Source organism: Pollicipes pollicipes, unplaced genomic scaffold (assembly GCF_011947565.3).
Source record: "Pollicipes pollicipes isolate AB1234 unplaced genomic scaffold, Ppol_2.1 Scaffold_2555;HRSCAF=2994_pilon_pilon_pilon, whole genome shotgun sequence".
Taxonomy (NCBI): Eukaryota; Metazoa; Arthropoda; class Thecostraca; order Pollicipedomorpha; family Pollicipedidae; genus Pollicipes; species Pollicipes pollicipes.
In genome coordinates, this window is record NW_023596136.1 from 12,892,895 (window position 1) to 13,004,542 (window position 111,648).

The window sequence follows — 111,648 nt, forward strand, 5'->3', positions numbered from 1 at the left end:
GACGCTGCTGTCATCGAGCATTGCTACCGTAGTGAACAGACACGGCCCTGTGAGGAGACGCTGCTGTCATCGAACATTGCTACCGTAATGAACAGACACGGCCCTGCGAGGAGACGCTGCTGTCATCGAACATTGCTACCGTAGTGAACAGACACGGCCCTGTGTGGAGACGCTGCTGTCATCGAGCATTGCTACCGTAGTGAACAGACACGGCCCTGTGTGGAGACGCTGCTGTCATCGAACATTGCTACCGTAGTGAACAGACGCGGCCCTGTGTGGAGACGTTGCTGTCATCGAACGTTGCTACCGTAGTGATCAGACACAACCCGGACTTGAGACGCTACAGTTGTCAAACATTGCTACCGTAGTGAACAGACACGGCCCTGGCTGAAGTTGCTGCAGTCATCGGTCATTGGTGCATCTGATGTGACATGTTTAATTGTGGGGAACGTGTTTAGTATTGGGATATGACAATGTTTAGTTGCTGGTGCAAATATTTAGCCAGATATCATTTATGCCTCAGTTTATACTAGCCTTTCAATACCTTAGACATTTGTCGTTAAGTGTATGGATAAATGTGCTTGAGCTGGAGATTTCATTCAAAGTCTCCGCATAATCTGGCAAGAACATCGTCAATCTGCACAGCAGCGAGACAGTCTGATCTATCAGAAAAGCAGTCGCTGAAAAAATCAATGAATTCAGCACATCCAATGTGCAATGCTGAATGTTCTCAACAAAGAACCATAGCTGTCATCCATTCAGCCAAGCTAGTGTTCAAATTGTTGAGTCTTGCACACCAGATATTTCGAATAGTTATGAAGCTGGCGACAAAAGGTAACGCCTCGAGGACTATGATTCTGGCAGACTTTTTGCCTTTGTAAGCATTTTAAAAAGCCTTAAGCTTTAAGCCTTTAAAGGTTTTTCACTTTTTTTACACCTCTCAGTGGGTGATCAGACCTGGCGCCCGAATGGTGAAGCCTTTCCTCCTCACTACCACAGTCGCCACCAGTGGTCACACGCTGGCCGCTCCCTCCTCAGCTGTCCCGGCGTGAGGAGTCACTGCCGGTCGGTCGGTCGCCGGTGTCAACTGACCGTTCCCTCCTCAGCTGCCCCGGCGTGAGGAGTCAATGCCGGTCGGTCGGTCGCCGGTGTCAACTGGCCGTTCCCTCCTCAGCTGCCCCGGCGGGAGGAGTCAATGCCGGTCGGTCGGTCGCCGGTGTCAACTGACCGTTCCCTCCTCAGCTGCCCCGGCGGGAGGAGTCAATGCCGCTCGGTCGCCGGTGTTAACTGGCCGTTCCCTCCTCAGCTGCCCCGGCGGGAGGAGTCAATGCCGCTCGGTCGCCGGTGTCAACTGGCCGTTCCCTCCTCAGCTGCCCCGGCGGGAGGAGTCAATGCCGCTCGGTCGCCGGTGTTAACTGGCCGTTCCCTCCTCAGCTGCCCCGGCGGGAGGAGTCAATGCCACTCGGTCGCCGGTGTCAACTGACCGTTCCCTCCTCAGCTGTTCCGGCGAGAGGAGTCAATGCCGCTCGGTCGCCGGTGTCAACTGGCCGTTCCCTCCTCAGCTGCTCCGGCGAGAGGAGTCGCTGCCGCTCGGTCGCCGGTGTCACGCCCCTCCCGCCCACGCGTCTGCATCAGCTGACCCTCTGCCGACAGGTCAGCTGCTGGAGGAGAGTGTCAAGGAGGGAGACTGTGACACTCGGGTCATCACTGCCTACATGAACCAGTGCACCGCGGAGGCCCAGGAAGGTGAGGCGTCGCAGCTAGAGATCAGATATGAGTGAATAAATGAAAGAATGAATGAATGTTGATTTCACTAGTGCGTTATTGAAAGCATGCCCGGAAGGCGATCAAATGCATGCGTAGGTGTGTAATTGAGCGGCGCTTCATATGTAGTGGTATTTGGTACCTCATTGCCTGAAGAGGGGATGGATGAGTTAATGGTAGAATCTGTGAGAGATCATTGAAGCACGACTCTATGTGTTCGTGAGAGCGACGCCAGTACACAGGGATACAAACAAACAAAAAACAAAAAAGACATCAGAGAAAAAGGCGAAAATGGAAAAAGGAGAGGAGAAAGACCAGACATAATGACACATCTTCGTGTAGATGAAGCAGATAATGTGGTGATGCTCGCGCACGCGTGCACGCACCCGCTGAGTCCGCGGCGCGCGTTTTTCAGTGACGATCGCGCGCGCCATCGAGCTGAAGCACTCACCTGGTCTGGTGTCGGCCCTGGCGCACGAGACGTCGGGCATGTTCCAGACGGCCGCCGACAGCCTGCGCTCGATGGAGCCAGCGCTGGTCCAGCGCTGGACCAAGTACCTCCAGCTCAAGGCGGCCGTCTACAAAGCCTATGTGAGTGCGGCGGCGGCGCCGGCGGCGGGGCCTGGTGGCGGGGCCTGGTGGCGGGCTCGTTTGGGGTGTTTCAGGCCGGTGGTGAAGTGCGGGTCTTGTGGCCAAACGGACAACAAGGGGAATATGGGCAGATGCCTGTACCTAGCTTTGCGTTTTCGTCTAAACGCTTTCGAACGCATTTTACGTCATCACATTCATACTCCGTAAAAATGGGAAGACGGGTCATGGACGGCATGTGAATCCCTACCTTAGTGCGGCGACAATTATATGAATGTCTGTATGTGAGTAACCGTTAATAAATGGCATGCGTACCCTAGGCAATGCTGAGAAACCACCATGCATCGACCGTCACTGGCGTATCGCTCTTTTTGACGTGACTTCCAAATCTGGACCAACTAGTTTTGTGCTCATATGCATCCATGGATTAGTGCTCGGAATGGACGGACGCCATACGCGTTTTTTTGGTGGTCTTCAAATGCGTGGTTCGGCATTTTCGTCTGATTTATGTTTCTTCTGCGAACGCAACGCGGACCCATACTCTCCTGCGCTTTCAGGCGTACAACTACCTGGGCGAGAACTTCCTGGCTGATGACAAGTGTGGAGAAGCCATTCGGTGCCTGAAGGAGAGTCAGAAGTGTACGTACCCCTGAATACCGGACATTGTAACTTCCCCTGAAGGAGAGTCAGAAGCGTACGTACCCCTGATACCGGACATTGTAACTTCCCCTGAAGGAGAGTCAGAAGTGTACATACCCCTGAATACCGGGCATTGTAACTTCCCCTGAAGGAGAGTCAGAAGCGTACGTACCCCTGAGTACCGGGCATTGTAACTTCCCCGGAAGGAGAGTCAGGCGTGTACGTACCCCTGAGTACCGGACATTGTAACTTCCGTCAGATACTGGCACACGCCACTTCCTTCATGTCGGCTTGGCGTTTCGGTCTTGAGCCTTGATGATGGAAGTCAGGGTGATGAATATGCAACGCGCGACGACAGTCGAAGAGCAGGTCGACTCCTTACGCTTTCAGCGCTGACTTGTGCCATGACGTCCGGCTAGTTGCTACATGAGTCGGCGTAGGGACATCTCTAGAATTTAACGCCTGGGTCTGGGGGTCCGAGTGGGTGGTCTTTGGGAGTGGACGAACTGGTGATTTATGAGACGATGCTACCGAAATAATCGGGTGCTGGGGCCATGTAAGGCCCTAGGTGCGTAGGTGTGGCCTCTCGTCCCTCCCGTTGTCTGCTCGTGATACCATGGGCTGTGGATACGAAAGCCAGTGCTTCGTTCTGGGCTCCTTGCGGTCACATTATTTTTATTTGATCTGGTCAGATTAATCCAGTCCAGATAGCGGTGTGGGTATGCCACTGCTGCATTTGCACGTTCCGGTTCATAATAGACTTTGGTAGCGATGAGTAGGTATTGTAAATGCGTGGTCGGCTGGGCTTATGAAGCAGCATACCACTGGGCTTCGAGCTGGACCATGCAGCTCGTCCAACAGCTGTTACCCTTGTGAGCTCGCGCTGAACCCCGTTTCAGTTTATACCGAGGCCGGGGAGCTGTGCAAGGAGTACGCGGACGCCAAGGGCGTCGGCGCCAAGGTGAAGCCCGAGAAGCACCTCTTCTTCAGAAAGCTGGGACCGATCCTGAACAGGACCCTGGAAAAATGCGAACGCGAAAATGGATTCATGTAAGCGGGGGAGCCAGGCTGGAGTTTGACCGTGTTTTGCGGTAGGGCTGTACCATACTCTTCCGCTGTGAAGTGTTTATGCCCCCCCCCCCCCCCCCCCCCCGGCGTGTAACTAGCAACGGGCTATAATAATGTACGCATTAGGTATCGAGAGGAGCACAGTAAATGGCTAGAACTTTCATTTCGTGATAACTGTCGTGACACGAACAAGAAACCGTATTTATTGATGTCTTTTAAGCGTAATCCCAGAGCATGGCGGGAACCTGACTGGGCAAAGAGTATTTCTTGGCAGCTTTAGCCAGTTGGACGGGTTAAAAGTCATCACGTAGATTGCCGGCCTTCCGCATCATCACGATAGCACCACGCTGCTGGCGATGCGATACACACTGACAGTCAAGGGCCTTCGGATGCTCCTCTCCATGCTGAACACGGGCCCTGGGAAACATCCGTTCTCCAAACCCACCTTCGGGGTCGTGTCACGAGGCAAATGTGTAAGCGGCCTGCTGGCTCCCGTCAGCTTTGTCTCCGCCTCCCCCACCCCTGACCCCGGGCGTCGTCTCGGCCCGCCTCCGCCAGTTACCACCAGAAGGTGCCGTACGACGCGCCGGCACTGGAGCTGCGCGACAACACATACGGCCTGGTGGCGCCCGACGAGTTCGCCATGCCGGCGCCGGCGCCGCTCTGGACGGCCGTCAGCTACGCCGCCTTCGATGTCAGCAAGCTGGGTGACGCCGGCCCGTCGGTGAGCAGAGGGGCACGGGGCCATCGGTGAGGGGAAGGAAGGGACCGGCCCGTAGGTGAGCACAGGGAGGGGGCCGTCTGTGAGGAGAGGGGAGGGGAGGAACCGGCCCGTCGGCGAGCACAGGAGAGGGGCCGTCTGTAAGGGGAGGGGAGGGACCGGCCCGTCAGTAAGCAGAGAGGCACTGTGCCGTCGATGAGGGGAGGGGAAGGACCGGCCCGTCGGTGAGCAGAGAGGCACTGTGCCGTCGATGAGGGGAGGGGAGGGACCGGCCCGTCAGTAAGCAGAGAGGCACTGTGCCGTCGATGAGGGGAGGGGAGGGACCGGCCCGTCGGTAAGCAGAGAGGCACTGTGCCGTCGATGAGGGCAGGGAAGGGACCGGTCCGTCAGTAAGCAGAGAGGCACTGTGCCGTCGATGAGGGGAGGGGAGGGACCGGCCCGTCGGTGAGCACAGGGGGAGGGGACCGTTGGTGAGGGGAGGGGAGAGTTTGGCCCGTCGGTGAGCACAAGGGGAGGAGGCCTTCGGTGAGGGGAGGAACCGGCCCGGCGGTGAGGGACCGGCCCGTCGGTGAAGAAAGGGGAGAGGGGGGCCAGCCCGCGGTGAGCACAAGGGGAGGGGGCTGTCGGTGAGGGGAGGGACCGGCCGTCGGTGAGGGGGGGAAGGGACGGACTCGGTGACAGGACAGGCGCTCGCTGGGGCCGCCGCGGCGCCGTCTGCTGCGAACAGGCCGTGCTGGTTGAGAGCCAACCCCAACATCGTGTGCGTGTGTGTGCTTGACTGTTTAGCCGTACGTTGTGTAGTGCGGGGGTTTACGTGTGCTTATGTTGCTGCGGGACATTTACGTCAGCACCGTGTTATGCACTCCGCTAATATTTTTATTCGCAGTGCGTAGTCGGCTGCGGTAATGACCGACCGTCGTTTTATTAGGGAGGTAGTGATTTTTTGTATTGCCTGCCATGGTATGGAACAAATATAGCCGTGGCGGTGGCGGCGACTGGAGGTAGTGGCGATACGCGTTTTGGTGCGTATTTTGAAAGGGTAATGATAGCCATCGTGTGGTGTCTTGTGGGCTATTGAGAACACGCCCGGCCGGTTGCAGAAGGCAGCGGAGAAGGCGGAGGGAGACCTGCCACCTGTCAAAGAGGTCAAGGACAACCACACGGACCAGGATCCGAAGAACCACAGCGGCTGCGTGGTGGCCTAGGCGGCGCCAGGGTGGCGGCGGCCCCGGCTGTCGGGCTCACGGTTTAGCTGAGCGCTATCGGTCGAGGGCTGCGCCGTCAGCTGGCGCCTGTGGGCGAGCCAGCCCCGCTGTGGATGACCGGAGGGACCCGTCACACCACCAGAGCACCGCTGGGCAGCACTTGTGTGGTTGACCTGGGGTGTGAAGCCCCGCTCGTAAGCCAGCCCCGCTGTGGATGACCGGAGGGACCCGTCACACCACCAGAGCACCGCTGGGCAGCACTTGTGTGGTTGACCTGGGGTGTGAAGCCCCGCTCGTAAGCCAGCCCCGCTGTGGATGACCGGAGGGACCCGTCACACCACCAGAGCACCGCTGGGCAGCACTTGTGTGGTTGACCTGGGGTGTGAAGCCCCGCTCGTAAGCCAGCCCCGCTGTGGGTGACCGGAAGGACCCGTCACACCACCAGAGCACCGCTGGGCAGCACCTGTGTGGTTGATTGCGCGTGTGAAGCCCCGCTCGTAAGCCCACAGCGGCCCGAGGGTCATATGAACACTGCATTTAGGCGTGGGGCTACACTGTTCTGGCAACAAACCATTACTTCAGCACTATATGGTCGCACGGGGTATATGCTGTCCGATTTTCGTGACTGGTGGTGCCTGGGTGTTTGTTACAGAACGGTATTGTAGGTTGCCCAGGCATTGAATCCAAGCAACAGCCAGTGTCTTCAAACGTGATCGTAACTTGCGCTCTTCTTCAAATCGTATTTGAGATGCGTTTGGACGGAACCTACTTTCTTTCTATGATTCGTCAAAATCGTTAAGGATGTAAGCATAGAAATGTGGAGGAAAATTAACCTGTTTCTGGCCCAAACGCTTGTACGGAGCGAATTCAAAGGATGAAACTTGTACTTCCGCGTTATGAAAGTCGGTGCCCTGTATAAAAGCCGGTGTTGAAAATAATGAAACATGGTTTGTTTTGTGTATATGACAACTTCGCCGCATTGGAGCTGTGTGATTCGCATGGTGCTGTAGTATTAAAGCTTTATGTTTAGTATTTGCGCATTACGAACTTTTGGTTCTCAGTAGATAGTATCAATTTTCGTAGTTACGCGCGGTTCATGCAACCTTGTCAGTTTAAGTGTCAGTTTAAGTTCTCACAGGACAGGCATAATTATAGTCATTCTACTGACGGCGCTTACTGTCTTCAGTGTGCTTCTCCAGGCCTTCGGAGAATGCACTTATGCATGGCTTAGTTTTTGTGGCACATCCTTTCCAAGAAAGGTGCGAATGATATGTGTGAACGGCATCGCCCCGTAGCTTTTGAGCGGTGAATACAGGACACAGCTGGGCGAAGTGAGGGATCATGCTCACCGTGACGTGGCATGGCCGTAGAGTATAAGCGTGTCTCGATGTTTCGGCGTAGCCTGCCTTAGACGTTGACGGCTTTGTCGCACGAGCGTCATGTTTCGCTAGTCTGATTGCAAGTGTGATGATTGTGGACTGTCTTTGTTATGCGTGCACGTTTGACTTTTCACCAGCAGATCTTGTAACCTAACCATACCGTCGAAGGAGTAGCGTCCGTATTGACGTGGCGTTTAGGTACGGCCGCGGATGCTGGTAATTCTGATGCTTCCGCGTACGGACGCTGGTCTGCCCACGTGGTGGGCGTGCGCACCTCGAGCAGCGCAACATGTTGCTGGCTGTAGAAACTCATAGCATCTTGATTTATGCGCACCGTTGGAAAAAAGCGAGGCCGGGATGGTGCTTGTAGACTATGTTATGCGACAGCGCTACTAACAAAGTGGGTCACGCAGCCTGCGCCTCATTACGCACGTGCGTGTCGGCTCTGCGGGCCGGGCCGGCGGTGCCTGCTTGACACGTGTGTGATGCGACAACACGAGCCGCCAGCCGGCCGACCCTCATGCCTTGTAATACATGCGCCTTACGACCGAGCGCATGCTGCGTGCGAGAAGACGTGTGTTGTGTCGCTGGGTGAGAAGCGTGCTGTTTATTGTGTGATCCGCTGCTGAGGGTGGTGGAACTCTGGAACGCCTCTAAGACGCCTCACAATGTCATCTGTGGGGAATTGAAAAGCAAAGTAACACAGTTTATAGGGTATCATGCTCCGCGATTAAATGACAACCATTGAGCGGCTGTTCTGTCAACCACTTAACAGTCATTACATGCGTGGTTCACCGGGAGGCAATGACGGGAAAGGTCGATGAAAAGGTTTATGTACACCATTATATATATATATATATATATATATATATATATATATATATATATATATATGCCACAGTTTTAGCCATCTAGTGAAACCATTTCGGTTTGAGGAAACTCCAGCGTAATGTCTTTCGCGCGTCAATCGAAAATTGATCGGGGATGGGGGGGGGGAGGAAATGGTGTCGGTTGGCTTAGTGCCGCGTTAAGGGAATAGGCCCATACTCTGTGTAGGGCAGTCAAATCAGGCTTACGACGCTTAGTACAAGTCTCCACAAAGGTAGTTGTGTGTACTAGGGTTCATAACGAACCCAAGTGTACTCTCACTGGCAGTGTAGCTTTAAGACTGCACAGGCATTGAGGCTTACTGTTTCTGAACATTCTATCGGTGGTTGCCATACTTTTGCTTCCAGTTCCCAAGAATTGAGAAAAGCAGCGCAGGATTTGCGCCGGCGTCACCTAGAGTGCCACTTGTGGGTGGCTCTGTTGCTCGCGGCCGCGCTCAGCCAATGGGTAAAGGGGACTGGAGAGGCACGTATGGAGGCCGCGGGGTGTTTCATTCGAAACATCAATTCTAGAGAAAGACTGAAGTGGGTAGGAACGAATTTATTAATGTGCTTTACATTGCAGATGTTGGAGGATTTGGACATTATTACTTTTAGACTGTGTTCAGTTGCGTAACGAAACGCTCCTCGACGACCCCCTGAACACAAACCCACTTATCTAAAATTCGGAATGATTCATACAGTTCATACTTGCTGATCGTCTCGCAAATGACGTATGCCGTCGAGCATGGGGAGAAGAGGGCTGCATCTCCAGAGCCCGGACCAACGGTGGTGTGAAGGACAACAATATAAATGTCTGGTAATTCTCAGCAATACTTTCCAGACAGTGCGTGCTTGGTCAGTTTTGGACATCGCTTTGTGCAGTTTTATAAGTCCCAATTCAGGTGAAACACCCCGTGGTATAGCACTCGTAAGCGTACTCGCTCGGTGATAGTCGATGGGGCTTCGGGTAGGCCTCGAAGCAGGTTGCGCGCGGTCTCGTGGGAACGCGCCGGGACGACCCGGCGGGCGGCCGCTGGCGGGCCCGGATCAGATGCCCGGCTGCGGAGCAGAGCCGCTCGTCCGCGTAGAGGCGCGCTCTCATCCAGGTGGCTGATAAGCATCCTGCTGTAGACACCCGGGTCAGGATTGGCAGCTCTTACGATAACCGCCCGTGGCCCGCCGGTTGTCTAGTTGTGAATGCTGCACGCCATCAGGATCTAAGTCGATTCGCAGTTGTTGAAAAAAGTGAAGGTGGGCGCAGGTCCCCTTTTCCAAAAAAATTCCGTTTTGCACTCCGCTATCTGGTGTAGGGACGAAAGCAAACGTGAGTCGAAGAGAGGGACAGACCGTTGACCAAGGAAGCCTATCAAACGGCCTTCGGAGTGACATCCAGCCCAGCTGGGCTGCCCCGGCCAAGCCCGTGATGCTCTTTTCAGCCAATGCGGTTGTGATTGTACGTCGCGCTTGGACGTTCTCGTCAGCCTAAACCATATCCCATGTCTGAAAACGCCAAACACTACAGCTATGTTCCCTCACTTATTTTCACCGGACTGGAGCGGTTTTCCCGTGCATCATGACATGGCAGCGCGGTGAGCATTGTTTGGCAATTTGCTCCCGAACTGAGCTAAAGCAAACAGTTTCCAGGTAAAAGCATAAATAGCTAAGTGTCCACAAACTGTTAAATATAGCTGACTCTCACGGGCGTCGATTTGTATGCATGCAAATAAAACAACTCGTAGAAGCGTGCTTTTGTGTGGGCCCTACCCCCCCCCCCCTCCCCGACTATGAGGATCCCCCAATGCTGGCTTGGGTCCTCCCCCAATATTTTTTGGCTGCAATATTACAAAAGCGTAGGAAAAAGTTAACCACATATTAAATAAAGCTGACCACATTGATCTTTCCGCGTACTGACATCCCTATCTTATCCTTTCAGTCCTTTCGTCTAATGCCACTTGAATGTGAATTCCGCTCAAACACCGCTGGCAGGCTCATATTCATTTATGTATCATCTTAGGCACAGTCCGAACCCAGCCCATGGATGGATGTCTGGAACCAGAGCCCACGCTAGACAGTGCCTATTGTTTGAGCCCCGACAGCCACCATCAAATTGTGAAATTCCAGGGCGGGGGCAGAATTTCGCGACAAAAGTGTAATGTGCCGCAACACCGGGCTCGGCCGGTCCTGCCCTCTGATGTCACCTGATCTTAAGTGAAGTCGCTGTCACCAGCCGCAGGCCATCACAGTCGGGGGAAATGGCGATCGCACAATGCGACTCACCCATCCCGCCACGGGTGAGTGAATACGAATACAGGTACTCTAACTAAGCTAGGGGGATCTACCGGATCTTTCTATCATAAGTCATAACGCGACAATATTTATCACCAGCATCAACGTTTTAATGCGATATATTTATGGAAAGTTACCGAATCACATATTACCGGAACGCACCACGCACGTATTTGTCTGAATATCCCGCGACAATGTTGCATGCGTTTGTTTTCCCTGCAAAATAGCGTGCACAACCTGGAAATAAACAAATAGTTACCACTCGGGTCTGAACCGATACGCTAAACAGGCTAGGCGTTCGGCCAGCGCATATCTGAAGCCACAGCGGGCGACCGTACACCTGCTCTCGCCGAGAACCATGTTGTCACCACCACCTGGAGTGTTTCACCAACCGTTAACACCCGTCTGTATCTGCAATCCCCTTGTTGCATCAGTATCTGACAATAGGATCGGAAACATTCGGACTGCAACCGGTGGCGTTGGTCGTTTTGCCCAGCCAGGCGTCACGCCATCCTGTGTGAGATTCAAAATCGGCCAGAACCGTGGCGGCGCAGTCAAGTTGCTCTGGGCCTTGAGCCTTACAAACCGCTATTTCGAAGCACATGACTTGATATTAATCCCACTGCGGTGCGATTGCGACGCTTATTGCCTCCGCGCCTGTGCATGCACGTCGATAGCACCAGCATTCAAAGATATGGCAGAGGTTGACCACTGAGCAGTGATCGGAGTAACGGAGTTGGAGCGCTTCGGAGTAAGCGCTGCTGAGAACTGGGAGCTGGCTGGCCCAGGACTGGTAACATATTTCAATATAGTCAGCGTCAGCTAACATTGCTTGTTACTGGCCCGGGCGCGAAACGACCACTGCTGCCGACGCGCCCTAAGGTCGGATAATAACGAAGCGTCATTACCAGCTGAGGACCACTTCTGCACCTCAGTCAGTAAGAACTTTGGAAGTGGCGAGGATAACAGCCTATCACCAACAATTATTCATCCACAGAAAACGCGCGCACTTTTTGTTTTCATGAACATGTCTGATTTTCTGATGGTCTTTCGTTGGTCATACCACCACTACTAATGTGGTAGCGGCCGGCGGCGCCGTCGCTTCACGACCTTGAATGTTTGGCATCCCAACCGATTTAGGATAATTTTCTCAGGATTATTTTTAAAAAGCTTCGGTGACATCGGTAGATCAAAGCTGTCCTAATCACATATTGGGGAAGTGAAGCGTTAGTAAAGATGAGATGAAAAGCAGTGTCCATGCGAAGAAACATGGTGCAAGCATTTTTTTATGCATGACACTGCGATGTGAAACATTGTGTATTCCACGAAATGCACTGCAAAGGTGGATGCAGGCACCAAAACTACTGCACGGGTGGTTGCCAAGATAAAAAATTGGGAACATCAAATTTGGCGCAGGAGTTTTCCGAATGCATTATTTTGTCAACAAAAACATTTGCTCACCACGTTTATATGCAAATATTCGTGACACGAATTACCTCGAATTAGTTTTGCGTACTAATTATAGCGAAACCAGCACCTTCAGCTTCAGCTTTAAATTACTCTTCGTTTGTACAAATTCTGTTATTACAAATTGTAATTGACTACTTCACGTTGCATTCAGAAATCTAGCATTTACAACATAGCAGACAACATAGTGTCGTCATGCTTACGAGAAAAAATGGAATTCAGGTAACTGCTGCATGATGACCTGCAGCGTTAATTTGTGTTCGGTTGCGTGCGCGAGTGATGATCTGAGCGGCACAAATCCGGTGAAGCCTTTGGTGGTTATTGCAAGCGAGATTCCGTGATACAGGCCGGAGTTATCTTCAAATTATGTACCCCATTATTTCACTTCACGTGAAATTTGTTCAGATTGCAAAAATTAAAACCTTCTTATGACCGAAGTGCTTGCATGCAAATGCATTAACACATTGCAACACATCTTCTAACCATCTGTGTCCCTTTCCCTAAGAACTGCACGGATTCCCAATTATTGCTTGCATCATATCAGTTGATGTTGTAGGTCAATGGCAGCCTCAGACCTAACAAACTGCTCCGTGCTCTTGCTGAATTTTTCTTGCGCTCTGAGGAAGGTTATTTGACCAACGTCCTTACCCAAAACGAACATGCGGAGACAAAAATCATTTTGTAGCATAACGAACACTGCTCCTATCGGATGTTCTCCAAGTATCCGCAGACGATGTCAACTTTATCCTCCATCCTCAGCTCCAACCGCCTTAACCTAATGACAAGTTTCGCGTTCTCAACACCGCATGCGTTGTTCAGGGTTGGGTGTTTGCCAGGACCGGTGAGGCACGCTATGCCACGCAGGCCCTCAGAGCATGCCAATTCCAGGAAGCGGCTCCCTCCCGTTAGCCTCTGCACGGGGCTCCATTCACGCCACGTGCCGAATACGGACGTTATCAGTGAGGCAAGCAGGAGGAGCTAGCCCGGTGTGGGAACGATGGTGATGCTGAACAAACCATCCAATGCCCTGATCATGCCCATTTCGATTTGTACAGTTTTCCCATCACAGTCAGATCGAAGAACAACACAAAAAACAAAACAAAAAAACAGACAAACAAACAAACAACAAAAAGCAACGAAGCAATGCGTATGATTTAGCCTTCCAGCGACATAAGCGCCGAACTATGGTTGCTATTCCGACCGTGCTGATGTACCTATTATTACCTTTGTGCGGATATGTATATTTAAGTCATGAAAGCTGGCTTCCATGCGTCATCGTTGCGCCCACCATGGATGCAGTTGTCCAATAAACGACGACCCGTCTTTTGGTTGACACCATCTATACCCAATCCCATCAAATGGAAATCGCTCATGATGACCCTCCAGCGAGCATCTGTCCAGACAAAATATATTTTCGGGGCTACGCAGGACGCAGCCAGAACCTTGGCAGGAGGGGCACAGAGTTGACAAGAGAGTGTGTGTGTGTGTGTGTGTGTGTGTGTGTGTGTGTGGTGTGTGTGTGTGTGTGTGTGTGTGTGTGTGTGTGTGTGTGTGTGTGTGTGTGTGTGTGTGTGTGTGTGCGTGTGTGTGTGTGTGTGTGTGCGTGTGTGTGTGTGTGTGTGTGCATGTGCGTGTGCGTTTGCGTGTGTGTGCATTACACATATTTACCTTCTTTAACTGAAGTTGAGGCCGGGCGCTACCGCAAGATTAACTCTGCCTAAAGTTTCCAAAGTCAGTGAACTAAACAAGTCATGCGTGAAATGACTGCATTGAATAAATTGATGGCGTTCTTCATTTTACAATAGTCCAGTGGAGTCCTTTTAAACCGGTATAGAACGCAGGCACTTTGTCAGAATATTTATCAGGATTGTGCAGAAACATCAAGAACCCCACAAATGTAGCCTGAAGATCAAAATTGTTCAAAAATTTGTATTAACATGGCCAAGCATGTTTGTCTAGACATGTTCAGCATTCTGCCAGAATCATGATAAGTGATGCAAATTATGTAGCGCAATTTTGAGCAAGCGCGCCCGCATATCTTAGCGACAAAAAGCACGACGCCAGGCACTGGATTCTCCAGAAGCCACGCAGCGTCGGCCCCGCGGCCATCACTAGACTAACCAAAAGGTGGACCAAAATGAACATGCATTTCAAAGAAGTACGCTTGAACGATTTAGGACACAAAATTGTACATGCAGAAATATTCTGGGCGTATATTTCACATATGCGATTTTTAGGTTGATGATAACAGATTGGTTTGCACAGCACTGCAAAGTGGTCCTGGAATCTGGTGGTAGAACTGATAGAGTAAAGCTAAAATCTCTATTTCTCGTGCTGTTGTAACTGTTGAACCGTCCGGAGGACAAGCACAACGTAAAAAAGATCCGCTGGAGGCAATCTTGGAACCGTACGACTTGATTTTGAAAAACAAACAGAAACATAATTTTGCGTTGGTCGTTGTTGCACAATCGCCTGGCCGATCCGGAGCCCCTTAGAAAGATATATCATATAACATTGGTCCGCCCTCTGACGCGTGAGGTCTTCTGATCCGCGCAGTTAACCCCGGATCAACGCATGGGCCGTCATTGGCGCAACAAGATCCCTGATAGCCGCAAGTGGTCAAATAATTCACGCACTCAGCTTAACGGGCTGGAGGGATCACCGCTTGGTACTGGAACCCTGACTGGCACAGGACGCTTCTACTGCCTCAATCTGAGCACTCATCACAAGTTCTTATGTTTCCCTTAATTGTCAGGAGGCCCCGACCACCGCAAGAGACCACCAGTCATTCGGGCTCCCGTCCCCATCCCGGTTCGCAGATCTTCCCCTGGCCGCTTCGGGTCCCCTTGTTGACACAGGACACCCTGTTAGGCACCGTAGGCCCTTGAGCGATACAGGAGGCCGATCCATGTAAATCGCCCGCCCGGCATTGTCCTTCCCTGGGAAACAGGCCCGCAGAGCTCGGACCAACACGGAGCCAACCGTTCGTTGTTCGTGATCTCTGGCCAAAAAGAGGAACGCTCTGCCTCAGGGATCCCTGTCGGTGCCAGAGAATCTCTTACTCACGTCTGAGATCGCGGCCCTATGGGCGGGGTTCCCTAATATGACCTACAGATAGTTCTTCAGACCTTTCAGCCATACAATCGGATCCTTGATCTTTAGTCTCGAGAGGCCCTTCGGGCCCCTCAAACACCGCTCCGACTCGGGCCACATGCCGCCACAGGAACCCTGTTAGGCAATGTGGCCTATGACCGACGTAGGGGCCCTTCGTTGTGTCAGGGACCCCGAACATTGACAGGCATGGGCCCCGGCCTCGTTTCTGCTATGAAAATGGGTCTCAAGGGCTCGACGGGCATGGAGCCAACTGTTCGGTGTCCATGGTCTCTGGCCGAGTTAGACTCCCGCACGGTCTCAGGGGCTCCTCAAACGGCACAAGAGGAGCTGTGGCTGATATTTCAAATCACGACCCTACGGACCGTGATTCTTCATGTGACTTACAGTCAGTCCTTCAGGCCCTGTGCCCTCCAACCGGGCCTCCTGTAGTTGATTCCACTGAGCCACCCGGGCTGCTCTTCGGGCCTCATCGAACACTGTCTTTGGTTGGCTCGGGCTCCTTGCGAGCGCAGGACCCTCTTTTAGGCGCTGTGGGCCCCTGACAGATACAGGGGCCTCGACCAGTGCAGATCACTAGCCCCGGCATTATACCTGATCGGGAGATGGGTCCTCATGCCCATACTGACACGGAGCCCACTGCGCGGTGCTGGTGGTGTCTGACCGACATACAGGCCCATATCTCTGTGGGACCCCGAGTAATGTAAATCACTGGCTCCGGTTTTTCCCCGCTTGGGAAATGGTCCCTTGGGCCCATGCCGCCACGGAGCCGACTATGCGTTGCTGGTGGTGTCTGACCGAAATAGAGGCCCGTATGGACTGAGTGGGCCCCTGATCAGTGCGCAGGGCGCTCTGGCTGGCATTAGAGTGCCCGGCCCTGCGGGACGGGGTCCCTGAATGTGACCACCGGTCGGCCTTTCGGGCCCTTAATCGTACGTTCGACCCTCAGGTTCCTTATGGTGGAACCTCCACCATTAGGTAGGGTGGCGGGGGCCTGTGCCTCCCCTGCCTGCACTACTGGCGGTACGAAGCTGGAGCACGTTGGATAGGTTCGTGACCTGGGTGTCACTCTAAGTACCAAGCTGACCTTTGACCCAGATATTTCAAACATTGCCAGCCGAGCCAAACGATACCGTCGATTGTTGGTTCGCTCCTTTCAAACCGGCTTGAAAGGTTCTAAATTTATTTGGGATGCTCTGCTATCTGCACGCTTCTCCAACGTGCGATCGATTCTGGAGTCTGCAGCGTGATCCAGGCGGCAGCAGGTGGCTCTCACGCAGTGCGGGTCTCCGTTGAGTGCAGCACAAGTTTGTTACCTTACTTTTCTTATTTATACTTCTTTTGGACATGCCCAGTCTCCTTCGTATCAATATATCTTGCGGCCACTTCTTCAGTCATCAGGCAGCGTCACGCGGTGCAATGCGACCTTCTGTTCAGTCGGAGCGTTTTCAGAGCATGATTAGACTCACACATCTGACGGCGCTGCTTCACCTGTCCGCACATCTGACTGCGCTACTTCACCTGTCCGCACATCTGACTGCGCTGCTTCACCTGTCCGCACATCTGACTGCGCTGCTTCACCTGTCCGCACATGTGACTGCGCTACTTCACCTGTCCGCACATGTGACTGCGCTACTTCACCTGTCCGCATATGTGACTGCGCTGTTTCACCTGTCTACACGATTGACTGCAGGCGAGGCTGTTCGCCTGTGAATCGCGCTCGTGTGAACACACTGAAGGCCGGACTTTTCTGTAGGGCACCGAGGTTGATGAACACTTTTTTATATAGCAGCACTGTGCAAGCCAACATTCTTTAACGGATGATTGTAATAATTCCAGAACCCATGTGATTAGCTCATGGCCTCAGTTTAATGACTTGAGTCAAGTGATCTTGCGAATGAAGTTCGCATGAGTGTTTACTGTATAGAGCGTACTGATTTCTTCTGTCTTTTTAGTCCATCGACTTTGCCAGTAGGTGTTGGAAACTTGGTTCGTCGTGATCTTCAGAAAGAATGCACCAATCAGAAACCACAAAACCCCGGACTGCACAGGCCTCTAGCGAAGAGATAACCGCACCGACGACCGTCCGCCGGCCGGAGGTCCCTGGGCCACACGTAACCACCAGCCTTGCCAGGAGTGACCACCAGCCCTGCCAGAGGCGACCATCAGCCTTGCCAGAAGTGACCACCAGCCCTGCCAGAGGCGACCATCAGCCTTGCCAGAAGTGACCAACAGCCCAGCCAGAGGTGACAACCAGCCCGGCCAGAGGTGACAACCAGCCTCGCCAGAGGTGACCAACAGGCTGGCCAGAGGTGACCAACAGGCTGGCCAGAGGTGACCATCAGCCCGGCCAGAGGTGACCACCAGCCCGGCCAGAGGTGACCACCAGTCTGGCCAGAGGTGACTGCTCTTGCCGGTCGTTCAGTCATCGGGTCATTACCGCCTAGGCCCGCACGGCTCAGGTCACGGTCCGGCCCCTCTTCTGCCTCCTCAGGTCACGGCCCGGCCCCGCTGCTTCCTCTTCAGGTGGCGGCCCAGCCCCTCTCCTGCCTCTTCAGGTCACACCCCGGCCCCTCTGCTTCCTCTTTGGGTCACGGTCCGGTCCCTCTGCGGCCTCCTCAGGTCACGGCCCGGCCCCTCTGCTACCCCCTCAGGCCACGGCCCGGCCCCTCTGCGGCCTCCTCAGGTAACGGCCCGGCCCCTCTGCTTCCTCTTCGGGTCACGGCCCGGCCCCTCTGCGACCTCCTCAGGTCACGGCCCGGCCCCTCTGCGATCTCCTCAGGTCACGGCCCGGCCACTCTGTGGCCTCCTCAGGTCACGGCCCGGCCACTCTGCGGCTTCCTCAGGTCACGGCCCGGCCCCTCTGCGGCCTCATCCCGCCGTCCGCCACCTGTCCGAACACGCCGTGTAGAGAACCATTATGAAAACACCGGATAATTCGGGATGGATTTGCCCATTTGTGGTGAATACAATTTTTTGTTAACAGACAGGCAAATGTTCTAGTTCAATGCTGAGAGCTGGTGGTGCCGACGCGTGCTATGTCCTCCCCGAACTCACGCTTGCGAATAGCACCAAATAACGGCAAATGACAATTGTCGATCGTCCGAGTTTGGTGGCAGTTCCTCGCTTGGCAAACTGTCGCTGCACGACCCCACCGCCCCTGTGTCGGCCCAGAGAGCGGTGGTGCGCCCGGGCCGCGGCCATGACCGGTGACCACGCTGAGTAACGGCCGTCGCGCTACCGCCGCCTCCGCCGTGCCGTAAACGGCCGCCGACCGCCCCTGCGCCGCACGCCGCCCGGTCAGATAGCCCCCATAAACGCACAGATAGCGCACTGACGACGAGATAGCCGGCGATCGGCGCCCCACGCGCACCAACGCACCGATACTGACGCAGATCCGGGACGCAGCGTCCCTAGTCCGAACTGAAGCCTCAGCTGGTGGTCCCGACCAGCGGCGATCGGAGGGAAGACCGGACCATGTGGGCATACGGGAACGGAGGGGGAGAGTGAGGGGAGGGGGAGAGACGGAGGCAGGCAGAGATGCATTTATAATGCGGAAATGCAGGGGCACCGCTAGTTGTTGCATTAATTATTACAGTGCGAGAGACTTTTCAAGGTCATTAGGGGTGTAAAGATGTCTTGAAAGGTCACATAAGCAGATCTCCTTAAGAAGAGATTCTTCGAGATGCATGCCAGGCTTGCATCTGATCTTGGGTAGAGTAGAATCAACTCTAGTAAGCGGAATCTTCGCGGAGTCAGAACAGAATCCCTTCCTTGCAATTCTCTTTTGAGTTGGAGTCGGAGTTGTGTCCAACGAATCAACGGTGTTTCGACCCCGATGGAAATCGAGTAGCATATACATTTTAAAGGCATTACAGGTTAGTTTTGGGCCGGTTGGAACATACTCATAACTAGCAGTCATTTTATGGAAACAACCCGCGCACACTTATAACGCCCGTAAGGCTGGTTGTCTCCTAAAATGTTGTTACGAGAAATGGCTCCACGGAATCGGCTCCGGAGTTTTGCCCTTTGTTCTTAAATCGGAGTCTGTGACGACTCATAGTTGCGTTCCACGGAATCATAATCGGAACTAGCACCAGGCGCTGTGAGTCGGTGTCGGGATCAGTTTCACTGGAGCGCAATGGCGCGTATGTATGGTCCTCACAGCGCAAAAGGCAAGAATAACGACCTTGAGTTTAACTTATCTGACGCAACTATTCACTCCCTTATTTGTTCTAGCTGAGAGTGAACACGTGTTAGCAACATCTCTGACCATACCTGTGTTAAAGCCATGAATTGAAGCAGCAGCTGCGTAATAGTCGCATTCGACTAGAGAGCATTTGATTGGTTCCTCTCCTTTCCAGGGGCTCGTCAGGTTGGTTCCGGGTTGAATGCTGGCATTTCCACCGCTGTTTGCAGCACATCTTGGGCGCCGTACAACAGCGCACTGCTTTCTTGGCGTTATCTGCTTCGCTGACTTGTTGCCCAGAGACCAAAGTTTCAGCGGTCGTTTCATTAATGCGCTGGCCAATTTTACTGAGCGTCGTGTATCCACTCGGCCCACTGCGTTCGGCGCCAGTTACCGGTGTTTGCGCCGCCAGCGCAGGCAAGCCTTGCGAAAGAGTCGGCCGCGCTCTCACGGCACCCACGCAGAGGCCTGCCAATGCGAATCGCTCTGGACGTGACACCACCACCGTAAACATATTCCCTGCAATTTGCCGGCGTTTGCGGTCTCGATATCTGGACGCGATTCAGGTCGCCCGGCTGCATTAGGCCCATTTACCCACAACTGCAGCGGCCCGTGCCCGACCACAGCAGCAGCAGTGAACAGTGCCGCGCCACTCCGGCAGTCACCGGCGGCCAAGTACACCTGCAGTGACTCGCGCCCAGCGCAACTGCAGTGGTCTGTGTTCGACCACGACGGCAGTTGCCGTTCACTGACCAGACGCAGTGACTCGCGCCCAGCGCAACTGCAGTGGTCTGTGTTCGACCACGACGGCAGTTGCCGTTCACTGACCAGACGCAGTGACTCGCGCCCAGCGCAACTGCAGTGGTCTGTGTTCGACCACGACGGCAGTTGCCGTTCACTGACCAGACGCAGTGACTCGCGCCCAGCGCAACTGCAGTGGTCTGTGTTCGACCACGACGGCAGTTGCCGTTCACTGACCAGACGCAGTGACTCGTGTCCGCCCATTCCTCCATACGTCGCGTGGTTTACGGTCGAACACCCTGCTCCCACTGCTAACGCGCGCGAGGTTTAGCCGCGACGTCGCATTTTACCTCCAGAAGGCGCCTGGTGTGTGAGCTAACTGAGTCGTCGTGCATGTGCCACGTATTGTAATTTATCGATTTCGTGCATTTGCCGTTTGGGCGATGCATTCACGGAATTGCATTGCATTTTGCTACCGATTACATGGTTTCAAATCAAGCCACGTAACGAGCACGATTCTAGCGCACTCCTCATCTCACTGGTCCCGTGATTGAAAGCGACCTTTCGGAAACGTGCGAGAAGCCTCTACACCCCATTCATGCACTTTTGCTCGGAGCTTGATGGCCCCTATCTGCTTGTGTCGACACGTTAGTAAGGACGCCTCCGGAGGCACGCGGCTCCGATCGGCCCGTCCTGTCGGACCACAGCACGGTCCACAACACCCGCCCGCCTTTCACAGGTGTCGGCCCCGTCCCGGACCCGGTCTGGATCCCGCCCAGATCGGGGCCGGATAGGCGCGGATCGGCGGCCGATCTGGCATGCGGCGGGCGCCGTGACGGATCGCTCGCCAGCCGGGGGCGGACGGCCGACCGCCGGTGACCCGACCCGGCCGCCCGGCGCGCTGACCAGTGAAAGTGGCGCCGCCGCCGGCGCCGAGGCGTCACCGCTCGCCGCGGCCGGCGCTGGCGGCGGCCGGTGCAGCGCCGCCGCCGCCCCTCGGCTGGGCGCCGCCCCCGGCCCTGCAGCGGCGGCGGCGCGACGCCGGCTCCCCGCCGCCTGCGCCGGGACGTGCCGGCCGCGCGCCGCTCCGATAATCGGCCGCAGTATCGCCGGTGTCGAAAACGGCCGGCGCGCGGGCCGCGCGGCGCCCGCGCTCTGCGCGCCGCGCCAGTGGCGGGCGACGGGTGGCGCGGCGAGGAGCGGCGCGGCGCGGTCCGATGTGGCGCAGCGCGCGGCGAGCTGGGGCCGACGGCTGGCACTCGGCCGACGGCGTGCACCTGGGCGTACCGCCGGCCCGGCGCGGCGGCGAGCACACCGACCCGGTCCCCGCCGCGGCGCCGGGCAAGAGTGACGCCGGTCAGCGCTGGCGTTCGACGGAGGAGCTGGCCGGCCGGCCGGCGGCGGCGGCGCGCCGGCGCCGGGCGCAATTCCGTCTGCCGGTGCCGACGTGGCCGGGCGAGGCCGGCGTCAGACCCTGCCGCTCGCTCAGCAGCCTGCTGACCGCCGACGCTGCTCCCGACGCCGTCCACCCTGTCGGTGGCGGTGTTGCTGCTGGTGCCGCGTGTTCAGCTGGCGGTAGGACTACCGAAACGCTACGGCCGCGCCGCAGTGCGGACGAGAGGCGCAGCGCCTTTCAGCGCCGCGAGGTGCGCTGGAACACGGCCTCAAGTGAGTCGGCTAGCGCCAGCATGGACCTCGCCTCCTTCACTGCGGACGTGTGCGACACTCCAGTCCACCGGAGCCTCGACTTGGCCGGCCCCGGCTCGTATCGAGCAGGTGCCGGTCCGCGCGAGCTCGAGATCGTCAGTGACGGTCGCCCCGACAGCGGCGGTCGAGAGGCCGACTCCACTCCAAGCTCAGCTACCTCACCGAACTCACCGACCTTTCCGAGCTCACCTACCTCACCGAGCTCACCGAGCTCACCACGCTCGCCGAGTTCGCCGCAGCAGCGCCGCGCCTGCACGCCGTCGGTAGTGGTGAGCGACTACAGCGCCGGCGACCCGCTGTCGGCCGAGCCCTGGGGACCGCTGCCGTGGCAGCGGCGGCTCTCAACATGCTCCGACTGCAGCACGGTCAGCTCGTGCGGCCTCGGCCTGAGCCGGCGCGGCTCGCTACTCGACCTGGACGCCGAGGGCCTTGTGCAGCGCGACGACGGTCGCCTAGAGCGCGCCTGGCGCCTGGAGGCGCTGCGCCTGGAGACGGACGAGCTGGAGCAGCGGCTGCTGCTGCTGGACCGCGGCTGGGGCGACGCCGAGCCGGACCGCGTGTCCAGCCAGCCGCCGGCGCTGGGGAGCGGCCGGACGGCCCCGGCCGAGCGGCGCGCCGAGCAGGAGGACGAGCACGCGCAGAGGAAAGTCTCAGACTGCTCGTACAGCAGCGTAAGCACACTCAGCCAGGACGAGGAGGACGAGTTGCTCTCCACGACGCTCACGCCGAGCACGCCGGTCACCGTCAAGGTGAGTTGAGTCGCCCGCGGCCGGGGACGCCGGCTCGTCCAGTCGGGCTGGGGTTTGGCTGGGGCAGGTTTCGCTGCCTTCGGCCCGGCGCAAGGCCAGCGCGAGTTTCGCGCCAGCCGACCGCACCGGACGGCGGCGTTTGTTTACTCCCGCTAATCATGAGGATGGATGATGGTGGCTGGCGGATGGGTGCAGACGTTTGGGGAGGCGCCGGACGGCGCTCCAGCGACCGCGCGCTGGCGCAGCGCGCCTCAGACGGATCAGTGCGCTAGCAGCCCCTCCTTGCTGGGAAAGATAGCAGGTGCACTGCATAAGCGCTTTGGAAAGGAACATGACAGGTATGCCCACTTGCAACGCGGACGTCCTGCAAGATTCGCTGATGAATGAATGTCGTAAGTACGTCTTGGCCCATTTGGTAGGTACGTGTCATCGGCACCTTTGGTGCACACTGATCGCTTCTCAAATGGCCATCGCCGGCCCTGGCGTCACTCGAGCCTTGTCCGTCCGCCATCGCTGCCTGGAGTGGAGGGGTGTAAGTGATCCGCTGCCAGTGGGTACCCTGGTCCAATGTCCGTCATTACAATACAATGGCGAGAGACCCCGACAGACAGGACGGCACTCGTCTCAGCGGCCCGCCGTCTCAGCGATCGGGTCACGTGATTGGCCGGCGCGTGACCACGTGATCGGGTCACGTGATTGGCCGACGCGTGACCGTCAGGGCCCATATTTCGGGTGGGGAAAGGTGCTAATGATTTTGAACGCGAGCGTATATATTTGCATGGGCAAGTGGGTGGGTACCAAGTGCGTAGAAGATGCTGTTTTGTCTTTGGTGATATGTATATGCCCAAAAGAAGGGGACGTAGGGAGCGAAAAAAATCACACCATCGCTTCTTCGTGAAGAAGACTCACCACAGTTTTGCTGGAGGCTTTAGGCGAAAGGCGCCATGTCTTCTAGCCGTAGCCAGCACTAGCTCCTGTGTAGCCATACTTTTGGCATGTCATGCCGACATCGCTTCAGTGAAAGCTTTTGACATTTAATGTTGGAGCAGCGCCGCCCAGGCCGTTGCATTTCTAAACAAACTTTGCATGCGTGTATGGCTTTCCTGGTTTATCACGAGCGAGGCTCCAGACCTAATAAGTCCAGAGGTCAACCAACCGAGACTGCGGTGGCTCCAGTGACCTGAAGGTCAACCAACCGAGACTGCGGTGGCTCCAGTGACCTGAGCCGACCGGTCTGGCCAGTAACGCCTTCTACGGCCTTTGTTAATTCGCAACCACAGGCTGGGCCAACCTAACTTGTTAGAAGCAGAGAACAATTTTTTAAAAGTCTTGCTCTGCAACATTCAAGGCATGTTCGGGCCGTGGAACTTTTTGATCAGGCGGTCATTTTCTAAAACATTGGACAAACATTGCAATTTTTCCTGTCCATTCAATTAACAAGAAACGTCAGATCTTCAGTCACAAAAAAAAAACAAAAAATGAAGGCACGTGGGTGTGAGTCAAAACCAGGTCTCGGCTATGCGGGGTCTCAGCGTTATGAGGTCAACACATTCCAGCCGCGGAAAAAGGCAGACGGCCGCAGTGACGAGCGTGCGGATCGATACAGTCACAGCCGGTCACGTGTGCTCCAGCACGAGCCAAGGGCCCGCCCGTTTTGGACATTTCCAAGGACGGTGTTAGATCTGGTTGACCAGAGCAGGTGTGAAGTATGTGAAGCCCACTACACAATGCAGGCGAATGTTCCGTTTACAAAACGCCAACCCTCTCAATGCCGCCTAACCAGCAAGTGTTTCAGTAGTGGACCGGAAGGCGGCATAAGTCACTTTTTCCCAAACCACCTTCGGAAGTAGCGCAGCCCCCTGTCGCCTGCACCGTCAAAAACTGAACTACACAACTTAAACCGCGCAGCTGTGTAGCCTGGTTTGCTGTGAGCAGCATGCAACTTAACTTTTTGTGCGTTTCGGAACACTTTGATCACAGTTATCCAAAACATCAGCCATTCCAAACTCATCAGTTTGGCCGAGTAAAGATGCATCGTCTTGCCTGGTTCCGGGCCAGCCAGACTTCAGGCAGAATCATGTGTAAATGTGCCCGCAATTGCTAAGCATAAGTTCATCTCTACCTGTTGGACTCCTGAAAAAGGATATTCCAAAACATGTACGAAACCTATCTGTATCGTTTTCTAAAGACGATGGGCTGTCAGAGCTTTTTGGACGCGGTATATGCCAAATTCCTTTTGGACGTGGTACATGCCAACCTCCTTTTTGGAAACGGTACATGTTAGCCTCCTTTTTGGACATGGTACATATCAACCTCCTTTTTGGACGCCGTGCATGTTAAACTCCTTTTCGCACATCCTTAATCGCGATTTCGGAGACATGGAGAAGTAAGGACTGTGATAATGAACCGGCTATTCGGGCAAAATTGCAAGTCCCATTTTGAGTTATCCGTTCTGATTGTGATGATAATTGCAAGCAATTGAGAATCCCATTTTGAGTTGGCTGCTCTTGTTGTGATAACAATCGACCCTCATTGTACGAAGAACTATCCGTTAGCAACGTTATCAAGTCAGCATTTACGCTATCGACAATAGTCTACGTCTCAAGCTGCGTTCCTGGTCACGAGTGAAAATGCCATCTTAATCACTGCTCGGCCTCCTATAAATTGGGTCTAGCTTCTAACGTTGTGCCAGACTGCACAGCACTAAACGGTTTCTGAACGAATGCACCCACTGCATCCAGTGCGATAACTGGTGATAGCGCCGGTTTCCCAGCGCTAAACTGGCCACTGCACCACGAGATGCCTGGTACCTGCAGGTTGCATGGTTTAGTGTTGCGCGGCGTAGCGATATGGTCTGAAATTGCTCGTTGGTGGGCGGGCCTGATGTGGTAGGCTGATGTATGTGCGGAATCGGCCGGTAGCATCGGTACACGGAGTGGGCGGCACAGGACAGCAATACTCTGCACACTGACGCCCGCAATGCAGGCCTTGCAGAACGGCATCAGCTCAAGCGTGAAAACGCGCCCAAAACTGGCGCAGGTAAACCCCTGAGAGCAGGGAGTGTGGTCCGGGAGCTATGCCGACCGACGCCTGCGACATGCCGGCTGACTGTGGCGACGTTGCGATGGCGCCGAGCTATCCAGGCGACGACGCCATCGTCCACGCAACAGACACGCAAAACCTCAGCGATGTAAAACTTCGGTGCCTTTTGTCCTCATTTAGGCCGTAAAGGCACAAACGGCAAGGTGACGTTCATTGTCCGCGACAAGTCCCCGCAATACCCGTTGTGCAACACACATTGCACATGCGCGTGTCCGACTGCATAAGCTGCACGGTCAGGACCACACAGCGGGTGACACCACGGGCGGACACGCCCCGGGGTCTGTGCGCACCGGGCAGCACGCCGCGCATGCCCCCCCCCCCCCCCCCCCCCCCCCCCGGCTCACCGGGGTACGGCTTCATTAATTACAAGCCGGTCGTAAGCGCGGCTGCCGAGCGGTCGGTTACGACCCATGCCGACTTCATTACCGCCGCTCGGGCAGCGAGACGCGGCCGCGAGCGGCTGCCAGGCTCAGCCGAGGCTGGACGCCGCCGCCGGCGCCGCCGACCGGCCCCCCGAAATCCGGCGGCGTCTGGGAGTGCTCGTAAATCCACGCCAAACTGGAGGGCCCGCGGCGCGGCTCAGCCGGCCCGTGAAGAGGTAGACGCACGCGAGCGGCGCAGCGGGTCCGATGAGCCGCGCCTTATCCAGCCTGGCGCCTGCTCATTTGTCAGCTCTTGTGAATGCGCTGATGACTGTGTAATCGAGTCTGGTGCAATAATACCGAGCTGTTTTCTTCGTTTCCATAGATAGGTTTCTTCGTTTTCAGAAGTGTACGCCAGATTTGTCCTAGGCTCTCTGCCGTCTGTACCGTACGACCTTTCATGGGACGGCGGGTTGCGAATGGGTGCTCTACCGGGACCAATATCCGTCCACCGACGCCAGAATGGGTTAAAATACATCGGGCAGAGATCGGGCAGTAAATCCTATCCAAGTCATTGTGTCAAAGCTCAATCCTTTGTACGGAAAATCGTGCGTTATACGGGCGTTTTCGGTCATTCATTTTCGGACTTCCTCGTAATTTGTATCTCCTATTCCTGGATAGATTGAATTTTCCGCTCATTGCGGTCTCCATCGGGGTTTGGCGAAGACATTTCGGCTTACATGACACCTTTTGCTGAGACCATTTCGGCACCTCAATCCATGTCAGGTTAGGGTTACGAAAAAGCTGTGGGCAAAGTCAAAGCTGCTGCAAAGTCGTGGTTCAGAGCGAGACGATAAATTTGGGCTGAACGGTGCTTTGCTCAGAGCACATTTTCACAACTTTACGGGAACTCCTCGGCGATCAAGGGCTGTCAGCAAACGCAGAAACCATCAGAGCTTTGCGGAAAGGGCGGGCACCACCAAGAAACACCATGCACCCGAGACGATCCAGTCTCCGAGGCGATCTGAGACCCTGCAGCGTCTTGTCTTCTGAATCTGAGGCTGGAGACTGTGTGGAGACAGCAGAGGCCGGCTGCCGTTCCCCGCGCGGGGCCTCCTGTTAGGCCGACGCTCGGGACTGCGGGACGGCTGGCTGTCCGCAAGGGAGGTGGATAGCATGCGTCTGCACCATGTCACGTGCATTCAGACCCTGAGGTGCGTGTGTGAACACGCACACATACACGTGTGTTGCAGCAATGTTTGTGCACGGCTGTCTTGGCTCCGACTTTTAACGAAATTATTTGAACATCATTAAGCATTACGCAAGCCATCATGAACCCGGCACCCAGCCGCCATGCCATTCAATCTGTTGCTGAACGGAAAGGTGGTTCGGTGGCGTCGTATGTGAGACGAGTCCGATAAAAGCCTTTGTGCTTGAGGGCATGCCAAACTGCGGCGACAGCAAAACGGTGGGTACATAGGCCGGTGGGTATCGGAGTGCTGCGCGCATGATTATAACCAAACGGATGGGGCGGATCGACGGATGGCCGAGATAAAACCTCCTTTACGTCGTGCGGTGCGCCGACGATGGCACGGCCTGAGTACAGGGTGTAGTGAGGCTTCGATGGTGGTTGAGGAGTGCACATCCTGCAATTCTGTTCAAATGGGCCGTGGCTCTCCCAGTACCAGACGTAAACCCCTCCAGTCCACCTGGATTTACCCGACCTGGATCAGACGGCACAGACGGCACAGACGGCGGAAGGCTCCGACTGGGCCAGTGGCGGATCCAGAGGAGGGGTGGGAAGCTCCATGTTTCCCTCTCTTTGGTGTCCGCAACAGCCATAGGTTTCAAGGGTGCTGACGACCGGCCGAACGGACGCAGCTTTTTAACATTAGTGCAAACAGTCGAACGTCTTCGGTCTCCAAGCAGCCAGGAGGGTCCCCAGTCCAAAATAAATGGCCCATGAGCAGGCACACATAATTATGGGCTGGTTGAGAGAGTCACGACTGGAGAGGCTTTGGCCTCATTACGTTGTTTAGGGACCATACGCTGCTGTCTAATTCCATTTGTCTAAGCTTGTGAGGCCAATCCATCGCTGGGGACCTGCCACGTTGCTCTGGAGTTCATCAAATTTGCTCGGAGGGCGGTACGTTGTTGTGGGGGGCCCTATGTGTTAACCTGCCGGGGCTCCCTTCGGTCGCTCAGGGCCCTCCACAAACTCTTCCCATTTATTCAGAAGCAAGAGCGGCTCAGCGGGGAGGGGGGGGGGGGGGTAGGAACAGAGGGCAGTTGCCCCTGCCTGTTGTCCCCTTGAGACCCCACTATGAACCAGAATTCCCCTAAGCTGGATTAGGAAGGCACATATCAGGGGGCCTCTGTTCTAGACCAGGAGGCCCTCTTATATATCTGAGGGCCATTGCTCCGAATCAGGATGCTCTGCTTTGTCATAGTGAGACCCTTTGTCGAGTCTGGAGGCCTGCTTTGTGAATTGGAAGGATCCTGTTCTGGATAAGTGGACTCCATTCTGTACAATATGGGCTTTTTATAGATCTAAAGGCACTGCCTTGAGGTAGGAAGGCCCTTTGCCAGAGCGGAATTCCCTGATTAATCGGGATTAATCCTCGGTGTTAATCAGGTCAGATGTCATCAGATTAGGTAATCAGACAAAACGCTTAATAGTATTTGTCGACATTTATTCATATGAATGTGGATAAACATAGTTTTTTGAAGTGGCACGTGCCCCCTTGAATACTACACTGCCCTGTAAGGTCCCATTTTGTGCAGGGGTCCGCTGGAAAAGTTTGCCCCAGTTCAAATTCCGTGGCTAATCTTTCGAGCTTTCCTTAATGGCTTACGAACCCTTCGCATTGGCCTTGGGTTCCTTACATTTGCTCAGAGGGCCCTGCACTGTTGCGAGGTCTCCATGAATCAACGTACCGAGACAGTGCTGAATATTTGAGTCCCCAAGAATCAACGTACAGAGACATTTTTGATTAAATGAGGCACTACTCATTGCTCTAAGGTGCTACACTCTTATTGGGATCATTTGATTAACTCACCCGGTCAGTCCCTATCGATCAGGGACCTATTACGTCCAATATAAACCAACATCAATATACTCTTGTCATTCCCCATGCGCAAGCACCTATTTGTGTAATATATATCGTACACATCTAATCATGCTCTTGCGGAACATGCGTGTATCCACAGCACATATGTTGTCATGCGTGTAGCTGCAGTATGATTTTTATGAACGCACCGAATTTGTGGAGCAGAAGGGGTTACAGATACATTCCTCTCTGCCCTATCTAAATGGGAAATGTTCGTGTTTTGCACTTGCATCCGACATCACAAAAATGAACTTTCCACTTTATAATGGCTGTGATCAACCACCTCCATTACTTGCCCGTCTTCAACAAATCAAAATGCCATAAAAAATCGCATGCACTTCAGTTTAGGTTTGCCAAACATGAAACATTCTTCGATGCATTGTTTAAGCCAATCGTCCTCAACTTTTCCCCAAGTACGATCAGGGAGGTGCCCTCATGTAAAAACAATTTTTCATCGCTCGTTTCAATGATCATGCTCTGCGAGCCTGCTGCAGTTCAGGGAGACCCTGTTTTAAGCTGCTCCACCCCTGAAGGAAAAGTGACCCTCACCCGCTTCATTTCAAACGAGGGACAAACGAAACGCCTTTCATGATAATGTTGTGTACATCACATATTGATCGGGACAGGGTTGCTAGTTCAGCCGACTCCAGTGTCCATGAAGTGATGCTTCCGCACGAGATCTAGGCGCTCAATAGGCTCACTCACATTCAGCCAGCCCGACCACCTCCGGGAGGCACGGGCAATGACCGTTCTTTCGAAGGTTCACTATCATGGATCGAAGAGTTAAGGGTTTTATGCACAGCATCTGTGCAGCACTCGTCGGACCTATAACGGTGGTGCAGCAGAACATGTTCAACAGCAGTAGCGATTCATTGTTTGATGCCTGAGATTCTTTGGCATGAGATCACGGTGATCCAATAGCGCAGCTAGGACTTATTTGCACTTCTACACCATGGCATGAAGGTATCATGTCCAAGACAGGATTTCACCAAAAATAGCGCCCAGGTTATTGCGTCCCCTCCCCCCCCCCCCTCACTGCGGCGATAAATGGATCGTCTACGTGGACCTGCCTGGAAGGTGCGCTGCTGATGCATTGATATGTTTGCTAGTTAAGTACCTGGGTCTTTGGGTCCACTTTGTCCCGTCGCATGCAAGCCGCTTACCAGTAATTCAAAGATATTCTCCTTAACTCTACAAGCTCGGCTAGATTGTGTGTGCCTGCCATTGGGGCTTTACGACGCACTCCGTTGCTGAGGCTATAAGCCGTTGCCTGCCTCTCACCTTGGGAGGAAGGGCGAGCAGCGCGGGGAATCGAAGCCCGTACCTGGGGTTTCCCGTACCTGGGGTTTCCCAGACCTGGGGTTTCCCGTACCTGGGGTTTCCCAGACCTGGGGTTTCCCAGACGCGCAGCTTAGCCTCTCCACTACCGGTGCCTCTGTTTGTCCAGATTCCCAGTGTCTCCTGCTACAAGTACTTGAAGCCATCGGCGTGCCGTATAATAGTCCTTATAGTCATCGGCGTGCCGTATAATAGTCCTTATAGTCATCGGCGTGCCGTATAATAGTCCTTATAGTCATCGACATGCCGTATAATAGTCATAGTCATCGGCGTGCCGTATAAGCTGTGCAACACCTGCGCGACGATTGCGTTCGTATCTTGATTATGCTAAACACGTGACCCATGGGGGAGCCCTGCGGGCGAGCGCTGCTGGCCGGGGTTTAACGCTTCACGTGTTGCGAGTGACGCTGAGGGTAATCGTTTAGTCATGAGCGTAGGCGTTGGGGAGTCTCACTGTTCCTAGGGGAAGTGGCGACAAACACAGTCGATGGCCTTTTACAGTTGAACTAACCACATCAGCGTTACCTGGCTGCCATCCATGGCTCAAATGCGTTATCTGAAACGCTCAAGACTGTCGTCTCAGTGAAAAGACTTCTACGAACCCCGTGCTGACTCGAGACATCAGGACAGGGCATGCGATATAACGTGCGTCATAAGCCGCTCACACATAAGCCCTAAGCCAACTTCTCTTCTAGCTTAGACACTACGGCAATCGGCGAGATTGTTTTGAATCTTCCTAATGTGGCCAGATCTAAAAATCGGTCCACGAGCGATATCTTTCTCATACATGGCAGTATCCTAGACGCACAACTGCTGTTGAAAATGTGCATTTGCGCTACCATGAGAACGCATATGAAAATCTTGGCAACGTGAAGCGTTATGCCATCGCGAATACGTGCGCCGCTGGTATTCACCGACACCATAGAAGGTTTAATTCATGTTCGGTAACAAAGCATAGGCAGAAGAATCCGACTATACGCATGTAACTTGAATCCCTTATACGCACCAAAGTCGCTGCCAGTACACTATTGGAGGTCTTCCTTTCGATGTCGGCGAAAAGTTCCCTACCTGGCCTGCCAGCTCATCTTGAAATTCCGTTCGCGATGGCCCCTTACCACCAACGATAGATACTATCGATAACGCGGTGGACCTTTGGGACCTCGCCGCCCCTGAGTCGTCATTAGCCATCTCCGAGGAGGTCGCTCGGCCGGTCGCATGTTCCCGACGATTCAACTGCCCCTCCATCGCGTTGGTGTGACGAAGGGCACAGCACTGTGGCACGAGCTCCCTGATCGCGTCCGACACAGGCAGGCCGTGCCTGGGTTTTGAGAGAGAGAGCTGGACTTTGGACTTCCTGCTATGGGGGCATGCATGTCAAGCAGCGGTTCCAAGATAATCAGGAACTCCTCCCACCGTTCCTTAGGTGAAAAACGCGCCAAGGTAGCGCTCCGGTCGGTGGCGGCCAGATTCTGTAGCAAATATCAATGCTCATTTGGGGTTAGTTGTGCACTTTTCCTGCTGCTGTTCTGTTGCATTTCACGTTCAAAGTAGCAGTGGCCAGGCCATGGATACCGCACTGCACTGGCTGGGCGTGACATCCGTGTGTTGGATCTGGTTCGGAGAGTTGATGATAACTCCGACCAGCGATGACTCATATCCGCTGAGTAAGTGGAGAATGGGTGCGGACACAGTCTGGATGAGCGGAAAATGGCTGCACATCTGACGGAGCCAACACATGCCTGGCTCGTTCCCGTGCAGCAAGTTAGGATGAGTTCCCACATGATTAGCGCCGACTGTGTGCACTGTTCACCGTCCAAAGCAGCGGTTCCACTTTCGGCGCCGTTGCGGAACGGTTTTGACCGCGCACTTCCTATCATAACACGCAGGCTTACAGAGCCCCACCTGAGGTCAAACGACTGCTCCGACCACTCAGAGTGAGGTCGTGATCTCGGGACGGGCAACCGGGCCATGGCATTTATTAATAGGCAGAGCATGCCGCGACCCCACCGCCTCGGGCGCTGGTCGGGGGCAGCGCTAATCCCGGCACTAGACGATCACTCCTCAGTTGCTGCCATCTCCTGCGAAAGAGCCAGTAAAAAACCTGGTAAAGTCAGGCTCGAACCAAGCACCCTTCACCAAGATTTTCACACGCGTCAACTGCGTCACCAAAGTTTTCGGGACCGACAAAGGCATCCATTTGCATATGCTATTACTGTGCACGGCCATTGCCTCTATGCCACAAATGCTGATAGTTATACCTCATTTTCTTTCATCGGGCATCTTACTTTTGTGTAATGTGCGGCGCAAACACTCGCCTCGGCTTGTGAGCCGTCTTCAATATGGCTGCCATCCATGCAAACAGATGGTGCCTCCACATGGCTGGCATACGCTGCCGCTCACCTCACACCTATTCCGATCCACCCTTCCCTTGAGCAGGACACTTTTCGCTTTGGAGCTGCGCTGTGGACTGAATGCTTAAACGATGTGGCGGTGAAGACATCGTGAGTCGTGATCATTAAGCAATGTGGCGGTGAATACATCGTGAGTCGTGATCATTAAGCAATGTGGTGGCGAACACATCGTGAGTCGTGATCATTAAGCAATGTGGCGGTGAACACATCGTGAGTCGTGATCATTAAGCAATGTCGCGGTGAATACATCGTGAGTCGTGATCATTAAGCAATGTGGCGGTGAATACATCGTGAGTCGTGATCATTTAGCAATGTGGCGGTGAATGCATCGTGAGTCGTGATCATTAAGCAATGTGGCGGTGAACACATCGTGAGTCGTGATCATTAAGCAATGTGGCGGTGAATACATCGTGAGTCGTGATCATTAAGCAATGTGGCGGTGAATACATCGTGAGCCGTGATCATTAAGCAATGTGGTGGTGAATACATCGTGAGTCGTGATCATTAAGCAATGTGGCGGTGAACGCATCGTGAGTCGTGATCATTAAGCAATGTGGCGGTGAATACATCGTGAGTCGTGATCATTAAGCCTCTACCATAGGGGTGTAGATCCGTAAAATAGGTTTGGGGGTGCGCGAGGAAAAGCAGCCAAACGCTCCCCAAGATGCAAAACGATCAGATGTCTCCCAAGGTTGCATGCCTTTCTTGTCAAAGCTGGGTTGGGGGGGAGGGGGAGGACGGAATCTTCCAAACTGAACAGGAAAGCACAACGTTGCTCTGTTAAGTTTTCTCGCTTTGCCTCGGTGGAAAATGACGTCAGGAATGATTATCATTTTTGGGCGTGCCAGTGGTGAAACCCAGGATTGGGAGATCGGCACAGCACCGATGCTCTATGGTTTTATATGTTGGACGCCCACGACTTCAGGAATGCATAGTACAAGCTGATGTGCGCAACTGCTAAAATGGAGCGTTCCACATTTGTATGGGGTTTTGAACTGAAATATTTATTTTGAAGACCATTCGGTGCAGTTAACAGCCCTTTCTTTCTCAAGGCCTAAAACCTTATAGTTCCTGAGAAACACGCCGGAGAAGACGTGCAGACTATTTCGTTAAGACTGTTTTAAGGTCGTTCAGGCATGCACGACGCCAAAGCAACGTCATTCAAATATTGCAACCTTATACGCCATACAGCATTCATAACCAACAAAAACATGGTGGTCGAGCGTTCAGATCTGACTTCTGTGAGCACCATTTCCCCACATACTGAAAGTAATTCGGCTCTCAAAAAATGCTAAGCAAGTTTGCAAAAATGCCAAGCAAGTTAACTGGTTTCCGTAACGAATCACGTTTTATGCGACATAGTATAAGAAGTTGGACGTGATGTGCAAGTTAGTACGCAAGACTTGCAATCGAATAAGCTAAGAATATCGCGACAGCTGAGTATGTAAGTACAATCAATCTTCTTAAGCGCGAGATTACAACTATGTAAGCAAACCACAAGGAAGGGTCAAAACACGAGCACATAACGATATTTGGCTCAGCGAACACCCAGGACCACCACTGCCATCTCTCGGCAATACGAAGTACTTCATATGAGTGCTAGGTCGGCAATTTCGCAAGGCTAGTTTGGCAGTGCCTCAACGTGATAACTGCATACAGTGATGCAAACTTTCCATGGCACAACCAGAGAATGACGCATTCAAAAGCATATTTACGAAATAGAGAAACTTTGTTCTCTAGAGCACTTTTTCCAGTCAAGGTATACCGATAGTTAGATAGTTAGTAGAAGTGAGCATATTCAACATATCAGACGCCTGCTTCAATTTCTTCAGATGGGAAACATTCCCTTAAACCCCGCCCTGATTCGCCGTTTTTCATAACCTGGAGTCATGGGAGGGGAGAGAGGGACGTTTCCAAACTAATGAAACTAGCGCTTAGCGGAAAACAGAAGTGGATTGCTCTTCATGGGCTCTCGCGGTTGGTGCTAGTTTTTATGTTCTTAGGTATGCCAGGTCATTGTCAAATTTTCCGGGACATCGCACTTTTCCAGTTTTTACGATGAAACCACGGGCGTTGATTTGTATTCTTTTGAGTGGGCCACTGTTCCCCCCCCCCCCCCTTCTCCATGTCCAATCTGACCCTCAGCTCCCAGCTTCCCTGCACAGTTTCCTTTGCCGCATCTTCGAGCTGAAGTGGATGGTGTCGCTTTCCCTTCAATAGCACAGCCACAACTTTGAACAGAAGCTGTGAATCCCCAGAAGTACAGCTGGCCCGCATTGTGTGTGTTTTGAAACGAGCGGGGGCGGGCATTCTGAACAAGAGAGCATCCGTCTGAGTGTATTGGGGAAAGGTTGAGGACCATGTTTTAAAATGACGCGCGGGCATGGTAATAGTTTGCTTGACATTTGCTAAAATGCATACGTTTCATCAATAACATTTTGGTGTGTTGAGGTTGAGAACGTGGGTGTCAACGGGTCGTGGTAACCATACACACACACACAAAGACGCACACACACACACACACACACACACACACACACACACACACACACACACACACACACACACACACACACACACACACACACACACACACACACACACGTATATAAATATATATATATATATATATATATATATATATATATGTGGCAGACGCTCTTTTCTTCTGTAAACATTCATAAACACAACGAATCATCCAAACAGACGTGGTCAGTTATGCGCAGATTCCACTTTTCAGCATGCGGGAAGGTGTAAGTCCATCCCGTTAGCTTCACACAGCAGGCGCGTTAATGATAAACTGATTGAGACTGCCATGTGTTCACATGCCATTGTTGTGGCTACGCACAACACCTTTGGAAACAATTGATAGCTGCAAATTAATACAGAACTATGTTTATATATTCAAGCATACATCGGGGATAAGCAGACTAGAGGTGAACGGAATCCGATAAAAATTTCGGCCCAGTCCCTTATGGCGACTTCGAAGATTCTGCCCATACATACTACGACATATGACTCAGTTAATGTAACAATGGCGGCCCGCCGCGCGCGCTCCGCATCATCGTCGGTCGCCGTCCGTCGCCCGCGCCGATCGTAAATCGCCGTGCAGTGTTCCTCAAAAACCATTACTGTTCCAAAACCAGAAAATCTGGGGATGCAACGTGCGCATTGGATGTCCCATAGACTAATGGAAATGTGGGTGCCATTGCACAACACCCCGGAGACATGTTCTCAAAAAACCTTAGGCGCTAGAGTCGCATCAACCCCTATCATAATGGGGCTAAAGACTGCCGTGAAACCCCCGCTCGGTAGCCGCGCGGCAGTCTGCCGCCTAGAGAGCAGCACTCGCGTCAAACATGTCTCGCGGCGTATGCTGTTTTTGTGGTGGTCGCTGCCAGAACACCACCGCTATCGGTGTAGTCGGTTAGTGTCGATGGTCGAGTTTCGTAACTTTTCCATTGGGTACTTACGCCGGACTGGAGATCAAAGGCTCTCCCAAACATAGGCAGCCTGCAAATTCATTACGTTGAAGTGCTGATATGCGGCCGGTTTGTTTTCGTATGCCCATAGTTTACCAAGAAGGCATTGCAGCAGAGTAACACGAAGTATTGCAGGCCGTAGAAATTGAAATATCACTGAATATTGCCATACCAGACATGTGAATCTTGCAAAAGAAAACAAGCAGTATACAGGAAGAAGGCAAAACAAACACAAACAACAATAACGACAACTCAAGTGCATGCGGTGCGAAGCGTGAGTGCTAGAGTGACTAGCTCAGTCAGTTGCCCGTAGCTTGATATGCCATCTTAGCTTTCTTTTTCTTTGTTTCTTTTCATTGTGAAACATTGCTTAAAAACTTCAATTGATATCCATATGATGTTGATCTCCCTTTCAGGGGCGCATTTTTCTATTTTGGTTTATCTTGAAGGGCGGGCTTCAGCCCCCAAAACTTGGGCACCGGCCTTCCAAATTTGACAGAAAGGTTAATCGCATTCGGGAAGAAACCCGTTTGTTGGCAAATTTTTGGGGCAGGTTTCATGTATTTATGGTTCAGACCCTCAAACGCACGTTGCAAAACTGCAACCCTGCTCCCATTTAAATGGTCTACTTGTACTTAGGCTCCACAAGGTTTGGGCAGGGGGGCAGGAGCGGGGGCCCGCCGTTGAGGACCCATACCAGTCGTTAAAGTGTGGGGGGGGAGGAGTGGTTCACCTAAAAAGATGCAAATTGATATCCATGCATCCCTTCTTACAACCTCAGAAACCGTCAGCGCTAGAAACACAGAAGTTGCAAGGTGCATGGTTGCACATCTAGCGTGTATGGAGAAAATTTGAGGCTATACCACTTTTAAATGCATTGGTCTGCATATTCAAAAGACAACCTTCAGGATTTAACACCGTTTTTCGGATTCGAATCCTAATTTACAAGGTTCGAATCTGCGTTTTTTATATTCAAGGATTTGCAAGATCCGAATCTGTTCAAATCCATCAGAATCCTGCGAATTCGAGGTCTGAGCTCTATTTTACACCTACCGACCCATCACTTCTCTGACAGCATTCCTATCTTGCCGGATTCTTCGCCGTTTGGCCTAAACTGAACGCCTGGGAATATTCCGTACGTCTATTTCCATCTGGAGCTCCTACGCCGTCAATGATATAAGAAATTCAGATCTGATTCAAGAACAGGATCACCTTGGATTTAGTTTGATTTGTGAGAGGAAGATTTGGGTGGCAAAAATACGCAGTACAAACTTTGGAAACATGCCACAGGTTATAGGTATCAAACCAAACAATTACCTTCCGCAGCATGACATCCCGGGCGCCGTGCGAGTACCTGTGCAGCTGTCTCACACCGCGGTACCTGTGCGGCTGTCTCACACCGCGGTATCTGCGCGGCTGTCTCACATCGCGTTATCTGTGCGGCTGTCTTACACCGCGGTACCTGTGCAGCTGTCTCACACCGCGGTACCTGTGCGGCTGTCTCACACCGCGGTATGTGTGCGGCTGTCTCACACCGCGGTATCTGCGCGGCTGTCTCACATCGCGTTATCTGTGCGGCTGTCTTACACCGCGGTATCTGTGCGGCTGTCTCACACCGCGTTATCTGTGCGGCTGTCTCACACCGCGGTACCTGTGCGGCTGTCTCACACCGCGATATCTGTGCGGCTGTCTCACACCGCGGTATATGTGCGGCTGTCTCACATCTCGTTATCTGTGCGGCTGTCTCACATTTCGTTATCTGTGCGGCTGTCTCACATCTTGTTATCTGTGCGGCTGTCTCACATCGCCGTCGCGCTCATCTCGCTTGGGATGGCCGCATCGGTTTATCTCCGAGAATCTTTTCTTTGAAAATATGTGATATCACGTTCCAGTTTCAATACAGATACCAACAGAATATTCCTAATCCATACAGCTAATGACAGTCCACATCGATCATTAGGGTCGGGAGTCGCAAGTTTGAGCAGTGCCAATAAAGCAAGAAACGAATGCATTTAGCTACGAAAATGACTTGTTCTTTAGAACACAAAACAGAACGGGGATCAATTACCTGAGGCTTTCGTGGCAATACTGGGTCAAGTATCAGTTCTACGCTCAGTGCATAGGCGTAGGCACGTTTCAAAAATGGGGGGGGGGGCGCTTCGGGAACTTGACTGGACAGCAAGCTCGATGATCGGGAGGGGGGGGGGGCAGGGATAAAGGTTGTTATCGCTCTTTAGTCAAATGTCATGGCTGTTTTGCTAGATATGCACCTAGAGCTGTTTCTCACTGGTGCACAATCTTGCCTGTTCGATTCATCTATGTCATTCGGCAAATGAGAATGTCCGACTTCCCGGGATTATTGATCCATTTGAACGTTATCTACTATTCAACGCGCGGATAGGCATTTTGGGTTACTGAGGAGACATCTCCCTCCACAGAGTAAACGTCAAAATACGGCCTGGACACAGGTTGGTGAGAATTTTGAAAGTGAATCGATGGCTCACAGTGCGACAAATTTGTTATGGGCTTTCATTTCACATTTCACTTCATTGGCTGATTTTCGGGAGATAAGAATTTTCGCAGCAATTTAGACGGAACAAATTTTGGAACCTTGAAACTGTCAAAAATAGTGTGACAAAAGCCGTACAAATGGAAATTTTCCTTGAAAAACCAAGCCGCAAAATGAAGACCCATTTGTCATATATTCCTTATCTGAGCCCTTCTCCCGTCCGCCGTCGGCGGCCATTACCAGGCCCGGCTGTCTCCCGCATGACTGCGAACTGATCGTACGGCTGCTTTGTTGCATACTTCTGGAACAGCATTACTGCTACTTGGTCTGTAAAACATATGTTAGGCACCTGCAACAGTAACTTTTTCGAACCATCTCCCTTACACCACACCGCCGCAAACATCCTCCGGGAAGCTGCCTGCCGTAAATATTAATTGGCCCAACAAACATTTCATTGCCCATCATTCAACGTAACTGACTTGATCTGCTTTGGTATGTAGGGAGTGGCGTAGCCAGAGCCTTGCCAAGGAGGAACACGGGGTTGAAAAAAGCCCCTCTTTTGGTGATCTTCCCCCCCCCCTAAAAAACCCCCGGACATAGAGAGCGGAAAACAGAAGCTACCGGAAGATCAATTCTGTTTGTATTTTGAAGTCGTAGTAAACTGCAAAAATCAGGCGTTGAATGACCGTATGAAATAAATCAACGGCGTCCTGAATATTCAATGGTTTGTGAACTCTTTTTAAAACGTTAGAATTCCAAAACATCGTCAGAATTTTTTATCTGGGTTGTACAGACATTAAGGACATCGCAAAGGTAGGTTGTGGATCGATATGTTTAATTGAAATTTGAGGATGAAAATTTGATTGTAAATCGAGAGGTCAACAATGCGTATTAACATGACCAGGCTGGAAATGGCTGGAAATCTTCAACATCCAGTCAGAATCGATTAGTGTGCAACTTATGTAACGCGGTTTTTCAACATGCGTACTCGCAAATATTTGCACCAAAAACCTCCACACCAGGCGTTTCAGTCTCCATAGTCCGCGGAGTTTTAGCACAGTGGCTAACTTTTAGCCGTGGCCCATCGGTGGACGAAAATGATGACGCTTCTGGAATAAGTGCCTTTAGACACTGAAATCGATTACTGCTACCAGTTATGTGACATAATACTGAGCATGCGCACTCCCAAAGCTTAGCAAGAAAAGCCTCGACACCGGGCGTTGCAGCCTCCTCGGGCCCCGCAGCGTTCGGAAGACAGTCTGGGCGCATATTTTACGCGCGCGATTTTTAGACTCATGATAAGAACGAATTGGCGCTTAAAGCACCACCAAGTGATGCTGGAATCTGGTGGTGGAAGGAAGGAAGGGTAAAGAAAGAATATTTTTTGTGTGTTTCTGCAGCCATTAATCTGTCCCGAAGACAGATTAACATGGCGCCCGCCGTCTGTTGGCACTTGCAGTGGCCGACGCCGTTCGGTGTTACGGAAGCTGACCCAGGCCATCGCTGTCCTTGAGTTTGAGGATGCGGGCGAGCGTGTTCAAACATGCCGATGTAATTTGTTTTGCTAGTCCATTCTGAAAAAATGAATGCTCTCAGGCAAACATAAATGGCCTTGTTCGTTTTTTTAAACTCATTTGAGCCCATTCCATTCAACAATAATGAGACTACCACTCTACTCAATAATATTGAGGCCCCTTATTTCCTTCCAGGCAAGGGCCCCTTGAGTAGAACACCCGGGGCACATTAACGTTTCAGGTCAAGGGCTAAAGGACCATTCCGTCTCATCGCAAAGTGTCTTCTGGCTGTCATTCTGGCGACACGGGGCGGGATCTCCTGGTCGACCTGGAGGTCATTAGAAGGATATATCATATCACATTATTTCCCCCCCCCCCCCTGACACGGAAGGCCTTCTGACCCTCGCAGTTGGCCCTAAATCAGCACAGAAACCCTCACTGACGCAACAACACTCCCTGGTCGCCGCGGGTGGTCCAATAATCGTCACAAAGATTTCGGTTCCATGTTTTTTTGTGTTCTTCAGAGATGTTCAGGACTCCCTGAACGTGGATTGTAGATGAAATAGTGTCACAAAGTTGCATTAGCATGGCTAATCCATGTTCATCTTAAAATGTTCAAGGTTCAGTCAGAATTGATTACTGACAAAAGACTATGTAACATGGTTTGAACATGTGCGCTCGCAAGTCATAGCAACAACATCCTCGATACCCGGCGTTGCAGTCTCCGCAGGTCTCGCGGCGTCGGCCCTGCGGCTGCAGCGCTAAGTAGTGGCCATTGAGAAATCAAAAACGATAACGCATCTTGAGGAAGATGGCTGGTGGACTAGGTAAATCGGCACATATGTTTAATGTAGTGCAAAAGTAAGCGAAACACAGCCGTAATCTGAAAAGTGTGAGGGGGCAGTTAACACTGCTGGCCCCCCACCATGAACAGTGGGGAGGGGGGCATGGCCCCCTGTCCCCTCTGTTCCTACACACATGGCTCAGTGTAAATTAGTGTTTGAGGTTTCAAGCTTTTTGTGATACCTATGATGACATCAGGCGCGCAACCAGAGCCTTGGCAAGGGGGGAGGGGCACTGGGTTGACAAAGGGTTCCCTGATCGTGAAAAGCCGCCAATTTGTTAACGAAGGCGTGTTTTCATTAATATTTTCCAATTATTACTGCTTTAACAGGAATAGAGGCCAGAAGCTACCGCAAGATAAATTCTTACTAAGTTTGATAGTCAATAAACTGAAGAAATCATGCGCTAAACGGTTGCATACAATAAATCACCGGTTCTCTTAATTTCACAATGGTTTGGTGGACTCTTTCTGCACCGATCGAATTCCGAAGCTTCGTCATAACTTTTATCTGGATTCTATGGATGTATTAGCGACCCCGCCAATTTAGGCTGTAAATCGAACTAGGTCAACAATTTTTATTAACATGGCTAATTTAGAAGGTAGTCCGAGCGTAAATATCACATACAGTATATCACATTGGTCCCCCCCCCCCCCCCGACGCGGAGGCCCTTTGACCCGCAGGACCCTCTGTTAGGTATTGCGAGCTCCTGATAGATACCGGGCCCCGAAGGGAAAAGGGGCCTCAGGCCCATGCAAACAAGGAGCTGACTCTGCGATACTGGTGGTGCCTGGCCGACATATGAGCCCATACAGGCGTGCAGTCAGAGCCTTGGTAAGGGGGCATAAGGTTGACAAAGGGTTCCCTGGCGGCAAAAGGGCCCCCAAAAAGTCGCCGATATGACCCATTTGTTAATGAATAATATGAATAATTTTTGACCCTATATATATATATATACACACACATATATATATATATATATATATATATATATATATATATATATATATATATATATACATATATGTATATGTATATATATACACTATATTCTATATACACACATATCATGCTTTTTATCTTCTATAACTGGAATAGAAGCCAGACGTTAAAGCAAAATAAGTTCTGCCTGAAGTTTCTGGTCAGTGAGCTTGAAAAAGATAATGCGTTAAACGACTGCATGAAATAAACCGTGGGCGCTCATCGTTTTATAATGGTCCAGTGGACTTTTTAAAACCAATAAAACTCAAACGCTTCGTATGTCAGACAACGCATATCAAGATTCATATCTGGGTCGTACAGAGACAGGCAAGGACGCCGCGAATGTAGATTGAAGATCAAAATGCGTCAACAATTTTTATTAACCGAACTAAGCCATGTTCGTCTGGCAATATTCAACATTCAGTCAGAATCGGTCAATGGCGCAAATTATGTGGCGTAGTTTGGGCATCCACGCTCGCATACCTTAACAACAAAAAATATAGACGCTAGGCGTTGCAGTTTCCGTGGGCCGCACTGCGTCGGCTCCGTGGCAACACCAGGCCGTGGTCAATAGGTGGACGAAAATGATGACGTATTTGAAAGAAGTACCTTTAAAGCTTTGGGACATGGAACCGCACATTAAAAGACATTTCGGGCGCATCTTTTACTTGTGCTATTTTTATACTGATGGTAATGATGCTGACACCGGTTTGGCCTTTCCGGCACTGCGAAGTAGTTCTGGAATCTGGTGGACGAACGGACACAGTTAAATAGAACCTCGATTTTTAAATAGATCTCGAATCTCGATTTAACCGACACAGTTAAAATAGAATCTCGATTTTTCCGCATTGGTATAACTGTGATCTATCCAGAGAACTTACTCAAAGCTGTGAAAATATCTTTTTAGCTATACAATTTTATGTTAAAAGACATTCAGATGTATTATAATTATGTATCTTTCTCATATATATTTCGTCGTCTGATATATTTTTGTGGCGCGCACGGCGCCCGCCGCTTGCCGTTACTTGCAGTGGCCGACTCTGTTCAGTTTTACGGAAACTGCAACCCAGGCCATCGCTGTTCTGGTTACCCGTGATTGCCGGCGTGTCATAAGGGCTCTGCGACTAAGCTGCTTAGGCTACATGGCGTTGCCTGCCTCTCATCCTGGCGGGCACCACGGGGAATCGAACCCCGTACCTCTGGTTTCCCAGAGGATCAGTGGTTGAGGCAGGTTCGCTGACCACCACACTATCAGCACCCGCGCGCAGGCTCGAACGTTTTGACGCAATTTGGTTCACTAGGCGATTCTACAAAATAATGAACGTTCTCAGGCAAACATGGGATGGCCTTGTGCGTTGTTTGCACTCGTTTCGACCCAATCCATTTAACACTAATGAGACCTCTTATTTCTTTCCGAGCACGGGGTCCCCTTGAGTAGAACACTACAGGGCACATTATCGTTCCCGGTCAAATACTGAAGGATCATTCTGTTCCACCGCGGTGCGTCTTCCGGCTGTCATTCTGGCCACAAGGGGCGGGATCCCACACACAGGGGGCGGGATCCCCTGACCGACCCAGAGGCCCTTAGAAGGATACATCATATCACATTGGTCCGCTCCCTGACGGTGGAGGTCTTCCGATCCGCGTAGTTAAACCCGGATCGGCGCCTGAACCGTCATTAAAGCAACAATATCCCTGTTCACCGCAGGTAGTCAAACAACTGGCACATAGATTCCAGTTCAGCTTAACGGACCGATACTGGAATTTGATTGGAGAGTCTACCTTTTGGCACTGGGGTCCCGACTGGCACAGGAACCTTCCATTGCTTCATTGTGAGCACTCAACATAAGTTCTCATGATTTCTTTCATTGAGAGGAGCTTCCGACCAACACAAGAGGTCCCCTGTCATTCGGGCTCCCGTCCCGTCGCTCTGGAGCAAATCTTACTCCGACCGACTCGAGGTCCCTTGCTGGCACATGATACCCTGTTAGGTACGGTGGGCCTTTGAACGACACAGGAGCCTTGGCCAATGCGAATCGCGGGCCCGACCTTGTCCCTCCTTAGGAAATGGGCTACCAGAGCTCAGGCCAACAAGGAGCCGACATCGTTGTTGGTGATCTCCGGCCGTCATAGAGAAACGCTCTGCCTCAGTGGTCCACATCGATGCAAGAGGTCCTCTTACTGACCGTTGAGATCACGGCACCATGGGCAGAAATCCTAAATGTGGCCTACAGTCAGCCCTTCGGACCCTTCAGCCTTCCATCGGACCCTTGATCTTTGGTCTTGAGAGACCCTTCGACCCCTCTTCGGATCCCCTCAAACAACTCCCCGACACGGGGCCACTTGCCGCCACAGGACCCCTGTTAGGCGCTGTGGCCCCTGACCACCACAGGAGCCCCTCATTGTGTCATGAACCCAAAACATTACAAATCACGGGCTCCGGCCTCGTTCTGGACCTCGTCTCGTCCTCGTCACTCTCGTCCTCGCGACCTACATCCAGTCCTTCAGGCCCTTATGCCCTCCAACCGGGCATTGGATCATCGGTTCCAGCGTGCCGCCCTGGCCACTCTCCGGGCCTCATCGAACACTTCCCTTGGTTGGCTCGCGGCCCTTGTGAGCACAGGACCCTCTGTTAGGCGTTGTGTGCCCTGACAGGTACAGGGGCCCCACAAGGTATAAATCACTGCCCCAGGCCTCGTCGCTGCTTGGGAAGCGGGCCCTCAGGCCTATGCCGACACGAAGGCGACTGTGCGGTACTGGTGGTACCTGACCGACACACAGGCCCATATCGACTGAAGGGGTCCTCGATCGGCGCAAAGGGCCTTCTGACAGTTAGTTCAGGGCCCGTAAGTAAGACTACGACCAAGCCGTTAGACCCTCCAATCGGGACCTTGGCAGTCGGACCCGGTAGGCCCTCTAGGCTCCTCGGGCCTCCTCGAATACTACCTCTGGCCAACTCGGGCCCCTTGCCAACACAGGGTCCTGTGTGCCGCCTCAGTGGCTGTGGGTCCATGACAGGTGCTGGGGCCCCGGCCAACGTAAATCGCTGGCTCTGGTTTTGTTCCTGCCCGGGAAATGGGACCTCAGGCCCATGCCGACACGGAGTCGACTGCCTGTCATTGGCGGTGTCTGACCGACATATAGGGTCCTATCGACGCAAGGCCCTCTGGATGGCATTGAAGTATCTGGCCCCGCGGCCCGGGCCCCTGGAGACGACCTCCGGTCTCTTCCTGCCGACCTTCGGCCGGGATTTCGGGCCCCTCGGGCCCTTAAATCAGTCAAATCAAGCCCTTTATCATAGGTCCCGAGGGGCCTATAGGGCCCCCAGACCCTGGGGGGGGGGGGGGGGGGGGCACGTGCCTCCTGTGCTCCCCGCCTCCGCCACTGGATGACATACTGCCATTGAAATCAAATACGCTCAATTGGCATACCCAGTATTTCGCCCAGAAAATTTCAGGAGTCCGTCCCACCGCAACCCATAGGTGCCACCATGAGACCTGTCAACGAATTCCATTGTTTCCCCATTATTCATGTCCCTAAGGCCTAAACCCTCGAATCGACCTCACGCTAAGAAGCGTCACCCACCACCTGTGCAAAGGTAAATGCTCCAAACCGAATTGGAAATTAGTCAGATACAAGTCGACTATCGCATAGATAACGAGCGGAAATGTAAGATGAGTTAGTGATTCGTTTAGTTGTTTTGTAGGTAAACGACAGCGTTAACACGTTAACGCAAAACGCAACCAGCTAACTAACCCGTTACAGTGTAACGGATTTCCGCCCATCTTTGATTCCTGGGTACATATCTGACTAGGGCACTAGCAGAGAGACAATATTTTGCTGTGAAGAAATACCAGATTGCTCCCTTGAACAATTTAACTCGGGCATCACGTTCCCGCAGTCCCATCCACTGCCTTTGACCAGCAATCTGCACCCTGTCTCCGATGTGGACATGAAACCGACCATGTCTGCATGCTAAAGGTATGTTGGGTGGTTTGGAAACGCGAAAGAAGATTTGTTACAGCTTCAGTTATGTTGCACTCGCACTGGTGCGCTTTTATTGTGACGTGTAGTGGTGATTATACTTCTCGTGCGGGCGATGTGAATGATAGAGCTAAGCTGCGGTCTGAGCCGGTCGCCCTGCTTTCCTTCTGTTTTATAAATATCCGACTAGAAATGCCATGATCGGCAAGACACAACCGCAACCCATCCAGATTTGAGCTGATTTTTGCACCGCACCCACGCCTTTCCGAATCACCGCATCCTCTCGAGCCGGAGCTCCTGCAGGTCCACAGATGCGTCACGGGACGCCGCGCCGGTATGATTGGAATGTGCCCAGCACCCTACTTAACCGCTGGCACGTAATGCGCGGCAACACTTGACAATTACTATCGGTGCCCGTCGCGGGCCCCGCTCTTACCAAGCTCTCCCACGAGGTGCCGTCCCAGACTTCGCGTATCGTTCACCTGTCCACACAGAGACTGTACTCCGCCGTGATCACGTCGGTGCGGTGTCCGCGGTCGCGTCGCCAGCCACTGTACCCCGCCGCTAGTTTGCGTTGCGCGCGCAATCTGCGGCACAGAATCGTTTGGAGTGCCGGGCGTCGCGAGTGCGGTGTAGGTGGGGCGTGGTCGTCGCCGTTGGTGGTGTATTGACACTTAGCTCGCTGTGCATCGGGTGATCATTATTTCTGTGCAGCGATTTGATCGTTGAACCGCCACTGAGCAGGACGCCAGCCAGCGCCACGGCTCTGCGTTGTCTTACGTGCTGAGAAAACCACCGTGAAGGTGGGCGTAGGAACTGTGACGGATTTGAATTCTGCGGTGAAATGGCCGACTCAGTGGCCGGGTACGCGGATTACGGCCGCCATATGTCCGTTCACTCGTCGATGGAATACGGCGAGGCGTCGAGTGATGACCTGAGTTCCGAGTGGGAGGCCGACGTCGAGGTCGAGGAGACACCCAGGAAGGTCAGTGTTACCAGCGTCTCTGTCGTCTGCTTCGTCTGCCTGCTGGGTCTGCCACTTAGTCGATGTCCATATCTTATCGGAACTCGTAAATCGACTAGCTGATAGCCGCTATTGCAAACTAACACGAGATATGGGCGGCCCCTATATCGCGCGGCTGCCGAAACTTGGGAAGATTCTTCGCGGCATTGCGCCGGGCTGTCATAAAATTTGGCATGAAATCAGAGATAATTAGCGCCTGTCAGATGTGCTTTGATCGCCCAGCACCATTCCGTGCTCTGCACGTCGTCCGACGTGCAGGCGCTGGCCCAGGGCCCCGCTGCGAGGTGTATGGCCGTTGCTTGCCGCTTGACATGTGTGCCACGCTATAAGTGGATGTGTTCTGTGCAAGGCCATTCATAATTACACGCAGACAATCAGTCATTGGCGTAAGAACAGGCGGGCCGGGTGGGCAAAAGCCGGCCAACTTTTGTGAAAGTTTGGCATTAGCCTCACGGGATGAATGGAAAGGCTAGGTCTCAAAACGTGGGTCTGTCCACACACTTCTTCGACGCCCCCACACCCCTGCAAGTATTCATCCGCCTTCAGGGTGAATTTGACGCATGCTTCCGCATGCCACCACCAGTCAAGCTCGGCTTAAAGATAATGTGGCATGATTGTGCAGTAGTAAACCCCATTCCCGTTGTTGATATGCGTCAGTGGCGGAGGAAGAGCGATTGTTCACGATGGCGTAGCTGCCGTGTAATAAATCGTGGGACAAATGAGCGCTGAGGCCCTGTGGCCCGTTTAATAAGCGAGATCTAGCCTGAGGGGTGCACCACGGGAGCAAGTGTGTGTACCTGGGCGTCATCAAGGTCATTAAACGGCAGTGTTTGTTTTATGACCCACAGGACCGAGGCTGTGACTCAAAGTTGCCCGTAGAAATCCCTCGTAGTAAATGTGTTTAAAAGGCGTTGTCACATGACGTCGCTGTCATGCATAACACTCGATTCAGAGGGCATGACCAATCGCCCGGGCTGCCCGCGTGGTGAGTGAGATCTCCACAATTGCGACCCCACCAGATGTGGTCCTCACGGCTACTCCGCACCAGGCACGTGGCCTGGCTCAGCGCTGGCCCCCACCCAGCGTGACCGGTTCGACTTGAAAGGCTGCACCCACCCACACCTTTTTTGTCTAGAGGTTTCGGTCATAATTGAAAGACCAGAAGCCAGCCATGTCTTGGCGCCGGTTCTGTGCCCCGAAAACGTGACGCTTTGCCTGTCAGCGTTTCTTGTATCTAAGAGCAGTCGGGACACATTAGCTGGCGGCGTTGAGGCTGCAGTAGTTCCTTTAAGCGAGCGCAAATCGGTGGCGAATGTCCTCGTTAGTACCGTCGTATCGGCACGAGACCACACATTCTTGATTCGCATAATATGCTGTGTATGACGCCAAACGGACTTGCCCTCAGAATGCCAATAACCAGCGCGTCAGCGTGACCTCTGACCCAGCTCGACCTCCCGGCTCTGATCCAGTGCCACTACGCAGGCTCGTCGCTTGTCATTCAGTCCACCGCGCTGGTCGTTTGCGCTGTCACCGAAGTAATGCTGTCGCTGTGCGCACGCCAGCAATGGAGCGGCGTGCTGACCTCGTCCAGGATCGTGCTCGCTGAGCTCACGGCCTCCCGGGGCGGTAGCTGACTCGCCGTTCTAAATTCAGATTGGGTGCCGTGGAGCGCACTTTCGGGGTGCATGGAGTGCGAATTGGGAGTGCGCATCGGGCGCATTAGGAGCACGGGATGCACATTGGGAGCATCAGATGTCGCCGCGCTCAGAACTTGAGTGAGTTTATGGCATTGAACGCCGAGCTAAACAATTGGTGCATTAAACGAGCGTGGCTGATTAATTTTGTGCTTCGATTGTTACGCTTGAGAACGTGGTTCCCGTATGATTCTGAACGCGCATGCAGTTATTTGGCTGTTTCTTCCCATACTCTGCCGTAGACCGCTGGCTCAACTTACCAACGCTGGGAGGATGAAGCCTTCCTTTCCAGCTGCAGTTTTGCCTCCTTTGCCCGCTGCAGATACTGCCCTCCTCAGTTGTTTGCCTGCAGCTGCGCTAGACATTAAATATGTAATCAACAGGCAAACTGCTGGCTATACCAAGGCCGCCGGGAGGGTGGTTCTGCGTCTTTCCTCTGCCGAGCTAGCTGGCGTCGCTAGCGCCTTCATCCGAACCCGCTGCGCAGTCTAAGCACGGGATGGATGGGGGAGGCAGCGGCGGAGTCGCCGACAGGGTGCGTCTTCGGCTGTGATCGGGGCGTGACATTTCATCGGCCGCCGCTCCCCTGCTGCTCCCGGCCGGGCTCCGCACTGCTCCGCGGGCGGCAGCGGCGGCGGCGGCGGCGGCGGCGGCGGCGGCGCGGCGGCGGCGGCGCCGGCGCCGGCGCGTCCGTCACCGCCGGGAAGGTCAACCAGTCGTCAGCACGCGCCTCAGAGGACCGCGGTGGCGGCCGGCGACGCCCTGCCCGACCCCGGACCGCTGCCGGCGGCCGCAGACCGGGCCTAGGGGGCGGCGGCACCTTCCCACCGAGGCGACTCCGGCGGGCGAAACCCCGGCGGACGGCCCACGGGTGTCAGGTGTGGTCGGCCGGCGGGCCGAACCCCGGCGGACGGCCCACGAGCGTCAGGTGTGGTCGGCCGACGGGCGGAACCCCGGCGGGCGGAACCCCGGCGGACGGCCCACGAGCGTCAGGTGTGGCTCGGCTGGCGGGCGGAACCCCGGCGGACGGCCCACGAGCGTCAGGTGTGGTCGGCCGGCGGACGGAACCCCGGCGGGCGGAACCCCGGCGGACGGCCCACGAGCGTCAGGTGTGCTCGGCTGGCGGGCGGAACCCCGGCGGACGGCCACGGGCGTCAGGTGTGGTCGGCCGGCGAGCGGAACCCCGGCGGGCGGAACTCCGGCAGACGGCCCACGAGCAGCAGATGTGGTCGGCCATGGCCTGATGGACCAGCGACGCTGCCCGCTCGCGCAGACGCTCGGCGGGTGTCGTGGACGGGGGGTGAAACAGGAATGAGCCCCCTAGGGACCGAGGCACTGTTCGGTCCCAGTTAAGCGGTGGCATTCAATATTTGTGATGTTTGACCTCTGTATTGCTACAGATACTGGGTATTCATATGGTATATTGAATGTTGCGTACGGTACGTCATTAGCTGTCTGCGGAACGTGACCTACAGCAACACATCCAAAAGTGTCGTGTCACTGATCAGGGGTGAGTCGAAATGGGCGCTGCGCGTGACGATCGCACTATGTCCGAAAAACCGCGTCTAGCATTTCGATTATGGTCCTTGGTGCCAAGCTACAGCCTTGCTTGCAGTCAGTTGCCAGTTCTTGCAGTTAGACGAACGGGTATTGTGATATTCAGTGCTTTTGGTATTTTTTGGCTACCTACTTTTGGACGGTTTTGGCCCACATTGGGGGACGGGACAGGGAGGTGGACGATGGGCCTAGGGGACCCTCAAGAGATGCGAAACCCGACACATGGTTTTAAGCCTTACTGCTCTCACCGGATCGACCCGTTGCATTATGCTGACAGGACATAATCCGTGCCGCTATGACGTCAGACTGGGCGGGCTGTGACGTCAGACAGAGCCGCGCTGACGTCATTATCGCCTTGCGGCATCGCCGGCCTGCTGATGTATGGTCGTAATCGGAGAGGAATGTGTTTGAGGCTTGCTGGCGTGGCCGGGGCTGAGCAGACGGGGGGGGGGGGGGGGGGGGAGGGGGGACGATCAACGTGGCCCTGGCCCGTGCAGGTGGCCCCCAGTTCGAGCCTCTTCAACAATGGCCGGTATGACGTCACACGTCTGGGCAGGAAACGGACGGCTACGGTTCGGCGGGGCGCGTGGCCGGGTCGGCTGGCGCGCTGGCCGCCGTTCGTGACCGGCTGGCGTTGCTATGCAGACGCCGTCGTCCCAGTCGTCTATCTCAGGAGTGCTTATATAAGGCACGAGTCCTATGTTGTCGAGCTCAACGAGATGGCGAAGCCATTCATATGTTTTAACCGTCATTGAAATGCATTACATACAAATAAATGTTCTTCAAAGCGTAGCGGAACATGTGCATGACCGAAACACTCGTTGGATATTCGTTCACAGCCCTGTGTTTTCCCTGGTGAGGTGTGTTATTGTGCACGCGGTATATCACAATGGACATGAGTATGCTCAGCTTTCCCCTAGTCAGGGAGTCAGAAAAGCAGAGGCTGACCATTTTGGCGGCTAGTTGCTGGCACCGCACGGCTCCGTTCTGCCGTCTGCGGCCAACGGAGACGGGGATGTTAAGCTCAGACGCATCTCTACACAGCGCTGATGAAATGGGTGGAACAATTACCGACGCCATCGTAAAAATGGGCAGAATTTAACACCATGTTAACCGCCGTCCGAAGACTGTTAGGGAGTATGGTATCACAATGCAGTCACCAAAGTAGAATCACAACTGCAAACAACCATCCTGTTTGTTGAATGGTCGCCAGAGGTAGCGCATCTGAGTCAGTGTGTGTTCGGGTGAGTACTGCTCAGTAAAGCCGGGTTCCAACTCGGCACGCTTGAGTTGTGGTGCGCTGGTATGGAGTTCACTTCAAGCCCTCCATTCAAGGAAAGCACCTTGCCGAGCCGATAGCAGCATGCAGCCCCGGAGGCCGTGTGCCATTGTAAACGGTTTGTGCAGTGCCTTAGCGCCTTAGTGACCTTCAGCGACCCCCCTCCGTTTGTCCGACTTACGGCCCACGTACTACATCCGTGCTGTGGCGACTGTGGACAGATGACCGATCGGCCTTGCAACGTCGGACACGGCACGACATTGGAACAAAGCCTGCAAAGCCCTCTTTGGGACTTCATGCTCAATGTTTTCAGGGAATGATGGGCCATAGTTCCATACGTGTGCTGCGTTGACGGTTTTGGTCCTGCTGTTGTTGCGGTACGGTGCACTTCTGCTTCACGTTAGTTGCCCGCCCACATTTCTACCAACTGACGGAAACTCCGTGATTCCAAGCTAGAGACGTTCACTCTGCATGGATCCAAACGTGTTCGCGACCTCCGGCTCGCACATCTGAGCCACCTGCTCGATGCGTTTTCAAACTCCACACTGGATTGGCGCAGGCTGCCTTGGCCTCCAATTAAGAGAGCCTTCCTGGCATTGTGGGCAGGTCTTGTCCACCCGTCTGTCTGCCCAGTGCGTGAAGAATCCAGGCGGAAAACCACTAATCTCTGAGTTTCCTCCTGGCTCGTAAGTGCACAAGACCTGCTGGGTTTCCTACTATGCCCGCTGATGGACCTTGAAGGACGCGCGTACCTGCCAGTTGTTCAGGTTGAGCACGTTCCCTGCGCGGCGCCGTGGTCACGTGCTCAGTGCGGCCAAACTCACCTCCAGGCGCCATATCATCGGAGGCAGGACAGCGCCGATTGTGGACGTCTGATACAGGACGGATTGCCAGCGGCCGACGGCCCTGATACGCAGAGAATCGGCGCATATATGACGTCACCAACGGGATCGAGTTGGCGCCGGCTTTGTACGCGTGGACTCATTCTATGCGCTTAGTCAAATTTGCCTGTCGGGTGGCAAACGGCCAGCTGTTCTTTTGATGACTCATTTGCCTGCGCTCGATTATGTAGTGTCAGGAATAATCCCGATGGGGCATTCAAAGCCTCAATCCTGCGACGTGCGGGCTAAAACTGAGCTCACCTGTGGTCTCGGCTCTTGCCTGGTGCCTACATTTGTGCTGTCTCAGTGTGAAAGTACGCGGGTGACAGATAAGCACGCGAACGCCGCGAGGCGAGGGCGGAGCTCTCGGCGTCGGCAGCCCGCGCGTGCGGGCCACGCCTCTCGCCAGGAGCGCGGACTCTAGTCAAGGCGTCGGAGGCCCACCGTGCCGCACAGTGTGGAAGCCACCGAACCACCAGTGGTGTCACCTGGCAGGGGCGTAGCCGGGCGAAAGGAAAACTCAGGGCGTGATTGGCTATTTCCGTGCACTGTCACGTCTTCTGGGCGTCAGCGCTGCCCACACCCTCGACTGGGAATCCCTCCAAAGCCGCCGCCATTCGAGCTGATACCGGACAATGGCGCGAGGAACGCGCGCGGTGGCACACACTGGCGGCCGCCCGCTCATGTCGAGGTCGTCGCCGTGCCGGCCCGGTTTTTGTCGGCGGATGATGTGGGGCGACGGGCGCGGCGTGGCCGTCAGAGCCATCGAGGCGGGTGCTGACAGTGACAGGCGGAGCCGACGGCAGCGCGTCAGCAGTTTGACGGCTGCTGTCAGAGGCGATTCACCGACTGCCAGCGCTTGGCCAGGCGGAGAGAGCGAGAGCGAGAGCGGAGAGAGAGCGAGAGAGAGAGCGAGAGAGAGAGCGAGAGAGAGAGCGAGAGAGAGAGCGAGAGAGAGAGCGAGAGAGAGAGCGAGAGAGAGAGAGAGAGAGAGAGAGAGAGAGAGAGAGAGAGAGAGAGAGAGAGAGAGAGAGAGAGAGAGAGGAGAGAGAGAGAGAGAGAGAGAGAGAGAGAGAGAGAGAGAGAGAGAGAGAGAGAGAGAGAGAGAGAGAGAGAGAGAGAGAGAGAGAGGAGAGAGAGAGAGAGGAGAGAGAGAGAGAGAGAGAGAGAGAGAGAGAGAGAGAGAGAGAGAGAGAGAGAGAGAGAGAGAGAGAGAGGGGGGGGGGGGGGGGGGGGGGGGGGGGGGGGGGGAAGAGCAGTAGCAAAAGCGAGAGCTAGAGAGAGAATTTCCATCCGCGTGCTTGGCGTCAAAATTAACATTGAGCAGATTGTCAGTTTAATTGAGAACAGCACTCCGTGGATGACGGGATCAGAGTACTATCAACCTGGTATGGAGCGCCGGCAGTGCAGTGATGGGCTGCGCGGCTTGGAAACCAGAGGTACGGAGAGGCAAGGCACGGGGAGGCGAGGTACGGGGAGGCGAGGTACGGGACTCGATTCCCCGCGGCGTCCGCGCTTCCCGCCAGGGTAGGAAGCAGGCGACGTCACACAGCCTCAGAGTATGAGGACATCATTTAGATACCATTGCTCCAATGACAACAAGCTACCAGGTATGCATCGCGTTGACACACTTAGAAGCAATCGGGAAACATTGATGAAAAGCATTTTTGTCGAACACAGCATGAAGTGTAGTCGGGATCAAGTGCATTGACCTGCGTTGTAAGGGACGCACGGCGTATCATTCGTTAGTGCGTCGTAGATTTATTGGGCTCTGTGCCCAGCGCGGAATTGTATTTTTGGTGTTGTGACCAGATGAAATGTCTGCTAGGCTTATGCCGGCTAAGCGGTAGCTTTTCGTGTACACTATCCGTTTAGGAGCCCCACTGGAGTATGCCGGATTATGACTAACATGCAGCTGCGCCTCCACCAAAACCGCAAGCAGATGAGCAAGACGCCAATAATGCCCGTTCGGCGTGACCAAGTGAACCTTTATGACGTTAGTGTATTTTCATGACGTCATGGCATGACGCGGCTTTTCATTTTTTATGCTTCCGTTGTACATACTGCCAATCCGCGCCGGTCTCTGGCTCACGAGCGATGAAAGCTGATGCAGTTTTGCTGCGGGGTGCTATCCTTCGACTTTCACTGGCGCCGAAGATCTGCCATGGAGAGGAAGATCAAGTGACAAACGCAGTGCAAACGCTTCGCATCTGCACGACTCCGAATGTCGTCACCGTCAGGATCTTGGGGGGGGGGGGGGGAGGGGGAGAAAGGGGATCGTGAAGGTTGTGCGCGTTACCTCCGGCACCCGTGCCTGCGATTGCAGCTTCCGGGCGGGCTGTATCAGGCACCGAGCCGTCGGCGGCGGTGTGAGCAGCATGGTCTCCAGCTCCACCGGCTGATCAGACCCGGGCAGAGCCACGGCCGGATACCGTGGCGGGTGCGCCAGCGGAAGAAACTGGTGCAGCAAAGCTCTGAAGGGGTCTGCCGTTTGCACTGGACGCAAGTCATGTTATTTGGCAGAGATGGGCTACTGTGACACTTTCCGCCACACTCTCCACCCACGTCGCCAGCGCCCAGCGCCAGCGCCTAGCGCCAGCGCCAGCGCCTAGTCGCAGATCGTTGGCTAAACGAGGCGCAAAGGAGCAAGAAACAGGACCTCATAAGCGACACAAAAGCCGTTCCGAATGAGCGATGGACGTGATTAGCCTTGACGTGACCGAGCGCTGTGCCGGTGGGCGGTGGGGCTGCACGAGCTGCGCTGCTAGTCAGGGGTGAGGCTGGGGAGATGTGGCGCTGTTGGGCGGTGGCGCTGCACGAGCCCTGCCATTGGAGATGGGGCTGGACGGGCCCTGCCGTTGGAGATGGGGCTGGATGAGCCCCGCCGCTGGAGATGGGGCTGGATGAGCCCTGCCGTTGGAGATGGGGCTGGATGAGCCCCGCCGTTGGAGATGAGGCTGGACGATCCCGGAAACTGGAAATGGGGCTGGATGAGCCCTGCCGTTGGAGATGGGGCTGGATGAGCCCCGCCGCTGGAGATGGAGCTGGACGATCCCGGACGCTGGTTTTCACCGGGACTGGCAGTTGCCGTCGATCAGTTGGCCCCTCAGCACCGGCGTCAGCCCAATGCACTTTCATCTCCCAAAATGCGTTGTTTGTCGTTTTTGTTGCATTTGTTTATTTGTGCCATCTTTTGGACAGGTGCTCAAAGGTTGGCTCCTTTCACCGCTTCATTCTCGGATTTTTAGTTACTCATTCGGCACCGGACATGAGCGGCGCATCCGCATGCTTTTCGGCGTCGCTTGGAGCGCTTGTGTCGTTGAGTCCGTCGCCTGCCGATTCATGGCGCGTTGTTGACGTCGATCTACAGCGTCCTCAATCCTATGAGACACGCAGGCCAAGCGGCGGCATAGCAGTCCAAGACCCATCATCGTCCGTTGATCAGAGCTGACTCACAAAGCAGCGTATCTTTCGACCTAAGTATTTAACCGATGCCTTCGGCATCGGTCCTGAGGCTGCACCCCCACGCCTTCTCCGGTCGTGCGCCCTGTGCCTGGCGCTCGTCGTGTCGCCACTACATAGACCGCGAGACGTAGCTTGCAAAGAAACCCAGGAGAGTGCAGTGCCGCCTGATGAGATCACCAACCGACGGGAGAGACGCCTCGGGCGTGCGGTGCCGGCACCGCCCACGCCGGCACGAGTCGGCCCGGTCGGTGACGTCATCCGTCCTCTGTTCGCAGTCGTCCCAGTGGCGGAAGGTGAAGGGGGTCGTCCAGTGGACGCCGTTCGTGCAGACCTACAAGAAGCAGAAGTACCTCTGGGTGCAATTAGCCGGTCACCAAGGTGAGGGCCTGGTCTTGTCACCAGGTGTCTGTAAGGGAGTCCTGCCGACCCGTCCGAAACCGGGCGGAGTGTGCGCGCGTCATTGGGGTGAGCGAGACCTACAGCGTTTCTCAGTCTTTAGTGCGGCGCAGTGGCGTTGGATGAGCGTGTCAGGTTTCCGTCATAACACCGCCCCGTATCCGTGTACTGCGTACATGGGTACATGGGTACATGGGCACGTGGGTACATAGGTACATGGGCACGGATGTATAGATTCACGGATTCATGCGTACAGGGTACATGGGTACCCGTGTACCGGGTACATGGGGACGTGTGTACATTCGTGCTGGGTACAGAACTGAACGCGACACGAAATTATGTTTCATGCACTACGCAGAGCAAAATAGCTAACTTGAACCGATCGGACCTACCATCCCTTCTTTATAGCATTTGGCTGCGTATGTGGAGATCTGCAGCATAATTTCGTATTGCGCATGACATCGTTACTTTTGACCAAAATACAATTTTGGCGAATAGCACCTAATAGTACCTGCGCTATGAAATTTTCTACTTCACAGCTTTACGGTGGAAGACAGAACGAAAAGGCAGCATTTTAGCCCTTGATGATATGATCTGGACAACAAACAATTTTGGCTTTGGAATAAAAATTTGTGCTGGTGGAAAGCGGAGATTAGGAGACTTTTTGTAGGCTCACTCATGGTTATCATTTTGTGTCGTTAGCATCATCACTTGTATCATTCGTTCCTTCGTGTCTGTGTTTTTGTCGAATGCATTAGTAAAATATGGAGCATTAGCAGAATCTTCAGGCGTCGCATTGAAGTAAAAAGCCTACGCGGTACATTAGATATATGATAGCAGTCCATCACAGCTGTAAGACGGTGCAGCCTTGGGAACCGGTATCAGAATCGTCAATGCTTTAATTGGCCACATTTTGTGTCACAGGAGTGCGTCGTATTGTCATACATCAAGTACAACGGGTACGATTGTTATTTGCCTGACACATTTTCATTATATATTTACTTGAGCTGTCGTCGTGGCGAAAGAGCATACTTACTTGAGAACACGGGAGTCCTAGCATGTGAGCATAACAGTGAGCATCAGACAACTGGACCGCTTGGTTTAGAGACCTTCAATTTCAGGAGCAACAGTGTGCTAGTTTAGGGCCACCAGTTTCAGGGGAATTGGTGCCCACTCAGCTACATCTTCACCACCCCCAGAGCAATGGTTGACGGGTGCACGATACTGCTCGGTTGCATCTGAGGATATGTCGCATAGTCCTGAGCATACTATCCCTGTAGCGTACCAATGACACGCATTGAGATACACGTGATAGTTTTCTTAATCTGATGTATGGTTGGTCATTTTCAAGGTTGTACTGTCATGTTCATGTGATTTTGCTATTTTGCCCGTGCTTCGGCCGTGTTCAGGCCTGGATTCCCTTCCAAACCGTCACTCCTCCCTCCCCTTGTCTGCCTTGGTACATGCCACTAGTCTCCCGATAAGAACTCGTGTGTATTTGCCCACTCGCCATCGACCTTTATTACGTAAGTGTATGTTTGCATGCGTTAACATATTTATTACGTAAGGGTATTACATAACCAAGGGGTTTACTCGCTGTCAGATAACGCATAGATGGCATGCGGTTGCAGAAAATGTTACTTCGCAGTCAGACGGTCCGGCCGGCCGCCAAAATCCCTCGGAAACCGACGGTGAAACGGTAGTTTGCCCATCCGAATACAGCCGGAGTCGGCCTCTGGTGTCCAGCATGCCACCACAGGCCAGCCGGCCCTGTGCGCCGGGCCCGGGTGTGTCGCCAAACTGGGCTGCATCGACCGCGGCCGCCCGGTCAGCAGCGCGAGCCCGGGGGCGTGGCCGCCCCGGACTTTGCTCTGGGTCAGGCCGAGGGGCGATAACGCGTACAGAGGCACACGGGCCTGGCACCGTCACTGCTGGCGTCTCTCCCCAGCTGGAGGATTTTGTTGGGTCTGTCGTGGACCAGGGTTTGCGGTACACCGTCGTTGGTGAATGAACAAGGTGGACTTCTGCCACTGGCTGAAGCATGAGCGAACCCGTATCAGCGTGATTTTCTTAACGGATTGCGGCCTGAGATCCTCGACCCTGACAGATGATCACTTTTTGTTCGTTTTGTGGTCACCAGTAGCACGAAAAGTCAGGCACAACGAAAACAATATCCGGATTTGTTAGCAATAGGATATGCAGGTGTCAAAGGATGTGCTAGTTGAATCAAGTAATTGAAATATGGTGACGGGTATTTTCAGCACCCCATATAGTGATCCCATTTCATCTTGTGATGCAGCTGCCGGGAGAACACATGGCTTGCGTACGGCATCGTAGCATATGGGCATAACTGCGTTGACCTATTCTTTCACGAGACGTACATCACGAATTAACATATTTTGCGAGTCGAAATCTTGCTGCATTGCCCGGTAGCAGTGCTGCAGTTTTGTCATTAAAATCTCTCTACGGTACACTTTAAAGCGTGGTTTTTACGCAAACATTCATGGGTCGCCGTAGCTGCGATATGATGGATAAGGCTATCTGAAGTTTCATTTAAAATACCTCCGTTTTTGGATTGGCTGGTTTCATTCTTATGAAAGACACAAAACGACGTGGGAAGCCTCATCCCACCCAGAAATCCAAGTCGTCAGGCGTCTCATGGACCTGAACGCGCCTCTGCGTTCTGCATGTGAGCCCCCGCAGTGAGTTGAGCAGCTCGATACCAGCGGCCCAGGCCTCCCAGCCCCCAGGCCTCCCAGCTCCCAGGCCTCCCAGCTCGACACCAGCGACCCGGGCCTTCCAGCTCGATACCAGCCGCCCGGGCCTCCCAGCTCCCAGGCCTCCCAGCTCGACACCAGCGGCCCCGCCCGAGACTAGCCGTGACCCTGGGTAGGCTCCAGTCCAGGCCCCTGCCCAGGGTCGGGCATGATGGTACCAGCCAATCAGCGAAGAGTTTCGTGAGGTGAAATTGCAACCAGCAAAAGTTTTAAAATCACAACGTATCTCAGTCAGAAACCGATAATGTTTCATGTTTTGACGTTTAAATCATTGGTGAAAAGGCGGACGGTGACGTTAATCAGCTTACGATCCGTGCGTTCGTGGGATTAAGAAGCGAGTGAGTGGCATTTTCTCGTGCAGTTGGCCGGGGACCGTGGCTGGCTGTTTGGCTGGCAAGGACCGGAGGCCGTGCTGGCTGTCTGGCTGGCACGGACCGGAGGCCGTGGCTGGCACGGACCGGAGGCCGCGGGTGACTGGCTGGCACGGACCGGAGGCCGTGGCTGGCCGCCCGGCTGGCACGGACCGGAGGCCACGGGTGACTGTCTCACTAGCACGGGCCTAAGTCCGTTGCTAGCCGTCTGGCTAGCACGGGCCGGAGTCCGTGGCTGGCTGTATGGCTGACACGGGGGCGCTGAGGCCGCGGCTATGGGGCATCACGTCCGGTGGCCGGCCGGTGGAGCTGGCTGCAGAGGGCAGGGGTCGCCGTTGGCCACGCAGACCCGGAGAGCGTGTGTCTAGGGCGGAGCCGGCGGCGGTCGGTACTGTCGGGAGTGTAGTCACGCAGACCAGGAGAGCGTGCGTCTAGAGTGAAGGTGGCGGCGGCCAGTACTGTCGGGAGTGTGGCCACGCAGACCAGGAGAGCGTGCGTCTAGAGTGAAGGTGGCGGCGGCCAGTACTGTCGGGAGTGTAGTCACGCAGACCAGGAGAGCGGGCGTCTAGAGTAAAGGTGGCGGCGGCCGGTACTGTCGGGAGTGTGGCCACGCAGACCCGGAGGGCCTGCGTCTAGAGTGAAGGTGGCGGCGGCCGGTACTGTCGGGAGTGTGGCGACGCAGACCAGGAGAGCGTGCGTCTAGAGTGAAGGTGGCGGCGGCCGGTACTGTCGGGAGTGTGGCCACACAGACCCGGAGAGCGTGCGTCTAGAGTGAAGGTGGCGGCGGCCGGTACTGTCGGGAGTGTGGCGACGCAGACCAGGAGAGCGTGCGTCTAGAGTGAAGGTGGCGGCGGTCGGTACTGTCGGGAGTGTGGTCACGCAGACCCGGAGAGCGTGCGTCTAGAGTGAAGGTGGCGGCGGCCGGTACTGTCGGGAGTGTGGCCACGCAGGCCAGGAAAGCGTGCGTCTAGAGTGAAGGTGGCGGCGGCCGGTACTGTCGGGAGTGTGGCCACGCAGACCAGGAGAGCGTGCGTCTAGAGTGAAGGTGGCGGCGGCCGGTACTGTCAGGAGTGTAGTCACGCAGACCCGGAGAGCGTGCGTATAGAGTGAAGGTGGCGGCGGCCGGTACTGTCGGGAGTGTGGCCACGCAGACCAGGAGAGCGTGCGTCTAGAGTGAAGGTGGCGGCGGCCGGTACTGTCGGGAGTGTGGAGTTTGGAGATATTCCGGCGGCGGTTTATGAAGCCAAGCCAGGAGAGCACCGACAGGAAGGGGTGGTTGGGAGACCGATGCACCGATGCCGCTCTCACTCGGGGCTCAGATACGTTTTTGAAGCGATGCGGACATAGCATCACCGTGTTCAGGTCTGGTGGCCGAGGAGGCGGATCTGCGACTAGAAACCGGTTATCGTCGGCTTGTTTGGGATGGCGATCACGTGCAATTGATGCATCTGTAATACCATCTCGTAAAGCAGCTGCTGTCCATTCCAGTTTGGCTGTTGCTCACTTCTGCTTGTTCTTTAGTTGAGATCGAGCAAGACGAGTAGATGACGGCTTCACGATGCACGCCCATATTCTGCGCACGTATGAGGTGCGCTGCATGATGTAAGCGGGCACAAGACGAGCAGATGACGGCTCCACGATGCACGCCCATATTCTGCGCACGTATGAGGTGCGCTACATGATGTAAGCGGGCACAAGACGAGCAGATGACGGCTTCACGATGCACGCCCATATTCTGTGCACGTATGAAGTACACTACATGATGTATGCAGGCAAAGCCTTCAGCTCTTGCTTTTTCGGATACATGAATTGGAAATTCTTATTCCGAAAATAGTGGAGATACAGTATTTCAGGAGGTGATGGCCAAACGATGCTTAGCAAGCAAGCACTGATCATATAGGTACATCAGTATTTGATGTATTAAAAGGTCGGTTATTTCCGTTATAACAACTGCCAACTTATGATCATCCATAGATGCCTCCATTGCCTCGGTCTGACAGAGCATAGCCTAACGCTGGTTCTACTCGTTATGCCCATGAATCCGGAAGCCATGAGTGATTGATCAAGTTTTCTGTAACAAACATCCATCAAAATGAAGTAACGTTCAGAAATATTTTAAAAATCCCTATCCAACTTTGCGGACTTACATCCTACGTTGTTGCTGGGCTTATCGGTGAGGAAGGCAAACGCCGATTCATTTATAAATCCACATTCCAAGCTACGGATAGATTTTAATGATGTTTTCTGTGATCGTGAATGGTATTGAGTATGTCATGTTAATGTTGTGAAAATTATGGAAACTCAAATGCTGGCATTTAGTAAAAGCACGTTGTACCGATGGTATGTAGTTAATGTTGTGGAGATGCTGGACATACATAAAGGCTTGTATTTGGGAAATATATGTATCTGCGGTGTGGTGTACCCAGTTACTAACTCCCTGTGTTGATGCTGTTTGCTTCCATGCAAGTTTGCTCTGGAACGCTCTGAGTTGTTGATAATTACGTGCGGCCAGCAACCTGTTCGCTCTATCCATAATACCATCGCACAGGAGAGTGGAAGCAGGCACTTGGCATGACTGGCGGGATCGCTGGGACAAGGGTGGATTGGTTTGGTGGGGGGGGGGGGGGGGGGGGGTCAACCGCCTCGATTTTTTCCTGCCCACCTCTCCCCACGAACTGTTTTGGAGGCTCACACGCGACTGACAACATGCATTGGACGGGATAACACTGGCATCACTGTGCCGAACACTTTGCTCGTGGTCTTACGCAAGGTACCTCCAATTCACCAAACTGGGATGGAATATTGCTCTATATCTGTGTTATACGGCAAACTCTTATCACCTGTTAACAATTGTGTTTGCTTGTAATGGGCTGCAGGTACGCCATCATTGCAATGGCACGTGACGCTTTTCGCAGGGAACTTCAAAGCTGGCAAGGACGGCACTATTCAGAAGCGGCTATGTGGCAGGGAACTGGAGTGCCTGAAGCTGCTGATGACTGACTGCCTGCGGCCCTACGTACCCGAGTACCGGGGAGAGGTACGGTACCATCCAGGACTGCCCTCAGGCACCGGGGTACCGGGGAGAGGTACGGTACCGTTCTGGAGACATGCTCGGAGGCGGAGGACGTGAAGCTCCCGCTGGCCGGAGCACCAGTGTCAGGTGAACTACCGTCTGTTAAGCGACCGTGAGTGGTGGACCGGGCCGGGCCGAGGCGAACGATGGTGCGTGGCACACTGGACACACGAACCCAGTGCGACAAGGGCGAGAAGAGCCTACCCTGCCCGCGGGCCGCTTGTGGAACGGTGCGCAGGGCAGTGCGTGGAGAGGAGGTGATGGAGAGGCTGATGGTCTGTTTCTGTCGATATGTCGTGCGGACCGGAGGCAGACATCATCCAGCGGGCGACACATGTCTGGAGACAGACATCATCCAGCGGGCGACACATGTCTGGGGACAGACATCATCCAGCGGGCGACACATGTCTGGGGACAGACATCATCCAGCGGGCGACACATGTCTGGGGACAGACATCATCCAGCGGGCGACACATGTCTGGGGACAGACATCATCCAGCGGGCGACACATGTCTGGCCGGCTCCACGCCGTGCTCGTCGGGCGTGGCCGCGGCGTTTCCTCGCTCGGCGATGAGGATGGCGTTGGGCACGAGTGCGTGGTCCAATCGAACCACCTGGCGACCAGAACGCAACTTTTTCAGATTTGGTCCGAACCCTTTGAATGGATGAACTTTTGAGATCAGAGCTCACGCTAAATGCTTAAAAACATGGGGCCAGACGTGTTCAGGTAAATTCACAGCCCCCACAGCTAGCAGATGAGAGATAGAGACGCCCCATCCTGCCGCGTGCGATCACCATAGCAGCTCTATCGAAGCCACTGGACGAGACATCATCAAATGAAGTCATTTAACTTCCCTTCGAGGGTGCGCGGTGGTCCCGTTAGGCTAGCGCGAGCTCTAATCATAGCGATTAGATAAGCGGGCGCCGAGTAAGAAATGCTCGCGGGGTGGACCCGTCTTCGGCGCCGCGGCCGGCGCTGATGACGCCAGTGCGGGACGGGCCAGCGGCTGACCGGGACAAATGACCCGCGCGGCGCCACTGAGCCCGTCCGCCGCGGCTCGGCGGCGGGGCGGCGGGTCGGCGGGCGGCGGGGCGGCGGGGCGGCGGGGACGGCGAAGCGGCGGGTCGGCGAAGCGGCGGGTCGGCGGGTCGGCGGGTCGGCGGGGCGGCGGGACGGCGGAGCGGCGGGTCGGCGGGGCGGCGGGACGGCGGGACGGCGGGACGGCGGGACGGCGGGGCGGCGGTCGGCGGGCGGCGGGGGCGGACGGCGGGCGGCGGGGCGGCGGAGCGGCAGGTCGGCGCGGCCTGGCCGGCCTGGCGGGCCGCCAGTGCTGCCAGACGCCGCCCGCGTGGAACACGCGTCACTCGACGCCCGGTCGGGACGCCACTGCCGGGCGGTGTTTTGGCCGGGCCAGACGGCCGCGCCCTGCCGACCTGGCCTGGCGGCTGAGCAAAGCGGTCACGTGGTCTGTCACGCGCCTCCCGGAGCCAGAGGCGAACCTCCCACGCGACTGCGTTGCTCGCTGACGGCGTTTCGGGTCCAGAGTCCCGCCGTGACGTCCAGATTTTCTCTTCGGATCTAGTTCATGCGACCGGCACCATTTTATCTTGAGTCCGGGGCCCCTTTTATTACTTTGAAGTGCAGTGTCTTAGTGCACCCGTCTTTCAGCATCAACGGTTCTCCGACTCCACCGCAGTCGCTGCCGCTGTCGGTCATCTCGTCTCCATACTAACCCGGCCATTTCGTGCACCTACATGTTCTCCCAAACGCTCCATCATGACCTGTCCTCCTCACTCGTCCTTTAGGGAAACTTATCATCTATTTCGATACAAATTATCCGTTCAGAGCGGGCGCTAATCGTCCTGTAAGCTACTACGCGGCGCACCCAATTACGGCCACGCCCAACCGCGCAGACGAATGGCCGACCTTTCGGAGGTCGCCGTCGGTGCTCACTGGCGCCACTGAGCCTCCGGAGTCCCGCTCAGCGGCCAGGCGCCTGTCGCGGCCTGTAGCCGCGCGTGCTGGCCACGCCTGGTTCTCAGCAGAGGACCTGTAACGCTCTCCCCCCGCCGCCAGCACCGCGCCGCGGTCGGCCCGGCCTGAACCTCGAGTGGCCACTCGCTCGACCTCCGGATTCCGGCGTCGTAGTGGCCCGGATTCCAGCGGCGCGGTTGTGGCGCCGCTGGCCTTGGAGGCCGTTGGACCCGTAAGCAGTCGTGGTGGCGCTCATACTTTTGCCACTCGCGACGGATCACGGTACGCGTCTCCTCGCGCGCGTCACGTGACGTGTGTTGCGCCCTTTTGCCGGGTCATGGGGTACCCGTCAGCGCACTTGCGAAAAATAGTGTCCATAGACTAATCGTACCGGTTCGTGACTTATTCAGTGTCCGCAGGAAAGCTTTTCTGAGCCCCCTCTGAACACTGTCTGTTGGCCGATTGAGGTTCACTGATTCACTGATTCACCGCTTCACGGATTCAGTCAGTTGATGCGCTCATCTGCCGCGCAGGGAAGGCGGATCAGTTTGTGAAAGTCCGCGTGGAGTGTGTTTGGAATGTGCACTTGATGTGTTATCGGGTTAACGTTTCGCGTTCAGGGGGTTTCTGGGATCGGTGATATGATCTTGACTCCCAACTCCCAAGCTTGCAGGCCAAAAACAGGGGTATGTAATTGTGGATAAATGTGTGGTAAAAACCGTGTGGGTGAATTGAATGTACGTTATGTCTCATGATGCTAAACATTTTATGAGGACGCGATTGGCGTGCCCGTAGTGAGGTTATTCTGTTGCTGATTGTTTCGCCCAGCGTTGGGTGTGCAAAGAAAACGATAATTTAGAATGCGTGGCCTAGTCGAATTTTACATGCACACAATCTCGATTAAGCGTTAAATCCGATGTTGTCTTATGAAAAGCTGGTCGTATTCCTCCCTATTGCAATTCGGATGCATTTTCTACTAAATGCACCTCGCTCGGTCCTTACGTGGTCATTTCCTTGCTTTCAAATGGACAGCCGAAATGCTGTCGCATTTGATTCAGGTGAAGATCGACCAGCCCGGGCGTCGTTTGCTTCCCGCCATCGGCCCCAGCACCGCCGGGGCACCATCTCCCTCCATCCGCCCCACCGCCGTCGCACCATCTTCCTCCATCGCCCTACACCGCCTTCGCACCTTCTCCCTCCATCCGCCCCACCACCGCCGTGGCACCATGCCCCTCCATTGTCCACCGCTGCCGTCGCAACATCCTCGTCCACCCGTCTCACCACCGCCGGCGCACCATCTCCCTCCATCCGCCCCCAGCACCGCTGTCGCACCATCTCCCTCCATCGCCCTACTACCGCCTTCGCACCTTCTCCCTCCATCCGCCCCACCACCGCCGTGGCACCATGTCCCTCCATTGTCCACCGCCGCCGTCGCAACATCCTCGTCCATCTGCCTCACCACCGTCGTCGCACCATCGCCGTCCATCGCCCCACCACCGCCATCGCACCATCTCCCTCTATCGCCACGCCGCCGCTTTGTTCGACCCGCAATCGCGGGTCGCTGCGAGCGGCCGGCGCCCTATCAGAGGCGACCGGCGGCCGTTTTGCCGGCTGTTGTTGGCCGCCAGCGCCGGGGCCGAACACGGACCCGATGATCGATCGCGGCCGGCTCGGCTCGGCTCGGCTGCCCAGACAGGGTCATTAGTCATTATGGGATTTTTGTTCACGTACTTACCGTCACCGCTCCCAGCGGGTCTTTGTGTCGGCCGGCCGGGGTGCCGCCGACCACGAGACGTCGGTGAGGAGTGGAGACGGGCGGAGGTCGGCGCCGCTCGGCGAGAGAGGGCCACGCACCGGCACAGGTGGCTGAGTCCGACGCGGTCCAGTCTGAACCTATCACCGGAGGGACGACGGGCGGACGTGTATCATCGTGCAGGCGGTATATTGTGTGTTTTTACTTGCTGTAGTCCAAGTTGTGGAAAGCGGGGATACGTCAAGACCCAACCTCTGACGCATGTATTGGAGGTACTCTGGGAGCTAGAGGTGTGGCGTGCGCTATTATCAAGGATCGTCGAAGCCAGGGGGAACACATCTGCGGCAGGGACCGCCCCCCCCCCCCTCCCCCACGCACACACACACAGGCGCACAGACGCAGACCTACACCCACCTACACGCACACCCGCCCCCGCATCCATGCCCACACCTGCACCCTCACCCTCACCCACACCTACACCTACACCTACACCTACACCTACACCTACACCTACACCTACACCTACACCTACACATGCACATGCACCTACACGTACACCTACACCCACACCCACACTCACACCCACACCCACACACACCCACCCACACCCACACCCACACCCACTTCAAACCCACACCCACACTCACACCCACATCCACATCCATATCCGCGCCCACACCCTTACCCTCAACCGCATCCGCACTCGCATCCGCATCCGCATCCGCATCCGCATCCGCATCCGCATCCGCATCCGCATCTGCATCTGCATCCACATCCACATCCACATCTGTACCCGTACCTGTGCCCTCACCCTCACTGCACCTGTTTTCGCACCCTAAATCTGCACCCGCATTCGCACCTTGCATCTGGGCCCGCACCCACGCTCACACTGCATCTACACCCGCACCGAACCCACACCCGCACCCGCACCCGCACCCGCACCCGCACCAGCACCTACACCCGCAGCCGCGCCAACATCCATACCCACATCCATACCCACACCCACACCCACACCCGCACTCGCCCACAGCTACTGGGGTGGTAGTGGCACTCACACACGCACGCTGCGCAAACAGATCACCAGGCCTTTAGAGCTCTCATCCGCGTCACAGACCAGACCAGACCAGAACCAGACCAGACCAGACCAGACCAGACTATCGTCCCCGATCCCCGCTCCACGTATTGGGCTGCCGCATCGGTAGCAGGACGTCCTCGCGCAGCACGATATGTTCCTCTGTAAGCACACCACCCTAGCCCTGCGGTCCAGCTGTGAGCCCGCTCGTGTTCGCTGCGTGTGAACCTGCACGTGGCAGACGGAGTGTGCTGCGGTCGGGAGTGCGGTTTGCATGGGATTTCAGTCGGTGCGGACTACCTCCATCCGGCTTTATTGACTCGTAAGCGGCCTTGTGCACCCCCGCTGCGTCACGAGGCATTAGCCCCCGTTAATGCATCTGGTCTGGTGCGGCCGGAGAGCTAGATAGCGCGGACTGGACACGTAAGCCCAGAAGTCTGCATCAGCAGGCCGCACGCGGCTTCCTTGCTGGTCGTGCGCGCCAGGACTTGCCGACGCCACCCGTGCACGGCAGCACGCCCCGACCTTACTGTGGTCTGTGTGTGCCCGCATTTTAGTGTGGCTGGGCGTTTTAATGAATGACGAGGACCACCGTCCTTGCTATGTACAGCTGGTTGGGCAGTCCATGAACTCATCACGTTGGTATGGTGCAGTTCCAGTGCAACGGACACTTGTGTGGGGCTTCAGTGTGCCGCTTAATGCCATGATGCGGCTACCGCGTTTCAACTCAGCATGGCCTGTTGCCATTTGGCCGTCGTCTGTGACGGGTGACATAAGCGGGTTTTCAGAACATGAAATCATGTCTGCCGCCCATGGTCAGGATGTCTGAAAGTGCCAGCTGCCCCGGCCGCGGGCAGTTCAGCGCCCCTTTGTAATCCGTGACCTGACCCCAGTGTGTTGTTTATCCTTGTGCACTCGGTGACCTGAGTGTGTTCTGCACCCCCGTGCGCGTCATGACCCGACCGCAGTGTGTTCTGAAATCCCCCACTCCGTGACCTGACCCTGGGGTGTTCTGTACCCCTTGCACGCCGTGATCTGACCGTAGTGTGCTGTGTACCCCCGTGCAGACGGTGGCGGAGGACGGACAGCACTTCCTGCAGCTGCAGGACCTACTTGGCGAGTTTGTCGAGCCGTGCGTCATGGACTGCAAGATCGGCGTGCGCACCTACCTCGAGGACGAGCTGGCGAAGGCCAAGGAGAACCCCAAGCTGAGGAAGGTAGGTTCAGCTCGTATCCATCATAAAGCCTCGGGAAGATTGGGCTACCGTAATCAAAGGATTGCCAGCTTAGGAGCTTTGAGAGGCTTTTTGGTGTTCATTGCGCTGGATGCTCCTGTGCAGTCCACTGGGCAGCCAGCCTGCGGAATGTGATAAACGGCAGGCGTCTAACTTTTTTTGATGGTGCGCCTATACTTTGTAGATACCGGCATGGCGATAGCTTTGCTTGTACCGATTCACCTGCACTTTTCCGAGAGGTCAGGCCTTTTGTAGTCCTGGCATTCTGCCAGTAGCAGGCGATTATCAGAGCGCTTGGACTGCCACAAAGCCCTCTGGAACGCACTGCTGATAGCTTTTGCGTGTTTGTCCTGGCACGGGCTGCTTGGTGTTTCAGGACATGTACGAGAAGATGATGGCGATTGATAAGGGCGCTCCGACCGAGGAGGAGCATCGTCTCAAGGCCGTCACCAAGCCCAGGTGAGGCCGGCCGGGCCGGACTCGGACGGGCGGCCGACCGGCTGGAGGCCGTCGCCGTGTGGCGGCTGTGGCGCACGTGTGATTCAGGCCTGATCGCAGCCTGTCACGACGGACGCTGGGCATGGTTACAGTTTCCGGTGATCGATGCAACGCTGGGCATGGTTACAGTTTCAGGTGATCGATGCAACGCTGGGCATGGTTTACAGTTTCAGGTGATCGATGCAAGGATCATCTGCACGTTTTCTGGAGTCGGTTGGACGACAGATGTCGGATATCAGCTGATAAACGACATGCGCAATATAGCTTTCCAAGGACCAAAACGAGCCTTATGCCCGAAATGCGCGATTTTTGCAGTGGACGAAGACATCGTGTTGTTCTGGGTCTTTGCGAGGCTCGAAGTAACGATGCGTTTTGCCATTGAAGCTGATGACAAACGTGTACAGCGCGTGGTGAGGTTACATGCAGTGATCCATTGTCTCCACTGTCACAGTTACTTCTTGCACGCGAGTAGGGACGCCCGTTTTTATTAGTTCGAGCGTCAGAGACTGGTCAACAGTCGGCTCACGCGAGTCCTGCCATTTTCACCGCCATGTTTTGCCATGCACCCGCGTTTGGCGACCACCGCGCGCGTGCCAGCCCCCCCCCCCCCCCCCTCCCTCCAGCCGTCCGACATGTGACATCCCATCGCGTCGCTGTCACCGCAGGTACATGGTCTGGCGTGAGACTATCTCGTCCACTGCAAACCTGGGCTTCCGCATCGAGGGCATTCGCAAGAGCCAGGGCTTCTCCAGCAAAGACTTCAAGACTACGCGCTCCAAGGACCAGATCAAGGACGCCATTGTCATGTTCACTGACGGATATCCGAAGGCGGTGGTACGTGTCTGTTGCACGCTCGCACGCACGCACGCATGCATGTACGCACGTACGCATGCGCACATGCGCGCACGTATGCAGTCGTTTTCACCGCTAACCATCGTACAGGTGCGAACCCACAAGCCAGCTGCATCTGTTACACATCTGAACGCTTATCACATTGCACTGGACAAGGTCACAGGCCACTTTTCACTTAATCCGCCGCGCTCCGAAGTAAGTCAAGTGCAATGTTTTCTTACTGTTTCGGTAAGTGCACGCGTGGTGTATCATTGCCAGTGTACCTTGGTTTATGGCCGCCCGAGTGGGGTGTTCCCCGTTCAGCCGTCCCCACGATAGGACGCCTGTGTCCGAGACAGCGCCTGGGGCTGTCCGAGATTACGGCGGAGGTCCCCGCCCCACACACAAACACTCCAAAGCACCAGAGCCAGGCAGTCACGGCTTCAACAGGAGAAAGCTATTTCTTTTCCATTTGTGCATGTTTTTGGATGTCTTGATGACGGCCAGTGCAGAGGGGAGAGTGTTGTGGAATAAAGTTGGACGATGTATCCTCACATACGTCTCCGTACAGCGAGGTTGAGCCGGTTTCCGAACGTAGACACGTCATCAATATATACATCGGTACAAGTGTACGGCAGCACGGTGGTCTTGACTTCTGCGCTTCGGTGAGCCGTTGGCGTCTCAGCTAATGGATGTCGGTCCTGGTGTTCCAGCCTCAGTATCTCGAGCGTCTCAAGGAGATCCAGTCGGCACTGGAGAACTCCAGCTTCTTTAAAGCTCACGAGGTGGGTTACCTGCCTTCGTCTGATGTGCGTGCTCCATTAACGTCGGGATGTTGGACCTTTCTGCGGCCTGTCCTCATAACGCTCCTGACGAACCCGCCACCCCGCAGCTACCATGCCGTGGGGAGAGACGTTTGAACTGAACTGAACATGAACCACCACGTCCCCGCGTCATGTTTTTTAAAGTCCGTGAAAATTCGGCCGCTGCAACTGGCGGTACCAGGCACTGAGATGCGACCAACAGTTATTATCCACGTCCCCCGTCGTACGATGAACGACCGGTACCATAGACTTTGAGGGTCGGAGTGTGCACGCTCCAAACGACGCGGGAGGGGGGAGAGGACGACCCGCCCTCTGACCCGGCTATGGCTTCGAGAGAACGTAGACGGCTCCGTTTCCCGGCTACGGCTCTGGGCTGGCCGCGGTGCCCTCAGATGACCTGGGTATGGCTTGGTTGGACAGTTTCCGCGCCCCATGGCCCGGCTATGGCTCAGGGTTGACCGAGTTGCCACCCCTTGACCTCCCAGTGGTTTTTGGATGGTTTTGAGCGCTCCGTGGCCCGGCGGGCGTGCAGTGACCGGTGTCTGACCGGCTGAGCGCCCGTTGCAGTTCATCGGCTCGTCGCTGCTGTTCGTCCATGACGCGAACCACGCTAGCGTCTGGCTAATCGATTTCGCCAAGACGACTCCGCTGCCGGCCGGCGTCAGCATCGACCACCGGAGCGCCTGGCAGCCGGGCAACCACGAGGACGGCTACCTCATCGGCGCCGGCAACCTGGCCGACATCCTCTCCGAGATGGCGGCCGCCCGGATTGCGACGTAGGACGCGTTGGCCTGGCGTCCGGTCCAGGGGCCGCTGCCGGACGGCGGCGAGGTTCCGCCGATGGCCGCCAGGGGCGCCAGTGGCGACGCGGCCGGTGGGGACGACGGCAGGCCGGGCTGGAGTGGGAACTGCGCGGGACCGGCGAGATGGCCAGCAGGGTCGCAAGCCGAGCCGGTGGCGAGTGCTCCGGCCGCGGCGCGCGGTGTGCCGCTGAGGTCTGTGCGGAAGGACCGGGTCTCTGGAAGCGTGCCGGACCGCGCCGGGTCGACCCCCCCCCGCCCCCTGTGACCTCCGAGCCGACCGCTGCCGACGGCGAGGTCGACAGACGGCCGCCTGCTGTGGCGCCCGTCCCGACGCCGCGGTTGCGCCCCGCGCCGACGCCGGCCAACGGTGTCAGAGTCATGAGTCAGAGTCAGGACACAGAGGAGTCAGCCACACCATGTGCGGAGCTAATATCCGGCCCGTGACGCGGAAGGGTCGGTAGTGCCTGCTAGTGAGACGAGTGCCACGATTTGTACGCACGCCCCAGACAGCGCAGCCTGGGTGGTTCGGACAGAGTTTTATGCGTTATTTTTCCAACTCGGCTGTGGATGTTGTTTTAGGGCAAGACCCAATGACAGCAACGCGCTACCCACGGCGCGGGCTATGTAAGAAATTGCGAGTTACAGGTGCCTATCATTACTAAGTGAGACGTGGTGTGCAGCTGCCTGGACGACGTGCCTTATTGTCATGATCGAGCCCTCGCACACGAAGGTGCCTCGCTTTAGTACAGTGCTGTGCGCTGCCCGAGATTCCAGACGGAAGTTTTACCTCTATTTGACCGCGTGTGAGACCTGCTAACGTACAAACGTGCGGACTAGCCTATCGCCCCCTGGCCGCCAGCAGGCCGCTGCTGGACAGGCTCGGCGCCCACTACGGCGCACCTGTGTTGTAACCACTTGACGAAACGCTTGAACTATGTTGTATAGCCTTCCGCGAATCAAATAAAACGCGTACGAGAGGCTGCGTTGAGTTGAGCGTTCGCGCGGCGCTGGCAGCGAAGGGGGCGCACCGTTGAGCGGCGGGCGATGACACAATGCGACACGGACATAGTGAGGACATCGGTGCGATTTGCGTCACTAACGGCGCGAATTTCGTGCATATCAGCGGATGCATTGCGCCACCACTGCGAGGTGTCGGCCGATTCTGCGGCGCTAGCCGCGAGCCGGGGTGACCAGACGTGCGATGTCTGCATTGCCGGCATTTGCACTGAAACAGCGGCTGCAGGCAGGAACAACAAGCAATACGTCCGATCAGCCTTGCGGGGAGCTATCAGCTGCAGGCGAGGGGATTCGGACGATTGAATGGTGGGTGTTGTACCTCCGAGCGTGTCTCCGAGTTGGGTTCTCGCTGCTGTGCTGTAATAGAAACTGTAACCGGCCGGAGGAGTCAACTGTGAGAGCATTCCAGGTCAATGAGATGATATATGGAATACGGCACCGTGTTTCAGTGTCAGCTCCAGACACAGGAAGCTTGCTTGATGCGCTGGGTTGCACCTCAGCCCAGGTGAACGGTCTATTGGTAAAGTGTCTCTGTCGTTGAAGCTCCCGGATAACCTCCGGCCCGTCGCTTCTTTACACAAGTAACTAACGAGTACGAGTAGGCAACTGCTGAAGCTTTTCCAGGGTGCGGGTACCGCCTTACACCTCCGGCTCTGCAAAACGCGCTCTGCATGGCCATGCCATGCGGCAGGACCCCTCGCCCCTAGTGGCCGTCCAGCGTGGCGTTCGTCTTCGTTCTGGTCCCAGTAGCATCCATAACGAGACCGTTGGCGGACGGGACGTGTGTCACTTACCCCGTTTCCGTAGCCGCTCGTTTATTAGACGCGCCGCCAATGTCTCTGCCTTCCGTACCGCATTCAGGCAAAGGCGGTGCGGTCACCAACCACTCAAGCGGCCACAAGAGTGTAACCAATAACAATGCAGGGATACACCATGTCGCGAAAGGCGAACACGAACGCTGGGCCGTCATTTCAAATATATCAGTGGGGCGTTGAACCTCTCAGCTCTCCGGGGTTTCCTGCTGACTGTTCTCTGCGCTCCTTCAGCTCATTCTTGCTCCTCGTGTACACTTGCAAAGCCCTGTCTCACACCCCCACCATGTCCGGTACTTCCCACAGCCGGTTGGTCCACCAGGCACCCCCTCGATGCCCGGCCCGCCCCTCGCCCTCTCCGCCTGCGCCGTGGGTGCTGTTGGTGCTGTTGGTGCTGCTGGTGCTGTTACTGCTACTGGTCGGCGTCTTGGTCAGCACCGTGCCGAACAGCGCTAGACCGAAACCCAGCGCCAGCGACACCACGAAGATGACGAAGAAGTGGTGACGCACGACGCTGCTGGCCATGACGTCCGGATGACGGACGCACTCGTGGCCTGGGGAGGCGGGGGCGGCGTTATCAGGGGAACATGCTCCATCCTTACAGCCAGCACCGGTGCGCCGTTTGTAGACAACAGAACATGGATGAGCCACGTAATGGCTGCCATGAATGGAGAGGTGGAGTGAATACATTGGCTAGTGCGCTGCTCCGGCGTGTTTGCCGCTTTGCAAAGGAGCATCACTCGCAGTAAGAGTGCATGTCGCAAATAAGGGCGCATAATGGAACTGAAGGCGCACACCCAATGCACTAAAGGCAACTGAACATGCGATAAAGGTGTAAGGTGCAAATGAATGTGCGAATGCCGCTAATAAAAGACAATGTGGCTAGCCGGCCGGAACATACACTTTGCAATGGGATGCTATTGCAAGGCTTATTTCAGTGCAGCTGGAGCTGCACCACATCCCCCACCCCTGGCTCATGGAAGCATTTAAAAGCGTGCGCCAAACAAGGCGCAGTGCAAAACAGATGCACGGCACGATGGAAAGGGCGCGCGATAATGGTGCATTGCGCGAGACAAGCGAGCGTGGTGCCCTGCGGTGAGCACACTGCCAATACTCACAGCGGCAGGCTGGCGTTTCGGCGGCTTACTGACGACGACGAGGCACCCTGCCGCCGCGGCCAGTTGGAGCTGATGGAGGCGCTGGGGCCAGCCGGAACCAGCCGTCCAATGTGTGACGCCCGGTTTTTATGGCCGAGCACTCTTTCCCTCTTGACCATTGTAAGCTTGATGACAAATGGTGCTGGTTTTTACACGCCGTTGCCATGCACTTTCAACTCTGCTGCGGGTGTCGGGTACAGTGGAGCATTAACTTGCCGATGAGCAGTGGTAAGAATGCGGTTTAAGCGTCAACATGTTGTCTACAGGTATTTGCAAATTCAGCACCTGTCCAACAACCCCTAGTTGAGCCCCGACCATTTTACCAAACGGCACCACAGTCTTCGTAAACGCCCTCACTGCCGATATCCTGGTTTAGTGCCGCCGCCACGCTCTGTCCCTGCTTGCGTGGGCTGTCAGCGTTCCGTGACGCGAGCTCCCCGGGCCCTGCACACCGCACGGCAGCGGTCCTCACCGTAACATGGGGCGGCACCTGGCACCGGCTGCAGACGTTCCGAGCTTCACTCCAGCAACGCATGTGTCAAGCAAATGTCTGCAGAAACAGGCCACGCCGCGAACCTCACAGGTGCTGGTCAAAGGTTCGAAAGTCTCAGCTCTGTCGGGTCCCGTTGACCGCGCCACGTCAGTCGAGCCAGCACACCATTGTCACCTGCCCACAACGGCCACCCCGGCTCACGCCGCCGCATCCATGTTGGGCACCTGCCAGAGCCTGCTCGTCCACTGCGCTCCGAACTGGTCCGCGACCCGCTCCGCGTGCTCCTCAGTGCCACCACTGGTGCCGTTGGTGTTGTCGGTGTGCGAATCCGCCGAAGGCATCGCCGTGGTGAGGAACACCAGGCCCAGGGTCAACGCCAGCGTCACCGCGAGGATGATGTAGACGCCGTAGCGGGGGTCACCGGCCGTCATGGCGGCTGCGGAGGGGGTGACGGGCGGGCCGGCACACGGCGTCGCCTGGGGACGTGGGGCGGCACTATCAGGGGCAGCACACGTCTGAGCCTGGGGGCGTGGGGCGGCACTATCAGGGGCAGCACACGTCTGAGCCTGGGGGCGTGGGGCGGCACTATCAGGGGCAGCACACGTCTGAGCCTGGGGGCGTGGGGCGGCACTATCAGGGGCAGCACACGTCTGAGCCTGGGGGCGTGGGGCAGCACTATCAGGGCGAGCACACGTCTGAGGCTCGCGGCAAACCCGGCAGACTATCTCAGGACGGCTCCATGCTGAAGGACGACGACATGGAGAACTGGCGCCGGGATGCATAGTGAACGGCCCAGTTACGCATCACTGTGCTGGTGAGCATCGCGTCCAATACCGGTGCGAGATGTGATGCCCTTGTAACGATGCGCAGCGCAGCAGTGAAGGTGGACATATAAGTTGGCGAACTGTTTCACAGTGCGTTCCGCGGCGACCGGCAAGCGGCGCAGACGCCATCAGAATGCGCAGTGCACCGACTCAGCAGGCCGTACAAAGCCGTTGTACGCTACACGCGAACATGATGCGAGACACGTGCTCAGTGTCCTGTCCGCCGCGTGTCCCGTCCTGTCACGCCGGTACTCACGGTGAAAAGCCGGTATTCCAGCAGCGGTCGGCGGCGAGGCGCGCCGCAACTACAGCCAGGCTCAGACTGATTGGCGACACCAAGACGCAGCCCCCCCCCCCATTCCCCGAAACCAGTAACCGTATGTGTGGCGTCGGGTTTTTACTACTGAGCGCTGCCACCCTTCCTGCTCATGACAGTGCTGAGCACAACTGGTGCTAGTTTTTTCGACACCTTTACCACGCTCCTTCGGCTAAGTTACGAGCATTTGGTTAATACCGCCGCAGCTTAGCTATGGAGTCATCCTAGACGCCATTCTGAGTGCATAAAATACGTAAATTTGTTGCAGTTTTATGATTGTCAGACACCGACATCAGACAACATTATCAGACAACTCAAGTGAACAACGGCTGCGCGGATCTCGCCGGTCCCTCCCCCTCCAGGTCGGGGTCCCGCGTCAGTCACCGGACAGCGGGTGGTCCCAGCCTCAGAGTGCAGCACCGCGGCGGCCAGCGCCGGACCGTCAGGTGGCGGTCTGTTCGCGCGCCACCAGGGAGCCGCAGAGGCCGCGGGGTGCTGCAGTGGCCCTACACACAGCAAAACAGGCGTCTGCCGACTATATCGCGCAGCAGACGGTGACGACTCGGGATCAGCGATTCAGAGTCTCGGACGGTTGCCAGATGCTTCAGATTTCCGTCGGCTTCCGTTTATCGTTCCGCACATTATGTCGGCACATCGCTGCCGACTGGCCGCGCCTCACGGTGCCGGCTGGCACCTTCTCCATTGCCGTTGGCACATCCCAGAGCTGCAGAGGCGGGCCATCTACTCAACATTACCTCCGTCATCGTCCCAGTGTCTGCTCCAGTCTCCTCCTCCGCCTCCGTGTCTGCCCCGGGTCTTTGTGTCCGCCTCTGCTCCATTCTCCGTCTCCGTCTCCGTCTCCGTCTCCGCTCCGTCTCCGTCTCCGTCTCCGTCTCCGTCTCCGTCTCCGTCTCCGTCTCCGTCTCCGTCTCCGTCTCCGTCTCCGTCTCCGTCTCCGCTCCCGCTCCCGCTCCCGCCTCCGCCTCCGCCTCCGCCTCCGTCGCCGCCTCCGCCTCCGCCCCCTCCCCCGCCTCCGCCTCCGCCTCCGCCTCCGTCTCTGACCCCGCCCCCGCCTCCGTGTCCGACTCTGGTCCAGCCACCGTGCCCGCTGCCCCGCGCGGCCCCGGCGCGCCGCTCGTGGACGGCATCGGTGCCGTTGACGCTGTTGGCCTCCGCCTGTGCCGCCTGCTGCTGCAGCACGCCGCCGAAGAACACCAGGCCGCTGCCCAGCACCAGCAGCACCGAGCCGATGATGTAGGCGTTCAACAGCGGGTCGTCACCACCCCGCATGGCGCCGACGGCGGCAGGAGGCGGACCAGCGCGGTCGTACCTGAGCAGCGGGCTGGGGGTCACTGGAGAAGATGGCAGCGATGCCCACAGCGGACACCGGACAGTGGACGGGGGCCGGGCACACACGCTTCACATGAGATGTACATCGTCTCCAGACGGTCACGGAATGTGGATGCATATTCCATAGCCATTGGCATCCACGGAGAGAGGAATGGGCCAATGAAGAATGCGCTCCGTTGCAAGGGCTCACTGATCACCCTGCAACAGCGCGCACTGTGCTTTAACTCAGTGCACGTTAGTTGGGACGCGCAGTGCATTCTTTTGTCCCACATTACGCTGCGGGGTAAATTATCGGCGAGAAGAGTGCATCACGTGCTGCACTAGTCTATAATGCGCTGTGCTAGCTATTGGAATGCAGTGCGGCTTCTCGGCAATGGTACACAGCGCTGCGCAATGATGCATAATGTGCCACAGGGGCGCGACAATTACACGGGCACCCAGTGCGCCGTAAGCCTGCGCACTCTGCAAGCAGTGACGTTTTTACACGGCTACTGCGCAAGATAAGCGTCGCCAGGACACCGCTGCGTAGAAAGCCTGGTGCGTGTACTCACCGCGGTCGGGTGTCGCCGCAGCGGCCGGCTGCCGGCGCCGGGCCACACTGTTGCCGGCGCAGCCCGGATCAGGCGGCAGCAGCGGCGAGCCCGCCGCCGCCACCGGTCGGCCGATGTGTGCCGTCGAGTTTTTTACAGCCGAGCTCTTCTGTCGCTCCCGGTCTGGGTGGCGGTCCAGGAGACAGGCGATAGCTTGTCAGGGTGGACGTCCCGTACTTCGCAGCCGTGGTTCTGCCGTCACCCTTGTTGGGTTGCCTGTACAAACAATGCTGCCCAGTCACGACTCTGCCTTGTTCCGGATGCAGCTCCGAGTAACTACAGAACGAGGCGATCCAGTCCTTCATACACGAACCGCTCATTCGCAGTCCATTTCAATTTCAGTTGTGGTTGAAATTCATTCATTTAATTCATTAAAGGTGCATTCATTCTTTCAGTCATTTAAGGTGCATTCATTCATTCAATCCGTCCAGTTTTCCTCTCAAAATTCAATTCATAGTTGCGTTGGAGTGAGCTCTCGACACACGTGGGTTGGGCTCTCCTTCCAGGCCCGGGCCTCTCACCAGTTTTTCACCCGCCCGCAGTAGCCGGCGTGCGACCGGCGCACCCCCCCCCCCCCCCCCCCCTCCTCCCTAGCGTAATGCCGCACTGGTCTGCATCACAACGGTGCTCTGCAAAGCTTCGGCCACGATGCCGGAAATGCCGCAGCGCATGCCACGAGCAAAGTGCCGAAACGTCAGCCAGGGGTGGGCTGGCAATGTTCTGTCCGCACTTTTCCGAGTTGGCGCTCCACCGTTTCCGTACAGCAAACGATATAGAACGGGAGCACTTCAGCATTCCGTGAACTTAACAAATGGAACGCGCGGCAGTTCCAGCGACAACCTGTCGAGACGGGCCAAACAACACTGGTCCAACGTCGGAGAAACTGTATTCGGCGGCGGAAATAAACATCTTAAAACAAGACGACATTCAATGCTGCGTAGTAAGGCCCTTAACCACGTAACAGCACAGTCCCAAGGCCACCGCAAAGTGCGATGAACCAGCACGTAACGATACACCCAGCGACCGCGTTTACGGAGTATCGCATCGCGTATGCTGACAGGCGCCCACTGCTTGGAAAGCCACGGCCCCGCGCGGGGGCCAAGGCCGCGACGCGGGCCTGGCCCGGCGGTCGGAACACGAGAGGACGCTCTCCAGCGGATTTCAGCAACTGTCCAATTATTTCACAAAGCATAAATTCGCCACACCCGTCAGCCAGCGTCGGCCCCCGCGCCCGTCCCGTCAAGCGGAGCGGAATGGAGAGTGATCACCGCCGGGCCGAGTCAAGTCGATGACGTGTCGGCCCGCCGAGCGCGAGATGACGTCACGCAGCGTGTCCGCCGCGCACCCTCGCCTCGGCGCCGGCATTCCGACAGCACTGATGGCCCCGGCACCCGCACTGGTCAGCGCCGCCTCTTCGCCGCCAGCATGAGCAGCTGCCGTGCTTTCTCCTGAGGCCGAGCCCGCACCGGTGCCGCGGTCAGGCGGCGGCCGCTCCGACCCCCGGCACCTCGACCCGCCCGAGCGCCGCGCCCTGAGGGCTCCCCCGGCCAGCTGCTCCTAGGCGGCCTCCCCCACCAGCTGCTGCAGATGTCGGTACTCGGCCAGGCCGTCGGCGGCCACGCCCAGCCGGCCGATGAGCCGGCCCAGCTCGGTCACGTCCAGCGCCAGCTGACGCCGGATCTTGTCGTCGTCGGTGGCGCCGGCCGGCGCCGCCGGCGCCGTCGCGCGCGCCTTCTTCAACTTGCGCAGCGACTCCTCCATCCGCTGCACGGAGGTGAGCACCTGGCCGACCCGCTCCGCGTACCTAGAGGGGGAGAGGGAGGGGCGTGAGGCCCAGCGGAGGACGCGACGGCGTTACGTGCGAGCGGACACCACCGGACAGGGCGGGCGACAACACAGCACTGGACATATCGCCAGGCCGTCCCCCGGCGCTGGCGATACGCTTCCGTGAAACGATGCCAGCATGTTGGGGGATGTCAGTGCGCAGTCTGAAATGTACGCGCCATGCTGGCCAAGGGTACAGCGGTTGCCACCAAGGTTTTGTCCCGCTTACACCTCGGACACCCATCAAAAAGTCTCCACATTTTCCGTTACCAAAGCGCGCGATTCTGTCCCACCTCCCAGTCCGGCAGCCGGTGGTGCGTACCGCCCCCGCCCTCCCACCGCACGCCTTCAAGCGGCACCGCGCGACGACGGCGCGCGCGCAACGCTCTCCGCACACTCACAGGGTGCAGAGCTGCGTCACCACGCCGGTCAGGTAACGGGCCGTCAGCGCCGGCTCCAGCCGCGCACACACCGTGCCCGAGAAGTGCTCGAGCGGCGCCACCATCGCCGCCACGTAGCCGGAGGCGGTTGTGGGCGGGTCGCGGTTGGTGCGTCGGTATAGGCGCGGGATGTCCATCACCACGCGCATGGCGGCCGTGGCGTCCGACAGCAGCGACTCGGTGTAGACGCCGGTGAGGCGCGGCGGCAGCGCGCGCAGCCGCACCGCGCCTGTCTCCAGGCTGTCTGAAGGCGGGGCGAGGGGGCGCGCTCACGGACCAGCATGGGGGCGGGCGTCTTCGGATTTTTCTGCGTCAACCGTATTCGATGTCTGCATCTCAACAACGTTTAGTACGCAACAGATCGATTTATATAAGCACAGTCAAGACGAAAACACGCGCCTGATCTCCTAATCACACGGCGCCAGGTTCCCCATTGTCGGACAAGGCGGGTTAATACCTCTCATGGACTGGACGGCTTCGTCGGGAATCTTAGGCACCATCGGCAGGACAACCGCGTCGATGAACGTTTCCAGCTTCTGGGAGAGGTCAGCAATGTCCGACAAATAACGCACGCAGTCCTCCAGGCTCAAGCCGGCCTTCTCCTTCTCCTGCAAAGACCAACAGGTAACAAGCTGATGCCACTGATATCGATCCGCAAATGAGGATGTAACGAAAGCAGAACGTCTGTAAACCAGACATGTTAGGACTTTGCTCAAAAGTCAATGACGCGCCAAACCAGCTGACAGTAGATCACGGCTTCTGGCCCCATCCCGTAGGCAGCCGGGTGCGAGCCCGGGTCGGCGCCGGAGCACCTCTCTAGCGTCCTGGCCCGCCGACTCACCCCGTGCTCGAGCCGGCCGCCCAGCCAGGTGCTGTAGCGCGACACGATCTGGAGCGACAGCTGCCAGAAACGGTGCGTGAGCGGCCGCAGGAAGACGTCGCGGCCCCAGCAGCGCCGCAGGGCGGCCCACATGGCGGCGGCCGAGTCCGGCCCGGCCAACGCCGACTCCAGCGCGCCGCCGATCTCCTGCAGTCTAGGGACACGGAGAGAGAGGGGGTTACACAGGAGGCCCGGCCAACGCCGACTCCAGCGCGCCGCCGATCTCCTGCAGTCTAGGGACACGGAGAGAGAGGGCGTTACACAGGAGGCCCGGCCAACGCCGACTCCAGCGCGCCGCCGATCTCCTGCAGTCTAGGGACACGAAGAGAGAGGGGGTTACACAGGAGGCCCGGCCAACACCGACTCCAGCGCGCCGCCGGTCTCCTGCAGTCTAGGGACACGGAGAGAGAGGGGTTACACAGGAGGCTCGGCCAGCACCGACTCCAGCGCGCCGCCGATCTCCTGCAGTCTGGGGACAGAGACACTGGGTGATCTCCTGCAATGTCTTGCGGTCTTACGCCGCCGTCTAGGGAGGAGGAGGCGGGGGGTTACGCGTGAAGGTGCGCGCGGTCCGTCTCCGAGAGCCTGGACGGCAGGAAGGAACACGAGTCACAACCAAGACACTGGGCAGCCGGGACAGCGGCGGAGGGAGGGCAACACAGACTAGCAGGCCCAATCCAGCTTTCGATGTCGAGCCATGTCATATCGGGTCAGGTCAGGACAGGACAACCCAAGCCAGGTCAGGTCAGGTCAGGTCAGGTCAGGTCAGGAAGGACAGACAGCGTCACATGGTCGGACCACAATCCGCATATCTGGAGTCTCCAGAAGTCTCGACAAGGGTCGAAATAGCATTATACGCATTCCTGATGACCTGATATTCCACACACACGGAACAGTGCTAGTTGTGGAAGACATGCTTCATCCAAAAGAGCCAGTACCTAGTGACGTAGAGTACATGCTAGCATACTTGCATCGCAGTCCCCATCACCCCACATGAGCTTACAATTGTCGCCATTGTTCGGCGATCCCTACGTCGCACGCGTCCACTCAGCTGACCTGATCTGGTAGTAGACAGGCAGATTCCAGCGCTTCATGAACCTGTCGTAGGCCTCGTGGTTACGGAGTCTCTCAACGCTGGCTGCCGTGCCGCAGGCCGCCTCGAACTCCTCAACAAAATCCATGCTGGCCGTGTAGCGCTGAGGATCACCAAACCGGCTAAAATTACTCGCCTACAAGCCGGGTATTTGTCGCGTGTCACTCACAGTATCCTGATAGCAAACAGTGACATATACATACTCGTACATTATCGCTAACAATTCTGCAAACTGCACCACTGGAATTCATCAACAGGCATCCCCTGCTGATGTGTGCTGCAAGGGCAAATAAACTCAGTCAACCTTTCACGACCTCAGGCAGCTTAACAGCCACTGAAGGGCCGCTGGTGTCAAGTCTCGGCAAAACACAGCATGCCAGGGGTCGGGTACGTGTTGTGGCGCGTGCCCCTCGGCCGGCGCCTCCGGCAGCCCTCCCCCCCCCCCCCCCCCCCGACGGACCTCGAACAGCGTGTTGGGGTTGCCGGGCGCGTAGATGACCGGCAGCTCGTCGTCCAGTCGCTGGATGATACACGGCCAAACGGCGTTCACCAGGAAGTCGTAGCGCGGCCCGGTGTGGGCGCTGCGGCGCGAGAACAGGTCAGACCACGCAACCACAGGTCAAACCACATGACCACAGGTCACAGCACGTGACCACGTGACCACAGGTCTAACCACGTGACCAAAAGTCAGACCACGTCAACACGGGTCTAACCACGTGACCACAGGTCAGGCCGCGTAACAACAGGTCTAACCACGTGACCACAAGTCAGAACACGTGACCACAGGTCCAACCACGTGACCACAGGTCAGACCATGTAACCACAGGTCAGACCATGTGACCACATGTCTAACCACGTAACCACAAGTCAAACCACGTGACCGCAGGTCACACCACGTAACCACAGATCAAACCACGCGACCACAGGTCAGAACAGGTCGCCACGGGTCAGACCAACCGACGACAGGTCACGCCGCGTGACGCCGCCGATCGGCTGCGATCAGTCACGGGCCACGATGGCCGCCAGGCCAGCCGCGCCGGTGCCCCTTTCCGCCGGCCGCGCGTCGACTAACCCGTGCTCTCGGCGCGTGACGGCCACCAGCAGCTGCGCGTGCTCGGGGACGAAGCGCAGCACGTTCTGGAGAAGGCCGCGGAGGCCCCGCGGCTCGTCCCGCAGCGCGGCCGGCGAGATCACCTCGGCCATGTACGGCTCCACCACCCGCTCCCGGAACAGAGACTCCGCCTCTGTCACCTGCGGCAGGGCACGCCGACACGGTCACTGGCGGGGGTCGGCGAGAGTGACCGTTGAGGCAGGGACAGACGGCTGACGGCAGAGCACGGCCGCACCCACCGGCGACGAGAGAGGGTCCGATGGCATAGCATCCTGCGGGCGGCAACCATGACCGCGGAGCCGGGCCCGGTCAGTCTACGGGGATCGGCCACAATGACATGGCAGCACCGAATCCACTGACGCGGCACATCCACCAGACCGGTCGCCCGCACGGCAGACGGACTGAGAGGCGGACGGACCAGGGTCCAGCACCCGACGCTAAGCCCCATCCTTCCGATCACCGACAGGCCGCGGCTGCGGCAGCCCGCATCAACGCATGGCAACCAGTACGACCTCCACCCAGCGCCGAACCCAACTACCAGGCGAGGGAGCGGCTCCAACCGGGGACCGCGCCGCTCGCAGCGGCTCCGACCGGAGGCTGCGCCGCTCGCGGCGGCTCCGACCGGAGGCTGCGCCGCTCGCAGCGACTCCGACCGGAGACTGCACCGCTCGCAGCGGTTCCGACCGGAGGCTGCACCGCTCGCAGCGGCTTCGACCGGAGGCTGCGCCGCTCGCAGCGGCTCCGACCGGAGGCTGCGCCGCTCGCAGCGGCTACGACCGGAGGCTGCGCCGCTCGCAGCGACTCCGACCGGAGGCTGCGCCGCTCGTAGCGGCGCTGCGCCTCACCTGGTCCAGGGTGGCGAAGATGCGCAGCACGTGCGCCAGTCGGTCGGCGTCAGCCTGGTCGAGAGCCGCCAGCAGGCCGTGCTGCAGCCGCGCCGACAGCCGGCCGGCCAGCTCGCGCACACGCGGCTCCAGGCGCGCCACCAGCGCGGCGCCGCCGCAGTGCGAGAGCGCGTACGTCAGCTGGTTGTACTCGGAGGCGGCGCGCTCCACCACGTCGCCGTCCTGGCCGGCGGGCGGCGGCGGTCAGTGCAGCACTGGGGCCGTGGACGGGAGCGGGACAGGACGATGGAACCAGGAGTCGCGGAGTCGAGGGCAGCCAGGAGGCTGTATATGGTGTCATGGTATGTCGAACGAAGGCACTTCGCATTGGCGGGCATGCGAGACCAATCAGCGCAAGGAGATGTAATACGGCGCCACTGGGTGTCAAGACGTATCACAAGAGGCCATCTATCAGACATGGTCAGCCGCAGACGCGTATTACAGCGCAGCTGTTCACAAAAAGTTCAAAGTTCAACGAAAAACAAAAGCGATACAAAATTCCACGGAATCGAAAAACCTGAAGCCGTGTACGCGGTGCCGAGCTGTCCTGCGCGCAGAACCGAGCAACGCACCTGTTCGCCGACCGCGTCGTCACCAGAGCTGCTGAGCAGCACCTCCAGCCGCTCCAAGTAGCCGGGCAACGAGCCCAGCAGGCGCAGGTACTGTTTCTGCGCGCGCACCTGGTGCAACCTTGTCAGCCGCCAGCCCGTCTGCTCCAGCAGGTCATCAAACGAGCGGCGCACGCTCTGCCGGCGGAGACGGACCGGGTGACGCACGGCCCGGCCCGCACCAGACGTAACCACGCGGGCACAACCGGTACCTCTAAGTGATGCCATTCAACCAGCAGCATATCGTTGGTAGGAACCCAAACAACTCTGCTGCGACGATCACAGTTGTTGACTGCGGCGTGTTGACTCGATGATCTGCTTATAACGGAACCAATGTTGCGATGCCATGCGGGGTAAGTAAAAGATGCTACCCACATCAGGACGGCAGCATCACCTCTTGGTCCCCAGATGGCTACACTATCAAACACCTACCAGAACCTCCTCCCGGAGCTGCCCGAGGGGCATCTCCAGTTTGCTGATGCTGGCATCCAGTCCGACCAGATTGGACGAGAGGTTGACAAAATCGGCATAGTCCCGGTTGATCAGATCAATCATGGATGAGCGCAGCACCTTGAGATAGACGCCCAGATCGGTTCGAAGGCTCTCCAGGCCAGTCTGCTGCCTGTACCGCAGCACAAAGCCATCCACGCTAAACTCATCCTGAAATGTTTATTTATACATCAGTCAGCAAGTCAAGTCTGTGCTCATGTACCACTCACAAAATTATTTGATAACCCTTCACAGCCACCTTCAAACTGCTGGCACAAAATGGCTGGAGTCCCAGTAACAAGCCTAACCGGGAATTGAACAGAATGGGTCCAGAGAAAGAGCCTTACTGAATACAACCACTATGCATCACAAAAGTTATTCATGTGTCACCTACAAACTCAGGGGAAAAAGAAACAAGCTAACATCACTTTACACCACTGAATCATACATTTCTCAATACATGATGAAATAACTGAACATCAAACAATATGCCAATCCAGTATTGTTATTGACCAGCAATGTTAACATCAACATTAATGGAAATGAAAGGTTTAATGACAGGGCAAGCATACTATATTTGACATGTTCAAGATAAGCATGAACTGTGAAAGGCTATACCTGCACCCATATACACCAGAAACAGCAATGATATGCTTCACAATTTTTTTGACCACTTTTTTGAAAAATTTGACCACTGGCTCAACAACTGCACACTAGCAAGCAGCTCCTGTATATCAAAACCATAAATGCTTTAATTCATGCCTTAAAGTTCACTGCAAATTCATACTGCATCTTGTGGGAAACCTTGCAACCAGAGTCTACAGTGAAAAATTGAGATCAGTAGCATGCCATGCATATTCCAATATGTAATATATGCATGCATGCACACACACACACACACACATGCACACACATGTATATATATACCCATATATATGTGTACATATTATATGTGTATGTGTACACATGCTATATATATATGTATGTATGCATGCATCACATGGTGAGCACAGCATAGGCATAAGAAGATGCAAAATAGCATAGGGAAATTTAGGGCAGCCTCATTCACTTCAAAAAAGGTTTATCATCTCGCTTTCTGTCTCAAGTCATGTCACATATGTGAAATACTTCAAACATTGCTAGCTTCAGACAGTGCCAAGACAGGAAAGCATAACAAAGCAAGTTGCAGAAAACAGCAGCCTTTAAAAACACTATAAAAACTTTTTAAGAAGTATAGAAAAGTACTTCAATTGACACCAATAACGATACATTTAAATTCTGATAAGTGCTATAATCACCTTGAAAAACTCCTCCTTATTAAAGCAAAGCTGCGAGGAATCGAAGCCAATAATGTCCTTCATCTTGCGTGGCTGTGGGACGTGAACACTGACTCTAGGTTGACAAACAAAATCCGAACATTACTTATGACATAAGCAACTAAGTTTTTTGACGCTGAGTTTCGCTGTATCCCTGTCATTTCTCCAGCTCAATATACCAACACATTTACAACTGATCCAATTCCGAAGAAATACTCTGCCACCAACACCGAGACTAAACGGAAAACCAACAGGAAATATTAGGAATTTGGTATGCTAGGAGCGGCGCCTGCTAACAATATCTGACCACCTGACCACGATTAAAACGCCACAAATGAAACAGCAGTGTCGGGACTGTAGAAAATTTCTAGACGATGTGGAACCTAAATATTTATATTTTTACTTTTTCATATTTTTCATAAATTGTTCATAGGCTTAAAGCTTACTTTTCAATACATAAATAGCAACTTAATTTTGAAAACCATTTCAGAATTGATATTGAATGCAGAAAGGAGCGAATGGCTTTGAAAAGCTCAAACTTTCTTTATCGCAATATTAGGCTGGAAAGGAATTACAGCCAAAATGAGACAAACAGCTTATCCGGCGCGGCGAAAAAGACGTGTATAAAGCATGCACAGTTTGTAATAGTGCAGCATCAAAGTATAGGCGGCATATGTTTGGATTAGTAGGTGTCAGGCTTCGGGTGTTAGTAAGGTAAAATTAAGGCCTAAATTTGCACTCCATTTATTTTAGGTCAGCTAGGTACGATACAAGTAAAATTTACACGTGGATAGTTGGGGATCCGCAGAGAAATCCTGTTATTGGATCCTTTGCTAGGACGCTTGGTAGGTCATGACGTACGTGACTGCAAAAATGCGTGTGCGCTGAACGTGTTCAGTCTAGCAGCAACAATGGAGGATCATTCTCAGTGTATACACACTGTAAATGATAGTGGCCAAGTTTGGTGTACAGTTGTTGCTAATGTTGGTGCATTGTGAAGTAATCTCGTGAGATCAGTGTGTTAGCAATTGTACCAAAAAATACCCCAAGTAGATATTATGGCAAAATGTATTGGAAGATTGGCCACAAATCAGGTTGAACTGACCAGTGCTCACCTGAGCTGCATTCAGCATATCAATGTCACTTTGGCATCTGTTGCAGTGGATGATCTTGCGCGGACTGGGTGGGGAAAGTCAGGCTGTGAAAGATACATGTTAGGTGGAACTTGTCTAGCATAGCAACAACTTCATGGTAGCAGTGTCTGTGCATGCATAGTAGAAATTTGGGGGCCCTTGATTTAGTGCATGGCTAACACCTATTTCAGCTCATTGAGAGCCAATGTTGGAAGGAATTGTGTTGAGATAATTTTAACAAAAGTCCTCTGCAAGTTCAGCTGTTAGGCTGACCTGAATTACGTGAAGCTGCACTTTACGTTCAGCTCAAATATGTCATTTAATTGTGGAAGGGAGTGGATACATTTTTTCATGCTGGGGAAGAGGAGGGGTGTAATATACTATGCCTACTTATTTGATGTTGCCATGTGGAAGGTCTGTGTCAGCATACCTTTCAGCTGTTAAAAATTGTGTCACTGCTGTCACTGAGGAAGCAAGTCAAGGAATCTATGATTTTACCAAATATTTTTGCATTATCAGAAACTGGCTTACATGTAACTAAGGACACCCCTGATTGTCATGGGGACTGGTATGTGTTAAGTTGTTATTAGGTCAGCTTTAAGGCCAATTAATGAGCTTGCTGATAGCAGTTATGAGTATTGAGAGGTGGCCACTGGGTTTGCTTCTTATTCTGAATTGATAGCCATGCATTGTTTATGCCTTGGGCAAAATTTGGCTTCTTTTCCAAAGTTACACTGTTTTGGTCCAACTGGCATGGAAATGGCAACCTGAAACTACTCAAATGGGCTGATTATCCTGCAAGAATATATTTATTTCCATAGAAAAACAATTATTGAGGATATTATTGCAGATAAGTACAAAGGGAAATAAGCCTTTTCAGGACTTCTCTCTGCATATGTAGTTTATACATAAAGGTTGTCTGGCATTTGAGTTGGCTGTTCTTCAGTCTTATTCATCACAAAGGCTAGGTGCAAAATGTTGGGTGTGCTAGTTTGGTGCTAGGTGGGAGGTGTGTTCAAAGAACAAATCATAAGGTCTACTTAATGAGTGTTCTCAACCTTAAGATGCATGTTCAAACCTTTGAGTGAAAAGTTCTACAAATATGATGTGCATTCAGGCATTAGCCATATTTGCATAACAATGCAAGGAAATAAAGTCAAGGTAATTTATAAGGTGTGGTAGATATCTGGCATTAAGGTTCATGTTCTGATATTGGGCATACCAGTGGAATGTGCTGAGGAGTATGCTGCACAACCATGAACTTCAAAGCCTGAGTCACATTTTCCTTGACATTACTCTTAAATATCTTTTACCTCATCTCCATTTGGTCCATTGGTTATGAGTGTTAAACCATTTCTGTATAATGGGTGTAGAAACAGTCTGGAGATTTGAGACAAATGATGGTTGGTGTGAGCATGACATTTGGCAGGGTTATCCTGACCTAAAAATGATATTTTTGATAGGGAAATGTATGAAAGAAGTCTCAGTGGAGATGTTATTAGTGTTCTCAGCATGGAAAACATGCATTCAATAGGCAACATTGGAGAGGTGCAGGATCATATGTTGTAAAAGTGGAGGTGTCACCCCCTAGCCCCCAGCACCTGTATTGTTTCACTCATTCCATGTGACACTTTCCATGCTCATGTTGTATCCTGTACAAAAATGTCAGGCATAACTATGGTTAAAATTCAGGTATATGTGGAATGGTAACTAACCACAAGACAGTGTGTTAAGAATTCACCTTATGGTAGGTTTGTGTGCATATTATTTTATTACGTTACTAGCTCCAATAGATGTGGTCAGCCTACATGCGACTACTTATATTGCACACATTTATAACAATGCAGACATTTCTCAAATAGATGTCTTGTCTTTTGCAACTGAGTTTAAAAATTAAGGTTTGAGAAATGATGATGGTAATTATGAGCAGAAGTAAGACACATTCTGACTCAGTTTAGAAATCATGGAGGCTATTAGCATAATGGCGCAGCGCCCAGCTCCACCACACGTGCTCATAGTGACATGTCGCTTAAAAACATATGTCCCAGGGGCGTCGTCGCGTCGTCGTGCAGTTGCACTTCTGGCATTAGCAAATAGTACACTAAACAACCATTGAAGTGGCATTTGGATTGATCCTCACTTCAGGATTGTATCTGGATTGTGGTTCACCTCTTATGTGGTTTCAGTAACCAACAAGGACATGGTTTTACCCATGCCTTTGAGCACTTGGGGATTTTATGACTGGGGTCTTTTCTGGGTTGCAAAATGCATCATGCGTGACCCCAAATCAAATTCGCACGGAGATAGACGTATCTCAAAACCACTTATTGTCACACTGATGTCAAAAAACTCAGCAAGGAGTATGTTGCAGCCCTATCATTTTGCCTGTGTCATATCTCCCAGGTGGACTGGTTAGGGTTTCACACACCTGGCGTGGCTGCAGAACGGCTGCTCCCAGGGCATGTCAATCCTCCTTGGCTTATTGCCAGCTGACCTTTCCACGTCAGTTGAGCCAAACACTGATCCCTCCCAGAGTCACACTCATTGCCAGTGGATTGCATGTCAAGTGCCTCTCCTCCAGACCATAGAGATGGCCTGCACGTGTTAGTGGCTTTGGAATGAGACTGCCCTGCTATACTCTACACTAAGAGGACAGTTGATAATGCCATCAGCAAATTTGAGGGGATGCCATGGTGATGGCACATACCATGGTGATTGCACATGACATGGTGATTGCACATGCTATGGTGATTGTACATGATATGGTAGTTGCCCATGTCACAGGGACTGCATGCACCTTGGTGATTGCACACAACATGGTAATTACACATGTTATGGTGATTGTACATAATGTGGTAGTTCAACATGTCATGGGAATTGCACATACCATGGTGATTACATACTTCATGGTGATTGCACATGCCATGGCGATTGCATTTAATTGGCATTGCACATGCCACGGTGATTCGTTTTATGGAACGCCTACGATTACGGTGATCATGCTCGTGCTAAGGAGGCATGGTGTAGCGGAGAGTGGATCCCAGGCCATCCCCGTGGGAGTCGCAGGTCACAACCTCTAGAACATCGCGACCTCTCCCCTCACCATTGTGAATGTCATCTGAAGCGCTGGCTATCCCAGCTCTCAGTCGGAATGCAATTTCGATTTAATTTGTAGAGCAGTTTGGCAATGAAATCGGGACGGCCGGCTCTCTCTGCAGTTGTCGCCTCTGAGGTTATGCCGTTAGTCATGCTGGTTAGTTCCAGTACGTGCTGCGCTCGTAATCTGGCGCCACTAGTTTCACGTTCCAGAGCGCAGAACGTGCGCAAACACCTGAGACATAGATCGTATCGGTTGGACGCGCAAACAATCAAGGTTGAGCAAGTATGCGAAATGTATTGGATGGCTTTGAAATCTTGTTAATTGTCAGTCCTACGTAAAATGCTTATCAAAAGTTCTGGCTCCGTAATCCGGTGCTGTCGGGAACCGGTTGGCCGTCGCGTGCCAAAACTGTGGCGTGATCCACAGCATCGTGTTGTGGCGGGGTGGGCCGAAATCTGCATTTTCATAAGGAACGTTGTGCGGTTTTGTTGAGATGCGCAATACCAGTTTGCAGACACAGTGTGCAGGAGGTGAGGAGACTAGTTTGTGCAGCTGACGGGTGCTAGTCCAGGCTAGAACAGCTGGTGCTCCCCATATTCAATAATTTTGTTTTAGATGCATTAATTATTAGTTAGAATGACGTTGGGCCACCTCCAACTTCGTAAGCGCCAACGCCCACACATTTTTTTTCGGACGTAACTATAAGATGATTTTATGGATTCTTGATATGACATAGAAATGTTGTGGATTGAGGTCACTTGTAAAAACACGTGTTGTTGGGGGAATGCTGGATAAACACACACACATTCTTTTAGCCTTTGGTAGTTATGCTGAAAGCTTTCATTCGGTATTACACGTCACATGTCGTTGAAATAATATATTTTATTATTATGAATGGGTTCGAAGTCGGGCTCGTGTCTTTTTTTAACCCTGGGCTCACCGAGTCTGCTCCTCTCTGTGAGTGAGACCGGCGCTCTTTGAGATATACGAAATGGACGCGAAAATGGAAATGTGACCAAACACACACCTGTTGAGGATGGCATGCGCTTGAGGTTTTGTGATTTGTATAGTGCAAGCCTTCTAAATTGAGTCTTTTTCCAGGTGATCGAGTGGAATCATCTTGTACGGGCCACAGCAGATGAAGATGGAATAGATAAGCTTCTTCGTGCCTAAATATTACTATCAAATAGGTAGTTTTTATATTTGCAACGTCTCTTATCATTGTCTGTTTTTTGTATTTGAGCGGCGCCATGACATTTTTAAAGTCGTGGCCAGAATTTGAGAAGGCTGTCGAGCATCTGTATCTAGCGAACCCAATGAAGGTAAGAAATTATTTTTGAAATGCTAGACTGATAACTTTAAGGTCCGCTGTAACGTCCTCGCCGCCGGCAAAAGCAGCTCATCGTGTACCTGTAGTTATCCCTTTCCATATAAGAGCGTTGTGTGTAATATACCAACCCGTCACGCTGCCGATATCGTGCATTGAGATGCTTCAGTTCTGTTTAGAACCTGCCGTAGTCTGCACAGTGTGATCTCACCACCTCCCAGTCAGCAATGACGGGCGTGATAAGCGCAGTTAGCTGGGGCAGCCCCCGCTCAGAGCACATGTAAACACATTTTGCACGCTAGATTTGGGCTTTAAGTGATGTTCACTCGGCAATAAGTTTTCGACTATAGCTTTAGACACTCTGACAACTGAGCGTGGGTGACTTTCAGGGAACAACAAACAGAACCAGCACGCCGAAACGTAAACCCGGATCTCACTGTCACGATGTGCTCTAGCCATCTGTGCAACGCTGAGCACATGTTAATGGATAAGCACGTTTTTATCAACAGAACATTTGTAGGGAAGCCCCTAATATGTTAGCGCAGGGGACGAGTCAAAGAACCACCCGGTGCACACTAAAAAAAAAAACAACAGCAGAAAAACAGACGAATGAGCTCGTTCAGGTTCGGGCCAAGTAAACTGCAATCAGGTTTCTGTTGGAGAAACGGCTTAATAGTAAAGCTTTACCATCCGCAGGCGCAACTATCAAGGACATGATTCGGTAAAGGGACCTAAAATGCCGAGAGCGTAGATGCGGGCTGCTGGAGGTAAATCGAGCAACGTGATATGAATCAGAGCAGCACGTATTCATTGTGGTGCGTGGTAGTGTATGTACTATGCCCAGTAGACAAGAGACGCCATATGTACTCCGTCGGCAAGCCATTTGTTTAAGGGAATGTGCCACATTTGAAGATGTTGAAGCAAATATCAGACGTGATGAAATAAGCTCACTCTTAGAGCTCTTTGTATGCTTTTAAGTAGAAAAGACTGCTCTAGACAACACATTTTTTTCTTTTTAGTAAATATTCTCTTTAATACCTTATTTATTGATTTCATCATCGTACCTTACACAACATCGATTGAGAGCACGAGCGCTGGAAATCGTGCACACGAAAACCAGATATGAACGACTCGACAATTATGTTTTCCAGGACCTCAATCATCGCGTGACCCATTGAATGGTAGGTTTTGGATGACGCCATTATGCCATCATGAGTGCCTAAGTGATCTGGAAATAGTCTGCATGACATAGTCCGCATATGTTTGCGAGCGGATAGCTCAGAAACCAGAGGACTTATGTCTCAAGAAGGGCAGGGCTGTGGACTACATGGAATGACCTTCAACATGCTTATGTCAGCTCAAAACCCCTTGCAAATGTGGAATACTCCCTTCAACTCTTCGAGCCAAAGCGCAAAGGGTTGAACATTGCAACATGTGCAATGTTCATGCATATATGCATGAATAATATGCCTTGCGCAACCATACTCCCATGCAGTGTAACGGTTCGTGCATGGACATAATGGCCACAGCGCTGAATAGGACCGGAGACTACACTTTTTGCAAGGATGCTGAAAGTGTTGCGTTTTGACCATATCAAACAACATCAAAGTCGCGTGTACCCTGGTAACATAGAGCGCATGGTGCAACATATACGCAGGTATCTCACTGGTCATTTGGTTTCGTTTAAAGGAATGGTGCGACCTTGTGGATGCGTCACACCATATGTACGCATCAAAATAGAACGTAACCGACTAGGATTGCATAGCCACTTTCACCCATTGCAAGAGCCGAAGTTTTTTTTTGCCATTCAATTTTTGTCATTCAAACAAGCTTTTGTGTTCTTCCGGGGGACCCCCTGCATACATCACTGCCAAAACACGTCACTTATGGGGGAAGGCACTTTGATTTTGCAAAACTGCTCTCTCAAATCTCTGAATGCAGTATCGAAACATTTCAAATGTACGGGCCTGGTGCGAACGAACCGTTCGGCCCTTGTTCATGGAGTCCCGCTACCGGCGCCAAAGTATTACCACAATGAGTTGTGGTTAATGGCTTAGGCCTGTCAGACATCGTCTGTGCGACAGGCCGCCAGCTGTGGCGGCGGCCATGCTTAATGCTTGGTAGTGCTGGGTATGGTTTTGACCTGTTTTTTTTTGCCGGCAAAACGATAGGCTTGTTTCATATTTTTGGTGGCCCAGGCGCATCTCCCGTGAGGTGTACTGTGGTAGCCAGTTCCATACATTTGCAGTTGCATGTATTCATTGCGGACGGCGTCCGTGATAGCGTACCACGGTGGCGCCTTCCCGTCAGCCTGCAGCTTGTGGATATTTTGTGTAGGTAAAAGGAAGGGTACTAAGCTCAGGCCTGACCTGCTATTTGTTTGCAGGTGAGGTACACAATGAAGTACATTCACTCGGAGGGCGTCCTTGCCGTGAAAATCACAGATGATGTGAAGGTGAGTACGGGGATCAGTCACATGGTCTTCCCAAGTTGTGGTTAGCTAAGCTTAAGCCTCGACGAACACCGGCTTCTTTTTCTGTGCTGTTCAGTTTTGTGCTGGTTACTATGATCGGTCAGCTGGAGTCTGTCCTTGGGGTGACCTTGACATTAATCAGAAAGCTGAGGTCCTTGGTTGTTTTGTGTATGCATCACAGTGGTCTTCACAATCAGACAGTTTGAGTGCACTCTTCTCACAATGAAAGGTCGGGGAAACGGATTATTCATTGATAATCATGGTGCGGTGCTATATTTTCCCGACTTTGTGCGTGCAATCCTCCTCGTGATGATGATCTCACGGAAGTTTTGAGTGCATCAGCACGTAAATACATCTGTCTTATGTTGGTTTTGTTATTAAATGCTACAGATACGACCTGTAGCGGTGCTCCGTTGGGTAAAGCTTTCATATGACACGATCTTTTGTGGCGCAGTGCGTCCAATTCAAGACGGACTCGCAAAGTGACCTTAAGAACATCAACGCCCTCCTGGCAAACCTTATGAAGCACATGGCCTCGAAAGAGGAATGAAGATGCTGCTATCTCATGCTTTGGACGATGCTTCAGAAGCGCCGCTCGAGGCCGGTGTCACGGTGTTCACGTGCTCTTCGGGGAGGAGTATCAGTGACGCGAGCGTGTTCGTGAGTTGAACTGCGCGTGTTATGATGCAGGATGTGTTTGTTGTACGCGATGAATGCCGCTTGTGGGTCTTAAAGCTGTGTTGCTAGGTGGTGTCATGGACGTGACGGTAGTTCGCTCCATGCCGGGTTATTTATTAGGTGCTGGTTGTGGATGAACAGAAAAGGCTGCCATTGTTTTTTCACCGAAACGCTTTGATGAATTTGTCATTACTTTCTGTTTCCAAGTGCTATGCGTAGTGCATTGAACTGTGAAATACATTGAAACGCCCGCGCCGTATTTTCAGCGTTATTAGAAGTGGATCATTAGGGCAACATTCTACACTGACGTGTCAGCCAGCGGCCACCGTGCGCCACTCCTCCCAGTCACGTTCCATTACGTGGGGACCGGTTCTTGCCGCGCTCCGCTGAAGTGATGATGTGACTCATATAACTGGGGGTGATGGCCTCCAGCCCGTGCGCTGTTTCCACACCTGTTGGCCCTCGTATCGCGCACATGTATGTGGCGAGCTACGATGTGGTTAGGAGAAGAATGTCACTTGTGTTTCATAGAAACTCGGCGAACGTGTGTATTTCGGGGCTGACACTCATGCTGTGCGCGTACACATAAGTATCCCACTAGCTCACGCCTCTCACTTGAGGACTCGTTGCTCCAGCAGCCTGCTGCACTTGTGGACGACCCCCGTTGGTGGTCGGTGGCGGACATTCCTATGCCAGGCTGAGTGGGCTCAATATATTATATATATATATATATATATATATATATATATGTATATTACTCTTCATGTCATAGACCTTGCTGGAAGCAAACGCGGATGCCCCCAGCGCCCTGGTCCGCATGAAATGTGTTAGTTCGAATACCCAGGCGAGCGCCATTCCCAGCTAGGACCCGCCCAGAAGCGGGTTCAAACCGCAAACTCTCGTGCGTCTCATGACACTGGACCGGCGCAAACCATGAGTGGACTTGCCACGCGTGCCCACCATACTACAGCGTATATGTTGCCCGCTTTCTGTTCGCGACCGATGTTAAAAAATACGTGTATTAATCCTTCGTAAAACGCATTAGTGCTCTTCGTTGCGACACTGGTATCCTATTTTGCACCCCGTCCACAGGAGGTCAGCCAGGATTTTCTGAAGGAGTGGGGGTGGGGGGGGGGGGGGGGGGCGACAGCGAGTACGCGTCGTAGGACGACCGAGGGGATTGCAGCTTGTGAATATATGGGCGACAGCGAGTACGCGTCGTAGGGCGGCCGAGGGGGATTGCAGCTTGTGAATATATTCGTTTAATGTTAGAGATCTCGCTTTACGACCCACCAAAACCCACGCACGCGGATTTTCTTCGCCTGCTGATACCCACTTTCAGTGTTAATAAAAGAAATGAGATGAATCACTGCCCTCCTTTCCTTTGCTGCGCCTCCGCTCTCCACAGATCTCCACGCGATGGCAGGGGGAGGGGGGCGGCGCCTGTGTCGCTGGCCTACGTCACTGCGTGACATTCCAGGCACGCGGCTTCTGCGAACGGGGGGCGCCCGGGGCGCTCTCCAGCGCCAGACGGTCGCGACTGTATGGCGCCGTGTCATCGGCTGAATTTACATGAGGGAACCAGCACCCACGAATAAGAACGCGATTTTCTCGTATCGATCCGTCACAGGTCCAAGAAATGCAAGATCAAGTGTCCCGATTTCACGAAAGTCGACCGCGGGCAGCCGGCAAGGGATGGGTCCCGTCATCGCGGCGCGCCCGCCTGTCGCCAGGGATGCGGCTTCCGCCTATCCGAAGGATTCCAAGGCCGTGTGGGCGCCGCGACCGAGCTCACTCCGAGCGTTTGTTCGGGGAAAATGAGTTTGCAGAATTGGCAACGCGGGTAGTGCATGAGCGTGAGTAGTGGTGTTAGGTTAGTGGGTCCCCGCCCGTTGAGGGTCGCTCCTTGATCTCCAGAGACCATACTGTGGTAAGGATGTTTTAAAGTATTTGTTTTCGAACTGAGATGGCGATGTGATCCCGTATCTGCAATACTTTTGTGTTATGGTGCTGTTCTTACGCATGGGCCTTTTTGGTGCGCCAGAATTGCCGCCGCCTTTTGTTTTGTTTCTGTTAGCGTTCGGCCAGCGGCTTCGATCGAGGTGATTGCACTCTATATGCTGGAGCTAAAGCCATTTACAGGTACAGGAGATGATTTTTTGTCTAAAATAAACCATTTTAGCCTTAAATATTTAACAGTTCTTACTGGTTCGTTGTTATTTGAGCCCTGTTACGTGACAACGAATCTTGGTTATCCAGGCTCACTATCAACAATCTGATCTGGCATTGAAATCCGGTCTTCATTGTCAGTGAAATTGTTGTGATAATTCGTATCAACCATATGACCTGCTATATCGTTTCATTACGGCGCGAATTTGCATTTATGTGATGGCAGTGTGTGTTCATGTGAATTTACATGAGGTCTGGAAACTGGATGCCACTGAGGAATACTGTTCAAGCTATTTTTAGTTGCATTTTCAATTTTGGTGTGAGTAGTCTTGGCAAAAATCACTCAACAGCTGATTACACATTCTCCATATTCACAATTTTATTCTTGCAAATTCAGTTTAGAGGCCAGGTACCCAGTTTTATTCTTACTGGTTTAACCTCAGTGGGATATCAGGGGTCTGTAAGGTAATGGTTGTAGGGCAGGATTGGCTCTGCCATTTTTACCTGGCATCTGCTAGTTTGTTTGAGCTCTGTGCTTTACTATGAATTTGACCAAACATATACACAAAATATGAAAATTTCAATTTTTAACAGTGTAACAGCTATCAGATTATACTGCACACTTTTATATTGCATGCAGCAGCCACACCTGTCATTTGATATCATACAGCTCTTCAGATGAGTATATGTAGCATAGCTGATCACAAGTTGAGTTATCCAGATAATTAGTAGGTTAGAGAGCCTGCCTTCTTATCCACCCTCATATGGCAAGGTGGGGTCAAGCCACTACAGGTGTTCACCTTTAGCCTTTGATTAGAATTACCTATGGTTGGTGGCAGCTGCTGTCCTTATGGGCAGGAGAGAAAATGCCAGGCAGTTAATACCACCATATCCTGCAGTAAATCTAGATTGTCATGATAAGATTGTGTGTGTGTGGGGGGGGGGGGGGGGGGAAGGGCCAAGCTGGTACAAGTGCTGCTTAGCATGGGCTCTGATCACAGAAGATATCTGTTTTAAAGCTTCAGACTATTTATTAAAAAAACAGGTTCATGCTGTGGGGCAGAGGAGTTGAGAACATTCCTTTTTGGGACAGAAAATAAAAACATCTGTTGAGGGCTTGAAACACTGACAGTTTTCTGCCTGGAGCATTATAAAAGAATCCAAGAATCCATTGAGATGGAACCCTTTGGGTCCCTGGATCCACACTGGGGACCCAAGCTCATGTTTGGAGCTTGAGTCAGTTCTAGAATTATATTTATGAGAAGTAGACTGAATATTATAAGACAACTGCATTTTTAGGATGTTTGTGGACCTTATTTGTTAGGACCTCATTTACTTTGCCAGAATCATAAGTTTTTTTAACAATTATCTAGTGTCATTGTTGGGTGCTAAGGTTTGTGTAATGGGATTGGTTTATTATTTTACTTAATGCATTTCCCACAATTTTTGTCTATCACTTATTTAATTTACTCATTAATTATGATATTATATATATATATATATATATATATATATATATATATATATATATATATTGTCAATGTTCTTGATGTCAACTTATTGAATGTAGAGCCCTGTGATACCCACCATTAACTGGCTGTTCTTGGCTAAATTCATGAATAAATTTTTAAAGAAAAGCAAGTAGAGATATTACATTTTTGGATTATGCCCAGCAGCTGTGGAAAGATAAAAGAAGGTATGGAGTTCATGGCATTCAAGATTCCAATGGAGGGTTTGGTTTCTTTCAGCTTTTCTAGCCTGGAACTTTTGGGGAGAAAGTGGGCCAAAATTGAGTCTTTTGTGCATTTTGCAGGTATTTTTAGCTATTTTTGCTGGCTCAGCCATGCCCTGATTCAGCTTTCAGAGGTACTGCCTTTAATCCTGAGCTCTGAAGAAATATTTCATTTTCCAGCATTGTCATAAATTAGTAATTTGGCCACACCCCCTATATTGTCACTGATACATGCCTGGATATGTTCTACAGGCATATTTAGGGCAAATGTATAGAACTAAGTTACACAAAATATTTGATTCATTCTTACTTTACTAGCATGATACCCAAATGCCAAAAGCATCCCACTTTGCATAGTTCTCACAAACAGCAGACTCAGCATTTTAATCTAACACAAAACCAGCTCTGAAAATTATATTAAATAAGCTTTTGTAGCCTTGTGATGTGATGGCAGTATATTACTTTAAGATTCTAATTGTGCAAGCAACTCTGATGTTTTTTCCTGACTGTTATGCATCTTCTACCAGCAGTGCATTTCTAACTGGGCCAAAAGGAAAGAGGGAGGCATTAGTGCAAATCTGTTTAGATTTCAAAGATTTCATTATTATTGATGTACAGGGAAAGTATCTCACAGCATAGGCTATGCTCACACTGTCCTGACACAGTTAGGCCGAATGCTTTGCACTTTTCAGAAATAGTTACATAGAAAATAACATTATGTTGGAAATAGCGGGACAAACTGACCAGTGATCAGGAGGAATGAATCTTTTTGGTTGGCATTTCTGCAACATTCAACAATAATGGTCTTGAAATAAGATAAGCATGGACATAAGACTGTCTGGAAGCTATTCCCTTCATTTCATTTTTAATTGTTTACTACTTAGGGGTGTCTTATATTTCCACAGTGGTGATTGATGCCTTTCAAATGGAAAAAACTGAATAATGGGGTTAAATGCACTTTTACATGAGGCAGATTATTTTGTTTGAATAATGCCCCACTCCCTGAGAATAAGCAGATGCCTTGCGTGCCTGTTTACCCCTCCCCCTGTGAATAATCATTGAAATCTCTCCTGGCTGAGTTGCCACAAATGCTGTTTTGCTTTTCCTGTCACCAGAAACCATCAGAGCACAGATATGATAGAATAAGACTGGCAACCACAGGTGTTGAGTCAGAAAATAGCAAATCTAATGCAATAGAAACATGGGATGGGCACCTCGGTCTGAGGTAGCAATGTGGCACCAACATTGACATGACATTTGACATTGACACAACATGACCTTGCATGTGTATGAAAACAATGAGGCCCAAGGCATATTTCAATGCAGTTTCACGTTCATGTTTATTTTCAAGTTCAAAATGTTGTCTTTCAGGTTTAACAGTGGTTGTTAAGATTTAAATCCCAATTTTAGGAATATGATTCATAGTTTTGAGAATCAGTCAATTACAAAAACTGGAATGCAGTTGAATGTATTCAGATTCTGGGAATCCAAATCCTCAGCTCCGCTGGGTGGGCTGGAAAGCCATTGCCTTGGTTGATTCGGTTTGGATGTATATTTGTCATACTACAGCAGCCTTAAGCATATTTGTGAGCAGCGTCAGAAACAAGGTCAGAAACAAGGTCAGATGCATTTCTATGTGTGTTTCGGTGTAAACATTTTTGGCCACTGTTGCCATGGAGATGGATTGTCTGATTTTCTCCAGGGGGTACCTTGACTGATGATGGCTTGGTGCCTAAGTATATCTTGAATGCTCAAGATCTTGTTTTTCTCAATGCCTGACTGATAACATGTAAGAAGGTCCAAGTGAAGGGGGAGGAAACTATCCTAGAGAAGAGCTGTGACAGCACATGATATAACTAGTGCTGTAGGTGCAGGAGTACACGGTGCAGCGGATGACGCGGGCTGAGACAAACTGCTGTGTATTACACTATTCATCGCTGAGCCATCCTCGCTTATCTAGATTCCCAGAGTGGTGACGTGGCGCCTTGGCCGCCAGGAACTCGGCTGTGATACGTAGAGCGCAGTAGCCGCCGCCGCCGTCGGGCCCGCACACCATGCCGCCATGGATGTGAGTGTCAAGATGGACGTGGACGAGAGCTGCGGCGCCGGCGACGGGCCGCTGTCGCCGGTGCCGGCGGCGGCCGCGCGCCGGCCCAAGCCCATCCCGCCGCCGCTGGACCTGCGGATGCCGGCGTCGCCCGGTCTCTGTCCGCCGCGCACCGCCATCCCGGTCATCTCGCCCAGCAGCCCGTACCACCAGAAGAACCTGCCCTTCCGCAAGCGGTCAGTGGCGGGTCCGGGCAGCGTTCGGGGGCCCTTGAGACGCGGGGCAGGCGGCGCCCGTGCTCAGGGGCTGCCGTCGCGTCGCGACGGGGGATGCCGGCTTTGGTTTTCTGCAGTGTTTGCTTGGATGACGGAAGCTGAGTCGCTCGATAAGTTTTTGTGTCGCGTGTTTGGCGAGCTATTCAACGGCGGTATGGTGGTTACTAGCTTGTGGTAGGACGTCGAGTGCAGAAGCTTTTTAATGGTTTCTTGAGTGCAAACCAGCCATGTTTAAGACATACTGAGTACGGAGCTGACACTGACATTCGTTTTCTTTACCGTTGTTTTAAAATTGTCTTGAACCGACTGTGCCGATTGTGGCACGCGCCAGACGCCGTGCGTAGTCTGGTTATCCCATGCGCTCGACACCTTTTATGAACACAGCACAGTAGCGGGCTGTTCTCATTTCTGCACGAACCTCGTCAGGCCTCATCTCGTGCCTTCAGTGTGTAACAAAGATGGCGAGAGTGGAGAATGTTTAACGCATTGGTCACGGTCGCATTGCACACGGATTTGCAGGTACTGATTGCGCCCTGTGCTTTCCAATGTAATAACGCCTGAAGGCCGCGAAGTCAAAATTAGAATTAAATAAGAAAATGGTGGCCGCGGCATTCAAGGAGAGGTGCACGGGAGCCGGCATTTCGCTGCGCGTGGTATAAACAGGAACGGTCGATGAGTGGAGAGGCCTGGGCGGCGTCGCTCGCAGGGCATATACAGGCTGCACGGCTGTTGTCGGCGGCTGCGCCCGCTCGCTGCGGGCCGGATGGGACGGGATCGGCGCCGGGCGCCCGCCCGTCTGGCGCGGCCCGCGCGCCGGTCCGGCCCCAGCCCGTGACGTCACGGCTCGGGCCGCGGCCGGCGCGGCCCGGCGGAGCGGCCAAAGGTCGTGGGGAGCCCGGTGGCGACGGCCGGTCCTGGCGCGACGCTGTCTCGCGCCAGGGTGGCAGACGGGGCCGGCCGGACCGCCGCTGAGTGCGAGGCTACATGCAAATTTGCACTAGGAAACAACTTTCTACGGGGTGTTCGAGGCAATTTCTTGGTGCAATTTTCGCGCTGTGGATCTCGGCATATCAGCGAAATCTGTCATAAAAGATGTTTTGTGTGTCATGTGCGTGCTGTGCCGTACTCTGTGCTGCTCAGCGGCAATGATGTTTTGTGGGTCATGTGTCATGTGCGTGCTGTGCCATACTCTATGCTGCTCAGCGGCAATGATGTTTTGTGAGTCATGTGTCATGTGCGTGCTGTGCCGTACTCTGTGCTGCTCAGCGGCGATGATGTTTTGTGGGTCATGTGTCATGTGCGTGCTGTGCCGTACTCTGTGCTGCTCAGCGGCAATGATGTTTTGTGGGTCATGTGTCATGTGCGTGCTGTGCCGTACTCTGTGCTGCTCAACGGCAATGATGTTTTGTGGGTCATGTGTCATGTGCGTGCTGTGCCATACTCTGTGCTGCTCAGCGGCAATGATGTTTTGTAGGTCATGTGTCATGTGCGTGCTGTGCCATACTCTGTGCTGCTCAACGGCAGCGCTTGGCCGTGCTGAGATCGCTGAACTATGTAGATAAAGGGTCCAAAGTCAAGTTTGTTATCTACCCACCATTGAAAGCCTGCCATCGTTCACAAAGAGCTGATATCTCGGCTGCAATGATGGCCCTGTTGTTTGCTGTTAGACTTTGGACGCCCAAGGTCCTGGGGCTGTTGTTACGTGCCAGGCGGCAGACCGTGCGTGTCGTGAACCAAAGTACCGATTTGAGCGTGAGCGACCGGGCCCGGTGGTTCCGCTTCGTTGGGGGGTAATATCGTTACAGTTACTGCTCCCATGGGCATGCCGTGTCAGCTACAAGAACCGAATTCATCTTAAGTCGGGTATAAGTTGAGAGGTGGTGAGCTCAATTTTTTTCTGCGTCATTGCAATGTTGATCCGACGTAATCTCCGAACCGATGAACATGGAAATCTTGAAGTTTTTGAGCTGCGAAGAGCCAGAGGAATGCGGATGGGTGCTGGGCCAAAATTTTGATATTGTCCAGGCGTCCCACGGCTATTACACCGCGTCCCACGAGCGGAACAGGAAGCGAACAGGAAGTCGTATCGGCGAAATGTGGGTCGATGTACCCCGATTACCACGTACTGCGCGTAGACAACGGGTCCTCCCGTTTTTGGGTCGTCAGCATTGATGTCAGATCCCAGCAACTGGGATAGGTGAAGGTATGACACCAACTCCATGGTGTAGGCGAATTTACGGGCTATAGGCGGTGCTGCGTCTCAAGCTGTCCGACACAGTGGTACGCCAGGAATGCCGGGAGGCGGCCAGTGCCATCTTTTCCGGAACCGCTGACGCTGTGGACACTGTGGGCCTATCTGTGGGAGTTGTACGTTGTGACTTATATCCACCTTTGGTATTTGCGTTTTGTCTCGTCACAGCAAGAGCCGAAGTGGACAGATCTGAGCAGGCTTATGCCCGCCGTTTTCCGAGCAGCGCTATTTGTGAATAAACGGGCGAAGGCTACAGCAGTGGCCCTCTCTCTGCTAAGCTTGTGTGTGATAGATTCCAACGCATTCGTCAAACCCATACACACCTGTTGTCAAAGATGCCTGGGGTCCATAAACATGGAGGTAATTTATTGTTCTTCCTGCTATATAAGGGGAAGTGTCCGCCTCGTTGCTGGCAATGTGTTCGGATGTATTTCCTCGCCTAAATGTCTTGAAAGGCGCCGTATGCACCTCGTAGTACGTTATGTCCGTGCTCACTTTCCTATGTCCTTGTGGAACCAAACTAACACCGATGTGCTAAGTGGACCGACCTGCGTCATTGACCAGCACATAAACTGTTTGACACAATCCGCACGTGATAATCATGCAAAACAGAAAGCCACGAATCATTGCTGGGCGCGAAGGAGGACCGCGCCCCTGACTGTCGCCACGGCTCGCGCCCACAGAGCGTTCAGCTGGTCGAACCTGAAGCTGGAGGACGGCTGCGGCGGCGGCTGCGGCGGCGTGGCCGAGGAGGCGCCCGCCTCACCGGCGCCTCCGCCGCCCTCCGGTCTGCTGCTGTCGCCGCGACCGCTTGTGCGCGTGGACGTGCCGTCGCGCTCGGTGCCGTGCACGCCGCAGCTGCCGCTGCTGACGCCCACCAGCCTGCTGAGCCCTGCGCCGTCGCACGTCTCGTCGGCCGGCAGCAGCCAGGAGGAGATCCGCAGCACCGACCGCTTCCTGTTCCCGCCGGCCGGCGCGCCCGTCTCGCCGCACGCCTGGCAGGCGTCCGTCTGGCACGCCTTCATGGCCGGTGAGACGCAGGGACGGGCGGATCAGCAGGGTAACACGCCCCCCCCCCCTGGTGCGTCCTCATGGCCGGTGAGCGAGTGCCACGGGCGGATCAGCGGGGTAACTTGTCCCTCTGGCACGCCTTCATGGCCGGTGAGAGACCGGCACGGGCGGATCAGCGGGGTAACTTGTCCCTCTGGCACGCCTTCATGGCCGGTGAGACGCAGGGACGAGCAGACCAGCGGGGTAACACGGCCCACCCCCTCTGGCACGCCTTCATGGCCGGTGAGAGACTGGCACGGGCGGAGCAGCGGGGTAACACGGCCCACCCCCTCTGGCACGCCTTCATGGCCGGTGAGAGACTGGCACGGGCGGAGCAGTGGGGTAACTTGCCCCTCCAGCACGGCTTCATCGCCGATGTGGTGCGGCAAAGGCGATATTGAGGAGGTGTGGCACGGCTTTGCAGCCGGTGATACGTGGTTGAAGGGGAGGGGTTGATGCGTTGCTCTGCGCTTTGATCCCGGGGCGTTTGCGTCCGTTTCTTGTGGTCAGTTGTGGTCAGTTGTGGTCAGTTGTGCTGCGGCCGTGGGCAAATCTAAGAATGGGATGTGCCTTTTACAAGCAGGTAAGAAACAGCTGTGGTGATAAATGACCATATGGGCTGGATGGAATGGTCGGTCGTGGGGCGGCTGATGTCTGACTTTGTGCAGTTCAGGGGTAAGTTTTGTGCGGCTGCCCCAGTCGTGGAAGACTTGTCGACTTGTCACTGGCATCAAGAGAGATCGTTCTCAAGGTTTGAAATGTTATGGCCGTTGCGCTGGGATTCTAGCAGAGTTTTCTGCACGAGTAGTAGGGAGCGCCCCGTCTGCACATGGCCGAGCCGCATCGCGATAGAGAAACACCATGTTTATCAAAGGCAAACCACATGTGCGGCCTCGGACTAAGTCCTGAACCAGTCACAGCGTGTCCCGCCCGTGTCTGATGGAGCAAAGCCACCCGTCCACGCGTCTGTGCATGTTTTGAACCCCTCGCACCCTTATCAGCTCCGTCGGCCATGAAGTAAGCAGTTATCGCCAAGTATCTGGTGCGTCATGAAAGCCACCGTTGTCCTGGTCTTTATCTGGTTATGAGTCAGGTTTAAGTGTTGATCATTCTGTGGGATTGGTTCGGGCGCCGATGGCCGTGTGTTTGCGTCCTATCCTCGCTGCGTCAAGTGGCCTTTCATTAAACAGCACACTACAAAACCATGTGGGTTCGTCGAGGTGATTTGCATCGACATCGCGCCCTTCTTACGATACATGGCTCGTTGGCAGTTTCCAGGAGGCTCATGTTATCTTATCGTTACATCAAATACAGTGAGCAGACTCTGCTCATTGTATTTTCACGTAACCGTGCATCAGCGGATCTGCTTTGTTGTGGGTTTTAAAGACTTGGCCAGAAGGGAATCGGAGCGTATAGTATTCTTCAAGGACGCTTCGCAAATTATGCAAAATTTAGAAGTTGGAGAACACCTCTGAGTAGAAACTGCTGATCTCAATCAGCATACAGAACAGCATGGCGGCAGCTGGAACGGTTAAACTCACAACGATAATATTGCGTGAGAACGTGCTGCTATGATGAACTGCCAGAAGACCTCCGGCGTGTCGGGCTTTGTTGAGGTGGGATACCTGTGTACAGATTCCGCCGAATCTGGTATTGTTTGGTGCCCGCATACAGCCGTTGACAGGCTCCCCGCAGCAGGTAGCGCCGTCACTCACGGGCGTCGCCACCTGCCAGTTGCCGGCGCGCGCGCCCGCGTTGCCAGCATGGCCGCGCTCCCCCAGCACGGGCGTGTCACACGGTGCGCGTGTTGCAGGCACCAAGATCAGTTTCCAGCTGTCGGAGCCGTACTGGGTGCCGGTGGAGGAAGTGGCGCGTCGCGACGGCTCGGACGCGCCCTACGGCCTGCTGCTGAAGGCCGTGCACACTGACGTGGCCGGCTTGGAGCCGGACCGCTGCATCCTGCACATGCAGGCCATCTACACGGCCCAGCCGGACTTCCTGGCCGCCTGCCTCGTCCAGCAGCCGTTCTTCGTGCAGAACCACGGTCAGGGACGGCCACATGTCTAGTCATGACTCCCGCTCGGATTCTCTGTCGGCAGCGCTTGCTTACGGGTTTGCCGTGTAGTTCAATCACTGCTCATTTCGTGTCATTGTTTCCCGTTCACTCATCGCTCACCCATTTATTCATTCATATGAATGAATGAATGAATGCATGATGAAATTCAATCAGGCTAAGTTTAGTGTCACGTCATCGCCTGCTATTCTGATTTTCACGTCAAGCCTCAATATCTGCATAGCTCCGTTGTTTGTTGGTAGGAGCTCCGTTGTATACCCGCCTGAAAGTATCGAGGTTTAGAAATCTCAGTGGATACAGTATTTATTCATTGATTGTGTGCTCAGTGCTGTTATATTTCTAACCACCACCATCAGGCGGCCCTGGTGCCGCGTCCAGCTGGCCTGGTCTGACGCAGAGTCGTCCAGTTGTCGCCATCTGACGCCGCGCCGCGCCGCGCCGCCAGGCTGGTCGTCGCTGTCGCCGGAGCAGACGTTCGAGCAGTGCTCGGTGCCGTGCCGCGAGCTGCGCCAGGGCGACGTGTGCCTGATGAGCGGCGGCCCGCTGCACTCGCCGCGGCCGCTGGGCCTGGCGCCGCCGCTCTCGGCCACCCAGACACCGCCGGGCTCGCCGGCTGGCCGCGGCCCGGCGGCGCTGAGGCCAGCGCCGCCGCCGCCGCCCTCACCGGCCGCCGCCGCCGCTGCCGCCGGCGCCGACAAGCCCGTCAAGCCCAAGCGGCCCATGAACGGGTTCATGCTGTTCGCCAAGAAGTACCGCGTAGAGCTGATTAACCAGCACCCGGGCAAAGACAACAGGTGGGTAGGCAATGCATAGCAGATGGCTTCGGGGTCTGGGCTGGCGCGTAGGCGTCTGATCCTCACTTGTACGCCAAAAATGATGATAATGATGTATTTGAAAGCGCTTCCGCCAATTAGGCCATGTTGCGCTCTAATCTCGTCGTGCGTATGATCTCATTGCGATTTCACGACGCACGCCAAAGATTGAGAGATACCATTTGCCCTTAGGTGCATCCTGGTCAAAGGCGTTGTTCGTAGGGCCCAGTCGAGCCGAGCTACGTTTGACCTTTGCTCACGAGCCAGTAACGCCGGTCAAAATCCCCTGCGGACGTCGTGTGTGTCGCTACCGACGTTGTACCACGCGTGTGATGGACGCCAGCGACGCCGGGCGCTAGCGGCGCGCTATGCCCGTCACATGTGCTTAGTGGCGGCTGCGCGGCGCTTAACCGCGGCCTGTCCCCACTGCAGGGCCATCAGCGTCATGCTGGGCGAAACCTGGAAGGCGCTGCCGCAGGAGGAGCGCGAACGCTTCACGCAGCAGGCGCGCGTGCTGGCCGAAGAGAAGAAGCGCATGTACCCGGACTGCTGGAAGCGCAAGCGGTCGGTGTCGGCGAGCTGAGCGGCCGCTCGTGGCGCAGACGACTGTGATCAACCGGGCTTTCACGACGTGTGCTGACAGGGCGGCGACCGCGGCCCGGCCCGGCCCGGCCCGCCGCCGAGGGGCCGGCGCGCCGCGCGCAGCGGACGGCGGCCGCCGCTCCGCCCCCGATGGGCTGTCGCCGGCGTCGGTGATTGTTGGCTGTTGCCGCGGCGTCGGCGGCGGCGGTGGCGCCGCTCGCCGCCGACGGTCGGCACCGTCGCCGCCGCGTGGGAAGCGGCCGTCGCCTGCTGCCGGACTCGTCCGCCGCATGGGCCAGCCCCGGCACACAAGCGCTGCCGGCACTGCACGGGTCCGACGCGCCGCCGCGCAACGAGAGATTCCGGCGCACAGATGTTTTAACGTTCGTCGTGGACAATCGGCATTGTTTTAGTTGCGTTGTGGAGCGGATTTTACGGCGTTGTTGTCTGGGTGCGGTCGGCTGGCGTGCGCGGCCGCCGCCCCCGGCCGGACGGTCGGCAAATGCTCCATGTCCCGGTGAGATGCGTCCCGCCCGCGCGCGGTCGACCGGCTGCATGCCGAGCCGGTGCTGCCCGCCGCGCCGGCAGTATTTTTATAGGCGCGCTTTTGCTGCGCTCTTTTGATCGGACTGGCTTGTGATACATGTGATCTCGCGGCCGCTGACTGTGCACGCTCCAGGTGATCTCAGGCGGCGCCGCGCCGCGCTGTTGCCGCCGGCTGCCGGCCGTGCCAAAGGCCGCGGCCGACTGTCGCGCTTCCGTGGCGGCCGCCTCGGTCTTGCCCGCCCGCTCGTCCGCTCGCCCGCCCGCCCGCCTCAAGAGACACGCAACGCCCCGCTAGGTGGTTACCCTCCGTTGAAGCTGTTACCGTCGCTTTCTGTAACATAGCTGCGGCCGCAAGCCCGCGCCCGGGGCACAGGGCCGCGGTCGGCTGGCTTCGCTTCGCACTTAAACCCGCGCCCGCGCCGCCCGTGTTATGTTTTACCGTTTACGTGTGCTGTCGTCACTGTTGCGCCGTGTCTGCCGCGTTCGCCCGCGCGCCAGCGCAGGTGAGCGCGTGCCGGTGGATGTGGCTCCGATCGTTCTCATCCCCCCATCAGCAGGCTCAATAAATCCGTCGCTAGATGTGAGGGTTCGGCCGCGCGCGGCGGAGTTGCCCTGGCAGCACATGCACGAGTTCGGTGTCGGGTGGAGCCGGGGTGACGGGCCGCCGATGTTTGGCGGCGCACGCTGGGGCCCGCCGACTGAAGCGTCTCCGAAATGTCGGTCGTGGCGTCATGGAGCTTGGTTTCTGGAGAATCGTGACGTGTGCGCTGGAACACATTACAGAGGGTTCCGGGACAAGTTGAGCACGGTTCGGTGAACCGACCGAACGAGAAGGTTGGGGTTCTCATGTTACGTGCGAACATTCGTCAGCAGAGGCCTGTGCAAATGTCGATTTCCCATCTCAAACTGGCTGGCCCGAGGTCGGTTACATCCTCATGGCGTGACGCTGCGTTTCACGGTACGGCGGAACTACCAGTTGGCGACCGGCCGGTCTCCAGCAGGTAATACGTGACCGTGCAACACAACGCGGGGCATTTCGACGTACGCAGAGCATCGCGCGAGGATCTCAGCAATTCTTGGAATGGATTTTGCAACTCTCGTAAAAGCTTCACAAGCAAACATGACTGCTTATGAACAACATACGGGTTGACAAAGAGTCCCTGGTGCTGAAAGCCGCCCTTCCTGAACAATTGCAGGATTTGGCCTACTCGATTTTGATTAGGCACTATTTTCCTCATTTTGCTCTTTTATTTTTTCCTCCTTAACTGGAACAAAGGCCCAGAAGCTCGCGCACAGTGCAATTCTGTATAATTTTTTAAGTAAGTTGCCTAATGCATTAGCGAGAAACATTTTTCACATAGATACGACAGTGGTAATAGCCTTATTTCGCGGGGAAAACAAGGAGAGTGAGGATATAGATAGGTTGATATTTCGGCAACATGCCTTTACCGAAGTGATAGCAGAGTTGAATTAAAAATTGCCTGCCGATGACCCCACTCGATTTTTCAGTTTTTTAACAGTAAGCCACAGTTTTAACAGGAAACCAACATTCAGGGGATTAAAGAGTGATTGCCAGGCATTACCACGATACAGTGCCTATCTAAGAAGAAGAATACGCAAACATAAGTGTACCTACAGACGAGTTCAAACAAATAGGCCTCATGCATCACGCTTCATTGGAACATGCAAGCGATTTGAAATAAACAGGCACCACACATCGCGCATAAATCATAAATGCAAGCGATTTCAATTGAGCAGGCATCGCACAATACGCGTCAGGCATCACTTACACATGTAAACGATTTTAAGCTAGCACACATCACACATAAAGACACATATCACGTTCGCATAATCGGCGATGATGGTAATGTCACGCACATCACGCGTGATGCATGATGTGCGATGCCTTCTCAATCGAAATCACTTGCATGTATAATTGGTGCGCGACGTGTGATGCCTGTTTGTGTGCGTGTGACTTGAACTCGCTTGCAGGTTAGAATGAAGCGTGATGCGTGATGCCCATTTGCTTGAATTCATTGGCGTGTGCACATGTGTTCGCGTATTCCAATTCTTAGATAGGCACTGTATCGTGGTAATGGCTGGCAATCGCACTTCCTTTAATCCTCTGAATGTTTGTGTCCTGTAAAAACTGTGGCTTACTTTCTCAGAAAATAAGTGAAAAATGAAATAAGATCATCAATTTTCAAAAAGGGCAATTTTGAATTTACATCTGATATTGTTTCGATAAAGGCATGTTGCCGAAATATCAACCGATATATGTCTCCATTATCCTGGTTTTTCTCCGAGGAATAAGGCTTTTATTACCGTTTACATTTTTAAGTCATTAAACTGAAGGAAGTGGGCGTTAAATCCGTGTATGGGATAATTCACCGAGGTTGTTCGTTTTGCGATGGCTCAGTCCAGTTGACTGGCGGAACCGATGCAGTTCAGAGGCTTTGCCATGTTTTTTCTTGGCTGTTCAGAGACGTTGAGCGCCCCACGAACAGGGGCGCGGGAACCATGTGTAAATTGAGGCGACCTAGAAACGTGAAATTGGGCCTTCTTCAGG

General features: G+C 54.4%; 5 protein-coding genes across 6 annotated transcripts in view; 4 read left to right on the forward strand and 1 right to left on the reverse strand.

Moving 5' to 3' along the window:
• The window catches only part of LOC119109918 (BRO1 domain-containing protein BROX), a 15,006-nt gene extending 6,894 nt beyond the window's left edge, over positions 1-8,112 (forward strand). Inside the window, exons 5-10 of one of the 2 annotated variants that reach the window (XM_037233668.1) lie at positions 1,654-1,746; positions 2,180-2,355; positions 2,910-2,991; positions 3,891-4,041; positions 4,618-4,783; positions 5,881-8,112. In XM_037233668.1, coding sequence (XP_037089563.1) covers positions 1,654-1,746; positions 2,180-2,355; positions 2,910-2,991; positions 3,891-4,041; positions 4,618-4,783; positions 5,881-5,985 — 773 coding nt within the window. In that variant the 3' untranslated portion in view covers positions 5,986-8,112. The remainder of the gene's footprint in view (positions 1-1,653; positions 1,747-2,179; positions 2,356-2,909; positions 2,992-3,890; positions 4,042-4,617; positions 4,784-5,880) is intronic. The other variant, XM_037233675.1, reaches the window with a different exon arrangement.
• A 38,624-nt stretch (positions 8,113-46,736) lies between these two features.
• Positions 46,737-72,604, forward strand: LOC119103923 (inositol-trisphosphate 3-kinase B). The gene is made up of 8 exons (XM_037227626.1): positions 46,737-47,103; positions 56,294-56,396; positions 62,478-62,599; positions 68,503-68,652; positions 69,047-69,129; positions 69,834-70,002; positions 70,713-70,784; positions 71,391-72,604. The coding sequence occupies exons 1-8, from the start codon at positions 46,963-46,965 to the stop codon at positions 71,601-71,603; spliced, it is 1,053 nt and encodes a 350-aa protein (XP_037083521.1). The 5' UTR covers positions 46,737-46,962; the 3' UTR covers positions 71,604-72,604.
• Positions 72,605-73,282: 678 nt separating this feature from the next.
• On the reverse strand, positions 73,283-87,131 carry Cog2 (conserved oligomeric Golgi complex subunit 2). Its single transcript, XM_037232732.1, has 16 exons — positions 86,813-87,131; positions 85,458-85,685; positions 84,990-85,163; positions 84,379-84,600; positions 83,495-83,673; positions 82,883-83,003; positions 82,386-82,525; positions 81,291-81,483; positions 80,907-81,057; positions 80,411-80,693; positions 79,845-79,989; positions 78,147-78,174; positions 77,368-77,597; positions 75,401-75,581; positions 73,872-74,009; positions 73,283-73,296 (listed from the first exon to the last, which is right to left on the reverse strand). Exons 1-16 carry the CDS (start codon positions 86,873-86,875, stop codon positions 73,283-73,285), a joined length of 2,490 nt encoding a protein of 829 aa, XP_037088627.1. The 5' UTR covers positions 86,876-87,131.
• A 327-nt stretch (positions 87,132-87,458) lies between these two features.
• Positions 87,459-95,800, forward strand: Srp9 (signal recognition particle 9). The gene is made up of 4 exons (XM_037226283.1): positions 87,459-87,544; positions 92,165-92,385; positions 94,777-94,845; positions 95,318-95,800. Exons 2-4 carry the CDS (start codon positions 92,314-92,316, stop codon positions 95,411-95,413), a joined length of 237 nt encoding a protein of 78 aa, XP_037082178.1. The 5' UTR covers positions 87,459-87,544; positions 92,165-92,313; the 3' UTR covers positions 95,414-95,800.
• A 1,544-nt stretch (positions 95,801-97,344) lies between these two features.
• On the forward strand, positions 97,345-108,534 carry LOC119109165 (HMG box-containing protein 1). The gene is made up of 7 exons (XM_037232744.1): positions 97,345-97,471; positions 101,439-101,725; positions 104,699-105,045; positions 106,879-107,109; positions 107,585-107,751; positions 107,839-107,933; positions 108,384-108,534. The coding sequence occupies exons 2-7, from the start codon at positions 101,505-101,507 to the stop codon at positions 108,532-108,534; spliced, it is 1,212 nt and encodes a 403-aa protein (XP_037088639.1). The 5' UTR covers positions 97,345-97,471; positions 101,439-101,504.
• Positions 108,535-111,648: the final 3,114 nt, after the last annotated feature.

Excerpts from the sequence above, each read along its gene's own strand:
- Srp9 (XM_037226283.1), top strand. The coding sequence starts at position 92,314 with ATGACATTTTTAAAGTCGTGGCCAGAATTTGAGAAGGCTGTCGAGCAT. Across the intron at positions 92,386-94,776 it reads ATCTAGCGAACCCAATGAAG|GTGAGGTACACAATGAAGTA; the intron begins GTAAGAAATTAT and ends ATTTGTTTGCAG. Across the intron at positions 94,846-95,317 it reads AAATCACAGATGATGTGAAG|TGCGTCCAATTCAAGACGGA; the intron begins GTGAGTACGGGG and ends TTTGTGGCGCAG.
- Cog2 (XM_037232732.1), bottom strand. The coding sequence starts at position 86,875 with ATGAAGGACATTATTGGCTTCGATTCCTCGCAGCTTTGCTTTAATAAG. Across the intron at positions 85,686-86,812 it reads ATAAGGAGGAGTTTTTCAAG|GATGAGTTTAGCGTGGATGG; the intron begins GTGATTATAGCA and ends TAAACATTTCAG. Across the intron at positions 83,674-84,378 it reads TCTTCGCCACCCTGGACCAG|GTGACAGAGGCGGAGTCTCT; the intron begins GTGAGGCGCAGC and ends GCCCTGCCGCAG.
- LOC119109165 (XM_037232744.1), top strand. The coding sequence starts at position 101,505 with ATGGATGTGAGTGTCAAGATGGACGTGGACGAGAGCTGCGGCGCCGGC. Across the intron at positions 107,110-107,584 it reads GTTCTTCGTGCAGAACCACG|GCTGGTCGTCGCTGTCGCCG; the intron begins GTCAGGGACGGC and ends CCGCGCCGCCAG. Across the intron at positions 107,752-107,838 it reads AGACACCGCCGGGCTCGCCG|CCCGTCAAGCCCAAGCGGCC; the intron begins GCTGGCCGCGGC and ends GGCGCCGACAAG.
- LOC119103923 (XM_037227626.1), top strand. The coding sequence starts at position 46,963 with ATGGCCGACTCAGTGGCCGGGTACGCGGATTACGGCCGCCATATGTCC. Across the intron at positions 62,600-68,502 it reads TACCCGAGTACCGGGGAGAG|ACGGTGGCGGAGGACGGACA; the intron begins GTACGGTACCAT and ends ACCCCCGTGCAG. Across the intron at positions 70,785-71,390 it reads GCTTCTTTAAAGCTCACGAG|TTCATCGGCTCGTCGCTGCT; the intron begins GTGGGTTACCTG and ends CGCCCGTTGCAG.